At 44.1% G+C, this 127,663-nt stretch overlaps 4 protein-coding genes across 15 annotated transcripts; 1 reads left to right on the top strand and 3 right to left on the bottom strand.

Moving 5' to 3' along the window:
• Positions 1-212: 212 nt before the first annotated feature.
• Positions 213-11,287, bottom strand: TMEM222 (transmembrane protein 222). The gene is made up of 6 exons (XM_083453519.1): positions 10,910-11,287; positions 7,419-7,503; positions 5,985-6,016; positions 5,024-5,120; positions 4,505-4,635; positions 213-3,595 (listed from the first exon to the last, which is right to left on the bottom strand). Exons 1-6 carry the CDS (start codon positions 11,059-11,061, stop codon positions 3,508-3,510), a joined length of 585 nt encoding a protein of 194 aa, XP_083309645.1. The 5' UTR covers positions 11,062-11,287; the 3' UTR covers positions 213-3,507.
• Positions 11,288-13,840: 2,553 nt separating this feature from the next.
• On the top strand, positions 13,841-24,734 carry LOC310684770 (uncharacterized protein). Of its 2 annotated transcripts, XM_083456343.1 has the most exons (5): positions 13,841-14,111; positions 14,281-14,385; positions 15,512-15,615; positions 15,934-15,994; positions 24,583-24,734. In XM_083456343.1, exons 1-5 carry the CDS (start codon positions 13,932-13,934, stop codon positions 24,589-24,591), a joined length of 459 nt encoding a protein of 152 aa, XP_083312469.1. In that variant the 5' UTR covers positions 13,841-13,931; the 3' UTR covers positions 24,592-24,734. The 2 variants fall into 2 exon arrangements, with proteins under 2 accessions (XP_083312469.1, XP_083312468.1); XM_083456342.1 differs by lacking the exon at positions 24,583-24,734 and having other exon boundaries at positions 15,934-16,047.
• Positions 17,636-99,300, bottom strand: PHACTR4 (phosphatase and actin regulator 4). 10 transcript variants are annotated; one of them, XM_083455061.1, is made up of 14 exons: positions 99,198-99,300; positions 77,721-77,767; positions 41,829-42,005; positions 41,039-41,119; positions 35,512-35,676; positions 32,694-33,074; positions 28,230-28,800; positions 26,317-26,534; positions 25,397-25,556; positions 24,743-24,798; positions 23,423-23,484; positions 22,355-22,492; positions 20,535-20,611; positions 17,636-20,050 (listed from the first exon to the last, which is right to left on the bottom strand). In XM_083455061.1, the coding sequence occupies exons 2-14, from the start codon at positions 77,746-77,748 to the stop codon at positions 20,035-20,037; spliced, it is 2,130 nt and encodes a 709-aa protein (XP_083311187.1). In that variant the 5' UTR covers positions 77,749-77,767; positions 99,198-99,300; the 3' UTR covers positions 17,636-20,034. The 10 variants fall into 10 exon arrangements, with proteins under 10 accessions (XP_083311187.1, XP_083311188.1, XP_083311183.1 ...); XM_083455062.1 differs by having other exon boundaries at positions 99,203-99,273; XM_083455057.1 differs by having other exon boundaries at positions 99,097-99,254.
• A 15,584-nt stretch (positions 99,301-114,884) lies between these two features.
• MED18 (mediator complex subunit 18) lies at positions 114,885-118,649 on the bottom strand. 2 transcript variants are annotated; one of them, XM_083456187.1, is made up of 4 exons: positions 118,490-118,649; positions 116,908-117,018; positions 116,606-116,689; positions 114,885-116,126 (listed from the first exon to the last, which is right to left on the bottom strand). In XM_083456187.1, the coding sequence occupies exons 3-4, from the start codon at positions 116,676-116,678 to the stop codon at positions 115,573-115,575; spliced, it is 627 nt and encodes a 208-aa protein (XP_083312313.1). In that variant the 5' UTR covers positions 116,679-116,689; positions 116,908-117,018; positions 118,490-118,649; the 3' UTR covers positions 114,885-115,572. The 2 variants fall into 2 exon arrangements, with proteins under 2 accessions (XP_083312313.1, XP_083312314.1); XM_083456188.1 differs by lacking the exon at positions 118,490-118,649 and adding an exon at positions 118,316-118,469 and having other exon boundaries at positions 116,606-116,691.
• Positions 118,650-127,663: the final 9,014 nt, after the last annotated feature.

A 127,663-nucleotide genomic window follows, 5' to 3' on the forward strand; every position in this document is an offset into this window, starting at 1 on the left:
TTACAGAAATATAGAATTTAAATATGCTCATCATGAGAATCCACCTTATTTGTGGGGGGGGGGGGGGGAGCAAACATTAATTTCTCTACAGTGAGTTTGATCATAGCCATGCAGCCGCTGAGCTCTCATCAATTCTGAACACAAGCCCTTCTCTCCTCCCCGACAGCTGGAGGGAGGGAAAGAGGCAGCCTGAACAATGAAGCCACCACTGCTTGGAGACATACACAGAAATGCATTTATTTTTCACCATCATCGGGATTATGAAATCACAGCAGCAGAGTTCAGTATATACAAAGGAATCCAGCACCCCCTGGAGAAACGACTCACAGGACAGAGGCCCATCTGGCTAATCATCAGCAAAGGAGGGGAAAGGGGGGAGGGGAGAGAGGGGGAACCCCAAGTGGCACATCAATGAAGCTTCCAGAGAAGAAAGGAAAATGAAGAGGCTGGAATGTAACAAAACAAAAAAGCAAGAACCCTAGAAAGCCTCGACGGGGTAGGTACCAAATAAACAATGACACCTTTGAGATGAACCTTGGCACCTAATCAAATCTCTGAAGACATCTAGCCGATGGGAATGCAAAATGCGTGCAGAGACAGTGGCATACAATGACCTCTAAACCACAGGTTTCTCACTGTCCCTACAACCAGCAAATTTCTGGAAAGAAATGGGAGGCAACAGCTGTATGCTAGGGCATACACGCACACCAATAAACCCTCTGTGCTGCACCCTATGAGTGAGTGACACACAGGTGTCAAAAATCCCTGCACAGAAGTGCTTGCCCTTAGAGGAAGGTTGTAACTCACACCCTTGCCCTAAAGAGGCAGCGTTAAGTGGGCAGCACAGCATTCAAAAATGAGTGGCAACTAAACAAGTGCTGAAAAGAGGAGGGCCAATTCATTCTGCGGGGTTGTGGCTTGCGTGATATACGGGCTTGTGAGCATGTCACAAATTTATTTCTTCCACTAAACCCACATTCCCACCCACTGCCATGGCCATGCCAACAGTTTCAGTTTTTTTCAGCAGTATGGTAAACAAAGGCAGGGCTGAAATTCAGGTCCACAGTGGAGTAAAGTGGTGGCTTTGTCATAAGGGGCAGAGTTAGATAATCAGCAACCACTTAAAAACTCACCACAGAAGACCTGCAGGATGGGAGAGGGCAGTTGCTTCCAATCTGTTATTGATGCCCACCATTCCCATCCCTTAGCTGCAACAAGGAAATCCTTTGGAGTGGGATTCAAAACCCAGATTCGTAACTTCTCTGTGCCTTTAGTAGGTTAGCACATTTGACTTCTGGGGTGCGTCGTAGAAATCCCACTGTCTTCTCAATTGGTCACCTCTCTTCACCGCTAAGCAGGCTGTTCAAGAATGTAGAAATATTATGAGAACGCAAGGGGGGGGAGGGAGCGAGAGAGGGGAGGAGGGAGAGGAGTGATGGGAGTTTCTGGCATCTTTGCTGCTCCTGCGTCTATTGCCAACTTTAACATGTGGCAAAGCTTGTATAGTTGCATCATGTCAGCAAAGCACTTTTTAATTGACTCAAAAGACCAGTTGAGGCTACTGCTACTGTAGAAAGGAAGTAGGCTTTGAGCACCAGGTCTGTGAGTTGCTTGGGTTTCCTGGAGCTTTTTTTTTTTTTTTTTTTTGGCAAACTACTGCAAGATTCCCCCCACTCCAACACACACACACACACACACACACACACACACACACGAGAGAGAGCAGGGAGGGAGGTATAGAGTCTCTCTATTCAGTGGATCTGGTCTATTATTTCCCTCAGAACTAGAATCCCCGCTGGGTGTGGGAGTGTAAGCGAAGCGGCAGAGGGGCAGCGGGATGGGCCACCACACGCATTCACTTTGATCTAAGACCTTTGATCTCCAATCAGCCTAGAGCTTATTGATCGGCTTTCTACAGCTGCCGTTATTCATGGTTGAAATGGCAAGAGTCCGACACCCAAGAGGACCTGCTCGGACGCAGGTGTTTTAAGGGGAAGACAATGTGCTGCTCCTTTGCACAGTGCAAAGTACTTGGCACTCTAGGGAGTGTGCAAAAGACGACTGGAAAGGGTGGAGGTTAGCATGGGGAGGGGAGGGTGGGAGGGGGTGGCATGCAGCAGAGAGCGGTGAAGCACTTTCCGTCCCCTTCGGTTAAAAAGAGGAGGAGGAAGACTGCGCTTTTCATTGCTACATGGGCCAAGGCCAAAATTAAGTGGGCGGCACACAATTTTCTAGTGCAGCCTTCGCCAATCTGGTGCCCTCCAGTTATTTTGACTACAACTCCCATCAGCCCCGGGCAGTATGTGCTAGCTGTGACTGATGGGAGCTGCAGTGCAAAACCTAACGTGGTCACCAGCTTGCTGAAGACTGCCCTGTTTTCAGGTTACCTGGAAAGCAGTACGAGAGAACTTGGCTCTTGAATGAATGGTTCTCTTCCCTTCAGAACAGACTTCATACTGGTAGGACTTCCAGCTTCGCTGGGTTAGATCAGGCATCTCCCTGGGGCGAGTTTTGCTTCTAGAGTCTTTCAAGGCACAGTGTTGTGCAGAACTACATTATAAGCCATAGAGTTTAACCATCAGGTGGGTAGAACACTCTGTTTCTCTCTCTCTCTCTCACACACACACACACACGCAGAAAATCTTTGGGAACTGGTTTTATGAAAGGGACCGAGATGTCTTAACTCTCAACAAGAACAGCTCATGGTCACCCTTGGAAACGACTGCACCAAATATCACTTAGGTTGGTGGGACTTGGGGGGGGGGGTGTAGAGAAATCAGCTGCTTTCAGAACAATGGCATTTCCTAGGAGCACCAAATTAAAAGCAAACAAAAAAATGCACTTCTTGTGCAAAGGAGAAGAGGACACAACCTCCACGCTATGGTAAAAAGTCCTAGCTGCAGAAGCAAAGACTGAAGGCAACCCCAGCTCTCCTGAGCAACGAGGCTGTCATTTCAGGCTGCCAATCGCTGTGGTACCCAGTCACAGGAACACTGTTACGACCAAGAATGCCACAAACCCCATTTACCAGCGCAAGCAGAATTAAAAACCAAACCCCTCCAACTCCAACCCACAGCATCCACTGCTATCATTCCTCATAAAGTGCCATTGAGAAGCTTTCTGCGAGAGATTGGGGAAGCTTACAACCAGCCCCGGCGCCTCCTGCGCCGTGCCCAAAGTCCTGGCCACACCACCTACAAATCCACGTCCATGTCGTGCATCCCCACGCAGGAACTTTGAACCAGAAGAGACCTTTGGCGAGAAGCAAGGTGCGGTGGTTCCCCCCTTTCCCTTGATGTTTGAAGGGAAGAATTATGAGGAAGAAAAGGGGGGTGGGGAGGGAAGAAAAGAAAGTCCACCAGGATAAAGGAAGAGTTGTTATTACACAGCACTTCTTTTCTGTGGGTTTCTGGGCCACGCAGCTTACTTCCACAGCCTTCCTGGGCTCGGAGAGCCAGAGTTTTCAAGACTTGACTTCCAAAGAGGGGAGAACGCTGGCGTCGTCCATCATCGCAAGTGAAGAGTCAGGCTGACTATCAGGATAATCCCCAAAAAGAGGATGAAAGGAAGCCAGGTCTTCACAAAGCCCCCTATGCTGCAAGGGAGAGAAAGAGAGATTTAGAGAACAAGAGAAGGAGCAGGGCGAGTAAGAGGCAGGTGGGACCATGGAGATGGGGCAGAAACTGGAGAGGGTTGTTTGGAAACTGGAAGCACAGGAGGGAAAACAAGCTGTGCCAGTCATCTCGGCTTTACTTAAGCCTGTTATGGAAGGTTGTGCCATACGTTCAAAGCACGCAGCTTTCCCCAAAGAATCTTGGGAACCTGCCCAGGGTTTGGCTCTGTGAAAGGTAATCTACAGTTCCCCAGGATTAGTGTGGGAGGGCAGGCTATTTCCAACCTGTGTACAAGGTGGTGAAAGTGTTTGTGTGCAATTTAAGCTCACCCCTACTTAAATCTGCATAAATACCAGGTATCTCAGGGGTTTTTTCCAGCACAGGAAAGCTCAGTTTCCAAGCTGTACTTTAGAAAAGAATAGCTGGAGGAAATACATTAACTGGCTACAGGTAGGTAGCCGTATTGGTCTGCCATAGTCAAAACAAAATAATAATAATAAAATTTCCTTCCAGTAGCACCTGAGAGACCAACTTAGTTTGTTATTGGTGTGAGCTTTTGTGTGTATGCATACTTGGCAGTGCTTTTTCAACTGCGCAAGTGAAGTTCCCAGCAGGTTTTGTCCACAGCCACCAACTTCCAGTCCATAAAGTTGGCCACTCATCACAAGGGCTTGCTGTTGACCCTGGGACCAAACCTGCCATCCAGAAGGGCTTAATGTTGCAAGCACCATCAGATTCTATGAGTCGAATAGTTTTCAAATCCCAATAAGCCTAACCGGTCACCAGACTGCTACATACTGCAGAAGCTTGGTGGAGATCAAGGCCCTTGATCGAAGTCTGCACCTCTGCACGCCACAGTATTCACAGCAACAGTCAAGCTTTCTACTCACCTTACGTACTTTCCGTATAGAAGGGAGAGGAAGCAAAGTTTGACCATATTCCAGGAAGTGCTGTTGTCATATCGCATGAGGTTTAAGGCCAGGGCTACGTGAGAGTGGCAGTTGTCACAGCAGAGGTTGTGCTGAAATGGTAAAAAGCACACTGCTGACGATACTTTTATTATTAAATACATATTCATTACCCACCCTTCAGCCTAAGGTCCCAGGGCAGGCTACAGCATTAAGAACAATATTAGAAACAATCTAAAACAACTAGCTGGGGCTTATGGGAGTTGGAGTGTGACAACATCTGAGAAGACCACAGGTTGCCGGTCTGCGATGCAGGGTTTTCACAGTTAGAAGGGCTCATCTAAAACAACTCCTTGTTTATCTTCAGTAGCTGGCAAGCAAGCTTGTGTTTCCAAAAGGTTTCTTGATCAGCAGCAAGAGCCTTACTACTCTGCCCTCCCAGCCCCGAACCAATTCTGGGTGCATGTGACCCTGCCGATTTGAGTACTGAAGTCACCTCACCATACGGTGCTTGTACTCCTCAGAGGCGTCGTGCACCGCAGTATCCCAAGCATTAGGGCCACAGGAATACACTTTGCTGGGATCCAGCTTCCAGTATCTGGGAAAAGGGGGTGGGGATAGAGAGAGAAGAGAACTAAAGATGCCAGTTCACATGTTCATTTTCAACAACCTGCTTCCTCCCCCCCCCCCCCCAACATTCTCCTTTCTAATAAATTCTGTTGCTAGTAGGATTTTCAAATGACATCTCTGCCAATTTAGATCCAGAAACTCTGAAAGCAAGGCTGTGTGTATGTGTGCTTGTGCTGTGTGTGCATTCATCAGCCATTACTTGTGCTTGGGTAATGGAAGTGCAGAAATTATAACTGGATGCAGCATTTAAAGTCCTGAGAAACCCTTTCCCTACTTAAACTTGTTTCCATCCCTTACTGCTGCACACACAATATAGAAAGTGCATGGGTGGAATTTCAGAAGCCGTAAATAAGATGGTTCCCAAAGAGGATTCCCAATGTATTGGGGATCTGCATCTTCTAGCCCTTCCTGCTCCTTATGCTTAGATCTGGGCAAAAAGGGGGGGGGTGTAGCTTTGAAGAGGTCCAATAGTTGTCTTCCCCATAAGGATTACAGATTTGGAATCTCCCAAAAGGATTCTGTTCATTCAGAAGTTTCAGCATCTTTTTGTCTTAGTCTGTGGGCACCAATAAATTACATTCCGTCCATTCTCAAAGCAGCAGAAATATTATTATTACACTGGAACCTCAGACGGCTGTAGGTTTGCTGCTGAAGGAGAGATTTCATGTTATGCTCCTCCCTGAGAAGCACAGGTCCCAGTTCTCTGCTGCAATCTGAATTTTTAGTCTGCCTTAATAGCTAAAATACAGCATGCATTGCTCAGCTTTTCTGTGGATACAGTTTCTTTGCAAGTAAATGCATCAGGAAAGGGCAGAGAGAAAACAGCACTTACTTTACAGGCCTCCCAAAAGCCATGTTGTCTTCCTAGTAGAGAGAGCAGGGGGGAAAATAATAAGCACACTTCATTTCCTGAATAGCATAGAATAATTCATATCACTAAATACATAATCTTAGGTTCTGAGGAATTACAACAGGGGCTGTTAACGCCCACAGAAACCTTTCCAGTGTGGTGTAGCGGTTAAGAGCAATAGACTCATAATCTGGGGAACCGGGTTCGCGTCTCCGCTCCTCCACATGCAGCTGCTGGGTGACCTTGGGCCAGTCACACTTCTTGAAGTCTCTCAGCCTCACTCACCTCACAGAGTGTTTGTTGTGGGGGAGGAAGGGAAAGGAGAATGTTAGCCACTTTGAGACTCCTTCGGGTAGTGATAAAGCGGGATATCAAATCCAAACTCCTCCTCTTCTTCTTCTTCTTCTTCCCTACAAGGGCTCCTCCCCTTGTTGAAGATTGATAGAATAGATGTTTGGATGTGCTTGGTGCCAAAAGACTTACTCCAGTTTGAAAGATTGCTAACACATAAGTCAGACAAATTAGCTACTGCCACCCCCCCTCCCACCACCAGCCCCCCTTCATGTTTTCTTTTCCTAATTTTGGTGGGACACTTGGAACAGGATTATCTTCTTCAATGCTTATTATCTCTCGAGAGATAGAGAGAGGCCAAGAGGTTTGTGCATCTGTCTGCTTCAGAACATTCTGAAACTAGTAACCAAACATGAATTTTCAGAGCTCTTTGGAGCTAATGGAAGGAAAAGGAAACTAGCCCTGGAAATCTATACACACTTAGCTGAGAATAAGTCCCACTGAACTCAAGAGAACTTGCTTTTGAGTAGAGAAGTATATGATTGCACTGTTATAGCCTCCAGGTTTCGTATACAAGAGGAAGGAGCAACCGGTGGAGGAGGAGTTTGGATTTGATATCCCGCTTTATCACTACCCGAAGGAGTCTCAAAGCGGCTAACATTCTCCTTTCTCTCCCACAACAAACACTCTGTGAGGTGAGTGGGGCTGAGAGACTTCAAAGAAGTGTGACTAGCCCAAGGTCACCCAGCAGCTGCATGTGGAGGAGCAGAGATGCGAACCCGGTTCACCAGATTACGAGTCTACCGCTTTTAACCACTACACCACACGGTGGTGGAGAGCCCAGTCTTGTTCTTTACATGACCATCTGGATGAATCTCAACTCAGTCTTGTTATTTAACCACTTGCCATGTCATCATAGGCAACTAGGAATTCCCCTCCCCATGTGCCCTCAGAATCAGCTCTGGAGGGTCCTCCAACCCCCTGGAGCAGATTTTGGGGGTGCACAGGGGTGCTGCTGCTGAGAAGAGGAGGAGAAAGCAAGAGTACTGCTGCGATAGTGGAACAGCAGCACTGGCCACAACTCAGTGGTTGCCAACAAAGACACAGGAACAAGCTTCTACTTACCGAGACATAGTATGGCCCTGCAAAGTCCCGGATGACTCCAGCTGAGGTACAAATGCCCATGTGACCAATAATGGGGAACAGCCATCTACCAAAAGAAGAAAAGAAAGTATCAGGGGGCCTAGTTTTTTGTCCTTGAAGGTAAGTTGCTAAAAAGATGCTGCAGTGGCTGCCCAAGGTGATGGCCTGACAGGACTGAACAGGGTGAGAGACAGTGACAATTCTGACAGTCCATCAAAGCCAGCAGGACCTAACGTGGGCACAAATCAGATGGGATATTTAGTCTTTTTCCTGTTTCAAGTTCCCTGTGCTCTGAATGGTTGTAGACTATATGTATTCCTCCTGAACAGGCTACACTCATGCTTCTAAACAACTACTTTCCAGGCCACAAGTAGATAAGTAGTAATCATCTCCAGGTGATCTGGTGGAAGAAAGCCTTTGTAACCTAGGGGCAGTTGCAGACAATTCATTTACTGAATATTCATCCTGATTTGTTTTGGGGAGGTTAGACAATGTTGTGCCAAAGCAAGTGTCACCATACACTTTCCAGTGTGTTTCTCCATTAAGTTTGATCCTTTGGGGAGGTGGGATTGTCCTGTAATGCCTCCCAATCAACTGACCTGCCAGTATGAGATTGAATCTCACTTGAAAAATAGCAAGTCTGGAAGCATCCTAGAAGAAAGCTGGAGCTTTATTCCCACCAGTCTTTGGGGAACATGGATTCATTTCACAGGAGCAGCCTAATGGTGTGACCTAATATGGTGGTATGCAATTGAATCCCACCCAAAGTACAGCAACAGTTGGGCAGAGTCCATGGTCTTTAAAGCCATCAAGGATATTTGCCAGAAGATAACTAAGGCTGCAGGGACGCAGATGGTGCTGTGGGTTAAACCACAGAGCCTAGGGTTTGCCAATCAGAAGGTCAGTGGTTCGAATCACCCCACGACGGGGTGAGCTCCCGTTGCTCGGTCCCTGCTCCTGCCAACCTAGCAGTTCGAAAGCATCCCAGTGCAAGTAGATAAATAGGTACTGCTCCGGTGGGAAGGTAAACGGTGTTTCCGTGCGCTGCTCTGCTTCACCAGAAGCGGCTTAGTCATGCTGGCCACATGACCCAGAAGCTGTACACTGGCTCCCTCAGCCAATAAAGCGAGATGAGCGCAGCAACCCCAGAGTCAGTCATGACTGGACCTAATGGTCAGGGGTCCCTTTACCTTTTAACTAAGGCTGCAACTCTAATCCCACTTACTTGGAAGTAAGGCTGGCCCACTGAATTAAATGGGACTTACTTCTGAGTAGATATGGTTAGGACTGCATCATACCCCACATGCCAATCTACAGAACGCTGTCAGTACCAGCTGAAGAAGTTGACACCCTCTGCAGCAGACACACAAGCTTTATGGCCAGGGAGCCCCAGAGGTTTGCCCTAGAAGATTGCATGAAACCAAGGAAGAGGTGCAAGTATCTAGAACAGGAATAGGGAACCTGTGGCTATCCAAATGTTGCTGAACTACAACTCCCATCATCCCTGACCATTGGCCATGTTTGTTGGGAGTTGTAGTTCAGCAGCATCTGGAGGACCATAGGTTCCCACACCTGGTCAGAAAGTTTAGGATTTTTTGTCTGACCTGTAAGAGTCAAGGAACATTTTCTTCTTTTGTCCTTCAGGCTTTCAAAACAATTTCTGAATTATGTAAATACCTGCAATACTGGACAAATAAAATTTCTGTATACCTAAACCATGCTTGTGTTTTTAAACCCCAGGGTGCATTAGGTCTAGGCACCAAAGCCTGCCACATTAAGGCCCAAAGAGACACAACATGGGAGATCATAGAGCTGGGAGAAACCTCAAAGGTTATTGAGACCAGCTTCCATCTTAATGCAATAAATACACTCTTAGTTACCTGTGATAAGATCACAAAGCTTTTCTTTAACTCAAAGCGGCTGTGTGAAGCACTGATTTTAATTAGGGCACTGGCTCCAAGGGCAGGTGTTTAACTCTTTCCCCATAGACACTTTCGCAATCTAAACCGACATCAACACCCTGCTCCTATTTGCTCCACAGAAGGGGGGAAAACAGATAATACTAGATTTCCCCATACAGGAGTAGCAGCAATTTTGTGGGTGGGTGTGAGCATCTGACATTTAGGTCAGGAAAATGAGACCAGCAGGGAGAAAATGTTGAATATCTCTTTCTCCAGCCCTACAATCTGGGGTTCACCATGGCTTCTTTAAAGCCTCCATTCAAAGATCTGACTACAGAACTCCTACATCAGGGGTGGAGAACCTTTCTCAGTCCAAGGTCCATTCTCTCTGGCAGGGAACTTTCTACACACTAGGCGAGGCTGGGGCCAGAGGCAACGAAATGGGTGGAGCAACAAATGTGACTCTTATCTTTCTACATTCAAGCTATGCAAAAGTCAGAGGTGTCTTTGCTGTGATTAACAAGAAGGGTTTTTAAAATTTCTGTTGCAAAATGTTTCAGCTTCATCTGCTATTATGATAAAGATGAAATTATGCTCTTTTTAAGGTGGTAGTTATAGAGCTATGAGGATGGAATACTCAGATGGGCTTTAAGGAATATTCATTATTTTAGTGATTAGCTGAATCCTAAAAATCCAGACCTATCTATCTCTGTACACACATTTATTTTATGTCTTTCTGTTCTGAACCTACTGTTCATCTGAAGTGCACCAAGGTGAACCCCCCATGTACTATTTTTTGTAAGCAGGAAAGGAAAAAAAGATTCTGTCCACAATGGAGAAACAAAATTACTAGAACAAACCCGGGGGTGGGGGTGGGAAACGGACCCTAGCAACAGTACCAGCTGTGTAGACAAAAAAATAAAATAAAAAAATCACACCACGTTCTAAACTTTTTCTTTTGTTTTAAATTACTTCACAAGGGGGAACATTTAAAAATGAACAGATCCCAATGCTCTACTTAACTACTTGATACAGCACAATTTTCTAATAAGCACAGTCTTATATATGACCCAACAACCTGACCTACTTCTGAAGTTTGATTTTGCCCCTGAAGAAAAGTGTTTAGGAAAATGCTGAGAGGGACATCTTTTGTCTCTGCTGCTGCTGTTTCCCCCCTCTTCTCCCCCACTATCTCGTCCTCGTTAAAACTGGAGCTATTGCTTCAATAATTCCTGGTCCTACCTTTGTGTCTTTTACACCTTTAAGCTTAAATCATTATTTCGACCTTCCGTTTTATTTTGTGAGCGGCCCAGAGAACTTTCTTCGTTAATGGGCAATCCGTAAACTACAATACTTCGAGCCCCGCTTCCTTCCAAAAGAACAGCCCGTATCTTACCGGCACAACAGCCCTGTGAGGTAGGCGAGACCCAGAGCAAGTGTTGCAAGACTGCCCGTGTCGTCCCCCCACAAAACCATTTCCCTTTCCTAACAGCCCTGCGGGGTAGGCTAGGCTGAGCGGGGCAGGGAGGGGGGGCTCCGACGCGGCGTCCCGAGAAGGGGGCGGAGACTCACGTGAGCACGGGAATGGGCGTCCACACCACGCAGTAAGGGAAGCGGCAGCGCTCCGGATCCAGCCCTGCTCCCCCGGGGCCGCCGCCGACCCCCACGCTGACGCCGCCGTGGAACTGCTTCATCTTCCCCACCGCAACCTCCTCTTCCTCCATCACCAGGAGGGGGAGGTTCCGGGCCGGGGGCCGGGTGACGTCACTTCCTGGATGCGGGAGCGCCGCTTCCGGGACGGCGAGGGGGCGGGGCGAAGTCCGGCCAGCCTATCGCGTCGCTGCATCGGCGTTGTTCCTGAACCTGCCTTCTATCGAGGGTTCTAATGAGCTCGCCTGGTGACGCCACTGAAGGCAGCCCCGTCACTCAGCCGCACGTTCCCTCCGCCTCGCAGAGGCAGTTATTAAACACTGGTGATTTTACTAAGTTTCAGTTTATCTTGAGCAGTCCGTTCACGGCGTTGCAGCCAGTCAGCCGAGCCGCGACAGTTTTCCGGCGTAGGGGGGAGGTACGTTGCCTGCTCCCCACCCCGCGTCACAACCTGCCCGTCATCTGTGCTGGGGATTGTTGTTTAGTCTTGTCCGACTCTTCGTGACCCCCTGGACCAGAGCACGCCAGGCACTTCCACTGCCTCCCGCAGCTTGGTCAGACTCATGCTGGTAGCTTCGAGAACACTGTCCCACCATCTCGTCCTCTGTCGTCCCCTTCTCCTTCTGCCCTCCATCTTTCCCAACATCAGGGTCTTTTCCAGGGAGTCTTCTCTTCCCGTGAGGTGGCCAAAGTATTGGAGCCTCAGCTTCACGATCTGTCCTTCCAGTGAGCACTCGGGGCTGATTTCCTTAAGAATGGATAGGTTTGATCTTCTTCTAGTCCATGGGACTCTCAAGAGTCTCCTCCAGCACCATAATTCAAAAGCATCAATTCTTCGGAGATCAGCCTTCTTGATGGTCCAGCTCTCACTTCCATACATCACTACTAGGAAAACCATAGCTTTAACTATAGGGACCTTTCTCGGCAAGGTGATGTCTCTGCCTTTTAAGATGCTGTCTAGGTGCTGGGGATCGCCCAGCCAATCTGCGGCCAGGGTGGGTGTGGCCACGGGCCGTTTAATTTTGGCGTGGCGCGCTCACTCTTCCTTGCCTTTTTGGATCAGCACCGAACTTTGCCTGCGGTTTTCTTTCGGTCGTTTTTTTCCTGCTCTAGAAGCCTTTTGTTTTGAACATCGTTGCCTTCCCCTGTAGCAGCCCGGCTTCAGCGACTGCTTCCAGCAGGGCTGGCTGCCTGCAATCAGCTGTGAAGCCGGCGACTTACAGCTGGGGAGGAGCGCGTTTTTCCCTTGGGCTGCTGAAGCAACGTCCACCGCCCTTCTGCTCTGCCTTTGGCTTCCCGCTCGCTAATTGCCAGGAGGCATTGCTTCAGAGGTCTCCCTTCACCACAAGCCTCAGATTGGGTGAGATGGTTTGGATTCCCCCTTCTCCAGTTGCTTCTCCTTACCTCCCCCCCTTCACCCTTTGCTACACACACACACGCATACACACGCACAGCTTGCTTCTCTGTGGATTTTGTGAGAACTTTCCCACCCCCGAGGCTGCGTTCGTGCTTATTTGCATTTACTGCATTTGCTATCAAATGAGGGGTACTTGCTCTGTGAGGCAGTAGAGGTCTAGTGCTCCCAAGTGTATAAACAACTACCTGACTTTTAGAAGACATCTGAAGGCAGCCCTGCTTAGGGAAGCTTTTAATGTTTGATGTTTTATCATGTTTTTTCATATATTCTGTTGGGAGCCACCCAGAGGGGCTGGGGAAACCCAACCAGATGGGCAGGGTATAAATAATAAATTGTTAATACTAATAGTAATAATAATAATAATCTATTTTATTTGCGGGCACAGATACCGGCAGCAGCACCTTCGGCTATGGAATCCTCATCCTCACGAAGTACCCCCAGGTAGCAGGTGAGGTAAATGGTAAAGTCGTTCTGTTGCACACATTTTATTATTTATACATTTACTGCATTTCTAGGCCCACTTTATCTTCCAAGGAGCTCAAGGTTCTGCTCCTCCCCATTTCATCCTCACAACAACCCTGTGAGTCAGGGTTCAGCAATCTTTTTCAGCAGGGGGCCGGTCCACAGTCCCTCAGATCATGTGGTGGGCCAGACTATATTTTGAGGGGGGGGGAATGAACGAATTCCTATGCCCCACAAATAACCCAGAGATGCATTTTAAATAAAAGCACACATTTTACTCATGTAAAAACACCAAGCAGGACCCACAAATAACCCAGAGATGCATTTTAAATAAAAGGACACACTCTACTCATATAAAAACACGCTGATTCCTGGACTGTCTGCAGGCCAGATTGAGAAGGCGATTGCAGCCTAGCTGGCCACGTGAGTACTTTTTCCTGTTCTTTTTCAATGCACGTTATAGGGGGGGGGGTTGTTCTGAATGCAGGCTATTTATTCCACATTTTTCATCCCACTGTTTGGCTCCTAAGAAGTCCTCAAGGCAGCTTGAAGTAAGAAAACACCACCCTAGAATAATGTGGACAATGAGATGGTCCGCAGGGGTTTGCCACGCCATCCACCTCTTTGCCAACCAGATCAGGATGCGGAATGGTCTGGCTGCAACTATCGACACCTGAGAATGTCACCCGCAGATGCCACTCACTTGCTCACAGGACCCACAGCTGCAGCTCATCTGCGAGTGGGAGATACCCAAAGATAATGCCATTCTCCCATGCTAGCATGTGGATTTGGTTCCCTCTGGTGCCCAAAGACAGGAAATGCTGGTCTTTGCCAGCCTGCTCACATTCCCTCCCCTTTTTGATTAGTCCATCTTGTGCTCAGGCTTGTCTCAGTTTCCCTTTGTGGATAGTCTGGACTGAGCCAGCATCTGACTGTGTTATTGTATAAGTTTCTCATTTCGGTTTTTATCCTAGCTTCAGCACGGGGCTCCTCTAGACACAAGTGGAAAGGGGGCATGGATTTAACGTTTTCACCTTTGGAAGTGAGAAGGGACAATTTGTGGTCATGGTTCCTCTTGTTTCCTGCTTTCAGGATGAAGCCCTGGTTCGCGCAGCAGCAGTTAGACACCTGGGGCTGCTGCGGGGCAGGGCTGGGCAGCGGTGGTGTCCCTGCTTGCCGGAGGAAGGCATTGCGGAAGTGGTGAATGTGATCATTCACCTGGAGGACACAGAAGAGGTAGCAGAGGTGAGGGCCTGCATGGATTGTTCTCTGGAACGTCATGGACATGTCCACTTTTGAGGCCACTAACCTCTCCAGCTTCCTCCCCTTCTCCTGACTCCCTCCCTCTCCCTATCTATGACTTGGGGCTTCATTCTTTTGGGATTATCACCCCGCTTCTCTTCTTGCATTGCAGGCAGCAAAGGCTGTTCTGAAGCTGCTGGTCCCCAAAGTCATCTGGTGGGCAGAACCGAATGTGTTCCACCTGCACCATGCGCTGCATAAGGCAGCTAAATATTTGGTAAGGTCACCTTCATTCTTGGGATGCTTCTAACTGCTTTGTGAGCTGGTGTAAAGAGACCAGGGCAGCTTTGTGCCTTTTATCTTTCCAACCACCCAGTCAGGTTGGTAATGGGAGCAGCTGTGCCAGGAGCCTCTGGAGAAGCTCCTAGCCATGTGGCGAATTGGGCCCAAGTCTCCCTCATCCAGCTCCAGTGCTCTTAGTCTGTGCGTTAAATCACATGGGATATCTTTGGCATTTAAGGTGGGTATAGGATATTCCGGAATTAAGATTGCCGGAAGAAATATCAACAACCTCAGATATGTAGATGACACAACCTTGATGGCAGAAAGTGAGGAGGAATTAAAGAACCTTTTAATGAGGGTGAAAAAGGAGAGCACAAAATATGGTCTGAAGCTCAACATCAAAAAAACAAAGATCATGGCAACTGGTCCCATCACCTATTGGCAAATAGAAGGGGGAAAAATGGAGGCAGTGAGAGATTTTACTTTCTTGGGCTCCATGATCACTACAGATGGTGACAGCAGTCACGAAATTAAAAGACGCCTGCTTCTTGAGAGAAAAGCAATGACAAACTTAGACAGCGTCTTAAAAAGCAGAGACATCACCTTGCCAACAAAGGTCCGTATAGTTAAAGCCATGGTTTTCCCAGTAGTGATGTATGGAAATGAGAGCTGGACCGTAAAGAAGGCTGATCGCCGAAGAATTGATGCTTTTGAATTATGGCGTTGGAGGAGACTCTTGAGAGTCCCATGGACTGCAAGAAGATCAAACCTCTCCATTCTTAAGGAAATCAGCCCTGAGTGCTCACTGGAAGGACAGATCGTGAAGCTGAGGCTCCAGTACTTTGGCCACCTCATGAGAAGAGAAGACTCCCTGGAAAAGACCCTGATGTTGGGAAAGATGGAGGGCACAAGAAGGGGACGACAGAGGACGAGATGGTTGGACAGTGTTCTCAAAGCTACCAGCATGAGTTTGACCAAACTGCGGGAGGCAGTGGAAGACAGGAGTGCCTGGCATGCTCTGGTCCATGTGGTCATGAAGAATCGGAAACGACTAAACAACAACAATAGGATATTCTTCTATGTGCACAAACCTGCCATTTCTCCATTTTCTTTTCTGATAGATCAAGACGTACAGCAAGGACGTCGTCCGGGGTGCTGCCATGAGCTTATTGCAGCCTGCTGCCAACAAACAGGTATGTGTCCCGAGTGGCAGCACTGCTTGTTGGTAAGTAAAGCAACATCCCTCCCTGGTAGGGATGGATGGACTCAGCTCTTGAATGATGGAAATTACAAGCCAGGCATGTGACTAGGCAGGGGCCCAGGCACCTCCTGAATCTTTTTTCTGAGTGCCCCATGGAGTGTCTCAGGATGGGTAATGAATTTCAGGAAATTGGATTGGTATGCAGTGCCACTATGAATTCCTGCCCAGCACATCATGGCACTTGTAAGCCACTCCTGAGAGTACCTGTTCTCCTCCCCACCCTCCCTTTGATTCCACTGGCCTCTCAGAGTGTGACCTCGCTTTTCCCCACTGTCCCTCTAGGACACCTGGCTCACAGCACGGCCATGTTCATTATGGAAGAGGATGTCTTCCTACTGTTCCTGTAAGTAGGAGAAAATGCTTCTGCTGAGAAGGGTGTTAAGTGAAGAGAGATTAATAATATTTGAAATGATCTGAAAAGGACTTCACTGCCCTCAAACATCCCCCTATTGAATGGAATGAGTTTGGGGTGGGCTGGGGTGGATTACCAAATGTTGTACAGTTGAAGTGAAAAGGGACAAGAATTGTCCCTTCTCCAAAACGGAAACAACCACTGCTTGTGGACACTTGCGATGGATGAACCTATCCATTTCCATTTCTTGGTTTTGCAATGTTATCTATGATGTAATGCTCTTTGCTTTTAAAACTGAATTGAATTAAAACTCACCCAATGTTTCACTGCAGAAGGAATGGCACACATGGGAAAAAGCAAACCTAGACAACAAATGTCAAATAGTATTTCTGAGACCGGCCAGCTGGCAGGGAAACAGTTCAGGGCTAGGAGGTGCCTGGAGGAGCTGGTTCTGGAGCAGAGCGGATGGAATGAGCCCTGCTTCCTAGCTCTCCCATTCAGGCAGCCTGATGGAATTACCAGGGAATAAGTTCCATTGAACTCAGTGCAATTAATTCTGGGCAGACATGCAGAATACTGCACAGTTAAATAGCTATTCAGTGTTTAAAATGCAGCTTGTGGCCTTCCCTTTGCATACTACCCAGCTCCCCAAACTCAACACTTTGAAAATTTAGCACAATTCCACTTTGTTTGAAGCTCCAGGCACCTTCAGCTGCCCTTTCTAGGGATCCAGGATGCCCTTCAAGAGGAGGCCAAACACTCGGCCATCTTTAGTATTGATCGAATTTCAGAAGATGGAGACCTCCTGTTCCTTTGGACTTACTAAATTATCTAACTTTTTATAGTGACAGTCCTTGCAGAACAGTTCAAGGCTGCCCTCTAGTGGATAGAAAGTTTCTAGAGTGGACATGTTTTGGCCTGATTTTTGAAAGAACCGTGCACACCAGGGATGGGGAACCCTTTTCTGCCCCAGGCTGCCTTCCAGGGGACCATGGCAGGCACAGTGGGCAGGATGCAGTTTTTTTGTATGGCACAGGGGTTTCTGCACATATAAACTCACCTAGTGCTTTTTTTCGGGGGGGGGGGGAGGGACGCAGGCCTCATTGATGGGCAGTATTTCAATTTAAGTAGGAAAATGAGAGTACCCCTAAACATTTTTTTAAGGAAAAAAGCACTGAACTCACCTATATCTCCCTTTAAAAAATAATAATTCTAAGACTGTTCAGGACAAGCAATTGCAGAGGAAATGAATGCATTGCACTGAGTAGATTTGATATAATAATCTCCACATTTCCATCTGTAAGATGGGGGTGGGGGGAGTATGTAGCTGCACTTTTTAGTTGATAGTTTTTTCCTCTACAGGGAGTGTAGAGGTAGCAAACCTCTTCTTCGTTGGAAATTTAAAAACCTCTCCTTCCTTGGAGGTTTTTAAGCAGAGGTTGGATGGTCATCTGTCATGGATGCTTTAGCTGAGATTCCTGCATTGCAGGGGGTTGGACTAGATGACCTTTGGGGCGCCTTCCAACTCTACAATTCTATGATACTATGACACCCCAAATCACTCTCTGTATCTGGGAAGTGACTGCACAAGAGGTCGGCGATGCAACTGAGAGGGAGAAGAGAAGAGAAAGCTTTTTCTTTTCTAAAAAAAATTTATTCCATAAAATCTTATTGAAAGGAAGACAGCTATACAATGCAATGATCTGCTCTACAGAAATATATTTTACACACTTTGAAAAAGCAGTTCTGGCATAGAGCGTCTACAATAGCTTCTCTCCTTGCACTCTTCCTGAAGAAACGCTATTCAAGTAGCAGTAGGAATCCTGTGGGCTCTCCCAGATGCTGGTCTCCAACTCCCATAATCTCCAGCGTTTGGTCATGCTGACTGGGTCCCCTAGGAGTCCAACAAATCTGGAAGACCACAGATTGCCCATCCTCTGCCTTAAAGGCAACAAAGCCAAACTCCACCCCCCTCACCCCATGCAAAATATTCTCACCAAGTCAGTGCTCAAGAAAACAAAAGGATTTGGGGTGTGGTTTGGGGGAGGGGGAGAAAGAGAGAACAAAAAAGGTCAGCTGAGGGGTAGGGGGTTAGGGGTAGAATGAAACCCTTGAGGTACAAAAGCATAGTTTGAGATCTTTGTATCCCTGGTCTGCCCAGAAAGGTGACTAGGACATATTGGAATGGGATTATTGATGCTTCAGCACAGGGCTGGAGAACTCCCACCAGCATGGCCAATGGCCATAGATTATGGCAGTTATAGCCCAAGATTACCTGGAGGCAACCACTTACCTGTCTACTGCTGCCTTTAACAGTTGTATAGCAAAGAGTGTTCCAGGCTTTTGTCCTTTGCTCATGAAAAGGTATTCTGTTGGATTCAGATAAAGTGAGTGGTGCAGTCCCCACTGAAATCAATGGTTTTTTAAGACTTGACAATCTTATTCCTATGGATTTCAGTGGGTTCTAAAGTCATTTAATCTGGATCCAGTGCCTCCTGACACTCCTTATCTTATGTGATTGTTGCAAGATATAGCAGCCCTTCTTCTATTGCATCTTACCCACCAGAAGGTTTGGCAACTGGGTAGACTTCAGCAGTATGTAATGGCCTCTTCTCAAGGCGAGGAAGCATAGAATGGCATGGGATACAGCCTTTAGCCATCTGTGCGCTGCTTTACCCACTGGTATAGCATGTTCTGCAAGGGTAGCTTGTGCAACCAAAGCAGTTGTCAAACAGGAGCCACCTACATCCGTCTTCCCCAAACAGAGGCTTGCCAAGTGATGTTGAACTACAACTCCCAGCAGCCTCAGCTGGTGTGGTCAATGGTTGTGGACCATCAACATCTGGAAGGCCTGAAGCTGGGGGAAGCTGACCTACGTTAACACACATCCAAATCCCTCCCAGCCTCTCACACAAAAGGGTGGCCAAGCCTGCAACCCAGTAGTGGCTTGCAAAATCATCCAGAAACATTCCACGAGAGATCAAGGGATGCCGTATTTGCTAACGTTTATAAATACGAAAAGGTCAATTTCAAGCCCTTCTCAAGCACGGGACATTTGGAACTTCCAATACATTTTGCTACTTGACTAAGAAAAGGCAAGTTCCACTCTAATTTCAGAAAGTTTTTAAAAAGAAAAGGAAGAAGTCATGATTTTTTTAAATATACAATATATTCCATGCCATCTGCTTCCTGAAGGCAACTTGTTTTAGGCTTTGCAGTTCCTGTTATATAGGACTAAATATGCACCAGAAAAAAGAGGTCTCAACGTTACAAGTTTTTTGTTGTTGTCCATCTTAAAAAAATTGTCTAAAAACTGCCCCCCTCTCTCAAAATGCAGCATATGCCATTTAAGAACTATACAATTTTTCTGCAGGATGATTTAAAATTGGTCAGTAGTGATTCTGCATATTAAGTACATCCAAAAGACATAAGCAAAAAAACAAAATCTCCCATAATGTGTCAGTTTCCTGCTAGGACAGTATTTTAAAGTTTCCTTTGTACAGAACACTTGCACGCACAAGCACACACTCTCTCTCCCACATGCACAGGCACACATTCTTGCTTCCTGTTCACTACCTACAAAGGCTGCTCCAATATTATCTCTTCCTTTGAAAAAGCCTATGAAACAGATCAGAACATACTATTTACAGCAGAACAGGAAGTGGGGGGGGGCATTATCCATTCAAACGCTGGAGCTGTCCACGTCTAACGTGAGTCAGGGCACCCAGCTACAAGCAGGGGGTATTGCTGATTCATCTGAGGTATAGTGTTTCTCCCCCCCGCCGTTGTGATTTGATGGCACTTGACAGAAACTCCTTCCAATGAAATGCAACTTTTGGACAAGGCTCTCCCCACCCCTCTTTTGTTTCCCTGAAGAAGGTCATTTCCTGGATACGATCTGAAGGCAAATCTTAGACAAGCCTCAAAGGTTCCTCTTCAGCTCAGGAGAGGGCAACCAGCAAATGCCTCAAGTCATCAGCAACCTTCTCTGGCACATCTATCAGTGTTGGGGAGCGCGTTTTCTAAAAGATTCATGGCCGATGAAACCTGCAAGAGAATCACATTGTGCTTGTGAGAATGGCAATGGGCTTGGACGCCTCCCCTCCCCCCTTTGGGTCTTGCATGCCGCATCCAGGTCATGCCCTCAGCACATGAGAACCACAACTGTCAAGCTCTCACTGCTAGATGGTGCTGGCCAACCATCAAATACTATCAGCAAATGTCTGTCTGTGTTGATGTCTCCACTGCCCCTCACCCAGAGCATACCCACTCCCTTCTTGGCTCCAGCCTGCCGCACAACGTTCACCAAACATGGGTTTAGCAGGGGCATGTCCAAAGCTCACGAAAGATGGGGAATCCATGGGGGCAAGTTTCTGCCCTCTCCCCACCCCAAGATACCACACACTAGAGAGGCGATGAGATGCTGGTTCAAACCTGACCATGGCAAGGAAGGCTAGTGGGAATGCTAGGAGCTACTACAGTCCTACGAAAGAAGCATGGGAAGGAAAGTGGGTGCCTCCCTCTTACACACCGTGTGAACTGCTTGCTCTCTTCGTGGACTTCCATTTCAGAGCTCTTGAACTCGTTCAGCTCCTTCCGGATGGCAGCCTAAATGGGGAGAAGGAGCCCTGTCAGTTCAATCTGAGCACTTCCAGCCCTGACAGGTGCTATCCAATCAGCAGGGTGCCCCAGCTTTGTATGTCTGCCTTATGTCTATTTCATCCTATCAGAAGCAACCCAGCTTAGCCATTCTGCTGCACTTCCTCTTTGGATGTTCTGACCAGTAGCCAGGATCAAAGCACAAAAGGAAAGAATCTGTCAGGAGACCAGAAGGACCCTGGGTGGGGAGGTGGGGAAACAGCTGGCAGGAAACACAGGGTTTCTGGAAGCTTCATTACTTATGGGGGTTTCAGTATGGTTTATTTACTTACTTACTTATTTTGGTTATGTAAGAATGCTTCCCCTGCTTTTCTAATGCATAAGCATCACTTAAAGCGGCTTCCAACAAACAGAACATTTCATATCACATTCCAGTATCAAGACAAAACACCATGTGATATAGTGTATAACACAGAAAAGGAAGTGCAGATAGAATATTTACTTCCAACAGAACATTGTTGCATAGTTTTCATGCAGCCACCGAGAAGGCACAAGCTCTATCAGACTATAATCAGTGCTTTTGTGGTTCCCCCTTTGCAATATAGCACAGGAAACCTCATTATGCAGGGGTGGCTGAATGGATGGTGCTGTAAGAGGCATGAAACACAGCCGAAAATGGAGGCAGCAAGGAGGATGTTCCTCACTGCCCAGAGGATGAGGAACAGAACAAACCCCTTGAAAGTTTGCACAAAGGCAAGGCTCAACTTATAAGATGATGAAGAACATGGTGGTGAAATATAGCACTGTCCCATGTATATGGCACTTTTGCAGAGCACAAGAGAGCAGGAGGTTCCTTGAGAAGTTTAAAATCCAGTATCTTATACAGTGGTACCTCGGGATGCGAATGGGATCCTTTCCGGAGCCCCGTTCGCATCCTGAACATAACGTAAGAAGCGACAGTGCGTCTGCACGTGTTGTGTTTCGCCGCTTCCGTGCATGCGCGTGACGTCATTTTGACCGTTTGCGTATGCGCGAGCAGCGAAACCCAGAAGCAACGCGCTCCGTTACTTCCGCAGAGTGCAACCCGAAAGCGCTCAACCTGAAGCGTATTTATCCTGAGGTATGACTGTATAGGTGAGCAAATAGAGAACTGCAAACAGACTCAGGCAGGGGTGGAACGTGTATTTACTTCAGATGCACATACCTGAACCTAATTCAACATCCTGCTTTCATAGTGGCTGACCAGATGCCTATGGGAAGCCCGTAAACAGGATCTGAACTCAACTGTACTCTCCCCTCTTTCGGTTTTCAGCATCTGGCATTCAGAAGCCTACTGCCTCTTACTGTGGAGCTTTGATGGGAAGTAGGGGTGAGGAACCTGTGTCTCTCCAGATGTTCTTGGACTACAATTCCCATAATCCCTGATCACCAGCCACACTGTCTTGGTCTGATGGGGGCTGGAGTGCGACAACATTTGGAGGTCACCAGAACAGGAAGGCAGAGCAGAAGGCACACAGCCACAAAACACACACTAGGGTTTCATTACTGCCCTGCAGGGATGAAAGACTTTGCAGAAAAGGTGGGTTTTGAAGAAAATGACAGGTAATGTCATACAAGTATTCTGAAAGGCAGCCCCGGTCCATAAGTCGTTTGAGAAGACAGGAGGCCTTGGACATCTGAGGGTGGCAGAGATGCATTGGGACAGGAGTGTGGAGAGACAGGCTGGGCAGAGAGAGCATTTGCCTTTCTCACCTTGTCAGCAGGGGTTAATTTGGTCCATGGCTTGTCTGCTCGCCTGTCATAGTCCTGGGCATCTGTTACCTCCACATATTCATTAAACCTCAGGATCTTCCTTGCCTGCAGTTCAGCCACAGTAGGCCTTTGACTAAGCTAAAAGGCAGAGAGAGAGAGAAAGAAATTGTGATTTGCAAGTGAAATCAAGTGGCCTGCTTCACAAGGCTAAAGTGGATCCTGGCACAAGCGCTGCACCAATCCAGTGTCACAAGTCCTAGCATGGCAGCACTGCATATCCAGGTAGTTGCTCCAGTCCAGTGACTTGGAACAGTGTTGGCTGCCTTGGTGCATCTGTCTGGTGCAAAGCCTCCCAATAATCAGATATGGAAAGAGGGAGTGTGGTGTGTGGACAGGGTGGGTGAGTGGTTTTGTGGAGAGAAAACTCACTTAAGTCAACAAAACCTCTTGCCTTGGTGCAACCTTGCAAAATAAGGATTAACCCAAAACCCATGAGGAGCAAATGTCACCTCCCAGGCATAATCCTGGTGGGCTGACTGGCTTCCACTAGTGCAGCTGGTGCAGAAGGAAATGTGAACAAAGTCATTTGTTGGGGCAACTCAGTATGGTTGGGGGTTTTCCCTATCATTCTCTCATATATATATATATATATATATATATATATATATATATATATATGACCTAGATTAATTACATCTGGGGCAGGGCTCTCTCTGATCACCTTATGCAGAGGAGAGCTATTGCAGAGTCTCAAAAAGGGGTAGGTCTGAGGTGGTCTCCTTTCTGCTCTTCTTCAGAAATATGGGGCAGCCTACTCTGTAGACTCTCAGGCTCCACTGTGCGGAGGCCACGTGGGAGTTCGTGGAAAGTGGGGTAATGCATGAAGAGCAGGATCCTTGCCACAAGATGACTCTTCACATGCAGGAGAGCAGTGTTTACAATATTACATTGGTGGATACTGCGCTGTGCTTTGTATATGTTTGTAAATGAAATAACTTTGTAATGTTTAATGAAACTTTTTTTACTTAAAAAGTACAGAATTCCTAGCAGCCCATGATGCTCCATTACCTTTCTGGTGAGCCTGCGCTTTATTTCCCTTTTTTCAGCTTGCCGGTCAGCCTCATTTTTTTCTGTGAAAGAGAAAAATGATTGACGCTGTCTGAAACTTCTCTTTCCTCCCAACATAGTTTAGCATTAACAAATAAAATGTTGCAATTATTGATCTATGAATGGCACACACCTGTCAGTCAAGTGCTTCTACAGATTTGGTCTCTTGCATGAAGGAGGTATTAGGAACTTGGTGTGTATGTGTGCATTTGATACTATATAAAGGTAATATGGGTGCCCATCCACACCCAGCAAGGTTCCTTATGACCCTCCATGCAAAACACTGTTCCCTTGGAAAGAATTTGATCCACTGATTTTACTTTAGACCACTCATTCCTGGCATGAAACAGTTTATTAAATGACTCTGGATAATCCAAGCAGAGGAAACCAGCTAGATTTATGACCTGACAATCCCTCACTAGAATTGCGGAAGAAGAATAGCATTTATTGCCTTAGTCCACAGAACATAGCAGCATGACATTACTGAAATGCTTCTTCTACACAGGACTGGTCCCTGAAGACAGTTTAGAAACTTTAACTGGTGCAAAACATGGCAGTTTGATTTCCTGCTTGGCTCCACCCCACCCTCCAGGAATCATGTTATTCCCACATCGCTGACAATCTAAATTGGCTGCCAATGTGTTCCTGGATCCAGTTTACGGAGAGTTTGGAGTTTGTTTTACATTTAAAGTCCTATGGCTTGGGCTCCGCCTTCTCCACATGTCCTCCTCCTTAGGTTATCTGGGGAAGACTCCCTCGTGTGCGGCATCCCTATTAGCTCAGGTTGGAAGGCCTTAGCAGGTAGGGCTTTTTCTATGGGGCTAGAGCCATGGCTGTGGAACTCTCAGCTCAGAACATGAATTTAAAAACAAATACAGCTAAAAAAAACCACCCACCCGCTATAAATATTTTTTTTAAAGCAGGCCGCCATATTAAAACAGCATGGCATATTAAAACAGCACTCTTCCTCCTCTTCCTACAACAAAAGGTGGTTCTACCACCTGCAGTTGCCAAGCAGGAAGAGCTTGCCCTGTGCGCTATTCATTAATTGCAATCCAGATCACCTACTGCAGCATATGGTCTGCTGGAAATTCAAATGAAACTTTCCATGCAAATCACAGGCATGGTAGCAAGAATGCTGCACGGCAGGAATAGCAAGCAACACTGCAGCAGCACAGTGTTTGGGACAGCAGCCAAAGGACAATGCCTCGGAGCCAGAGTGCTATAGAAATGATCTGAATACTCCTTAGAAAATAAGCACATGGAGAAGCATCTACTTACGTTGAAGTATATTCCTTTGCTCCAATTCCTCTGGTGTTGGTCTCTGACTTAATCGCCTAATTTAAGAGTAAGCAGGGGCAGAAAGGCAAATTACAAGTGCATCCTTTAAGGACAAAAGCACAAAAGAAGACTCTGACACAGACTACAAGAAAACCTGTGGCTTTCCCCATCTTTCGTTGCACTAAGGTAGTTTGCACATAACCATGGTTTAGCACTAAACCATGGAGCCCCAATGAGCCTGAGTAAAGTGTCAGGCTCACACACATTGCTTTTTTCCTGCACAGCTCTAGAACAGCAAAGAAGGTTATATTTTATTCCTGTTTTATTGTATTTTGTATTTCATTGCCTTGTATTTGCATTACTGCGGTTAGTGACTTTTGAGTACCATTCGGTGGACAAGCAGGATATAAAACGCAAGAAATAAATGCATACTTAAACAGCAGCATGTCTGAATGGCTTTGATTTCAGGAAGCAGAGAAAGTGTCCTCCTGCTTCCAGTGCTGGCAGGCCAGATGTGCAAGATCTGCCTAGGACCGCAGCTGGATGGGTGGCTGTGTTTAGTACAAATTCAGAGAGGAAAACAGCACCTACCTGGGACATTTCCCACGCAATCCCTAACTGGGCCCTATTGCACACTTCCTTCTGCCTTCCTACCTGATCAGCGTCGTCCCAATCTGCTGGCGGATTTCCTGCCACTCTTCCTTGCTCTTCCGAGGAAACGTGGTGTTCTCTTCTGGTAGCTCCTGCCTGGGAGCCATGTTGCCCAGTTTCATGGCTAGGGTATCTTTCCTCTTGACTTTGTTGGCTAGTGCAGCTTTGGAAAGAGAGAAAGAAAAGGAGATCTTGTCACAAAACAAGCACAGTGGCTGACCCCCAGCCAGCCGTACCCTCACTTTCAGATCGCATTACTATTTTGCTGACAGTTGCACAAAGCGGGAGGAATGTGCCACTGAAGCAAAGGAGCACCTGTCTCCTAATGCAAAGCATGTACAGATATAGGCCTTTTTGATCTTGCACCTCAGGGCCGAAGTATATATGACATAACATTTATGTGTGTTGGATAAACACACACATACACACAGCATTAGCTGCAGGGAGGGGCCCTGATCATTAATGGGGTCACAGCAAGTGTGGGGAAGGAGAGGTGCACTGTTTATTCTAGGTCTTGAAGAGGCTTCCAAAGAAATATATACAGGACTTAAAACATGAATTAAACCTCAAAAACACTTAAACCCCCTGGATATTTAATAACACCAGATTTTTTAGCAGAGCAGCATTTGTAGATAGAACAGGTGTCTGAAACTCAGCAAGGGCAGTGGCCTGTCTGACTTCTAGTGGGAGGGAGTTCCACAGAGTTGGGCCCACAGCACCTCTCCTGCTGTGGATGTGAGGTAAACATCCCCCTTGAAGTTAGTGTTGGCACTGAAGAAGAGGAAAAACACACAACATCAAAGGGGGGTTCCCTGCTCCCAAGGCAAACAGCACCTGTCCCAAAGAAGGGAAAGGGTTAAATTCTCCCCTGCATTTTTGTGGCCCTCTCTGGAGTTAGTTCTGTCCAAAAGTGAGCGCCTTACTGTTATGGCTGTCATCTTCTTCATCCTCTTCCTCCTCCTCCTTGTACAGAATAGGTCCCTCGGAGTCGGAGTCGCTTGGACCCTCCTCTTCATCCTGCACTGTCTGGAGGCTGAGCCTGGGAATGACCGTAACAATGGGAGACTCTCCAATGTAAACATGGGAATTGGAATGATGCACATCCTCTTGGACACCTTCCTCCTCTTCATCATCGTCTGGACTAACAGAAAGGCACACAATGGTGATTTTAAAAACAAAACACTCCAGGTCAGCCTTCTATAAGCGTGCAATTGCATGCATTAAGGTTTTATTTCCTTCCCCTGGCCTTGATTCAGTAGAAACTTATGGTTACACTTTGGGACTCCTTTCTGACCTCGATACCTGAAGAGCAATTAAGCGCCAGTGGCTTCTCCCAAGCTGGTGCCCTCCAGATGTTTGGGACTGCAATTGTCATTGGCACCAGCATGACCAAGGGCCAGGGCTGATGGAGGGAGGAGGGACAGCAAGCTGCCCACAACTCTGGCAACCATTTCCCCCTGCAATGACTAGTCAATGTGTATTACACAGAACATGCTTTACAGATTTCATACTGCCTGCCAAGCTCTATTTTCAGGGCTCAGAGTGCTGGATATTAAAATCATGCCCCACTTGTGAACACCTTAACAAGCTGTTATGATTATACAGTGGTACCTCGGGTTACATACGCTTCAGAACCCAGAAATAGTACCTCGGGTTAAGAACTTTGCTTCAGGATGAGAACAGAAATCGCGCGGCGGCGCGGCGGCAGCAGCAGCAGGAGGCCCCATTAGCTAAAGTGGTGCTTCAGGTTAAGAACAGTTTCAGGTTAAGAACGGACCTCCGGAACGAATTAAGTACTTAACCCGAGGTACCACTGTACTTAATTAATTAATTAATTAATTAATTAACTTTGTATAGCGCTCTTCATCCATAGATCCCAGGGCGGTTCACAACATAAAATTATAATATAAAAACCACAAAATGCTTAACAAAAATGAGAACAGCAACCAATAATCCCCCTCCCACAACACTTTTAAAAGGGCATTGGAGGTCAATCAGCCAAAGGCCTGGTTGAAGAGGCAGAAGTTAGCCTTCATGCCATGTAAAACAAACATCCAGAAGCTGCTTAGGACTGAACAGCCCAAGAAAGACTATACCTAGGCAAGTTAATACAATCGTACCTTGGTTTTCAAATGCCTTGGTACTCATACATTTTGGCTCCCGAACGCCGCAAACCTGGAAGCAAGTGTTCTGGTTTGCGAATGCTTTTCGGAAGCCGAACTTCGGACATGGCTTTCGCTTGAGTGCAGGAAGCTCCTGCAGCCAATTGGAAGCTGCGCCTTGGTTTTCAAATGGTTTTGGGAGTCGAAAGGACTCCCAGAACGGATTAAGTTTGAGAACCAAGGTACCACTGTAATAAAATAATAATAATACCACGTTGAGCATTAAGGATTTTGGTGCTCATGCATCACATGGTTCTTTGTGTGACTCCCCATTTGTGGTATGTCCTCCCTATGGAGGTTCTGCTGGCACCTTCATTATACATCTTTTGGCACCAGGCAAAAACCTTCCTTTTCAACCAGGCCTTCAGCGGATTAATATTCTACCGCCTTTTAAACGTGCTTGTGAGAGGGGAGTGGGGTTATTGTTTTATTGTTTCTGTTTTAACTATTTATTTGTGCTTTTAACTTGCATTTCTATTTTGGGAACTGCCCTAAGATTTTTTGATGAAGGGCGGTATATTTATCTAATAAATAAAAATAAGTAAATAAGAGTTCAGAAATAGACTATTTCAATAAAGTGTTGGGCATGCAGCAGCCAAGAGACTTGAAGTAGGAAATAAAAGAACAAACGGACTGCACAGAGCTCCACACCAGCAATTTCAAGTGGGACTCACACTTTCAGCATCTCAATAGTAACCGGCAGTGACTTCGTTCTGCCCAGGGTCCCGTTGTCGTCATAGGAGCCTTCGTTCTCAAACAGGAGCGAGTGTGCCCTGTGTGAGCCTTCTGCTGGCGGCGTTGATGGCAGGGGGCTAGTCAGCGCTTGCTGGATGCGGATGTGGAGCGGGAGCGGGGGCAGCCGTGAAGGCATCCGAGGCTCTCCAAAGCCCTGCTCAGCCATCCTCTTGCCTGCATCTAGCATGGAGAGCCCTTCCTGCGGGGTTTCCGCCCGCAGTTCGGAGGGAAGGGGAGGTTCTGCCCCAGGGGTGGAGGAAGGCGAAGGGACATGGGCGGGTTCTGGAGGAATGTGCGAAGGCAGAGGTGGCGAAGGAGAAGGCGGTGGGTGAGGTGGCAGCATGTGCGCCGGTATCGAGGAAGGGTAGGGCGACCTTTCATTAGGCGACCTGGGAGCAGCAGCCGATTCAAGGGATGAAGGCAAGTTTAATGGGATGCCTCTCTTGGGAGGCAAAGGCGGAGAAGGCTTAGACAAAGCTGTGCCGCTACTGATCGCTTGAGTCAATTCAGCTAGAAGAGAAGAGAGGAACACTTGTTAGGTATGGTTACAGCAAGCACCCCAGATCACACAAAGGGGACCCAGACCAGGCAAATTCCGGAAAGAGGCAGGATCTTTCCATGCCTTCAGTCCTTACCCCAATGGAAAACAATTTGCCAGGTACCTACAGGTCATTGGGTGGCGCTGTGGTCTAAACCACTGAGCCTAGGGCTTGCCAATTGGAAGGTTGGTAACTCCTGTTGTTCGGTCCCTGCTCCTGCCAACCTAGCAGTTTGAAAGCACGTCAAAGTGCAAGTAGATAAATAGGTGCTGCTCTGGCGGGAAGGTAAACGGCATTTCCGTGCGCTGCTCTGGTTCACCAGAAGCGGCTTAGTCATGCTGGTCACATGGCCCGGAAGCTGTACGCCGGCTCCCTCGGCCAATAAAGTGAGATGAGCGCCGCAACCCCAGAGTTGGCCACGACTGGACAGGGGTCCTTTACCTTTTTACAGGTCATTGGCAGACAAATGGGGCAGAGAGCCAGCAAGGTTGAACGGATAATGAAAGGAACTATAAAGTTTTGTTTTTCCTACTCATCCTTTTATTGATGGCTTTTTCCTCTTTTCTTGCCTCATATATTTAGGTGCTGCTGTTTACACACTGTTAATTTACAGGGTTTGGCTGTTAATGTTTCGCTAGCTTAGTTAACCAAGCCATGATTTATTCAATGAGGGTTTCTTAAACTATGGTTTGTTTGATCAACTGAATGCTGCCCGGTGGCTTAATTATGTTTAATGCAAACAAACCACAATCCAAAGTCATGTTTTCATTGTTGACTTGCAAACCTTAAGATGGCTTGGCACTAGATGCAAAACCACCACCCTTCAGTAACCATGGTTTGTTTGGCCGCATGTGGGGTACCTCTGGATGCTGCTGAACTATAACCCCCATCATGCCTAGTCACTGGCCATGCCTGCTAGAGCTGATGGGAGATGTAGTTCAGAAACATCCAGTGGGCCAAAGGTTTCCCACATCTGACCCAGGTGCTCACTCAACTATAAAGCCACAAGGGGCAGGTGAAGCTGGAAAACAAAAGAAACTTTGGAGATACAGGCTATGGTTTCTTTGATCATCTGTGAGGAAGCTCCTGATAAACTTGTGGTTTGTTAAGGAAATCATGGCCTTCCCCAACTTGGTGCTCTCGAGCTGTTTTGGACTACAGCCCCAGCCAAAACAGCTAAGCTGCAATGTGACAGTTTTACTCTTAAAAAGTGGGGTGTAAAAGCATTTACTAAATAATAATAACCATTAGATTTAGATCTGTGATCAAACCCCTGTTATAATTTTGGGATGTCACTCTCTCAGCCTCAGTTCCTCAACTTACCCCCATCTCAAAAAATTAAGAGAAAGCAACAACCTTGTATAGAAAAATGACAGCTTTAGATCACACTCATACACTGAATACTGGATTTTTATCTATTATTCTACAGCAAGGTAATTTCCAGTCCACAGGCCAATTTTGGCCCACCACAGGTCCAATATTGGTCCACAATGCTGTTTGCCCCAAACCACATCCACCCGCCCATCAACTGAAGTGCCTTGTTACATCAGCTGATGGGCAGGATGATGGGATGTAATTCGACACTGGATGTGAGAGCAGGGAACAAGATAATGCAGTCAAGGCTGCAGGATTTAATCCCTGCTCATCACTCATTCATAAATATTATCTTAGCCCTTTGTTTTCTGCCTCTCCTGGGGCTTTCTTGATCACATCAAGCTCTATAGCAAAAGCTCAAATTGGGACATGTTCCTCCCTGTGGCAGCCCAAACAGGTTCTAGGGGAAGGACAGACTACACCCTACTACTCCTTACCCCCCCCCCCCCTTTTTACATATGTATTGACTTAATCAGAAGATTTCATACACACCTGATTCACCACATCAATATTCTAACATGGATGCCTACATACTTCATATTAACATGGGAAGCTGGGTCACCTCCTTGCTTACTGTGTTGTCTGATGGCTCTGGTTTCTGCTTTTAGTAAAGAGTGTTTTCGTTCCCTAGGGTTTCATCCACAAGTGTGCCATGTTTATTTCCATGGGATGAGGCAAGTCCTCTTTGTATTATCTGAGTCAGTCGTCCCAAACTTCCTGCCTTCTAGATGTCGCTAGACTCCCACTCTTTCCGGTCCTGGTCAGCATGACCATTGGGCTGGGGTGTTAGAAGCTGGAGTCTAACAACATCTGGAGAGTCACATGCTTCAGGAAGCCTGATCAAAACTATACCTACAGACCAATCCATTTTTGTCTCTGAAGTTCTATTTCCATGCATCCCCCAGCGTGCGTGCACACACACACACACACACACACACACACACGCACACCAATCCCAGGTGCTATCTTGCCAAGTCCCTTCTCATCGCTTTCTATTTATGCTCTTCCCTTCATATGAGATTGTAAGGTAGGGCTCCGCAAGCGATACAGTATAGAATTTCCTGCTATCATTACCTTGTTTGTCAGAAACAAAAGGCACACTACACCTTACAATATGAGTACATGTGCGTTCAGAGTAGGATTGCGAAATCTACCACACACTCCCACTGCAAATTCTCAGCAGGTGAGCAGGAACAGGTGCAGTCTTGGAAGATCTGTTTATGTTTCACCCCTCCTTCTCCCCACACCCTCAAACCGCAGGTGTTGCATAGCCCTTCCCTATATGCTGCCAGGCTGTGAGCGCTACAGACATTCTTTCCGAAAAGCTTATGGCAACCTGCTCTTGTTGGTTACATTCCCTTGCCTTTCTTCCTTCATGGCATTCCATTTCTAAACAGCTCAGGTGAGTGGCTTTGTTGATATACCTTTGAACTGTGTTAGGAGACACATTGGGAAACACAGCACTGGCTTGGGCCGCATATTCCCCACCTATCCTTTACAATATATGAAGCGAACACAAAAAATGCTTTGCTTCGAGAACTAAGAGTTCTAAAACCTGACCAGCATCTAGAGGGAGGAACAGCTTGAAATCCCGTGAACAGCTGTAGACTTGCAGGATGAACACTACACAAGTACACACACCTACATGCATGCAGTAGTGTCTTACTACATGTTCATGCTTGGCCTGTGATGAGCTGTGCTGTGTACACGGCACACTTCCACAGGCTTATGCAATGGATCCTTGCTGTTTGGAATGGGAATGAGTTACCAGAAAAGGTAGGACAGTTAAGAGTCTAAGTCACAGAACAGTCCTGCTCATGGTGGCCATGCCAAAAGAACAGCAAACTTCACAGCCAATTAAAGATATATCTTATTCCTGATGTTACCCAGGAGGGTAACCTATTAAAGCACAGAGGCTTGAGAGGTTAGGACTGCCTCACTGTCTCTTTCTCTCTTACATGCAAACTTCTTTAAGATGGTCTTATATGCTCCAAGTTCTAGTGCTGCATCTTTGGAAAAGTCTCCTAAGATACTTACAACAGAGGTATAAGAAGAAAGGAAAGTGGCATCAGGAGGCCTAGCAAAGCAAGAGAAAGGAATAAGAGACTGTGTAGAGCGTGAACGCAAACCAGATCCATTCAGAAAAATAAAAGATCGAGCATGTGTGACATGATCCACTCCCAATTGGTAACAAATAAACAAGAGTGAAACAATTATTTCCTGTATCTCAGCATAACACTTCATGCATTTGATGAAGTAGCCCTTGTAGACTTATACCACAATAAATGTGCTAATCTAAGGACAAGTACAGACATTAAAAAGCAAAAGAAAAATGTGAAAAACTGAGTGATTATATATATATTTGGTGCTTTGTCTTCAGACTTTGCCCCATCCACACTGAGCTCGTATCAATTACAACTGCAGTAAGAATCAAGGAAGGGCCTGGAGATGGAACAAGGCACATTGCATACACAAAGAAGAGCCACTTACCTATTAAGGGGTTGCTATTCCTATTCATTGGCTTGGGAGGTGGAACAGGGGGTTGCTTGGCTGGTGCTGCCGTGGTAGCATTCGTAGCAGCAGCAGTAGTGCGAGCATTTGTGAAAGCAGAGGGTACAGTCCTAGGGGCTGGGGAGGGAGCAGTGGAAAAATTGACCCCTTTCGCTGTGCTGGTGGCAGCCGCAACTGTGGAGGAAGGCATAGTCCTTGCGGTGCTGCTGGGAAGACCAAGATCCCTCGCCTGCACGTTGCTTGTTTCCTGAGAGGAGGATGACAAAGGTCGTTTCGGGGGAAGCAGAGGCTGTTTAGGAGCATGAGAATCATGGTGGTGGTGGTGCTCCACTTCTGAATTGGGATGGCCGTCCAAGGTTCCTGCAATGAAACATATTTTGCTTTTGTTTTCAGCGACATTATGAGAATACCTAGGAAAGAACATCTCATCTCAGGGTAGCTCTCTGACCATTATAGGGAACATCATTAAAGGGAGCCAAACCTTTTAAAAGTACTGTTATCTGCCCACTTGACATAAACCCATGAGCTTCCTTACATACATGAAGGAGAGGGTTGTGGCATCTCAGAGACTAATTCATCTTTCTGCTGAGTATGAAGGTTTGGACCACAACTTACTTCCTATATAACATGGACCATCTGCCTCTAATGTAGCTTTCTCGCCTGGTATCCTCCGGATATTTTGGATTCCAACTCTCACCAGCCCCAGCAAGCGCAGCCAAAGCATCTAGCTGCCACCAGGCTGAGGGGAAAGATTAGTGCCCACAAAAGCATTGGCTACTGTAAACCAGCTGGCCTTAAGGTGCCTCACACCACTCTCTTTGGGTGGCTAGAAGCCAAGAGCATATCCAGACAGTATGTTTTGCACCCCTGATTGGACACAGCAGCTGAAGGTTCCTACCCACGACACCTCCAGCACAGGGAGCCTAAAAAACTACCATAGACTGCATAGATACCATAGTCCGTACTGGTTTCTGCCAGCCATGCCAACCAGTAATCGTCAGTACAGTGTTTAAGACCTTGCATGCCTCTGTGTGTGATACAGATCAAAACCAGCAACAGTTTCCCAGTTCCTGTATTTACAGCGAGGAAACTGTGCCTCTCCATACATTGTTGGACTCCATGATCCCTGACCATTGGCTATGTTGCCTGGGGATGATGGGAGAGGGAATCCATCAATTTCTGGAGGGCCTGAAGCGTCTCCATCCCTGACTTAGAACCTTAGCAGGGATATCCTGAAATTTAAGCATTTATGAAAATCAGTGAGTAGTATTATTAATATGCTAACCGTAGCTATGCTTTGCTCTAGTGATAGCATCACCTCATAGCACCCCAGGAGTCTCTTCAGGCACTCCTTACATGCATATATGAACACACACCCTGCCATCACCAACTGTTTTGTGGCATGTTTGTACATGGCACATTTTTTGGAATGTTTTTAGGTTTCGTGTTCAAAATTAAACTTGCTTGTAAGCTGCCATCATAGGAGATGGAAAGGGCTTAAACCAATAAGTGCCTCCACTTATCGGAAAACAGGAAGCAACCTTAAGCTGATTCAGATCTTTGGTTCATCCAGTTCAGTATTGTCTACACTGGCTGGAAGTGGCTCTTCAGGTTTTCAGACAGGGGGTTTCTCCTATTTCTACCTGGAGAGGCCAGGGATTGAACTGGGGATCTTCTGCTTGCAAGGCAGATGTTCCACCACTGACCTGTGACCCTCCCCCAATGAAACAGCAATAGAATTAGGTGATTTTAAACTCTGGATTAGGGATGCAGGTGGCACTGTGGGTTAAACTACAGAGCCTAGGACTTGCTGATCATAAGGTCAGCGGTTCGAATCCCCGCGATGGGGTGAGCTCCCGTTGCTTGGTCCCTGCTCCTGCCCACCTAGCAGTTCAAAAGCATGTCAAAGTGTAAGTAGATAAATAGGTACCACTCTGGTGGGAAGGTAAACGGCGTTTCCGTGCGCTGCTCTTGTTTCACCAGAAGCGGCTTAGTCGTGCTGGCCACATGACCCTGAAGCTGTATGCCGGCTCCCTCGGCCAATAAAGTGAGATGAGCGCCGCAACCCCAGAGTCGGTCACGAATGGACCTAATGGTCAGGGGTCCCTTTACCTAAACTCTGGATTTAGTTGTTTTACTGAGGGAGCCCTCTTTAAATGGCAATGCTCATTTCTTCAAAATCTAGTTAGCCAGAACTGCTGCATTTGGGGACCCTTCCGCTCATTCTGCTAAGTGAAGCACTGAACTTCTACCTCCTGCTCCAGCCCTGCCTTTATGGCACCACAGATTGAAGAGCATTCTAAAAGTGCTGAGTTTTTGCAAAGAGGGCCTCTTCCTAGTAGTCAGGAAAAGGATCCTATGCACTGTTCTCAGTTTCCCCCCCAACAGTTCCAAAGAATTCTGATTAAGCATTAAACAATTGTCCCTGGAAAGGGGTGGGGAAGCTGCACTGGAAAGTCTTTGCAGTTATTTATGTGCTGTTTGCTGGAGGAAACTTAAAAGGTTTCTTCCAATTTCCAAACTAGAGTTCAAGGTGAAGGCTGGCACTCACCAGCAAAGCGTGGGCAGGAGGAGACAGAACCTCTGATAATAAGAGAGATAAATTGGGTGGGGCTAACCCCCTGGAAGTGAAGGTGTGAGTCGCTTGTGTTAGAAACTTGCGTGAGAATGAGGAAATCTTCATGGGTGGGTGTGCTCCACAGGAGAGACCCAAAACTGGTATTTTCACAGTGAAAGCCTGATAGTTAATGAAAAACACTTCTCAGAGAGCCACCACTCCTGCATCCCAGTTTCTCACCTTGTGATTTCTTCTGCTCGTCTAATGGAACAGGCTTCTTAAGGCTTGTTCTTTTTCCAGTCTCTTCCTCTAAGTGTGCAAGGTTGACAATCCCAGAACCATCAATGGGGATAGTGTGTCCATTTTTCAAGGCATCGTGGCTGAGTTTGTCTGGCTCCTCCTCATCTGTTTTGGTTGGGGGGGGGGGGGAGATAGATTAAATAAATAAGAATTAAGGAAAGCACAGGCCTGAAGATCGAGGCAGGAAATTGGCCAGGAAGGAAAAGGTGCACATACCATGTAGCAACAAGCCTGCCAGAAAAACACCTAGTCTGCAGGTGGTGGCTGAGGAATAAATATTGGTGGCTGGGATTTAAAGAAAGAAGGCACCTTTGAATATGCCTTAGCTGAGACTCCTGCATTGCAAGGGGCTGGACTAGATTAGCCTTGAGCTCCCTTCCAACTCTACAATTCTATGATTCTGTGATAATATCTACAAGTGAAAAGGATTGATGAGTGGCGTTGTTAAGGTAAAATAACATCTGGTCCATTTGTCATGACACAGGTGGGGGAATCCCAAGTATAGCAGCTGGGGCAGCCCTTCTCGTTTTCTAGCACATTTTTCTTCAACACAGTCAAAAGGCTGAGGGCCCTATTTATTTAGACCTGACATGGGAAGCTTACAGAGGAATGCAGTCACACTGCAACTGATGGAGCTATAGAGCCTAGGAGCTTTCATCTATTCTAATTAAACACCAGAGAAACTCAGAGACAGCAGCCAGCAACCCCAAAGAATTCATAATGTGCCTCTAGCCTTGACAAAGGTGGGAAGCTTTCCCCCACTGTCTGGGTTCAACAACTGGAGTCCAAATCTTTCCCTGTTAGTGTTATTCTCATTAGAAAAGAGCTAAGAGTCCCCTGGATAACTACAATAAAGATCTATGATTCAAAGAGAATTTAAGACAAAAGGTGGCATCCAATGTTAGCTATACTCAGATTAGACCCATCGAAATTAATGAACATGGCTAACTTGGGTTCATTGATTTAAATAGGCCTACTCCGATTAGAACATAGTTAAATACAAAGCTAGCAGGATGCAGCCTATTGGTTATAATATCAAAGTGGTCCAAGATACAGGCATAAAGCATTATTTATTTTTAATTGACCTATTTGTGTTAAGGTTCAAGCATTTGTGCACAAATCCACAAGAGCCTTGCCAGGTATCTAATCTTTTCATCATTAATGGGGTCTAAACAGCAAGTGGTGGATAGATCAAAAGGCAAGCATCCGCCACCTCTTACTGGTTGGTTTGATAAAACATGGAAACTTTTAAGTTACAGGCAATATTTCAATCCAAATTAAAGGGATGTGTAACCTGCTCTGTTTCTAGAAAAATGTTTTCTATTTATTACGTACGTAGACTTGGCAAAAATATATATGCATAGAAGACCTTTGCATCCAAGTTCAATATTTATTTTGCACTGTGAAAGGAAATGGGGGAGCAAAGGGAAATGCTAAAAGAAACTGCTCAAGAAATGTAAACTTTGCAGCTCTTGAACTTCAAATGTACAGGCAACAATGCTTCTCTATTTTGTAGCCACTCTTAAAAAAAACCCTCTTAAAAATAAGTCAAACCAGGGAGGGGGGGCAGCGAAAGAAGTGCAAGATCTTGAATGAACAGTCACATAACACTGACTAGAAAAATACTTAATCTTATTCTGGTTTGGAGGGAACAAGTTTCCTCAATTGCTTTGCCAACTCATAAATTCACATTTTTTTACATCCAATGACACAGAATTACACCCCAAGAGCACCTGCATACACATCTGCCAGGGCCCTGTGTTGCAGGTCCTTTTAACACGGTGTTCTTAATGAAAGCACCCTGAGGGTTGTGCTAGGAAGTGATATAGAGAGAGACTTGAATAAATAACGTTCCACATCTTCTCATGTATTGTGCTTAATTCTTCTTGCACCGTCAGCATTTGGTGTAGCAGCCCAGGGCAAGGCCAGATCCAGAGGGTGGCAACATCGGGCCTTTGCTAGAGCAGCAGAAGGTCTGCCACTCGTATCAGTGCTACCTTTTCCGAGAAAATCACATGCAGCCTAACTACACGTTGACATTAACACTGTGTGTTTTTAGAAAGGAGCCCAATTGTCATCAAGATTGCATCGCATGGGGAAGGGAGGTTTAAGCCTTCCCTCCTTGGCTATAATATATGTGAAAGTCACCACATTCATTCTCTGCCAATATGAGGGGTTGTTGTGTTTTCCCTAGCAGCAACTTTTGCACCCGGTAAGATCTCCTTCCTGCACTTAAAAAATAATAATAGCCGAAACTCACGCAGGAATTTTGCACATACCCCAAGCCAGAAAAATACATTTAAAAGAAGCAGTAAAGAGGAAGGGGAATAAGAAAGTGTCAGTCATTCCCTCTAATGACAAGCGATCTATTACTTTTTGAAGCACTGTTCTATTCGCCTCTCTTCCTTGGGTCTACTACTGTCTAATTATGTCAGCGACCGAGCAACGGCAGAAACAAGCCCCCAGTTCTCAAGGGGCTCCTCTTCTTACTCTACCTCCGATTTACCTCTTGACTCAATTTGTTCCAAGTTTGGTTTACTTTGGGCAACTGAGAGTGAGTTGTTGTGGTTTGCTTAAAAAAAAAAATCTACGATAAATTCAAGAAAGAAACCCCCATTTAACATCGCTTGTGCCTGGAAGATTTTAAATGTTTTAAAATTGCCTGCCGGAGTTCAGCTTTATCTCTCAATGTACTTATCATATTACACCAATGTACCCTTGAACCTCACAAACATCAGTTGCTCAATCAACAGGTATACGTACCATTAATTAGCAACAATTTTTGTCATATACTGTTCCGAGTTTTTGGCTTTCTGTGGGGGTTGATTTGGGCTTTTCCGCCACGCTACCCACCACCCCGGTACTTTTTTCTGCTTCCAATTTCTCAGCATGCTTCAGTTTAAGGAGGAAATTAAGGCAGAAGTTCAGACAATTATCCTGGCAACATATAAAGGCAATGGCTTTTGATGCAATGCCCTACAAAGGCAAAGCAAAAAGCCTCTGACATATGATGGCTTCTAAAACTGAAAGCTGATAAGAGAGAGTGAAGAAACGAGTCGTTTTTGTGAGGGATGGTAGATGCAATGAAATATGTTCTTTGAAGACTAAAACCTATATGAATGGGATAAAGGAGCGTAGCAGTAACTAGGAAAAGGATCTGGAAGATAAGCTCAAGGTAGGAAGGAGCACAAACACCCTCCCACCTCTGAATTTGTGTGAATGTCCACAGAACCCACATCTGGAATTAAAGTTCTCCAAAGAACAGACAGGAAGCACAAGCTCCTTCCAGCTCACTCATTACAGTCCAGCCTTCTGCAACCTGGTGCCCTCTAGTTGTTGGCAGACTCTGACTTGCATTAGCCCCAATCAGGATGCCCACTGGTTAGGGACGTGTAATGAGTCGTTTAAAAAACTGTTCTGCATTGCTTTTTAAACTTTTTAAATGTTACTGTATGCCACCCTGATGTTTTGTGAGAGGGCTATATATAAAGGTGATGGACTCTCCTTCTTTGCTGGTTTTTAAGCAGAGGTTGGATGGCCATCTGTCATGGATGCTTTAGCTGAGATTCCTGCATTGCAGGGATTGGACTAGATGACCCTCAGAGTCCCCTCCAACAATACAATTCTATGATTCTAAATACTTAAATAACTAAATGGAAGTTGTAAGCCAACAACATCTGGAGGACACCAAGTTGGAGAAAGCTGCCTAGGTTTTATTTTTGCCAGCTGGGAGGGCTTCAAAAGCATGTTGCTGTCTCTCTTTCTTTCTAAAAAATACACAGAGAGAGAGTTTATTCCTTCAGCAGAAAAATTAGTCCCTAAAACAAAGAGATTGAAACAAATCTGTGAAGCAGCTATACTGTTCTTAACTCTAAATTGTAGAGGTTCAAAGTTATTTTCAACCACCCATCAAGATATAAGAAGACTCATTCTAAAAATTTAGAAATTCCACTAAAATGGTTGTTCCCCTTCTACAGCTATCATCCTCCTCAAACTGGATTACCAGAGGACACTCTGTGGTGCAGGAGGATAAGAGATTATGTGAATATGAAGTATAAAGGAAACTGGTCTTCTGTGGCTCCCACTTACAATTAGCCAGCTGTTGCCCAGGCACTCAAGTGTCTCTACGGCAGGGCTGAGAGCAAAACAACCAGAATCAGCAGGCTCTGTTCCAACAGCAAGGCTGATGTTATCTTTCTTCCCCTCCACCCATCTCTTTTAGAGTCAGAGGGGAGGGCTAGGAAGGGAAGGGGGACTAAGCTCTCATTCTATTGAGAACCTAAGAGGAAAGGGTATTTCCTTTGCTATCTTTTCCTGTGGGCAGGGCTGGATTAACTATTATGCTAAGGCCTCTACAGAGTACGGTTCAGTTTAATGGTTTGACTGCATGCAAAAAATGTGTCCAGCTTGCTCCTTGCAAAATTCCCCATAGCTCAGAACAGGGTGTCTTTCCCCATTAGCAGAATGCAGAGGAGTACACTTCCTAGCTGGAAGAAAACAACACACTGAGCTTAGCCAGCCTGAACTTTTTCCTGCAGAAGACTGCAAGGGCGAGGTGCAGTGGCGTTAGGGAAGCTGTGTTCATGGTGATGTATTGGTCTGCACAAGTTTTTTTTAGTGTAAAAATCATGGCAGATGAGAGACAAAGATCTGCAAGCGTGAGAAAAAGACTCCGAGAACACGACTTTGCTTAGCCCCCCTCCTGGGACTGTCCTTCAGCCTAGCCTAGAGGGAAGGAAGTCCAAGTTATTTGTACTCCAATTTGCTTCAGACCTTCCTGCCTCTAGTAAAACGACAACCAATTATTGTCATGCCGTAGCCAAGCAGCCACACTTAAGCAGGGACTTGTCTGAGCATCTGCTTTAGAATATAAGAAGCTGCCTGATATTCCTGCTTGGTGAGCCATCTAGCTTAGTATGTCCTACACTGACTGGCAGGAGCTATTCCAGAGTTTCAAACTCCCCACCCCACCCACACTTCTGTTGAGCATTGATAAGCAATACATGCTCCTTTTGCCCAGACTTACCTGCAGATTTTCGGCACTGAACCTGCAACCTTCTTTATGCAAAGCCACTAGGCTATGCTTCTTTCTCTTTACCATATGCACATGAAATCCAAGAGAAAACCTTTACTACAGAGCTCACTACGTGAACTTTGGCAAGACACAGCCTCCCAAGCTAAATTACCCCATAGGAATGTGGTTGGGGCTAAAATGTCACATGGGGTCCCTTTGGGGAAGGGAACAAAATAAAACAGCTGTTCACCTCCAAAAATGAGCAATGTCTATAGTGGGGAAAGTTTAAAAGGCAGAACAAGGAGAAAGAATCACATGTAACTGATGGGGGTGGGGTGGGGGCGGAAATGGCAGGGTGGGGGCTGCACACAGGCATGGAATCCCAGAGGTGAGGTTTACTGGAGAGTCAGAATGGGCAGTGTAGGGTGGACAAAGGAAGACGGGTAAACTCACCCTGTTCAAGGTCTTCCAACAGAACCCCTCTTTTAATGAGCTCCTCTCTTGGCTTTCGCATTGAAATCTTTCGTTCTAAAACTGACATTACATTGGAGAAAAAAACCAGCACTCAGAATACAGGGCAAGTCGGAGATTTTGAAGAAAAAAAATCCTTTAAGACACCATATGTGGCCTAAGTGACTGTTTTTTTAGGGCTGAATGTTAAACTACTAGAGAATCCAGACTGTTTGTGCTTATCTAAAACACTAGGAGGGACACAAACTATTTCCCCCAAACCATATCTCTGCAGGAAAAGGGGCTAGCAGCATCTTATTGCTAAAAGCACATAGCCTTTACTTTTAAGAAAAGTAGTTCCCAAACATCTTTTCAAGAGAACCTCTGTCTGTGATTGTGCCTTGTTCAAGTCTTCAGTCCCTAATGTTTGACCAGTTTTGAGGGTTTTCCTAAATTTGTGAAAAGGAACATTTTCTGTCCCACATCACTGTGTATGACATCTTTTACAGCTCCATTCCACCACCATCACCACCAGCCTTCTCCAAACACTTAGGGGCCTCCATGACCATTATGTGATGAAGTACAACTTGAGAGAGACAGTTGCAAAAACAGCTGTTCCCTTGCATGAGTGTAGATTACTTCTCAAATTTAAGTTTAAGATTTGATACGGGCCAATTCTGGAATTTTGCGAAAGCAGCTGAGAAAGGTGGGACCCAAGAAGGACAAATCCATTCCATTGCAAAGAACCCTCAAAGGCTTGGTAAGAAGGGGATACAAACGTTTAGTGTATTACCTTCCGAAGTCTCCTTAAACTTGCCACTGCTTTTCTTTTTTCTCCACTTCCAAGGTTTAAAGATCTTGCCAAAACCTGAAAACTTGCTTTTTCTCTTGGAAGGAGGTGTCGTGTCACCAGATTCCAGAACGTCAGCTCCCATTCCAGCATCTTGTGATGGCTGATCCACTTCCTCAGCTACACAGAAAGGAAATACAGAAATATTTAATTACCTGTACAGTGGAGATAGAAATAAAGAAAAACTGTCTCTCTTGTTCTGTGTTCGGAAGATGCCTTATACCAGGTCAGACTATTTGTCCATCCAGACCACTATGATCTGGCAGCAGCTCTCTAGGAGCTGAGACAGAAAGAGGTGTTTTGCATCACTGGCTACTTGAGCTTTTTAAGTAGAGATGTCAGAGACCTACTGCATACAAAGAATGACTTGCATATGAACCCATCGTTGTAGGCAAATCCACTTAGCTCAGCTGCTTTCTCTTAAAGGTTTTCTAGTGCTGCAGATCTAAAACTATTTTGCATTGGTTAATTCATAATGGTCAGCTCTTGTCTTCAAACGTCTTTTAAAACAAAATATTTATTTTATTGCATTTATTTATTTTATAAGGACATTTATAAACTGCCAAGGAAAGGAAAGAATCATGGCGATGTACTGTAAAATCATAAAAACATAATGGTGTAAAATCATTACATACAGAACAAAACGAGCAACGCTTGGGGAAAAGCAAAAACTTTTTCAGCAGGTAAGGAAACATTATAATTGTAGGTGCCTATTTGATTTCACTAGGAAGTGTTCCCAGTTATGGCACTGTATTTTACGTAAGCTGCCTTGCCTTAAAAGAAATGTTCTAAATAAATAAAACATTTGCAGATTCCATCTTTCCATCCTCAAAATCAATCCTCCAACTGACTGACTAGCAGAAATACAGGCTACATAGATGCCATACATTTCAAATCACATTTAAAGCCCACATTTAAAGAACCCTGGGAACTGTAGTTTGTTAAGGGTACTGGGAACTATAGTTCTGTGAGGGGCAAGCTACAGTCTCCAAGATTCTTCTGGTGAGGATGTACTTTGAACATGCTTCAAATGTATGGTGTGTTCACAGCCATAATGTAAGTGGAAGGGAGAAACAGAGATACAAAGCCAGACAAGATGACTCTGAAACCTTCACATAGCCAGGCATTGTCAAACAAGAGCAGCAAGGAAAACCGTAGATATGCAAAGTCCAATATGTGTGTGCAAGAGAAGGTAGAAATGTGTTCAGAAATCCATTATGTGACCTATGATTCACAAACAAAAATACTTTCCGTTGTACTGCTTTGCAGGACGATCTTTGCATCAAACCAGCCAAAATTATCTACTTTATCAGTAAAGTTACACTATTTGGTTTTTTCCTTCCTATTAAAAAAAGAAAGAAGGTGCTGATATCCTGGGCCAAGAGTAACAATCTCAGGAAAGCAACACAATAATCGCCTCCTACTCCACCTACCGTTCTGGCATTTTCCAAACATTTTCAAAAAGGAAAAGAGCTCAGGAGGGGAGAGTTGACTTGTGGGGAAAGAGTTCTGCAATTTGAAGCACCCAAATGAGTACAGCAATACAAACAGGACTTGGATATGAATCCTGAGCCCAGATAGATTAGCCACTCATGCAGAATATTTATGTTTTCTGCAACCTTGGATTGATTGCCCAACTGTAGAATGAGGCGGATGGATGGGAAGGGGGAAGCTCCTGAAAAAACGGATCAACTGATGGTAAGGCTAGCTGCATAAATGCCTCCACTGGCAAGCAGGTGCCCGTTTCATAGACCTCAGGTTCACCAATAGCTGCTCCTGCCTCTGTGTCCCTTTTGTTTTTTTTATTACATTTCAAGCACACTTTGATCCTACTTTTTTCCAGTTGGAAAAACTTCCAAAACAGCTTTGTTGTTGTTGTTTAGTCGTGTCCGGCTCTTTGTGACCCCATGGACCAGAGCATGCCAGGCACTCCTGTCTTCGACTGCCTCCCACACCCAAAACAGCTACCAATGGTTAAAATATAATCAGTTAAAAGGTTAACAGAGGCAGCTAACCTTTTGTGGCCATAAGGGCCAAACCTGTAGGGGGCTTCTTGCCAGTGGTGGGTGTGTTTACCCCACACTCTTGATCTCTCACACACAGGTATACAGCCCTACCCATGCAAACCAGCTGAGGTGGGGGTTGTTCTCGCCTCTTCTCCACTCATCAGATGATCAATCAATTGAATGAAGAGGGGCACTTTACATACCCATCAAGACACTGGGCTGGCTAACTGGTTTAAACCTCTCCACCCACCCGAGCATCATGTATACTCTATAGCAGGGGTAGTCAACCTTTTTATACCTACCGCCCACTAATGCATCTTTCTTGGTGGTAAAATTTCCTTACGGCTCACCAGTGCTCGATGGAAGGATGCCTTAGAACCCCCCTACCACCCACCTAGAATCCTGAAACGCCCACTAGTGGGTGGTAGGGACCAGGTTCAAAATCCCTGCTCTATATTGTATGTTATTTTTGCAGCCACAAATTTTGGTGAGGTCTTTGGTGTGGGGTATAAATACTGGCTTCTTGTCCAGATGAGTCCCCCACCCCAAGAACGCGTTTGCCACTCCTAACACAGAATGAAAACCAAAAAAGAAACAATTAAAGGGGGGGGGGAGAGGAAGGGGCCAACCAAACAATAATCAGCAGACATAATCAAAGAGCAAGTCTAGCCTTTGAAATATTATCCACCGAAAACAGGAGGAGGGGCACTCTTTCCTATTGTACTATTTCAGCCACTACATTTTTTGGGTGATTTAGCTTTAATGTTGTGAAGTTTCATTTTACTTAAAAGTGAAAAAGGTATCCATTCCCAATAAATAAATCAGGATACTACAGAGTCCAAATGTCACGAGTCCCCTAGTTTAGGAGCTCAGAGCAATCATTATACCCTATGGGTGCAAAACCCTAGAAAGATAATAGCAGCACTATTTCATCATATTGTCACACTTTGCATACTATAAAATATTCAGACAATCAACAGGTGTTGGACACCATAAAGTGCTGTTACACAAATCCTTCCAGCTTGTCCAAGTGACTATACAGTGGTTTGTGATGCAGTGAATGTAGACTGCAGTGTATAGGGTTTGAACATTATAAAATCAAGCTTCCAATCCCCATTTAAACCTCACTTAATTTCCTTGACTAAATCCTCCTCTCTCAGTGTTACTCACAAAGCATTTTTACAAGAACAGAAGCATGGCAAGGCACTCCGAACACTGAAAACCATAAAAACCATACGAAAAACCACTTTAGAAATAAATACATTTGCTCCTCCCTCTCTCTCTCTCTCTCTCTCTCTCTCTCTCTCTCTCACACACACACACACACACACACACACTGTATAGGATGTCTATCATCTTTGTGGCAAATACAGTACTAGGGAAGTTCAAACCAACAGGATACTAGATAAAGGACATTAAGACATTCCAGAAAAAGAAGACTGAGCAAGGAAAGCATGATTTCCACATCACATTTTACTCAGAGAACAACAATTCATCACATTCCTTTGTCTAACTAAATGAATGCCATTAACTTCATTAAAATGTGCAGGAATAGCAAGGAGGTGATCAGGGAAACAGAAGCACTTCCAAGATGCACTGTCTCCCCTCCTTCTGCTATGACCTATAACATTCATCTGTAACGCAGATGCTGACAACCTGGATCCAAACATGGATCAACTAAGTCCTCTGTGCAAAGCCTGCTTCTTTCCACACACAAGGGAAGAAGGAAGGGTACTACCAGAAGAAAGGAAGGAAAGAAAAAATCATTCTGAATCAGGGAGATGCCTGCCAGCAGTCAGAAACATTCAATTGCCAAGAAGTGTATTCACAATGCTCATTGGAGCATTCTGAACTTTTGTCTGGCAAGAAATGGTGAGCAAACATTTCCAAGCCTATTCATGGCCAGTAATGGTGCCATGCAAAACAGCAAACACCTATGTTGTGACAGAAGACCAGCTAAGTTGACCTCAAAATATATTTGGGGTGCACTTCAAGTACTTTTTGAAACCCAGGATTTGATAGGACATTCTGCAGCAAAACTAGCTATGTTCCCTCCTTAAAATAAGTTTTCTGATCCTCTAATTAATGGGTGGCATGCAAAGTTGACCCGCCTGTCACTTTTTCACTTTCATATAAAAAGTTAGGAGTGTTTCTTTTTTCCCCTTCTGCAAAACCCTCTGGATGTCAAGATAGAGCACTAAACAAAATGATCAATTAGGCAGTTTACGTGTCACAATTAAGCCTGCTCTTGTGTTTATCACAGCTGAAATTCAACACAATGCCTGCATTGCCTAGGATGCACAATCAGTTTAACAATTCTGCTTTTTACTCTTGGGCTTGTAACATTCAGAGACATTGACAAATAACATGTAAGAAGCGAAAAACAACAACAGCATGGATACAATTTAAAATAAAAAGATAAATGCATGGCCAAACCACCACTTAACCTAAGGCATACAATAGTTTGCCCTTTATTCTGGCTAGTTTATAATTAAGAACAGTTTTTCATCATCCTAAACAAGACTGACACAGAATTATGCTAAAATGCCCAATGAAGTCTAATAAAAACTTCTAGATGCTATTCTTATAGCTCAGAGTGAAAACAGATGTGACTTGGGAGATCTGGGGTTTTGATTTCCCACCCCCTCCAAGTTATTCCCCAGCTGGAGAAAAATAACACAGATATGATACAGGTAACTGTCTTTTCCATCAGTAGGATTAATAACAGCAGGATTGGGGGAGGGGGAGAATGTAGGTAAAAGATTACTGCCTGTTCTAATCCATCACCACCATTGCAGCACACAGCTGCTTAAGTGAAAAAGAAGAAGTCAAAACAGTTAATGGACCTCCCACCCACACCACGTCTCTTTTGGCCTTTAAGAGTTTATTAACATTCACTTCCACTTATTCATTTATTTAGAGCATGTCTACAGTCACAAATGCTCCCAGAGTGGTTTACGTACAACCATTCGTAGCAAGACAGTCCCTGCCCACAGGCATATAATCTAAAAGCATGGCACAAGAGGAAAGGGGGACAAGGAGGGAAGAGGAAGAAAAGGAAACAGTTCAGGGGCATGAGGTGCTTTCAGAAGAGCTGATGGGATGAGTGGGATACCACTGACACAAACAGAAGAGCCACTAAAAGATCCACCTTATGAAGCAACAGTGTCTTCTGTTTGTTCTGTATGATTAATTTGTGGGTGAATCAGCTGCTCCCAGTATGCTTTAGGACTGAGGCATTTCAGGTAACTGCATTACTCAGAGATGGCTTATGCACTGAGGTGATGAGGCGTGTGTTCCCTTGGATCCCCCCTGGAACAAATCTGGATCTCGGCAAAAGCAGAGATGGGGCACGTGGCAACCCAAGGAAACAACTGCACACTGGCATTTCATGTCCAGATTTGTTCTTAAAAAAATGAAATAAAAAATAGAAGGGCTTGCAGAAAAGCCCCTCTCGGTGCCGATCAATCTTTGTTGCGTAAGAAAGAGCTTCAGAGAGCACACACCAACTTCACGTCTGAGTCATGAAGTTGGGAAAATAGACACGTCAGTGCCTTCCAGAAGACACAACAGGTGGAACTGAGAAATGGGAAGGGCTGCAGCTCAGCTTTCCCTGCAGATGGGCCCAGATTCAGCTCTTTGCACTTCCATCTCTAAAGGATCTCAGGTAGCAAGTGGTGGGAAAGTCCTTTGTCTGAGATTCAAGAGAGTTGCTGTGTAGACATCACCAAACTAGGTAGGCCAGCTGCCTCACTCAGTAGAAGGCAGCCTCTCAATGTATGAATTTATTCTCGTGTTGAGTAAAATAAAAACCACAAATGCAAACACTAATCAAAGTGGTTCACAAATCAAAACATATTCCAGGAAAACAGTATAAAACATTTAAAACTCTTGGAATACACATATCCACAACATTACAAGTATAACACATGTACTACAACAGATGAGAACTACAATACCAGATCAATCACCTGAGGGAAATTTCCACCTTTTAAGAAATTCTTATATTTATATAATGCCTTTCCTTCAAGGAGCTCAAGTACATTGCTCTCCTCCATTTGATCTTCACAACCGCACCTTGTGAGGTAGGTCAGGCTAAGAGGATGTGACTAGCCCAAGATACAGTGAGATTCAATGTTGGATGGGGATTTATACCTTTAGAGTTATAAGTATATAGAGTCCAAAGTATATTAGAGTCCAAAGTATATGAAAATATCCAGTTCAATTGCCCTAGCAATTATGGTAATTCTGATGCCAATTCAGCTATTTGACTTTTTTGCCACAAAAATTCTTTGTGCAAGGGAAACCCAAATAAAACAGATGTTTAAAAGTCAAGCAGAATAAATAACTGCGACCTAGGACCCACTTACCTACGGGACTGCCTCTCCTGGTATGCCCCACGGAGGACCTTAAGGTCCACAAATGACAACATTTTGGAGGTCCCAGGTTGCAAGGTGGTTAGATTCATCTAAACTAGGGCCAGGGCCTTTTCAGTACTGGCCCCAACTTGGTGGAATGCTCTGTCACAAGAGACTAGGGCCCTGCGAGACTTGACATCTTTCCGCAGGGCCTGCAAGACAGAGCTGTTCCGTCTGGCCTTTGGTTTGGACTCAGTCTGACCCTTTTGTTTCCTTCCACTTATGCATTTTAACCTGTATTTTAAATTGTTTTTTTCTTTTACTATTATGTTTTTATTGTAATTTTACTGGTGTTAGCCGCCCTGAGCCCGGCTCTGGCCGGGGAGGGCGGGGTTTAAATAAAATTTATTATTATTATTATTATTATTATTATTCATAATCTTGCTATAAATTTGGTCCCAAGGAATAAAGATACAGAGCAAGTAAGATCAGTTCTTATATCAGACCAATGTCTCCTTCCATTGGAATATTCAAGCTTTTGCACTGCACAGATTCTGAGAAAGGTGAGTAGAATATCACAATCTGCATCATATCATACTTTTTTTTTTTAACAGTTCTACTGTGCCTGTGATTCCCAGTAGGTGTGAACTTTTAAGTACATTTGGCAACAAGGTTACCAGAGCAGACAAACTAAGTAAGTGTACGTTTATAAATTCATGACCATCTTTTAATCCCAAACTATTTCATACAGCAAATCAAACATTTTACTATGTTGGTACATATTCTGAACACAGATTTGTTTATTTGTTGTATTTATAATCCACTTTCATAAAAGTATAACATGGTGGTATACAACATTCAAGATTATAATCAAACAAATAAAAGAACCAGTAAAAACATCAGTAAAAACACCAATAAAACATCAGTAAGTATTGGTTGGTTTAAAGAAAGGAGGAAGCATATTGCAACGACCTGCCTAAATAAAACAGTTTTCAGGAGATGTGTAAAAGAAGGTAGGAACGATTCCTGCCAAACCTCCACTGGCAAGGAGTTCCACAGGGCCGAGACTGCCATACTAAAGGCCCTAGTAAAGGCGAAACAAATCTCAGGACAATGGGGAACCACTGGGGAAGTGCCCCATCAGAAGATCTGTGACTGAGAGTGGAGCACTTCAGCAGAGGTACAATGAAGCATCATAATTCTATAAGGATTTATTCACGTATGTCATCAGTGAGAGACACACAAGACAAATGCGCCAACAATCACAATTACTGAGAGGCTGACACTTGGGTGACATGGCATTTCTGTTGAAGATTAATGCTCTTGCATATACCAATAAATATGAATTATGAACACTGTGAAGAGGGTCACTGGGACCTCGGCCTCAGACCCGAAGGCAATCTAAACCAAGGAGTGATTTTCGTAAGCATGGCTCACTGGATAGCAATTGCTGGATTTGGGAGACGAAGTTTTACCTACAGCGAAAGACATTTGACACAACACTGTTTCAGCATTATATGTGTAAAGAAGAACCTAGCAGGACCTGCAACAAAATGTTGCAGTACAGTGGTGCCCCGCAAGACGGAAAACCCGCTAGACGAAAGGGTTTTCCGTTTTGGAGGTGCTTCGCAGGACAAATTTCTCTATGGGCTTGCTTCGCAAGACGAAAATGTCTTGCGATTCTTGCGATTTTTTTTCACTCCCCACCCCCTTTTTCTAAGGCACTAAACTGCTAATAGCCTTTTAGCAGCTAATCCGCTAATCCCTTAAGCCTTTAATAGCCGCTAATAGCCGCTAAACCGCTAATAGCGCTAATCCACTAATAGGGTTGCTTGCTTCGCAAGACGAAAAAACCGCTAGACGAAGAGACTCGCGGAACGGATTCTTTTCGTCTTGCGAGGCACCACTGTCATGTTCCACATAGGTGTACTCCAGTGCAAGGTGCCAAGTAGCCTTAGTGTCACCCAGACAGCACCATAAGCATAGTTTCCTGCTCTCTTTTCCAACTGACCCTTAGCATTCCATGGCTGCTGAGTATGCTTGGTGCCCAAGAAGATGTTTTGGTGGAAGGGTTGCCCACTTGGCTTTGATTTTTAAAAGAAGTTGTGGGGTTTTTTGGGTACTTCCACAGACCTCACTTAATGTTCCCTCAGTGGTCTTGTTTTTGGCTCCACTCCTGACACCACCCACTACCTGAACTTGCTATTAAAGGGAGCAGCAGCAACACGTTTGATAGCTGACAGGAAGATAAATTTAGAGTACTGCAAATACCCACACACCAAAATATTTTTTATCGAAGGACGGTGTATCACCATTTGTAGAAGCCATATCAGTTGATCAAGATGAATTATTTTTAGAGTTCTATATAATATAAGGCACTACCATGGTATATTCGGTCTTAATACGAGAGAGAGATTTATTTTAATTGTTTCTAAGCTGCACAGTCAGATAACACATGGTACACCCATCTTGCTGAATCGAAACAAGTCTGAGTCTGATCAGTGCTCAGATGGCAAGCTGCCTGAGAACTCCTTGACCTCAGTGATGGAAGATATAATAAACATAATAAAATAATGTGTCTTAAAGACCTTCATATATCTTATTAAACAAGAAGCTGAAACTTATGTGAACACCGACGGCTTTCACACAACTATAGTACTAGGCAAAAAGGCAATGGGAACATTGATATTCCACTGAATAGTGGTTCTAAAGGGGCAATTCAATGGAAACACACAATGGGTTGGCACAGGTGTGTAGCGATAGCATTCAACCGCAAGTAGAGGGGAATGGAACAACAACAGTTAAATGCAGTAACCCTAATGAATCAAAGCACCACATGTGGTCAAAGAAACTGGCTCACTCTTATTTTTAAGGATGTTATGAATGGCTGGATGACAGGGACTGATGCAGTTGAGATGCTCGTATCCCTTCACCATTCAAAGACTTTGTGAGCATGGGCTGTCTGGTTCTATCACTATTTTACCTCTTCTTCTTTTTAAGCTTTCTTGTGTTATACATTCCAGAAGGGTAGCAAGGTTAGTTACAACAAACACAGGAAGGAGTCCCATGCCACCTTAGAAACTACCAGTTTTTATGAGGCACAAGCTTTTGTGGCTACGTGTTCACTTCATCCAATACATTAACATCAGCAAATAAATTAAACATACAAATATAGATATGCAAACAGATGTGTGTATGCACTCATAATTCAGGTGAAGGTAGCACTTCTTGCATCTGATGAAATAAGCTCTAGCCCTTGTAAACGTATGCCACAATAATTCATATAGTATTTATTAAGCCACAGGGCTCTACTTTATATGACAAGTCGTATGTCCCCAAGTGATGAAAAAAGAAAAAGATTACAAGCGCAGAGCTATATACTTTGGTAAAAATATGAAGCACACTTGCTCCATAGCAAGTGTATTTCTTTCAGGCCCAATACCAAGACCACAAAATTAGGTGTAAAATTAGCATATTGCATTGCACCAGCAGCAGGTGCCAGCTTTGGACATAACACCAACACAGTCATCATGCGGCTAATGTCACCAAGCCAAGAAAACCCCATGATGACAGACACATCAGTGAAAACCTGTTATGCAGCACAGTAAGCCAGTAGGCCTTGGAATAGGAACAAATACAACTCAACGACACTTCACCTTTGTATTTGCTCTCACCTGAAGCCAGCAACAATTCTTCTGAGGTCAGTACAAAATAGCACACACTTTGCACCCTAAAATGCAGCAAAAGAGGTCTTACTCATACCAACCAACAGTGCAATAAAATCTAGGAACATTGGAAGCTGCCTTATACTGAGTCAGAACACTGGTCCATCTAAAAAAAAAAAAGGGGGGGGGGAGAACACTGGTCCATCTAGGTCAGCATTCTCCGCACTGACAGGCAGTAGCTCTCCAGAGTTTCAGGCAGGGGGTATTCCCAGCCCTACCTAGAGATGCTAGGGACTGAATTTGGGACCTTCTGCATGCAAAGCAGATGCTCCACCACTGAGCTATGGCCTTCCCCATGCAAGCCTTTTGTACTGTACTGATGTAGTAATATAAAGGCAGTGGTATTTTTCCATTTTTGCTCTTTCATTAAGGAAGCCTTTTCACATGCCCTCGACATACCTTCTTGCCAAAAGTCATATTTCTCATTCAGAAACTGCAACTCCCATATGATTAAGAGTAGCAGTCAGTTTTGAGACACCTACTTCATTCAGGCATCTGAATGATTCACAGGGAACACTGCTCCCATTTTAGACATGTCTTGCCATCTACATGTACCATCTGAATACTTCCTTGTTTCTTGACAGCAAAATAATATTTTAAAGAATTTGTCATAATTATTTGCCTATACCAGAGGTTGGGAACCTGCGGACATTGTTGGGCTATGGTTTCTGTCATCCCTGACTAGTGAGGTGGGTCTTCTGGAAAAATTCGAATTGGAAACCTATGCAAATTACTGGATAATTTCCATAGGTTTGAGAATATGTCTAATGCCCTAAAGAGTGGTCTAATTTAGCATGTTTATTTTACTTGTACTTAGCAAACAAGTTAAAACAGTTTGAAACTGCCAAGATTGCCTAATAATGAATTTGCAATTGGCATTCATTCATTGTTACTAAAGAACTTATGAAAGAAAAAAATCCCCACGGAAAAACAAAGCAGTGGAAAAATTTCCACCGCCCATTACTGTCCCTGACAGTTGCCATCCCAGATGGAGTTGGAAGTCCAGCAACTTCTGCAGGGCAACAGCTTCTCCACCCCTGGGCAATACCCAACTTTTCCAACACTGCTCACACCATTTCACAAACGATCAACTTTAAGTCAGATAAGATGTAATTATATGTCCTTTAAATGGCTATACAGAAGTTATACCAAAATTCTGGCAGACAAATACATCACAGGCAGTTAACATTCTTATTTCATAATGCTTTGTGAGCGTTGCGGCCTAGTAGGAAAAGGAAATCACTTGTTTCCACAGCTGCTTAATCATACTCTGAAGTTCAAGCTCAAACATGAGAATCAGTTTGGGTGGCACTTCTTTTCACGGGGAACCTAAGAACAAGTCAAGGATGAATCTCTTACCTGAAAACTGGACTGCCTCACATTATGTTTGCTCAAATGTTTATACAACTATCATGATCTGAGGGTGGGGAAGTTCATCCCCCCTCCCATCAAAGGGAAAGGGCCTATTATGTTGCTTCCATGGCTAAAAATGAAAATAATAAAAGTGTATGTATCTGGCAGATCTTTGCAAATTAAATAGCACTTTTCCAAGGTATTACTGATTTTCCAAGGTATTACTGATTTAAAAATGGTTGTTTCCATCATTATAGAGTCAGTCAATACTATCCACAAAGGCCACATACACAGGCTGCATTAGGAACAAAAATGTTTTCTAATTACTTGTGAAAGCACAAGCAGATATAACTATTTGTGTGCCACAGTAGACATGTTAGAATTCCTCCAGGTGACATATTTATCAAGCATTTGTTCTGATTTATTTTTATTTACAAACATTATGTGGGGGGTTAGATTACATTTGGCCTTTACGGAGTATTCATTCTGATTTGTTTGTGGGGTGGTTATATGACAATGAATATTCATCCCAATTTGCCTGCAGGGGTGTTTTCCCATTATTTGTTTACCAAACACATTTCCCTGCCACCTTCTACATTGCTAAAAGCCCAATTCTTTTTTTAAAGTGGTGTGCTGGAGCAAAGCAGTCATAGAATGGTAGAGCTGGAAGGGGACCCTGAGGATCAGCTAGTCCAACCCCCTGCAATGCAGGAATATGCAGCTATCCCATATGAGAATCAAACCTGAAAGCTTGGCATTATCAGCACCACACTCTAACCAATGGAGCTAGCCACACAGTTAAGTCCTTTAATCCACTAACTATGCAAACCTAAAGTTCTGGTATATGCTTGAATACCTCCCACAATACATTGGTAGCAGTCTGGAGGTACCCTTAGCTATAGCAAAAGCATGGCACACACACAAATATTGTGGCACTAACAGTTTTATTGCACCTTAAGCTTTCAGGAACTAGAGTCCACTTTATCAGCTGCCTCTGAGGAAGTGGGTTTCAGTCCACAAAAGGCAAAATACACCTACTAGCCTTTTAAAAGCCAAAATACTCCTCTTTAACTACCAATGTACCCCCCCAAACAGGCAATGAAAATACAAATAAGGTGCTTACAAATAAATAGGTTAATGCTAAATATAGCATGCTAGGGGCTATGGCACAGATAGCCAATATGGTACTTCCCAGATGTTGCTATAACTCTCATCACCCCTAACAACTGGCCGGAGTCTAATAACATCAGGAACACCCCCCCCCCATGGTGGCTCCTCCTGATGCAGTACGTCCTTCCGCCTGCCCCCACAAAAAAGCGTCTTAAAAATCAGATGAATCACACAGCAAGCTAGCCTACAACAGAAGCCATGTAACTCATACAAGTCAATCTAGAAAATATATTTAAAGTCCACAAACCATCTGAATCAGTCGTCACCTCAACTAAAACCATCTGTAAAATATTTGCAGGGTCAGTTTAAGGAAAAACTAGTAATTTGGCTTGGGTTACTATGTAAATGTTTGTGGTAGATATACAGAAAGCCTCAACTGCCAAGCTCCCTTATCCAGCCCTTATAGCAGGGAATGCCAGGCAACAGGGTGAGGCCCACCACGCCATCTGGGGAGCGTTACAAATGGGATCTGAAGTTGCCAGCTCTAAGTAGGAGTGGGAAAAGACGACAACTGATGCCACCCCACTGGAAGAATAGTGATAAGCCACATGGGAGATCTTGAAACAAAAAAAATCCCCAAATCAAAAACTCACTCTGCTTCCACTGGACATTACTGGCTGGAAGTTTTTCATTCAAATGCATTCTCCTCCTCAGCCTCTTAGGTAATCTTAGACTCTGGACTTTAAATGGTCTTACCAGCAGGGGGAGGGGGGCTTCTCTTAATGGTAATGTGTTTTACTTCACCGCAGCCCTCCCCCAAATAAACTCTTGTACTTCCAGAATATCAGATCACAGATGCAATTTAGAGCCAACACAGATTAAAATATCCAACTAAAGATCAGTCATATCAGAGAGGTAAAAAGATAACTCAACACCTGAACCTTAGTATGAAACGCTTAATTCCAGCCCAACGCACAACATGTTGCTATGCTTGCTGCTGAACTCTTTAAAGCCAGCTTTTCCCATCATCTGACCATTTTGGCAGGAAAAAGCGAGATCAAAAGGACTGGTTCTTAACAATGTGGCACAGAAACTACAACCCCCCCGCCGCCGCCCACAGAGCAGCAAGTTAAACAGCAAAGTGTATTCCAACCCAAAGGCCTTTAATAAATAATATTATTTTTCTGCATTAAGAAAACAATCCCTTTTTGTCACTTGTTGAGAACTGGAAGCCCCTCTGAGCTGAGTGCAGGTTACACAATCCTCACATTCTTTTTTGAACATGCTTCACCTGCAACTCTCGCCCTGCCTACAGCCGCAGCTAGACCCTCCATTACTCACCTGAGGGAGCTGGATTTACCGGTCTTGAGTAGCGTGTCTGCCCCATTATGAGAGTCTTTGAGGTAGCTCAGGGAAGGAAGAGAAAGAAAAGAGAGTCTATTCTGGAAGCAGACATTAGCCTTCGGAAGATGACAAGCCAACTCCACAGGGTGAGAGCGACGGAATTGTCTGGAGTCCGGGGAGCAGAACAACAACAGCCAGAACTCAGGAAACGGCCGGGGTGTAGGTCGAAGCACAAACCCCTCCTGTATTTCCTGTACCCCTGGGCCGGACACTTCACGATTCTCATAAATAAGCTCCCATGCCAGCTCCTTTCAAGGAGGAATGCCTGTCATTCCACAGTGCGAACTCTGTTTAGGGCTGGATCTCAGGAAGGGGGGCGGAGTCTTCCAACCCCAGAAGCCAAATAAATCAACACCCCTTGCTCTTTAAAAAGCAGGAGTTTAAATGCTGTAAGGGAGTGGAGGAAGGATCAAGAGAGCTCGAAAGAGACTTCAAAGGCAGAACAGCTTTTACAAAAACAGCCCCACTACCTAATTGCCACTGTTTTGCTATTCGGAGAAGAAACCTGAGCTTCCCCAGCCCCGTTGAGGGCAGATTAGAAGACACAGGTCCAAAATAAGGCTCTTATAAGGTGCCCTGTGTTGGTTTGACTCTGCAGAACAATAAATAAAGGCTTAATTAAACAAGAAAGCTGGGGTTTTATTGGGTGTAGGTGTGCTTAATTTCTTCTGTACCAGCATGGACGTGGGCACTGTGCTCCGCATGAAAAGGAAATGTGAGCTGAGGGTGACAGTGACTTTGCTAATACAGTATATCAATTGTGTGTGCCTCCTATGGGACTCATAAAGCTTGCAAAATGCGCAAACAATTAATTGGGCTAACCAAAGGGATAGTTTCGTTCTTATTCAGTATGTGTTGTCTTATTTAACATAACACATGTCTTGTGTAAGACACGTAGTATGTGAGAAACAGAATTCCCTCTAGTATCTGACTTAAAGCACTGTATGTGTCCATGATCTGCCACTAATTTAATTCCCACCATTATGAAACACTGATATAAGCCCTGTGCATGCATCTGCCAGTGTACAAACTTTCAATTAAAGTGGTCCTTCCTAAGGAGATGGCATTTGTTTTCATGGATTGTGGCAAGTTAGGAATAAGAAAGAAAGTTAGTGTGGGGAAAAAATATTGGGGTGGGGGAGCAGGGGGAATCCCACTCTTCTGGCTTCAACGCTTACTGCAGTTGTTGAGCTTGCTTTTCCTTCCAGTTGAGATTTCCAACCTGACAGATGGATAAAACCCCAACTATTCCAGATTCCAAGACAGATTCAGCTGCATTGCACTTCACAAGACTTGGAATCTGTATTATGGTCAATTAAAAAACTCAGCTTCATCAAGACACTTAATTTAAAGCTCAAGTTGTTTGTTTTGAAACATACAGTGGTACCTCGGGTTAAGTACTTAATTCATTCTGGAGGTCTGTTCTTAACCTGAAACTGTTCTTAACCTGAAGCACCACTTTAGCTAATGGGGCCTCCCGCTGCTGCCGTGCCGCCGGAGCACGATTTCTGCTCTCATCCTGAAGCAAAGTTCTTAACCCGAGGTACTATTTCTGGGTTAGCGGAGTCTGCAACCTGAAGCGTATGTAACCCGAGGTACCACTGTACAAGAAATCACCCAGACACTAAGTGCAAAGGTGAGGTGGCAATGTTGAGTCTTCAAAGAAAGAAGAGTTTGGGAGAATGGATTTCCTCAGCCAAAAGGGATGATAGATGAAATAGATTGATGATAGATCAGTGGACAGTTGTCTGGTGGCCCATTCTCAGAGAACACTGAGGTCTATTTAAAGCACTAGGTGTTCACTGTTAAGATACAGGTTAAATCCAAGAGATGAATTCCAAAATGACCAATTCCATTAGTCATTTAATTTTTTTAAGGGGAAAAATATTTGTTTTCAGTTTTTGTGATAGTGAGCTTCTTCTATACGCAACGTTTAATACTGAATCATCCTAGACTCAGTTGAAAGTATACTGCACCAAAAAAGTGGGATGAACTTCCAAGTGAATGTGCCTAGGATCGGGGGTGAGACAATTTGTATCTAGAAATATTTGGCTTGCCATAGGTCCTGTAAAATGGTTCACAATTTCCTGTGTTGCCCTGGCAAAAGGCTGGTTTGCACACAAAAGCAATGATGAACCCCCCATTTCTACAGTAGCTAACTTGACTATATTTTGGTTAATGTCTGAAGGGCATTCATGTGTCTCAAAACACTTAGTAAACATGCCCTAGGAGCCTGTGCTAATTGCTGCTCTTTGGGACACATTTACCACACCTTTTCAGTCATGTTAATGCCTTTTGAGCATTCACAATGGAAATGAAGACTCTGCATTTTGCTGATATCTGAAGCAACCTTGATTGAAGTCAGATATTACACTTCTCCTGGCCCAGTGTTTCAATAGGCCAAAGAGAAGCTGACCCTGTCATATGTCAAAGCCTCATTAGGGAATGTATGGGGTGTTAGGGGAGGGATAGTACCTCTATAGTGGGGGACACACCATGCTCCTTCTGGGGTAGTTTGCCCACCTTTGGTCCCCACCCTGCAGTTAGCTCTCACCTGTGGCTCCTATCAGCATGTGACAGCGGCCACACCTCGGAAACAGCTTCGACTAGCAGGCTAAACCAGGTGAAGGTAGCCAATGGGTCTCAAACCCTCAGTGAGTTAGTATGTGAAATTAGCATGAGAAAACATGCTCTGGCAGATTGCTCAAGATCAATAGTGGGTCCAACAGTCAACAAGGCAGCTTCTGCATGTGTTGTAGAGGGAAGAGAGGCAGCTGGTGCTTGTCAACCTGGGAAAGTAGCCCATCTAGGAGAAAGAAAACTCTGATCCTAAACCTCCACTACCTTGCAGGGTTATCTATGGAGGAAGAAAGGGCTAAGAAGTAAACCCTACACAAATCTGGAGTGGAGTCCCTAAGATGGTTGGATGGCAGCTTGTATGCCTCCTTCCAGCAACTCCTGCAGCCAAATTGGTGGCAAACATATTGCTCTGCTTTCCTTTGAACCACATCAGCATGGCTGAGATGAGGGACTTGTTGTCTGTACAGCCCAGGACCTCCATATACACTGCCTGGGCTTGCACCTTGGGGAGGTCACTTTGGTGCTGCTAACGCAGCGGTTTGATTTCACCCCCAGAGTCGCATTCCATTGTCTCTTGAGACAGACAGGGGCCAACAATTAGAAAAGACAGTCTCATACATTAGGAATCACTGAAATATTGAGTGGTCTCCCACAACTGCAGAACTGAAGGATAGAATTTCCATTACCACTTCAAAAATTGTATCTTAAAATAATGAGGCTGAACTTCAGACTTCAAAGATAAGCAAATTTATTTCAATAAGAGCAGCAAGGTTAAATGTGGTCAATACAAGTAAATAGAGCAACAGCAGCTTTCTCTGCAGCGATAGTCAATCTTCAAAGCCCTTCAGCAAATTTTATTAAAACCAGTTTCAGCGGGAAGACCTGCGTTAAAATCCGTACTGTGGCATAGATTTACTGAGGGGCTTTCCATGATCTCTGCATGGTTTTCTAATAAATGAGGAACTAAGATCTCCCTTTTAAAAAAGGTGTTATGAGGTTAAGAAAAATGTTGCTACTTGTCAAAAGCTGGAGGGAAAGGATGGGTTTCACCTTTAAGTCATCATCAAGATAAATTACTTCATTTAAAAAAAAGAACCTTCTTTTCTTGAGCATATTGGGAATACTTCATTATTGTGTCACTGGGCTGCCCTTGAACACTATCCAGAGGCTATATTGAACACAGTTGTGCTTCCATCTCTTAGGAGACAAACTCCTTCCCTATATGTGATTAATACACTTAATCTATATTTCTGCCCAATAGCATAGTTCTCTAGAAGGCTCACAAAGATATAAAAATATAAGAAACAATATTAAAAATAATTGCTGCAGAAACATTTGCAGCACAGGGACATCTAAATCCAAATTGAAAATCAGTGGGATAGCAATCAGATTTTTTAAATAAGCCTTGTGGGGTGGGGGAGTCTTCATCTGACACTGAAATTACCTCAAAAAAGTTGTCAGGGGAGTCTCTCTTGAGGCTGGTGCGCGCTCTCTCTCTCTCACCCACACACACCCATGGTGTAGGGCAGGGGTAGGCAACCTAAGGCCCGGGGGCCAAATGTGGCCCAATCGCCTTCTCAATCTGGACCGCGGACGGTCTGGGAATCAGCATGTTTTTACATGAGTAGAATGTGTCCTTTTACCATATTTTTTGCTCCATAAGATGCACCTGATCATAAGACGAACCTAGTTTTTGGAGGAGCCAAACACGAAAAAAAATATTCTGAATCAAATGTTGTACTAAACTATTTAAAGCAGCAAAGCGGGCAGCTCCTGTCTGCTTTGCTGCTTTAAAGCGAGCCTCAGAGGAGGTAAGGAAGGAAAAAAGTGTGTCTTATGAAGCGAAAAATACGGTATTTAAAATGCATCTCTGGGTTATTTGTGAGACCTGCCTGGTGTTTTTACATGAAGAGAATGTGTGCTTTTATTTAAAATGCATCTCTGGGTTATTTGTGGGGCATAGGAATTCGTTCTTTTTTTCCCCTTTCAAAATATAGTCCAGCCCACTACATGGTCTGAGGGACGGTAGACCAACCACAGCTGTCATGTGTCCCTTATTTGAAGGGACAGTACCTTATTCCAGTGCCATGTCCCGCTGCTGTCCCTTATTGATGGATGTCCCTTAAATGATGTCCCTTAAATTTCAAAGGAAGCAGCTCCTCTCCCTCCCTCCCTGCCGGCCAGGGAGGAGGGAGGCTCCAAACTGTGTTGCTTGGCTGTGTTGCTCACCCAATAAGAAGTCTAAGAATGACTGGGAGGTGGAGCTTGCATGCCTTGTGTGTGGCTAGTTAATGCAAGCTGAGGAGGTTTTTGAATGCTGGATGCCAATTTGTTGCACATGCTGCTGCAAACTTTGCAGTGCAAAGCCAGGCCGGGGAGCCATCTTAAGTTGAGGCTGCATAGGCTTTGTGGTGCATGTGATTCAGATTCTATTCAGTTGAACCTCTGGTTACAAAGTTGGTTGGACAGTGTTCTCAAAGCTACCAGCATGAGTTTGACCAGACTGCAGGAGGACAGGAAGACTGGAGTGCCTGCAACAGGTGAGGCTGCTGGTCCCTTATTTTGGCTGCTGGTCCCTTATTTTCAAGGCTGCCGGCCCCTTATTTTCAAATCTGTAAGTTGACAGCTATGAGACCGACCCATGGCTGAAAAAGGTTGCTGACCCCTGGTATAGGGGCAGTTTACAGATCCAAACTCCAGCAGCCCTTTGTGGATCCTCACCTCTGCCTCTAGGCCTGAAATCCCACTTGGAAGTGGGTTAAAAATACCTCCTTTACTCAGTAACAGTGTTCTTGATCATTGCCTTCAGCAGAGGTATACATATTTCAGGAAATGTTAAGTCATTCATACAGTCAGTACCAAAGAAATGCCACAATAGCTGATCTGCAACTATTCTGAACCACCCGTCAATAAGACAAGCTATTTATAGTCATTGGTCTCACTAGGCGGGAATCTGTATACAAAGCAACTTTCCTAGAAGCAAGCATCTTAAGGTTTAAGGAAGTTTGTATTAAGCATTAATTACTTCTAAGGGTCTCCGGGTCTAACTGAGATATCCATCTTTACAGCACACATTCAATGGCCAAAGTCCAGTGGCAGCACTAACTCAGGGACCTCCATATATCAAGGTGACTAGCTCTCATAGCCCAGTTCACAATGTGCATATCAAGATATACCTATAGAATAAACAAGACCACATTACTCACACATACCAAGCCATGCACGATAAGCGAAGGCAAACACCACCAAGCTGCCACCACTTATGGAAATTAGAGCCTTGAAAAACACAAAAAACATATGCCTTCCAACATTTCACAGGAAAAACAGGGAGACTTTAAAAAACAGTTTTTACTGTCTGAACCCACCATTGCTGAAGGCTCTTATTTCCCTGTTGTATCTCAAAACTCTTATGTGACTAGCCAGTGTTAGAAACTCAAGATATATAAGCTAGGCTCCAAATGGCTCCTTAAGCCAAGGTTGCATTTGCCACAACGGAATGTATAGTTGCCATTTTGGGGCAAGATGGCTCTAAATCTTATTTTTCAAATGATGGACTGACTGTGATTGATTTCCAGTTAAACATCTGGCTAGTTCGAGATGACAACCTTGGGCTAGGTTAAGGACTTTGAGAACTGAAGAAGGAAAGTCACTTGATTCAGAGATAGTCCACATATATATATTGGCCTATTTTGACTTCTTTTTCTTAATGGTGACTGCTCTTGCTCAGGCTGCACAGAAAAAGTGATTTAGTTCCAGAAATTCATTCTGATTGTACAGATATTATATAACTGATAGATATACCCTACAGATGGGGTATTAGTTTACGAAAGCAGTCCAGATCCAATGATCCCGAGGTGGTGATGTCAGGTGCCATCCTGGTGCCCAGGCATCTTCACTTCTTGTTGATGTTGTTGTTGTTGCTATATCCCAGCTTTTCCCCTGACAGGGACCTCAAGGCAGCTTAGAGCTACAATTCCATTTACAGTCGTACCTCGGGTTCAGTACTTAATTCGTTCCGGAGGTCTGTTCTTAACCTGAAACTGTTCTTAACCTAAAGCACCACTTTAGCTAATGGGGCCTCCTGCTACTGCCGCGCCGCTGGAACATAATTTCTGTTCTCATCCTGAAGCAAAGTTCTTAACCCGAGGTAATATTTCTGGGTTAGCGGAGTCTGTAACCTGAAGCGTATGTAACCCGAGGTACCACTGTATCTGTTGAAGATGCTATACACAATCCCTTCCCTCACACTCTTTTTCTTTACAACAACACTGCAATATAGTAAGGCTGAGAGGTTGGAACTGGCTCAAGGTGACCGATGTTGATGTGTATATGACATCTATGTGTGCAGGAGATCAAACATGGGAAAAGCTTCCTGATGTAGAATATGTTGTCCCTATTTTCAACTGAGAAATGTAGAGGGGTATGCGCTCATATTTAACATGAGACCTTGGAGAAAGCTAAATACTGAAGAACTCAAGTGGACAGATATCAACTCTGGCAATATTTTTAAAGGGCATCTTCAAATTCTTTCCAAAAAGAAAAAATGGTGCTATAAAATAAAAGAGAGAGAGATACTAGAAAAATTGGGGCTGTCCCTATAAATAGGAAAAGTTATAACATTTACATATTGAAGAAAAAATAATGTTAGTACCTCATACCTTCTAAGAAAAAGAAACTGCAACCAACCCTTTCAACAGAGTTCAATAAAAATTAGAGAGCCTTAATTGCAAAAGTAGTACCTACAGAAAGCTGCAAAAAGTTCTCTGATTTGTAATTTTGTAAATTAAAAAATAGCTTTTTATTGGTTCTGGAGGGGGGAGGGCGTCTTCTGGGTTGTTTTGTGGCAGGCTTGCTTGGATGTTTTATTTCAAAAAAGCACAAGGAAGGAAGTTCTGCTATTCCACCCACCACAACTGAATAATCTGAATAATAGACATCTGAATAATCTAGATAATCTTAGACCTACAGATTGACAGGGATGAGCAAAGCATGATTATTTCCCATTTTAAATTCATCCATCCCCAAGGATGGCTGGAAAGACCCTGCCTAAAGTATCCCTGATGTGGGATTTTGGAAAGTCTTTCCAGCAGCCTTTAGAGAAGGATACTTGTATGGAACATTTGTGCTTTGCCCTACACCCCCCCCCCCCGTGTGTTCAGGAATGCAGTACTGGGGTTCTAAGTACTTTTGGCTAATACCTGGGACCCACAGGATCAAACTGCTACACATATCCATAGCCTGCTGAGGTTGTACATGTTCCCCTCACATCCTCAGTGAGCCCTTGGTCATGGCCCCAAGTGGTTGCTCACACTTGGCACCCAACACTAGCAAGCTACCTAGTTGTGCTTAAAGACAGGATCCGTCGGCCCTGACTGGCAAAGTTTAACCCGCATTTGAAAAAAGAGAAAATGTGAACCAGTACCAATCCCTCCATTCTCTTCAAAATCCTCCCATTAATGTCACAAAAAGGAATTCAACACTTGAAGTTTAGAAGTTGCTTTGAGGCCCCCTGGAGCCATCTGGAGGCCCACAGGATACTACAATAAGGAATGACAAACATTCTTTGCCTTCACTATTGCAACACAAACATTTTCAGTGACTCAAACAATCAAATACATCAGATGTTGACATGGGAGGATCCTTTTTGCCAGTCCTGAACTGTCAGTTCAGGATCAACAACGATGGAGCACTTGCTTTACAACTATCTCGGCAACAGGGACCCCACAGATTAGATAGAAGATCCAAATTGAGGAAAGATTTTTTAAGAAGATTTTTATTGTCCGATGAATGCATCACTACTGGGTTGATAAACATTCCTGGAGGGAGCTCAAGGCGGGGAGAGGTGGAAACAAATAGCATTCTGAACATTCTTAAATAGTTTTGCTCTGTTTCATCAGGTTCTCTCCTCCCACCCTCCCCCTTTCCAAGTGCCCACTTTGAAGGGCTTTTAACCTGCTTGTTGGATTTTCCTCTTGGCTTTCATATTTTGCTAGACCAAGCATGTGACACCTGTGGACCTTCGGATGTTGCAGAACTACAGCTTCTATTATCCCTGACCATTGGTCATGCTGGTTGGAGTAGATGACAGTTGGAGTCCAAGAACTTCTGGATGACCACAGGTTCTCCATCCCTGACAACTGAAGGCCTGCTTTCTCATGTTCAAGATTTGGGTGCCCACACCTTAAATCTCAAAAGAAGGGCCAGCCAATGTGGCATCTCCAAATACTGTTGGGCTCCAACTCCCATCAGCCCCTGCCTACAGCATGGCCAACAGGTGAGGGATGATGGACGCTGTAGTCCAACAGCATTTGGCCACCTCAACTTCTTAAATAGTATGTGAAATGGAAAATGAGAATATAGCACTTGCACTCATTTTCCCACATAACATGCTAAATCTGAACAAATTTCCACTTAACGGTATTTGCATTCCCCATATATACCGTATTTTTCGCTCTATAAGACGCACCAGACCATGAGACGCACCTAGTTTTTGGAGGAGGAAAACAAGAAAAAAAATATTCTGAATCTCAGAAGCCAGAACAGCAAGAGGGATCGCTGTGCAGTGAAATCAGCAATCCCTCTTGCTGTTCTGGCTTCTGGGATAGCTGCGCAGCCTGCATTCGCTCCATAAGACGCACACACATTTCCCCTTACTTTTTAGGAGGGAAAAAGTGAGTCTTATAGAGCAAAAAATATGGTATGTGTGTTTGTATGTGTGCGCGCACACTTTTTATGCAATTGGTAACAATTAATACAACTATTAATTGAGCAAAAGCTCAAGAAGAACATTTTTCATTTTGTTTTTTGACAAATCCCAAAGGAAAAGAAAATGACAACTTATTAATTTAGCAAAAGGGAGCCTTTATGTACCCCCCCCAAAAGGCAGTATTTAATATTTCCCCATCAAACTTGGAAAAGAAAACATTCCAAATTACAGTAATGCAATAAAGAAAAAATGACTTCTAAAAAACAAACAAGCTCAAGACCCATTTGCATTATGAAAGAAGATGCTGATTTGGAGACACTGACTTCATTGGTATCACACCCCTTAAAATATTAAAGACTGCAATGTTAGAACCATGACCACTAACTACCACAAGATTACTGAACAAATTCAAAACTCCAATCTCTTCCAACAGCTTCCATAGTCCAATAAATCCAAAATTCCATCAGAATGGCTCAACTGCAACCAGAAATTCAGCATGAAAGGGAGCCAAATTCACTTTGGGTTCACTCAGACACACTGTTCATATTATTCTAATTACTAGAGAGCTCTGAAGGACACACAGGTGTCTAAATTTCACAGTCCTTAAACAAGCTTGACAGCTTTCATCTTTCAATGCCAGGAAGTGACAGTCAAACACAGATAGAATAAGGTTGTGCCAATAAGTATTCAGATTGGTTGGCTGAATTCATGCACTCTGCTTCGTTAAGAAAAAAATAGAATAAACCCAACAGAACTGCTAGGTCTGAACATGAACTATGGTCAGTCACAGTTTGCAAGATACACTAATGATTAAAATCAAATCAGTCAATTTTAATGTCCCAACTATTTCAACTTGATTTGCAATCTGATTTGACAATTTCACGGCTGGCTTTTAAATCCAACTCTGTTTATTATTTTCTTCCCCTCCCCCTGCCACCCCCAAATCATGGGTGTTACTTCTCCCTGCCCCAGCTTCTTATTTCACTTTTAGGCACTTTTTCAACAGTACCTTCCTCCAGATACCTGGTTTTTAAAAGAATAATATCCCTCAAAACCAAGTATCTGGAGGAAGGTACTGATGAAAAAGTGCCAAAATTCGTTTGGCAGCTGTGAGCCCATAACTAAACAGGAAATAGAAAGACTTTCCCAAATCTGCTGGAGGGGTAATACATGCCAAACAAAATCATACCCAAAAGACTTTAATGAAAGTAGAGAATACAAAGTTTTCGTTTTAGTTTCTGGAAGCACATCTGGGAGGCAGAATGCACAGGTCAGACCAACTTTCCCTAACTTGGTTTGCTCCAGATGTTTTGCACTACAACTCCCATCAGCCCAAGATGGGAGTCATAGATCAACGTCAGAGGGTGGGCATCAAGTTGGGGAAAGGCTGGTATAGGCAGATGTAGCTAACTTCACTAGGCCAAGAAATAAAATGGTGGGTGGCAAGCAATGTGCAAAAAATAATAATAATTAAATAAACAAAAGTCTTCAAAACAGGGAACTAATCCAACCTCAAACAAGTAAGTTCAGGCATATGTGGAACTTTCTGAAGATCTGAAAATTGAGCCAAAAACCACAGAAACATAGTAGACGGAAAAGGGTAGTGATGCAGAAACCAGGTGACAGAGCTATCTAGGAGCATCAAAAGGCAAAAGGCAACCAGACAAAACAGCATGTTTTTGGAGGGAAGCATATTAACCATAGTTTGCATCAGTCTGCACACAATGGAAAGAATTCCTAACGTAAGGAATGCAATGAAAACATTCCTCGGACTGTCCCTCTTTGCAAACCATAGTTTCCTAGGAGTCTCCAATATACCCGGCACCAGGTTTTTCCTCTATTACTTATGCAGGCAGTGACCATTTTGCACACGTCCGATTTACGTACCAACACCAACAGGGGACGGGCAGGCTGACGCATGACCACTGACGTGCGAATGACCCAGAAGACAACCCCCACGCAAATGGGGAGCTTCCTGTACCAATATGACTCCAATTCAATGTTTTCACAATTGGGTCCAAGAAGCTTTCGAATATGAGAATAATAAAGAAAGAGCATAGCTTAGAGGAAGGGCATCTGCTGTGCATGCAGAAGGTCCCAGTTTCAATCCCCAGCTAGAGCTGGGAATGTCCTCTGTAGGAAACCCTGGAGAGCTGCTGCCAGTCACTTTAGACAACACTGAGCTGAGATGGACCAAGGGCCTGACTCAGTCTGAGGCAGCTTTCCATATTCCTACTACTAGCAGTGTTTGCTCTTTTGGCTTAGCTATATAACGCCAAATAAAAGCTCTTTGGTTTAGCTTTTGGGAAGCAACCAATATTTACAGGCACCTGCCCTATTTTACTTTCTAACTGGACTAGAAGCTTATTAAAATGCGAAGCAAGTTCAGCATATGCAAGCTCAGCAGCTGATCCCTTCGGGAAGACTTTGGCCACCACTGGTAAGTAATTGAAAGGAACTTTCAAACAAGAAACTGGTTAAACTCTTTCATTTTGAAGAGATAAATTCAGGAGCAAAAATGCTCTTCACATTTCGTTCTGTAATCACTAAAACTTTCTCGACTTCCACAGTAGTTCACTTATTTGTCACAGATACACACAAGCTGCTTTTTGCTAGGCTTTCCTAATTGCATGAATCTAACCATAATTACAGGTTTGGCCTCCTTGTACATTGCACCAATATACCTTTTGAAATGATTTATGAATAAATAGTTCCCCAAAGACAGGATCAGCGCAGAAGAAACCCTTCCAGTTTAACAGCCTTGTGATTCAGGTTACTACAAGCCCAACAACACATCTGCCCAAGAAATATGAACATCACTAAGTTGTGCCATCTCAGAGATGATCTGGTTGCTTGCTTAGCATCCCAAGCTACTTCCCCATGCCAATTGCCAAGCTCCACTAGAACCTTATTCTCCATGAATTCGTCTAATCCCCTTTTAAAGCACTCCAAGGCGGCCATATCTACATCTTGTGGTAGTAAATTCCAGTTTAACTACACACTGTGTGAAGCACATAGTTCTGTTTGTTTTGAATTTTTCTACTATTCTGCTTCAATGGATGTCTGAAAGAGAGAAACATTTCCCTTTCCACTTTCTCCAGACCATGCATAATTTTATCCACCTGTATCATGTGTCTTCCCCCCGCCACACCCCTGACTTGATTTTTCCCTAAGCTAAAAAGACCTGAACTTTGTAGCTGCTTTTCATAAGACAGAATGAAAATAAACAGGGCAGCAAAACTACTCCACCAGAGAGAGAGAGAGAGCGTACCAAGTGACAAAGCAGTCCAATCCAAAGGCCAGATGAAATAAGATAGCCTCAGTGGTCCAGTCACAGGCAAACAGCATAGGGGCCACACAAACATTCATTGGGACAGGGGCCCAATCTCAGCCCCAATGTCAAAGTGGTTGTGTCCTGTGCAGTCACATTTCCAAATTCTTTCTCTGTACTTTAAAAACAAAACAAAAAAATCTATGCAACTTGAAAGAGATCTCCTGGTCATCCCGGTAAAACAAGACAAAAGTGTTTTGCTTACTTAAATTAACCCCAGAGCCAAATGCAGAAATCTGATGCCTAACCCAATTTAATGAGGATCAGTCAAGCATGCTGGCAATGTGGGGGAGGACAACAAAGATCCTGCATAATGCGGGTCCAGCCCTACTGACACAATGAAATAACAGCTGCTTACAATGGAAAGGCCATTCTGCAGGGCGGGATTGGGGGGGAGGGTGGAAACTGGCAAGTGGTGATAACAGGGACTGAAAAACAGGTAGGTGCAGCACTCCAGCATTATGAAAGAAACAGCTGCAAAAACGTTATCCTTCTCCAGATATGATCTTTTACACTTCCTGAGATACTTGGCTTTTCTCTAGACACAATCCCCCCCCCCCCCACCTTCCATCTCACACTTTCAGTTCTACAAGAACAAGATGCACACATTTGGTTTCAAGAGGTTAGCAACCCCTCTTTGTGTGGGCTTTCTAGACTTTGCTCTAGCTTGCAGGTATAGGCAGCCTGTGGTTGAAGTGAATAAGCAATTAACTTTTGAATCCTGTAGTGATCAGACTATTATTTACACACACAAACACACATTGAATGTATGAAGCTGGTATTTGGGAAGGGTTTTCATTTTATCTTCACAAGCTCTCCTACCAAAATCTTAAATGTAAGAACTAGAAATCATAGGCAAACACATAGCAGGTATGGAGTCCCACAAAAAGTTGCTAGAATGAGAGACCCAATTGAGTTTGGAAGCAAGAGCAATTGGGGGCATTTCAAGCTGTCAGGCATCAGTATGGACTGGCAGCCCAGAGTGCCTGGCTGAGTAGACAAGCAAGTTGCGCAGAAGGCTAAAAATTGAAGCTTGATCTCACCTCCTCAGTCATGAACTCCCAAGGCAGTCTTGTGCAAGCTACTATCTTTCAGCACCCTAGTTCACCCCCATCTGTGGCACGGCACAAAGAACACAGGAAGTTGCCTTATACTGTGGCTTACATACAATGGATGGATTTACTAACACCCAGGTTTTGGAATGCTTTGTCCCAGGAGATTCTGTTAGCATTCTCTTTGACAAATTCCTGGCATTTAAAAAAGTCATATTTGTTGCAGGAAGCATTTTAAAGATCTATGTGGCTGATTTGTCATATCTGTCATTGTTCTTACCTATACCTATTTCCAGCACAGACTTTGGAAATTGTCACACTTGGATCAACCGAGATATGCCTGGTGGGTGTCAAACCTACTGGGCAGCACTGCAAAGAGCAGCAAGAATTATTTGCTTCTCACCTTTTCCTTAATAAGGAACTGTAACATTGGAAAGCCAAAGGAAACAAAAGGAAAGTTTGATTTCATGACAGGCACAATAGAAGACATGTCGATTTTTCCATGGTAATATTTTTCGAGTCAGAATTGCACCCTGTGCGTGCAAAGCAGCAGAAAACAGGCATGGCTGCAATTTCCGGAATCTGCGCAAACACGATTTCCGGCGTTGGCATCAGAGCATGCACAGATGTGATTTCCGGCACCGCAGAAGCGAGCCCCTGTGCCGCGCCGCACTGGTTTAGCACAGCACGTGGGGACTTGCCGCACAGGCAGCTCAGTTCGGGGGTGGCTCGTGGGCTGGTTAAACGACCCCCGTGGGCCACTTGTGGCCCATGGGCCTTAGGTTGCCTACCCCTGAGTCAGGCTAACATGGGACTGATATGCCTTAAGGCTCCTAAAAGAAGAGCCCCGGGAAGTCAAAAGACTGTGGGTTTCAAAACAAGCCAGGATGAGTATGCAAACCTCATAAGAGCAGCAATAATGAATCAGGCAAAATGCCCCTTTAGTCCAGCATTCTGTGGCCACCAGAAAGTAACGAGGCGCCCAACAGCCCATCATGAAGGCAACAACAATCCTCTCTCAGCAACTAGTATTCAGGTAGCCTTTGAAGGTAGAAAAAAACCAGGGCTGCAGCAACCCAGAGAAATGCTCACCTCACCCAGCTGTTGCCTGCATCTCCTCAAAAGGCCAGTCTTGGGCTCGATTCACACATGAAATCAGCAGCATGGGAGTCAGGGTGCATGGATACAGGTGTGTTTGCAGAGCACAGGGACTCCGCACCATGGAGAAAGGCTGCCTGCAACTTTGGAGGCCCAAAGCCCAAAACTCAATCAAGAATCTGCAGATAACATTGAGCACCAAATGTCATGTATCTGTAGAACTGAAAGAGACAGTCGAAGTATGATCATCCTTATTTTTATTTTTTTTAATGTAGATGTTCTGATGTAGCATCCGATAGCATTGGAGCAAATTCCTAGGCTTCAAACAGTAAATGGGGCATCAAGTGTCAGAGGGGAAGGCTTCATTTACATCAAAGGTGCAGGCCATTTTAAAGGTTTGTTTAAGACTTTCAGCAGATGTATTTAAAAGGGGGGGGGGGAAACCTCCCAAAAATTACTCTCCGAAGATAGAGGTGAACACTCTATTCCAAGATTCACAGAATTGTAGAGTTGGGACACCCTGACGATCATCTATCCCAACTCCCTTGCAATGCAGGAATATGCAGTTGTCCAATACAGGGATTAAACCTGCATGGCAAAAAGAGTAGGAAGGAGAGAGCGAATGGCGGCCTCCGTTGCCACCTCCACTGGAGCCATATAGCCAGGGGCCGAGGAAGCCTCTCTGGCACCCACTGGCGGAGGAAGAGGAGTGTGTGGGGAGCGCACCGCACCCAGCAGCGTGATCCTGGTGGGGTGCCATCGAGGCTGCCCCCCCCCGCCCGCGCTGGGTGCCACGCCCCCAAGATGCATGTCACGCCCCTGTGGTCGGTGTGCCACACCCCGGGATACTCCACCACTGTCAGCACCCGGGGCGGGGCACGTATGAACACCACAGGGAGGCAACGGGCCATCTTATCACACACACACACACACCCCAGGGTGGCAGCTGGGGTGAGCCGCCCTCTCATCCCCTCTTCATACGCCCCTGCATACAGCACCCATTGCAAACAGCAGAAGGAGAGATCTGATCATCTCAGATTTATAACTTAGAGGATTCTTCTATGTACAGTGGTACCTCGGGTTAAGAACTTAATTCATTCTGGAGGTCCGTTCTTAACCTGAAGTACCACTTTACCTAATGGGGCCTCCCGCTGCCACCGCTGTGCAATTTCTGTTCTCATTCTGAAGCAAAGTTCTTAACCCGAGGTACTGTTTCTGAGTTAGCGGAGTCTGTAACCTGAAGCGTCTGTAACCCGAGGTACCACTGTATTCTTATTTTGAACTGCTTTGTTAAATTGTTTTATACAAGTTTAAGTTTTGCTTGTCACCTAGAACATATAAATTTAAAATAAATGAATAATGCCAGGTTACCAAGGTGCAGACATGTGCTCAGCCCACTAGAAGCGCCTTTCTGTAAGCCCCTTACTGTGCCTCTGCTGCAACAACAGTCCCAGAAGACAAATAACTGAAGAATGAGACCAAAGGAAGGGCCACTGTGAGTTTAGTCCTTATATGAGAACCACCACCACCCACATAAAATAGGGTGTTGATATTGCTACACACACAAGAACAGTAAACGAACATGAAATAAATTTGGAGCTAACGGAAATAGCTTCCCACACAGCACCATTCGAAACTGCTGAAATGCACAGTTGACTCCCACTGGCCTGATGCCCTTTTGAGAGAGATGTTGCACCCCACTGACAGTGTTTCAGCAATTTGCTAAGAGTCAGTGTTTTTTATGCCAATTACAAGGATAGATTTTGCATTAAGGAAGAAAAATTACTTAGGTCCCCCCACCCAGCTCACTAAAACATTAAATTTGAAGCTCCATCCCTGCAACACGCAGAGAGAAACTTAAGTTTAAGACAACACCAAACCACCTCGTCAAGTGTCAAATTTCTATTGTTTCATAAAGAATGGAACACGGAGCAATTTCACATGTAATTTCAGTAAAAAGCCCATGGAAGCCCTTTACAGCAGGGATAGGGAACCAGTGGCCTTTCAGGTGTTGTTAAGACTACAGTTCCCATCATCCTGGACCCCTGGCTATGCTGGCTGGGGCTCATGAGAGTTTGGGGTCCAGCAACACTGGAAGGGCCATATAGGTTCCTCAGCCCTGCTTTGCCTCATGGGTAGAGAAGCTGCAGCCCTTTAGATGTTGTTGGGCTATGACTCCTATAATGTATTTATTATTTTACTCACTAAATTTATATTCCACCCATCAACCCAACTTTTATAACAAGATTTATCCCGTATCAGCTTGTCCATACACTGAAGAGCCTTCTGAGAGGCCCTGCACTTTGTGACCCCACGTCCACCCATATCCTAGATTATCATGCTGGTCAGAGTCTTTTCAACACTGGCATGAAAACTGGAGCTTCCTTCCAAAGGAGGTCCATCTCATTCCATCTTCATTAGTCTACAGCTATTACATGGAGGGGTTTCCCTGCCTTTTGGAGTTAATTGCTGAATGACTGACGTTGCTATAATTCTATTGTCTATTTTGTTGTTTCTGTTGCTGAGATGTGCCTTGTATTTTAGCCATGATGCTTTAAAACAATGTACTAAAACAATCAGTATTTTCATAGTTGCTTCATGGAACCACAAATTGAAAGGATGTGGAAAAAATATTTTAACAAACAACTGTAAACAAAAAAGTTCTCATGAATGAATGCTGACGTTATACCTTTGCACTGAGATAGCCGATATAGTGCCTTCTAGATGATGTCTGACTCCCATTTCCATCAACCCCTGTCAGCATGGAAAAAAATGAAGGGAATTGGAATCCAACAACACTAGGAAGGCACTACAATGACTATTCCTAGCTTAACACTTGGAAGCTGCACATAAGGTAAAATCTTCCATTAGAATTCTAAAAACAACTCATTACAAACAAGAAGCAGGAATTTTTTTGCCACACAGGTAGAAAGCTCAAAGTGAAGCCTGCCATCTAGTGTCTCGAGAGCAGAAGAGCCTGACTACACAACACATAACATGAGGCACTTATATAATTGGAGCAACCAGAAAAATTGGGCATGAATGCCAAGTTGAGGCTTGTCAGACAGGCAAGTGCAACAGGAACAACAACATTCTGACCAACATGCCTGCAAATCTTGAACTGAAATAATAAGGGTGAATTATAGTCAGCAGTAAATTTTGTTTACAACTGCCACAGATAAGGCCTTTGCCAAATATGAAGACTATGTGCAAAAGGCAGCAAATCTATTTTATTCCATTTTTAAAATGTGTATGCCATATCCTTGCCATCATCATTACTATTCAGAGGCTTAACGAGATCTCATTAAACTCTGCCCTGCCTTTTATATGGGACCGGTCTTAAGAATAAGACGTGAATATTGGGAGACATTCCTTTCACTTTCACCTCACCTCCCTATTGACCTCCCCACTCCCACCACCCCAATGTTATTCTTCTCACAGGTGAGCTTGCTTCTAGGATCAGAGCTCAGTTGGGAGGAATAGTGAGGCTGGTGCTGCACAGAAACAGACAAGCTGGGCTCAACCCACCTTGAGGATGTGTTTAAGGAAGAGGAGAGAAGCAGGGCAAACACTGAAACAAACACTGACACAAGCATAGTCCATGTCCCCAAGAAGCCTGCCATCTAAAATCCTGGAGGCTTTATCAACAAAATAGAAATTAGTGTTGCCAGCACATCAGTGCAATACCATTACAATGCTGCATAGTAACATTAAATGCATTTCAAAGGCCTGGTTCACATGTAACGTGAAGTCAAAGTGTGGCTTAGCAAGCCTGTAATATCCATGGGGGAAATTGCAGTCTCTTCACCTCTTCCCTGGTCCTGCTCCTGCTGCTGCACCACCACCCAGAGGTAAGCAATGGTTAGGTTTAGAATTACATGTGAAACCAGGTCCATGGTCGCTTAAAGAGAACCAAATCATGAGCCTGACTTTGGACAACACAAGTCAAGGCTTGCTGCTCCTGGCACAACTAAAAGTAGAGGAGGGATGAAGCAGGGATTGTTGTGCATCAAAACTCTGCTCATTTGCATTAAGTCATAGCTAACCATTAACTAAGCCTTAATGTGACATTTGAACACAGCGGCAAAAGATTTACAAATATACCATTTCCTCTAGTGCTGTGTCCTCCAAATCAAATCCATTCTGTAAAATTTGCCCCATTTTCAGTTATGCAAGGAAGGGAAAATAAAAGCATACGACTTCAGAATGCTGCTGTAAGAGTAAAAAGTTTTCTAGGAAAGAAAGAATCACACAGCAAGCTTTTAATAGAGACCTGCACCAAAAAGGCATTGCTATGCTGATTCACATTAATCCCCACTGCATCATAAAACCCAGACAACTGTTATGTATTCTCCTCTGGAGGGTTTAATATCCACAAGCTTAAAAAAAATTAATTAATCTTTTCATGAGAACACAAGGCAAAACAAAAGCTCAATCTAATAGATTTTATCTTATTATCAGCCATATTACTCCATAAGGCAGCAGATTAGCTGCAGCAACCAAGCAGAAACTGCTTCTTCCTCACAGTTTCTTCAAAAAGCAGCTGGGGAAAAACTTTCCTTGGGATCCCCTCGTGGCCAACAAGGTGCACAACAATGCTATTCAGAAGACTCACAAGGTCTTCTAATCTAAATAGCTACGCACCTATTGTGCAAGCGGTAAACAAACAAATGGCAAAGGACAGAAATCAGTCCAGCCACCTGGTTGGGAAATACATGTAAGTAAATAAAAGATGGGGGAGAAAGTGCTGAAGTCAACAGAGCTGGTCTCAAAAGACCTGGACTGCAAAGCTCTGCTTCATGGCCACTCTGGCCTCTGCCTAGAGCCCTATTTGCAGTAGGTAACTGATACTTGGTGGGAGGGAAGTAGCCCCATCGTCCCCCAAGCTACATGCATTCAATTTAATGTACACATAGAGTCCACAAAGATGCAACTATCTGCATGCAAGATTCTCTTCCGGGATTCCTAATTACACAGGGAGAACCCTAGGCTGGAACAGCTGCAAGTACACAGACTCCATGCAGGCACACAAGACTCCCCATGTTCACTCTATGTTGTGAGTACAAGGCTATAGACATCTTAAATAGTTACTTGGGAAGATAAAACAGCGACATGCTGCATCAATTGCTCCTAGCAACTGAAATCTAGCATTGCCAAGCTGGGCTGTTTGTGGGGAGGGGGGCAGTGTTAAACCCTCTGATTCAAAAGTCGCAGGAATTTTGGCTTTAGCTGCATTAACTCAGCCATGAAAAGTTTGCAGAGTTGATCACTGTACCATGAAGGCATACATTACTATGGGGGGAATATTAAATACATCTGAGCAGTGCCTTTTTTCTCAAAAAATGTTTAGGGGTTCTCTCATTTTCCTACTCATCTTGAAATACTGCCCCTCAATGAGGCCAAACTTAGATTCACAAAATGTTTAGGGGTATGCGTAACCCTGCGTCTGCCCTCCCAGAAAAAAGCACTGCATCTAAGAATAGAACCCTTACAACAATTATCACTTAGATTATCCAAAGAGCATTCTGCAGTACAGCATAGCTTGCATCAAATCTCAAGGGAAAAGAAATGGGGCAGTAACACTAGCGAAACATCCAATTAAAGGAACAATTACAGCACATAATAGTAGCTCTGCTGTCATCAGGAGCACCAACACGAAGACATTTCAGTCACGGACTCCAGCATACACAGGAAACTGCAGTTATGCCAACCAAGTCATTAGGGCCTTGGAGACCGATTTCTGCTGTGTCCCAAGCTGGCCTTTCCATAACTAATCCCTGTCATTACGGGCACTGGGACAATGCATGACAGAACAGTGCCTCCTGGTTCCCAAGTCTTGGACTACAAAAAATAAAAATAAAAATCAATGGCCACTGTGCAGATTTGGGGTCACAAACTTTTTAAAAGGCTGCAACAATAAAACTAAGTCAGAAAATCTCTTTGCCATATCATTTGGGGGGAGTCTTTTTAAAAGGACAGAATGTATAGTCTATATCATCCACAAAGCAAATAGTTTCTTACAATTATCTCTAATAGATCAGGCAACACCAGAAATGTCAAAAGGCAGGTGGCTCACTTGCAAAAGTAATTGCCTTTGCTGCACATTATGTATTGTTAAGAATTTTGGCCAAAAAAAAAAAAAAAATCAGATGGAAAAGAGTTTACAGCATCTTACTGCCAGCTTTGCACAAATTTTGAAACATGCCAAATCCTTTTTATGCCATCAATTAAAGTCACCTACATAGGTTAATTTGACCTGGGAAAGTCATATAGCACAGACAACTGTTTTTAATTCCGTGTTTAATCCTTTCCTTCACACACAACACATGGCATAATGCCATGCACAAATAAATTAGAGAAGTGCTTCTGAACCCAAATAAATCATTTTCCTTCTCCATTGGTACACCACAACCATTGGTCCATTTAGCTCAGTACTATCTACTCAGAATGAAAGTAGCTCCCCAGGTTTTCAAACAGCAGCTTTTCCTAGCCTTACATGGAGATGTTGGGGATGCAACTTGGGACCTTCTGCCTGGAAAGCATTTTTGAATTCTACCACTGACCTATAACCTCTCAACCGCAGAATTGTCATTGTGACCCAGAAGCTGTTTTGAGAAAAGCTTCTGGCATCATAACTGCTTTTCACAGAAATTTTTGAAAAAGCTGAGTGTACATAAGATCACATACTTGCAAATTTTTCAAACCAAGGGAGAAAATGTCTTCCAGGTCTAAAACTCATTCAGGTCAAAATCTTAAACTAACAGCAAACTCAGAGCTCTTTATGTACTTGTTTGTAGGGTCAGGCATTTGCCTGGTGAAGGACTGATCAATTTCTGTCAAATAATCAGATATACTTCAGGAATTAACTTTATAAATTTAACTTTAGAATTCTAAGCACAGTGACTGCAATCAATATTTGACTGTGGTCAAATAATATACAATCAATGCATAATATCTGACTATTCAATTGACCACTGTGCCAATGCCATTTGTGCCAGTGTGCCAATGCCACAATTAAGACTAAAAGTGAACTTTAAAAAATGAAAATTTAGAACGATTGGGGACAGAAGGGATTGCAAACACTGATTTTGGATAATCAGAAGAACACTTACCAATGCTGTCTTCCGTTTCCTGTGACATGCTTGGTTTTTGAGCAAATCTTGCAAAAGAAAAGAGAAATTAGAAATTTTATTAAATCATGGATCTGTTGAACACCAGAAGATTTGACATCCAAGCAAAACAAAAACATCTCCAGTCAAAAACACAAACTCATATACAATATGGTCAAAGAGTGTTCCTAGGAACTTTAGGATTTCCTTCTTACATGCAAAGTTCCAACTTAACGAGAAGGTTGGTGGTTCAAGCATACCCAGGAACAGCTGTGGGAAGGATTCCTACATTGCAGAGGGTTGGACTACATGACCAACCCACTACAAAACTCCATTGAATATAATGGAACTTACTTCCAAGTAAAAATTATGTTGAAGGACAAGATCAGGGTTCTGGTGACAACACATTATGTCGCTACCAATGCCAGACAAAATGTGTGGACCCCAAATTACATTTAAACTTTAAAATCATATTATTTTCACTCTGTAGGACAAATCTTTAACCCAGATCAGAACAGAACTTCTGCACATCAGTAATAACCCTAAAAACACATCAGTCCATTTCTCTCTAGGGTCATTCCATGTCAGTTCAACGCGGTCATGCCACCCACTGTCTTGAATTTTGATGAAACTTGGTGTACACCCTTCCTTTATGGTTGAAAGAAACCCCCTTTCTTGGAGGAAATAAAATAAAATGTACACAAGGCCGAGGATCTCAAGAGGGACAGAAATGCAGATTTCATGAAACTTTGGAGTGCTATAAAATCAAAACCGTTTGTGATAGAGGGGAAAAAAATGTAAGGGGGTTTCTTTCAACCAAGGGCAATTCAGTCACATGAGCACCAACCTGCAGTCTGAAGTGGTACTTCCTAAAAGACAGGTTAACATTTAATTACCCAGATTTTTAAAGTCCCAAGTTTGGGAAACCCTGTCTTACTGCAACATTTGATTTTCTAGATCAAATGTTCTATTTTCTAGATAGGTTATGATTTCATTTGTACCCTTAAGAACAGGGGTCGGCAACCTATGGTCCATGGGCCACAAGGGGCCCATAGGGGTCATTTAACTGGCCCATGGACCCCTGCCGTCCACTCAGGGACCCCCGCCGCCCACTTGGTCAGCTTCTGTGCACTGCGCTAAACCAGTGTGGAGCAGACAGGGGACCACCTTCTGCGACGCTGGCCAGCTTCCCATTGGTTGCAGGAAGCTCCTGCAGCCAATGGGAAGATGTGCACGCCTCCTCCGTGTCGGAAGGAGTATCGAAAATAGCATTTGCGCATGCGTGTGTCCGCCCACTCCGGTGTCTGTGGGACCGTGAACCGGCCCAAGCCACAAAAACCTTGCCGACCCCTGCTTAAGAAGCATTCACAAATGAAGTTGCATATTAAGCTATTTTTAAGCTGGTCTTGTCTGCAGCATCATTTTCTATGCTTCCAGTTTAGCTCTACTGACAAACCAAGTGGGCGGAAATTTTAAGTAGAAATGTATCCTTTGGGCAAAACAAGAGAGGCTACCCATCTAGCTCTTCCTTGACCTGAAGGAAAGGCAGAACAAAGGAAAGGAGGCTTGCAGAAAGCACACTGAGCTATAGGTTTATTGCTAGTCTCAAGGTGTGCGGGTGAGATGACAAAGGAGTAGCAATCCTCTGAAAACCAAAGGTTTGGTCTCCAGCAGCATTAACACACAAACTGTAATGCAACTAGACAGTGAAAAGTTTTCATCTCCTAAGAAATAGCTCTCATGTTGGGAAGTGACACTAGTTAGGGGATTCTCTCTTATTTATATCCAGTCCTTCCACAAAGGAGTTCGAGAAAGCATGCCTAGTTTGTTTCCCACATTTAATCCTCACAACAACCTTGTGGGGTAGATTAGCCAGAGAGTGACTGGCTTCACAGATGAGAAGGAATTTGGCATGCACACATAAATTTGCACATATGGGGGGGGGAGCTCTTCCAGTCTATTCAGGATTGAGGACTACCCAATTTTAAGAAATTAAGAGGCTCTGGAAGTGACCTTCTGTAGAAAACTACTGCCAAATCCCCTACAGGTTGCCACTTGTTCAGAATAAATGTGCCATGAATCAGCCACATTCTTTCAAGTTTATGCTTCAAAAAATTGATAGATAGTAGACCTAATTTATATGGACACCACGTTGGATTTTAGTTTCTTTCACAATAAGCTTCACCAGAAAGGTCAATTTGCACACAAACAAGCGGTTACCAACTCCCCTAACACAGTCACAAGACAGGCTGATACGCATGCTTCTAAATTAAACAAGGAAAAACCACCAACTCCATGAAAGAAAATACTGTAGTATGAAAGCTTGCAAGTTCCAAAAGGGAGGCTTTCCTCACAATAGGGAACATCTGAGCCGCTACTAGTGCTAAATTTCAAAGGTAGTCAGAGTTACAGCTAAAGTAACAAAGTATTTGCAACATCATCAAAACCAAACAAATGTACCACAACGTTCTCATGGCACTTTTTCTCTAGGCTGTGCACACCTGTGTATACCACAGGAAAGCAGCATGTAAGCAACAGTTTATCAGCTATTAGACAACTCAAGAAAGCATGAATCCTCTGGACAATATGCATATTACTATTACATTAGCCATATTACTATTACATAGTTTTAACACACTCATGTGTTTAAGCAGTATGGTTGGAATCAGGTCTTATTTGAGAAGGCCCCCAGATTTTCATGGATATGCCAGTCAACTCCCAAATGTAGGTCATGTCACAGCTACTCCCTAAAGACGTTCCCCCTGCATTCCCTGATAACTATGATTGTGAAGGCTATGACTACCCATAGTCAGCTCCATCTATTCATGTTAACTCTTAAACAAGATGAAGCCATTTGTTCTTGAACAGTTGAGCCAGCTAGGTAGCATCAAAAGTTAAGCATTCACACCAAATATCTTTGTTTTGTAATGTAAATTAGCAGGGATGGAGACCCATCACTGGGGGCCAAATACAGCCCTCCAAGTCTCACCATCCAGCCCATAGGAATGTTCTCAAGCCACACTTGCTCTCCCTATGTCACAACCCCCACTGCCCCTCCTTAAATATTTTTGACTGGCTGGAATGTGTCCTCTTGGTTGCCTAGATGGCAACATGGATGTATTCATCAATCCGGGATTCCCAGGAACTCTTCAATGAACTCAGTGAAGTGACTGTATAACAAGGAACCAAGCTGGCCAACAGCTTATTGTTCACCAAGAACAGTAAGCAGCTTCCTAGCAAGTGGGACTCAACATGTCTTGTAAAATGGGTCATTTGCACAATTTGCTAGGCCTTTTGAGCTAGTCAACTAGTTAATGCCGCTGCCTAAATGAAGAAACTGTACCCTAGAATCCCAGATTCCCCATTTTTCAAAACAAGAAATGATGTGAATATGCACACAACTGACTGCAATTCTACCTAACAGTGTGATTCTACACTCATGATTTCAGGTCCTGATTTATAAGTGCCAGTATCTAATGATCACAACAAAGAAGCTCGGTACTTGGAACTCTGCCAGTTTTATTTAGTGATACCTCCATAAAGCTAAAGCCACAAGACATGCAATAGCCATTTCAGAAGACCAGCCCTCAGGGTTTGGTGAAAGACATCAATGCTTTGCAGATTCACCTGAGCCCAAAAGATTGTGGAGCTCAGAAACCAAAAGGCAAAGGTTTAAAAATCCCAACAAGCTACCTAGCAGTGGCAGAGAACAAATAGCTAAAATAAATAAGTACATGTTGTAATAAATTAAAAAATTAAAAAAAATGTCCAGTAGCACCTTAGAGACCAACTAAGTTTGTTCTGGGTATAAGCTTCAGTGTGTATCATGCAAAGCTTATAACCAGAACAAACTTAGTTGGTCTATAAGGTACTACCTGAAGGAATTTTTATTATTATTTTGTTTCGACTACAGCAGACCAACACGGCCACCTACCTGTAACTAGAACTACCTGACGCCAAGTACATGTTGTGTTACTCACATATACAGTTTTATATGCAAAGTGTCAGGAGTAATAATTTCTTGAGAAAGTTTCCATTTCTGATTTCCATACATGGAAACTGCTTTTGTGAGATAATGCTTAACACTCTCTCCACAGGACACTGCACGTAAGTGACTACAATAGTTACCAATATACCCAAAGAATGCCAACAAACCTCTTGATACAAAATGGGATCAAATTTATCAAACAAGAAATGCTTCAATTTGTTGCTGGCTAGTTCTTAAACCAACATGACTTAAAAAGGAATGATGCTTGTGCATCTGGAATAATTTACTTGGGTGTACACTCACCTGTGAGCCAATTCAGAAGAGTCATCAAGCTGGAGGGAATAAAAGAATCATAAACATGTAGAGTTGGAAGGGGCCCCAAGGGTCATCTAGCCCAAACCCCTTGCAATGCAGGAATCTCAGCTAAAGCATCCATGAGAGATGGTCATCCAACCTCTGCTTAAAAACCTTCATGGAAGGAGAGTCCACAACCTCCCAAGGGAGACTATTCCGCTGTCAAACAGCTCTTACTGTCAGATACGGTAGTTTTTCCAAACCTCAATATCCAAAAAGGCCAACTCTGAGAAACGGGTCAAGATCCCAATAGAAAAACTTAAGATTCAGAATTTATTCCAGTCATAGACTGGGAGGAGTGTTTAATGCACGTATGTATGTACGTACACTTCTGCATATTAGGAAAGAGAGATCATTCAGTTTCAAGCATAAATGTTTCAGATTAACATTTTAGCTTTATTGGTGCTATAGCTTAGCAGGGCAACAATATATTTCATTTTAATGGAATAAAAAGAACCAAGCTTAAAAAAGAACCCCCTCGACTCCTAGCATTTTGCAACCTGCTCTACCTTGCACTTGTCTGATCCACAGCAGGACCCACTGCAGTGAATGCACTGCCTCCTCTGTCCTTTCTCCTGCCTTTGCAGCTGGGCACCTGTATGCCTCAACACACTCAATCATTTTGTAAAGAACAAACAAAGGCAAAGAAGCCGTTGAATCTGGCTAGGTCACCCTCCCCAAACACATTGGGTTAATTCAGAGTAGCAGCTGTGGCAGAAGCACTCTACTTGTAGCTGCCTGATAATCCCTTCAGTTCTGCTCTCAATTCCACTCCCCCCTCCATCCATCCAAATGAGGTCAGGTCAGAATCACTGTAAACAGCAAAATTAGGCAACCACCCCAAACTCCAGCTAAGAACAGGAGCTGGAGAAGTACAGGTAAGACACCAGATGATTCTGTTCTAAATAGCCACTTACAGTGATCAAAATCAGAGCTTCTGAACATCCTACACATTTCAAAGGAATCTCCATTTTTTCCAGGACATTCAGCATGAATGTATGTAGGTGGAAGGAAGCCCAGAGCATCTTTGGCATGGAAAAGGCAACAGATTCCCTTTATTCTATAACACCACAACACAGCTCTTTAATAGATGCTTTAGAGAAGGAATGGGCAAACTCAGCCCTCCAGATGTTTTGGGACTACAACTCCCATAATCCCTAGCTAACAGGACCAGTGGTCAGGGATGATGGGAGTTGTGGTCCCAAAACATCTGGAGGGCCAAGTTTGCCTATGCCTACTTTAGAGTGTTGTGTCCCTTGGCTTATGACATTTTCAACCCATAACATCACTACTGGTGGCTGCAACCACACTCAAATTTCACAGCTATAACATCCAAGCACAACCAAGCAATAGCACTTCGCTACACAGTTTGTTGAGCATGCAGCATCAATAGTTACTTCCTATTTCCCTTTAAACACTGCACACAACTTCTCTCAAGTTGTCTTCTGGCCTAGTATTTGATGCATTAGCAAAACAGACAAGAACATTGGGATATAACATCAGGGTATTAACAAGACTGGGGATGCAATAGTGAGACCCATGAGAAATGAATGTTCAAAGTCTAACCAACTGGGCAAGCAGTTTTTGTTTTGGCTTTTTTGCAAAGGTGCAGTATTTTCATTTACATTGTCAAGTCATAATGCACAGCACTGCCAAGGAGCTGCCTGCACTGCAGTCAAACCCTTTCTGAAGAAGTAAACCAAAGAAGCAAGCTACCAGTGTGAATGAGCCATGATGGTAATTAGCAATGGCTGAATTCAGCTCTTTAAACAATAGACTTTTGGACAGCATGTTAATTATTTTAGCATTATTCTACCATGCAACCATCCCTCCAATAATTCCCACCCAAACATTGACCAATCACAACAGGCATACTTTGAACTAAGCACAGAGTAGTCCTCCCAAAAACACACCATCTAATAAATGATCCTGAACACATGAACACACACATTTAAAAGGTGTGGTCTATGAACAACTGTTAAAGGTAAAGGTAAAGGTACCCCTGCCCGTACGGGCCAGTCTTGACAGACTCTAGGGTTGTGCGCCCATCTCACTTAAGAGGCCGAGGGCCAGCGCTGTCCGCAGACACTTCCGGGTCACGTGGCCAGCGTGACAAAGCTGCATCTGGCGAGCCAGCGCAGCACACGGAAACGCCGTTTATACCTTCCCGCCAGTAAGCGGTCCCTATTTATCTACTTGCACCCGGGGGTGCTTTCAAACTGCTAGGTTGGCAGGCGCTGGGACCGAGCAACGGGAGCGCACCCCGCCACGGGGATTCGAACCGCCGATCTTTCGATCGGCAAGCCCTAGGCGCTGAGGCTTTTACCCACAGCGCCACCCGCGTCCCTGAACAACTGTTACAGAAATTTAAAGCAAAAGTTGTCAAAGTTTAGCCCAGTTAGTTTTCCTAGTTCCAAATAAATAAAATAACAGGTAACTAGATCCAGGGACACGGGTAACTAGATTAGGGACGCGAGTGGCGCTGTGGGCAAAACCTCAGTGCCTAGGACTTGCCGATCGCATAGTCGGCAGTTCAAATCCCCGCGGCGGGGTGCGCTCCCGTCGTTCAGTCCCAGCGCCTGCCAACCCAGCAGTTTTACATACCTGGACCTTAAATTTTTCTTCTGTGGCTCTTCTTTGGATGTTTCCACTGGGCAAGGTGCAGTGAGTGGCTATTAGGTAAAGGAAATTATGAGAGGTGGTACCTCTACTACAGAATGTCCTCCCCAAGAAAAACACGTCTGTTGTCTACCTTTGACAGCATATCAGCACCAGGCAAAGGCCTTTTTACTTTCCCAGGCTTTTTAATCTGTTCCAGGTCTTACGTCAGTTAGTTTTGTCTTTGCCATTTTTTATGTAGCTTTCATATGCTTTATTGTTGACCTCTTTTACAGTATGCATTTTAACTTCCTTTTATTCTTCTTGTAAGCCTCCCTGAGGACATTTATAATGTTTAAAATTAAGAAAGAAAAAAGGTTGCGCATGTTTACACCAGTTCTGCAGATCCTACTGGTAGCAAATTTGCTGTGCAAGCAAACTAAAATGGTATTTACTTCCCCTTTCTGCACATAAGAATGCAATTCATACCCTGTGTCCCTAGCAGTTGTGCCAGTGCAAGTTTGATTCCCAGCACTGCCACAAAGGCACTAGTTGTGCTTTCAAGCTGGCCTTCTAATTATTGATGTACTTGAAGTACTTCAGGAAATAATAAGATACTCAGCAAGAAATTAGTTATTGACTATGCAGTCTGGAAAGGCAGAACATGGTCCAGAAAACAACTTCCTGTCCGCAGCCCAGGTTCATTGTGTGAAATCTATTAGAACCGTTACATTTTATGACGAGGGAGGGAAAAGCTGATCACTGACCTCCAAGGCCAGCAATACTAATAGTGATCATTTTTTTTAATCCCACTGATTTTTAAACAGGCTACAAAAGTCCCCCAAAAATGTGCACACCCAAATTCTGCATGCAGAGCTATGACAAAATAAAATGGTGTGGGTGGATTCAACAGGAGCGCAGCTTAGTAGACGTCACCTTTCCTGTACTTCCTGCAGCTTTCTAAGAAAGGTTCTACAGTGGGCTGATAAAGTCCATATTAGAACATCTGTCAACAGTTTTAGCTGCATTAGTTCGTGGTCCATTTCTGGCCCAATTCAAGGTGCTGGTCATGACCTTAAATGGCTCTGAACCATATACCTCAAGGGCAAACCACATTACACAAACATTGGCCCAGGTGTTAACCTCCTTTTGCTTTTAGAAGATGCTGGGATCGGTGGGCAGCTGCTCCATGTCATGAGCCACTGAATTGCAGGAAGCAATTTTTGGGTGAAGTGCCCTCAGGCTCTGGACTTACTCTGCCCACCCAAGTTGGCCAATGGCTCCTTTGGGACAGGAAAGAGTTTAAGAGGGCTTTCTGTTGCAGTTGCTTAAGCAACAAAGTGCTCTGAGCTCTGGTGCGTTCCTGTATGCTTTGGCAGTTCTTCAGTTGGCATGCTGCTGAATCCTGCCTCATTTCATAGAAGTGTAGAGGGGGAAGGGTCCCCAAGGGTTATCTAGTCCAACTTCCTGCAATACAGCAATCACAGCTAAGAGGCCCTGGAAGATGGCCATCTAACATGATTAAAAACCTCAAATGAAAGAGAGTCCAGCACCTCTTGAGGTAGTCCGTTCCACTGTCGAATAGCTATTACCATCAGAAAATTCTCCATAATACAGTGGTACCTCAGATTACATACGCTTCAGGTTACAGACTCCGCTAACCCAGAAATAGTGCTTCAGGTTAAGAACTTTGCTTCAGGATGAGAACAGAAATTGTGCTCTGGCGGCGCGGCAGTAGCAGGAGGCCCCATTAGCTAAAGTGGTGCTTCAGGTTAAGAACAGTTTCAGGTTAAGAACGGACCTCCGGAACGAATTAAGTACTTAACCCAAGATACCACTGTATTTAGTCATAAGCTCTTTTTTTGTTACTTGAATCTATTTGGTCAGGTCCTATGCTGTGGAGCAGCAGAAAACAACCTTGCTCCATCATCCATGTGACACCTCTTCAGATATCTGAAGATGGCTATCCTATCACCTCTCAGTCTTCTCTACTCCCAATTCCCTCATAAGGCTAACTTTCCAGGCCCTTTATCATCTTGGGCATCCTCCCCTGCACGCATTCCATCTTGTTGATATCCTGCTTAAGCTGTGGTACTCAGAATTAGACAGAGTATTCCAGGTGGGGTCTAGCCAAGGCAGAAAAGAGTGGTACTATTACTTCCCTTGATCTGGACACTATGCATGATGTTGATGCTGTCTAGAATTGAATTAGGTTTGTATGCTGCTGAATCACACTGCTTACCTGTTGGTTCCAACTACTGACTTTATCTCATACCTCCTCCTCCAGGAACCAGCCCCAAAACTCATCATCTAAGGTGCGGTAGGGTCGTCTCATTTATAACACCCTATCCTTGGAATACATTCCCCAGGGAGGCTGACCAGATGCAGACTATCTTTTTGGCACTGTCCAGGTTTTAACACATTTTAGTGAGAAGAATGGCTTTATTCAGCCGTTTTTAGGTGTACAGCTTTGTAAAGTTTTTCTTAACCTAAAAGGCAATGTATACCAACCTCAAAATAGCTGTTTGAATCCAGGTGCCTCTAATAAAAAATTACATCCTGTGCCCTCTCACACAAGTGAAATGGACCAAAAAAATTTGAGCAAGTTGATACTTCCTTGGCAAAGTTCTTTGAGAACAAATGAAAGTGTTTCATCATTCTACTGACTTTTACTGATTATTCGTACTATAAAAGCAGAGCTTGCTTTGCTATGAAACATTATACACACCTGCACTTCCTAGGGAAACTCCCAGAGCCATTAGCTTGAAAGAATTGCTAGCAGTCAGGAAAAAGGAAACGAAAACATCTGAAAGTCACCAATATGGTTAAAATATCCACATCGTGTTGCAGTAGTGATGGTGAGTTCAAGTATGTCTTTAGCAGAAAATTCCTTACCAGAATTAAGTATAAAACCATATGTACACTCTTTGAACCAGGTTGCAGTGAACTATGGACCCCACCCTCTTGGTAAATTTTCAGCTGCTACGGAAACAACAGGCGGTTGTGTAGCACCATGAAATGAGTCAGCTACCTGGAACTGAGGTGCACCTGATTGGGCAGCAGCTAAAGAGCAGCCAGTGCCAAGGAAACTCCCCTCACCGTTGGCACCAATGCTGTGCCATGAAAAAGCAGTAACTTCAATATTGCTCAAACAGTTTCTTCCCGCCTTCCCTATTAAATAAACAAATGCATCTGATACTCAGAGGCAACATCATTCCCCTCTATTTCCAGTGTCTAGGTTAGGTGTGCCATTGCTTATATTTAGCCAAAATAGTACAAGTCAGTTACCATCATAAAACCTGGAGGTGCCCCAATGTTTTAAGAAGTGTTTAAACAATATTTAGAAAAACTGCTAAGGGGTGAGAGGATGGAGCATGATCAGTGGCCAGACAGTGCTGATTGACTGTTTGGAGGGCAGATAAAACAGTTTCTGAAAATTTGGACAGGAAAACTTCACATTTTGTTGCAGGTCCAAATTGTGCCACTAAATATCAGCCCCTGAAGAGCAAGATTGAGGGATAAGCTCCTGCCTTCATACCCTATTGATGGGTTTCCTATCTCGAGTGTAGGGCATAAGATGCTAGATTAGATGAACATTTACACTCTGAACATTTACACACCTAAATTAAGCAAACACCCTCAAATAGTATTATAATCCCCTTGAAACGGGTTGGCTGATGCCATGTGCACAATTACAGGAGAATGATTCGGAGCCAAAGCATTTTTCAAAGGCATATGATGCAACAACCTTGTTGAAGCTTAGGGGGTTGATGACTAGATGGAAGAATGTTTGGGGACCCTATGTATGGTGCTGAGTTCCATGTAGGAAGGAAGGATTATAATATGTAACATATCAAGGACTAGAAATTCATTTTATCACATTACCAGAGTTCTTTCTATAGTACAATATGGTCCTGAAAAAAAATAAGGTGATGATCAGATTTCTCATAGGAAACATATCCTGAGCTTATCAGCTACTTTGCATATATTCAATTAAGATAAATTAGTTTTGAATATACATGTAGTTCTGCACCTGCAATCAACTGGCACATGTCAACTACTGTTGGTTGTTATCTTACATTGAAGTAATCCTGAAAGGTATAGTGCTTTACGTTCAACCTTAAAGAGGGAGGGAGGGATATACTGATACTACAGACATAGCATGGAAGTTGAAAACCAGGAGTTTCCTTTTGTCTTCCTCATTTCTGTTCCTCTGGTGTTACTGCTGTCATATTTTCAATGCACACACTGCATTTAAAGGAATAGAATTGTTTTTAGGTTTTGTTAAGGCTCCAATAAATGGTTATAGACCACCCTTGAAAGCTTCTTTCCCACATAATGCTTCTGTGTATTCAACATGCATTGTCTGTCCAATTGTCACCTCCCTCCTCCAAACAACCAGTTTGCGCCTAAGAGTGAAACCACCTTTAGAACAACCATCACACAAAATGCTTCCAGTCAGGCAGACAGGGAAATATCACCACAGGTTTGCAGCCTGGAGGCTCAAATGCAGCAAAGTGGATTTCAAAAATGGTTTTTATTTCTCCATCACTAATGCTGCCAAATCAGAATAAATCCTTCACAGAGAGGAGATAATCTAACTTATGTGCTAACTGGAAATGTAAGCATCTCCAAAGCTTTCAAGCCATCCTACCTGCCTACTTAAGGGAATTAGTATTATTAGTTTATTTATTTTAACAAAGAAAGGGTGAAAATGTTTTTTTTTAAAGACAAATTAAGTTTTATTTTTCAAAGCACGATGCTAAAACATAAAGGGCAAATCCTAGCCCTTCTGCATCCTAATTGAACCACATTTATCAAAAAAGGCTTTGTGGTATTTATATCATTCAGATCAAGGTAGGGGAACCTGTGTCCCTTTCAGATGTTGCTGGACTGCAACATGCAACATCCTGAGGCAGCATGGCCAATGGTCAGGGAGGCTTAGCTGCAGCCTGTTTCCATGACAAATTTCCAATGCGGACTAAGGCAAGCATTAGATATACTGGGCACTAGTTATTCCCCACAGGAAACTTAATGTGATTTATCCAATGCTCTGCTGATCTCACAAGGCATCAGCTTCATTTGGCATTTATTTAAAATGCACTTCTACAATTAATTGGCCTCAGGCACAATAGCCAGCTCATAATAGATGAGAGCAGGATGGGGCAGAGAGGAAATTGCATCTAAACACTATAATTTGGTCTACATCTCAATAAAAATGAGATGCAAGGAACTCAAAAGGCACACAGTATTTCACACACACTGGAATTTTTATTGTATTAAGTAGTCAATACGGCCGCAGCAGATGCTTCTCCATGCTTTGTTTCCATTTTTATATCTCCAACCACCACAATGAACAGCTGCCTCCCTCCACTTAAAAAGAACATAAATGCACAGGCAGGTACAAGTTGCTCAGCTAAAGCCAGCTGATTAACTTAAAGCCATCATCATCCGGTTAAGAAGACCCACAAACATACAGACATCACATCTAAAATGCAAAGCAGGTCACACATTGACACTCCTACGCTTGAGCAGTAGATGCTTTCTGACTTCCTCCTGGCTCTGATTACAATTTTAGTCAGCTAGGGGATTTCAGCACACAACTAAAGCAAAAGGGAATGCATCCATCTTAAGGGTCACATTGTGGGTTAATTTTCCTGACATCTGGAATATCCTGTTTTACACGGCAGGTATATGGATCAGGAGCCGCAGCATGGACCCACAGCATAATGCATTTGTTATAAAATACACACGGGTGGCGCTGTGGTCTAAACCACAGAGCCTAGGGCTTACCGATCAGAAGATTGGCAGTTCAAATCCCCGTGACGGGGTGAGCTCCTGTTGTTCGGTCCGAGCTTCTGCGCACCTAGCAGTTCGAAAGCATGACAAAGTGCAAGTAGATAAATAGGTACTGCTTTGGAGGGAAAGAAAATGGTGTTTCTGTGCACTGCTCTGGTTCGCCAGAAGCGGCTTAGTCATGCTGGCCACATGACCCAGAAAAACTGTCTGTGGACAAACCCCGGCTCCCTCAGCCAGGAAAGCGAGATGAGTGCGCAACCCCAGAGTCGTCCATGACTGGACCTAACAGTCAGGGGTACCTTTACCTTTTACACTCTGTCCCTACTAGTTGCAGGTGTTAATTTCCAAGCCAGAGAGGAAAAAAGGAAAAGAACAGTTCACTCTTTGAATGTATTTTCATTCCTGAAGAAAGACACTCTCTGTTGTTACTGATTTCAAATATTTATGCAAGCTACTACTGCATGAATTTTATTGTTGTAAGAAGCTTTGAGATATCTTGGTAGAAAACAACAAATAAACTCAAATAATTTATAAAATCAGCTGGAATGGTACCTAAAGCAAGTGCCAGGCTCATCCTCTGAATGTGTTTTCTTTCCTGGGTCCAAATGTACCCTATTTATGATGGGAACTGCCTTTCATAAACACATATGGCTTCATCTAATAAGATTCACATGTGGCAGAACTTGTTGCTGCTTCCCTTGAATCACATGTAGTCTCAAGGCCCTGCAGTCTGCAGCTATGCCGTACCTGTATGAGCCTCACCCAGGATGTGATTAAGGTTGAAAGCTAGCACAAGGACTGACATAGTCCAGAATGGGCTGAGTTTAGCAAAAAGAAAGGGGGGGGGGCTGCAGCCAGTTCAGTGGATTCTTTCCACTGACTAGTGAATGCCATGGTTATCCTTCTCTCCACAGCTTTCTTTCAGTTTTGCTGGTAAAACTCCAAATAGGCCCTGCTCTACTACGAGACAGACACTATTCCAGTTTTTTCGCATATAGCTTTGTAATTTGATTTGATCTTGCCTACACAAACCCCTCTGCCTATAATGGTTTATGGTTGGAAACTAATCACCCAGAGTACTAGGCTCTCCATAGCTGACCTCCATCACTGGATACCCTGCATTGCTTCCTGACTTTCAGGAAGACATGCTCAATTAACTAATAATGGCTGGGGAAACCCAGCCAGATGGGCAGGGTAGAAATAACATCATATTATTATTATTATTATTGTGCTAGACAGCATGTTGTTGTTGTTGTTTAGTCGTTTAATCGTGTCCAACTCTTCGTGACCCATGGACCAGAGCACGCCAGGCACTCCTGTCTTCCACTGCCTCCCAAAGTTTGGTCAAAGCCATGCCGGTAGCTTCGAGAACACTTTCCAACCATCCTCTGCCGTCCCCTTCACCTTTTGCCCTCAATCTTTCCCAACATCAGGGTCTTTTCCAGGGAGGCTTCTCTTCTCATGAGGTGGCCAAAGTATTGGAGCCTCAGCTTCAGGATCTGTCCTTCCAGTGAGCACTCAGGGCTGATTTCCTTCAGAATTGATAGGTTTGATCTTCTTGCAGTCCATGGGACTCTCAAGAGTCTCCTCCAGCACCATAATTCAAAAGCATCAATTCTTTGGCGGCTAGACAGCATGCCCAGTCTTAATTAAGCAATTGCAAATTGCATTTCTTAATCCACATACCACTGGCACAAAAACAACAGCATAACATCATTTGTAAACGTGCTTTTTCAGATCTTTCCTGCCTTCCCCACATTAAATATCAGAAGCAGCGCAACAGCCTCCCATCTGCCTAAAACCAATGGGAGTCTGTAAAGGCCTGTTACTTTACCAAGTACTGCACTAGTGCAAGCTAGGAACAACTGTACTGTGCCAAGGATCCATTGGCACGGTACAGCCATGAGAATCAGGCAACTTTGAGCCACTATTTTAATTGACCACAGTGACCCAAAGTGATATGTCAGAGGCAGTACTGGAAATTATAATGCTGCTCCTAGCCACCAAATGTAGGAGTTTAAGGCAGGTTTTGGCACTGTAGCTCCAGGAACTACCCAAGGATGCATCACGCCAACACTAAGCCTGGTGAAAGCTACTCTGCATTCACTTTTCTTTTTGAAGTATCAGATGTTTACAAGTGAGGGTAAGGGTTGTGGATTGAGTAAAAGTGTCTCCTCTAAGAGTTTTCTGGGGAAAGAAGAGAAGGGAGAGAGGTGCAACATGATACGGACATCATAAGAGGGAATTAAAAGATATAAAGGGCATCACTGAAAATGAGCAGAGTCAATGAAGTTACTATAGTGTCCTGTGCATTCGGCGAGAACTGATATTAAAACCGTACCCTCAAGAAAAGAGTCATCCCTGGAATAAATTTCATTTCTAGCACATGACTTTTCTCCCCTTCTGACCCCTCTTTTTTCTTTGCCTTTGAGATCAGGAGATAGCCACACTTTTAGAGAAGTGAAAGTCACAGACAGGGATAATAAGGGCCAGAAATGGGCTGAGTGTTATTGCTCTGGTGGACAGGGTTGCAACTAATAGTACCCTCTCCTCCATTGTGTCCCATTCTGCCTTGCTAGACAACTGGTATCATACAATGCCTCCTATACAAGGCTCCTTCATATGTTCACAGATGCAGTCTGGCTCACGCCACCAGGAGAATATTTTGGGAGAGCATGGTTTCCTCCCGCCCACTCCCCAAAGCATTGTATGAAAGAGTTTTGGTGACAGTTATTAGGAAATGAAGACAATTCAAACAAAGATTAGTATGTCAATAAGGATTTAGCAAGGTCTCTGGGCAGAGATCAGTTACCGTAGATAGGCATGCCAGGCTAAAGTAAAGTCCATAGCCACGAGTTTTCTTTCATTTTTGAATCTGTGATAGGATAAGGGGGAAAGCGCAGATTTTTGTTTACAACAAAGCACAACACTTGATTTCAAGTCAGACATTTCTAAAATATGGGAGGGGGGTGTTCTTTATGACCTTGAGAGGGGCAGGGGGAGTTGTTTTCTCTTTAACAGCTCTAATCTACATTTAATGGAGGGAAACTATTAATCAGCTGATCAACATACATACACACACTTGAGATCAGAGTATTTTTTTACAATAATCACTTTGATTAAACATTGTGACCCTCAGCTATTTACCCTATGGTAACAAATCTCAAGGGTGTATAAATGCTCTACAGTTACTACAGGAAACAACCTAAACTGTGAAACATTGTTTTACTAGGGCAAGGCTAGTTACCAAGCAGTAAGCAAATGAGATATGATCCAGAGACGGAATTTATAGGTTCTCTGCTGGAAGCATACACAAGGTTTATAGCATCAAAAGCTGTTATTCAGAAAGAAACTTTTAATGGAATTTAACTGTCAGAGCTTCCTCATTAAATTAGAGCGCTGGACCACTTTTCATTAAAAAATAACAACCCCAGAACCTGCATCAGAAACAAGCAGTTAACTACCCAGTTAACTACTCAGTGACTACCCCACCCACCACACTTATTTAAAAGATGGATTTAAAAGATGGATTTTGCATCACTATTCCTAATGCTTGGAAGAAACTGATTACATAGATCCATTCCAGTCTGGCTTCAGGCCCAGCATAGCACTGAAACCATCTTGGTTGCCTGTTGGGCGACATTTGTTAAGAGCGAAATAAGAGGAAGTGCAGCTCTGCTTTTTCTCCATTTCTTGGTGGCTTCTGATATCGCCGACCACAGTATCCTTCTTGGGGGAAGTGCGGATTGGGGGGGCTGTACTTCAGTGGTCCCACTCCTACCTCTAGCGTTGTTTCCAGAAAGTAGTTATGGAAGGATACTGCTCAGCATCATGGAAGTTCTCCTGTGATATCCTGTGGGGGTCCCCCGTGCTATTTAATATCCATAGGAAACTGCTGGGGATCGGTCATTAGGAGATTTGAAGTGAGGCAACACCCATATGCAGATGATGCCCATTGATATCTCTCTGTTCATTCTGAATCAGAAAAAGCAATTCAGGTGCTAGACCAGTGCCTGGAGATGTTGAAGGACTGAGATGGGGCAATAAATTGAAGCTGAGCCCTGAAAAGAAAGAGGTGTTAAGTGCCCTAAATTCTTAAGTCCAAGAGGTGAGGAAGTGGCCTGTCCTGGATTGGGTTGCAGACCCCTGAAAGGGACAGGTCCATAGTTTGTGGGTGCTCTTGGATTCAACACTGTCACTGAAGTTCTCAGGTAGCATTGGTTACTAATAGAAACTTAACTGGCCTGATCCACACCTTCTGGACAAACGTGTGGATCAGATCATAGTAAACATTCTAACTGCAATCGTTATCATATATGATCGGATCAACACATGTGTCCAGGAGGTGTGGATCAGGCCAGTTAAGTTTCTGTTAGAATTCACAGAAACTGAATTCCACAAGCATCCCTACTGACTGTACCAAAGCCTTTAGCAACCTTGTAAATATGCCCACAAAAGTCGCTAGCCTCCAAAACTTTTTACTAGCCTGCTGTGTGTTAGCAGAGGAGTAATGTGCAGCTCTTGTCCCTCTTGTAGAAACCTGCTGCATCTCTGTACTGGAAACCAAAGCAGGGGCTTTCTTCCTCTGGCAGCTTGATTAGTTTCTATGCTGAACACAGAGGAGGGACAAAGTTTTCAGTCCCTCATATGCCTACACATAGCTCACTTACCTGCACCCAAGTCCATTTTCAATTATGGCTCCCAGGCTACTGCTCAAATGCAAGGCTGTCAGTGCCTACAGACACCCTTCTAGAGAGAAAAAAATACTAAAAGGTTTTGAAAGCACTTTACAGGGTAGGGTGGTGAGCAATGATCTTGATACCGAGAACTGGAAAACAGAGAAAAGGTTGAAGGAAGCAAAACACAATTATTACTGGTAAGTTGCTTCCCTGCATCCCATAATGATTGCTACCAGTAGCCAAGGGTGGCTTCCTAGCAATTCCTTCCACATGCCATTGCCTGCCATTTTGCAAGCTGCTCTCTGGCTTTTGGCCCACCCCACTTTTCTCCAGACACTTTATAAAAGTTAAAGCCTTTGGCTTTCCAAATGCAGTGTTCAGAGTTATTATCTAAGCAAACATCTGCTCAAGAATGAAGGGAAGTTCTTTCAGTGGCTTTTTTTTAAATACCGCAATAAGTCTTTGGGAATAGAGGAAGCCAAACACTTGAAATTAAATAAATAAATGAGGCTCACCACTTAAGTCATTCATAACAGCAGCGCCGCTACTGTCATACAGCAACACCCAAAAACAACCCTTATCTCAAAGGACTCAGTGAGCACTGCTAATTAACAGCTAAAAATAAACGTTAGGAAAAGCAAGTTCTTTACTCAAAGGCAAGCTCTGATAGTCTCAGAACATTCTACCTCTCATGTGCTTTAAAATAAATGCAACCAAAGAGTGATATACATTTAACAAAGGGGGCATTGATCTAAGAGACATATTCAATAATGGAGCTATAAAACTTTGATGACACAACCCAGTCACAGTTGAACACTTTGAAGTCCAAAGGTACCAGGAGTGCCTCTTCCCCTGAAAATAAAGCATGTGCTGAGATATCTCCCCCTGAAGTTAAAAGGATTTCAAACTTTAGTTGGGACATCTCTTTTGCATGTATATATCTCTATCTCACCTTTCTTTCATGGAGCTCAGGGTGACACATATTCGCTTTTCCTTCCTCCATCCCAATTTCATTCTCACAACCACCCTATGAGGTAAGTTAGGCTGAAAGAGTGTGACTAGCCTAAGGTCTTATGATTGAGATGCACAGCTGGGATAGGGGGAATTGAACCCATGCTACCCAGCCTAGCCCAATGCTCTAACCATGACATTAACTTATTTTCTAAGCATTCATTACTTCCTGCAGACTTAAAAGGGAAACTCTGTGACTTACTGATTAAAGCCCTTACTTTTGCACTTCCTAGTTCATAAATTTTGAGCTCCTTGCAAAGCATATCCCTTCTGTTTGGCATGCATTTCACTGTCAATAACAAACTAGCTTTAGTTAACTCCTCATGTTTCCTTTATTAAGGTTGGATTTTCTCAAGTTTATGCCACAATAAATCTCTTTTTAAAAACATATTGCTTTTGAGGCTACAGACATAACACATATCCCTCTAGAATTTATATATCAAGTTAACAGCAATTGTCACCTAATTTTATTAATACCTCAACATCACCAATCTCAGTGACTACCATCAAGAACAGCCGCACATGACCAATATACAGACCTATTTTGCTCGGTAGAAGTGATTTGCTTCCCAAGATTATCAAATTAAACTAGAGATTAATTTAACTGGTGGTTGAATGAAGTAGAAAGTCTGCATAATCACATACTTCTAATCCGAAAGCACAGAAACAAAGATGCAATCACAGTCTAGATCAGCTCCTCAGCAGCAATTTATATTCCCACTCAGATCTTCTAATGGAAGCTCTCTCTTCTTACTATCTATGACTAGCTAAAACTAAATAATCTCAATTTACAACTGAAGAACCACAACCATTATTTTCCAGTCTTCATTTTCAGAAAACAGTAGCTGGCTGTGTGTTGATTTGACCTATTTAACATGCATTCCCTCCATTTTGTGGAAAAGCATTACTTCCTGCTCCATAAGACTGTAAGAGTTAACACATTAAGCATTTGCACACCTCTGTCTTACTTCCCATATTTGGGGTTAGGCAAGAACATTCTTGAACGTGATAACTGAGATACAGAAAAAGGGACCTGAAACAATTATTTCATTCTTACCGACAACCCAAACTTTTGCACACTGCACAAGTATGACATACCCCAGTCAAGCCCAACCTGAGGTTGGCGCAACACAATCCAAGGTACTCAAAGGGGTTTAATAATCCCATTGGAAGAAAACAGTAAAAAGATAGCATGTTTAGTCCACAGCAACAATATGTTTACATGAGTCATGTGAATAAAAAGACTTGATTAAAGACACACCACATGAAAAAGACAAAAGATACCCCAGGAAACCAACATTGAAGTGCCTAACTAAGTGACCCCCTTTTTGAAAAATGTAGAATAGTCATCTCCCAATTCAGTATTCTGAGAACAAGGACACTTCCCTAAGTAGGTAAAAATATGTTAAGAATCTAATCTTAGATACAGATGCCTAGAAGCACAGATCCTCCACTGCAACATAAAGGATAGCAATTTCCGTATCATGGGCCAACATCCATTTAATTAGGTCCAAATGGGATGGTGGGCAGCACAGTACATCTAAAGGTTGGGAAACTCTGGATGAGGGAAGAATTGACTAAAACATTCACTTTTTATGGGGGGGGGGCAGATTAAGACATAGTTTGAATACTCCCACTTTTGCAAATGTAAGTATTTAATTTTTAAAAATAAATACTGCCTCTCCTGAGGCTTAATGCAGCTAGAAACATTAAACAATTAGGGTTGCTTCCTTTTCTTAGTGTAAAACAGAGGAAGATACCAGCATCCCAAAAGTTTACTGTCTGTCTCACACAGATTCCTCTGCTGAAGTTCAAGCAAGCCACATCTATTCTTCCCAATAAATTTCATAATTTGTTTACAAGTTAACAAACATGCTCAGATCAGTTCATTAGGGTAAAAAGAGAATACAAAGACAAATCTCACTTTCTGAGCTACAAAACAACCACAAATCAACCAGCTACCCTTCAAATTGGTCTTTTGAGGCATTCAAGTCAGTCTTTTGAGGCATTCAACATATACAGTAACATATTTTCATCTTGTACTGGCAGATACATACTGAGACAGACACACACACACACACACACACACACTTCCAAAAGTAAATACAGGACATCACTCTTGATTTAGTTTTTTGTAACATACTGAAAACTCAAGAGGAGAGTTCCCTTTTGGCATGAGTGGGGAGAAAGAGCCAATATACTTGATAAAACACAACAGTCAAAGTCAGGGAGGGGGCAGGGAAGACGAGCGATGAGTGAGGGGTCATGCAAGTCACTCAGAATGCATTTGGGGGGCAGGGGGCACAAAAGGAAGGTCACCTAGTGACAGGAAGGCACTGACAGATCAACTACCACCTAATATTAGAAAAGGTGGGTTAATACCAGAGGCAGAGAGTGAGAGAGAGAGAAATAATGAGAAACTCCCCATTTTTTTTAATGATGGGTGCAAGATACTATAAGGGCTGAGGGAGCTGAGAGAATTCAGGAAAAAGACAGTGAATTTGGACGGGCAGATGTATTCGTTTGTTTAAAAGAGTTACAGCCCGCCTTTCAGAAGCCTCTTTACAAAACCAGCCACAACACAGATCATGTCAACCGATTGAAAATGGGCGGTTAACAACACGGGGAAAGCAGATCTGTTGATGCGAATGCATTAAAAAAAAAAAAGCAGCAGCAGCTCGGAAGGATTAAGAAGGAGCAGGAAGCAAAGACCCTTGCAGCGTCTGAAAGGGAGGTTGGCCAATTAGAAAAGCGGGATGTGGTGGGGAGTTGGCTGTAGGGATAAAAGAAAGCAAATGCCCCACCCACCCCTCACAGAAAACTAAAGTAGCGAAAACAAAACAAAAGAGTATTAGGGGGGGCTGCGAGAGAGACCCCCCTCGCTTCTCACTGAGAGCGGGGGTGAGAATTAACTGTCGGCTAAACTTGTTCACTTTCCTCACTCACTCACCTGGAGTCAGATGAGGGGAACCAGCAGCACCTCCTCACCTGGCGAATTCCTGCCTGGACGGCCGGGCGGCCGGCCCCTACCCTCACTTCACTCCAACTCACCTCACCTCGCGCCACCACCAACGCCGCCGCCGCCGCCTCTTTCTGAGAGTCCCTCAGGGGCTGAAGGTCCCCGTCGCCACCGCCGGAAGCCCCGCTCCTGGGAAGGGGGGGTGAGGCGCGCGGCATGACGGGACTTGTAGTTTACGGCGAGGCCCCGCCCCCGCCCGCGGGGGATCAAGGACGCCGGACAGGTGAGGTCAGGAAGGAGGACGGGCCAGGAAGCCGGGTGCTTCGTCGTCTGGTTTCGTGCGGAAAGGAGGCTTAGTGGGGGGCGGGGGATGCTGCCTTGTCACTAGACGGACGGGCTTCTCCGGAGGGAAATAAGTTCAACTTATATATATAGTTCAATAAGTTCAATCTACATATATATAGCGCAGAATACATTTTGCAGTTGGGATGATGATGATGATGATGAGTTATAACAGCCGAGGGCTTTGTGGCGCCTTAAAAACTTGGCAAGGGTATGAGATTTCGTGGGGTAAACTAGTAAACTAGTTCACGAAAGTTTATGCCACTGTATGCCAATGCGGCACAGACTCCTTGCAGTTTTTGCTGCAGATGCCCGATATGATTCCTAATAATAACAGCAGTAGTATTGCAGTTGGGCTAGTATTGCAGTTTTCAGTGCGATCCTGTACATGCCTGCTCAGAAAGATGCTCCATTCATTCAGGGAGCTTACTCCCAAGTAGATAGGATTTGCAGCTTTAGTTGATTAACAAAATAAAGTTAAGCTGGTATCCTAAGGGTTCTGTTTGTTTTTCATGGGAAAATGTTAATAGAGGTGAAATACTGACACAATTGCCTTCCCATTTATCTTTAAAATACCTCCCACAATATCATTATCTGACTAACCACAAAGGATAACTTAGCTTGTGCTGCTAATAACCGGAACTTAGTTATTAAAAACATTTGCATACTTATAAATGAAAACATACAAATGGCACCTCCCTGACTTTGAAGCTACTGCAGACAGAGTTTATAACTCAGGTTTCAGTCCAGCCTTAAGTATATACACTCCAAGAACTACCATAGCTGCAGGTCATCCAAGTTCCACCCACAGTTGCCTCACCTTACAGAGGGAGTGGGTGGAAATCTGCAGATGAACTTTCTCCTTCAAATGCTTAGGCATCCCTTCCGGCAAAAGTATGACTCAGGTACCAGGAATGCCCACAGGATTCCCTTTCTTTCTTTCTTTCTTTCTTTCTTTCTTTCTTTCTTTCTTTCTTAAATTGAGGCCTCTTTTTTAAGGAAGAGCATGTGATGATTTCTTTTTCTCTATAAAAAAAAAGAAGTTAGCTAGGATAGCTAAGCAGTACTTATGACTAGTGCCTTAACGATACTTGACTCATTGAGCTTGTGCATCAAAGTGGCTAATACCAGAAGCCCAGTGCTTTTTTTTCTAGAAAAATAGGTGCCGGTACTCACCATGAAGTTGTTACAGTCACTGCCACACTTTTATCCAAAAGGGGGGTGCTGGTACTGCGTACCCTTGAGTACCCTCTGAAAAAAAGAGAGGATTGCATAAACCTATGAATGTTTGCTCAAAAGCAAGCTCCATGGAGCTTAATCTGAGGAAAGTATGCATAAGATTTTGGGCTTATGGGCCCTTCCAACCTGTTGGGGTGGAGGGTATATTTTGCAATAATGGTGTCTTAGTAGTGGATTTGTGCTGGACTGTCCACACATTGTTTTGCTTTACAGTGGTACCTCGGGTTACATACGCTTCAGGTTACATACACTTTCAGGTTACAGACTCCGCTAACCCAGAAATAGTGCTTCAGGTTAAGAACTTTGCTTCAGGATGAGAACAGAAATTGTGCTCCGGCGGCGCAGCAGCAGCAGCAGGAGGCCCCATTAGCTAAAGTGGTGCTTCAGGTTAAGAACAGTTTCAGGTTAAGTACGGACCTCCGGAATGAATTAAGTACTTAACCTGAGGTACCACTGTACTTGTAGTTCTGTGATGCTTCTGCAATGTCGCTTCATTATTGCTGTCTGGAGGGGCACTCTTGTACCACAGTGCTACAAAAGCAGGACAACACCACCACCTTGGAATGGTCAAAAACTTACAGAATGCCAGCAGGAATTTTTCAGGACACTCACCATTTGGAAATGAAATTGAATGAATGGGTTAACTCCAGTGTAGGGCTAAGTTAAAGTCACTTAGCAGTATATTTGTTCCACAGGCAAAATGTCTTCTACAAAAAAACTGTGCAAGAGACTGCAGAAGCAAGTTGCTGGCAACTTCATCGTACCATAGAGTGAGGCAGTCTATTGCACAACACATTTCCACTAGTGCAACGGTTGCCTTAGATTCCTCTGTTGTGCAAGATTAAAACTTGCCCATCTGCTACCACAAGAGCCCTTGAGCTAGAAAACAGAGAAAGTACAGCCCTATGTCCACTCCAACGCTTTTGCAAGTAGGCACAAACAGTATTAAAAGCGGAATCACATATAACCACCCAGATACCATCATATGCACAGATAACCAATGTATAATAAAATAACTTTTGGAGGGACTCAAATAAACTCAACGATCTGGAAGTTCCCTTTTGCAATTCTACTTCTGCCATGAACCCACTAGGGACAGTAAAACTTACAAGGGAGTAAGTCCCATTGAACACTTACTTCTGAATAAACATGCATAAATGTAGGCTGCAAGCCCTAAGAGCATTAGAAGAATGCTGATGGGTTATTTATTCAAGTTGGCACCCCTGCACTTACTCACCATAAGGGAACTGGTCCAGCTCCATTATCAATCACCTGACTGGAAAGACAGATAGAGCTGGATTAATGACACCCAGCTCCATACAGCTTTATATTAATGTTGAACAAAATGGAGGACAAAATGGATCTTTGAGGGACCCCATAATGAAAATGTCATGATGCAGAAGGAAGGTCTTTATGGAATCCACCCTCCAGGTAGGAGCAGAGCCACTTAGAAGGAGGTGCCTTCATTCCCCAACCTCAGTGATATAAAATGCTACCAAATGATCCAGTAGAACCAGCAGAGTTGAATTTCCCCCTTTTATCTCCTGGTGTATGGCTCCCATCATGGTGGTCAAGCCAGTTTCAGTTACAAATCTGGGCCAGAATCTAGATTAAAAAATGGATCCATCTAATCAGTTTGTGAGCATGATCAATCCATCAGTCAAATAAGACTTCTTAAAACTGGGTGACAGAAGTAAATACAGTGGTATAAAATGGAGGTCCGTTCTTAACCTGAAACTGTTCTTAACCTGAAGCACCACTTTAGCTAATGGAGCCTCCTGCTGCCACCGTGCCGCCGGAGCACAATTTCTGTTCTTATCCTGAAGCAAAGTTCTCAACCCAAGGTACTATTTCTGGGTTAGCGGAGTCTGTAACCTGAAGTGTCTGTAACCTGAAGCGTATGTAACCCGAGGTACCACTGTACTAGCAACCAACAATATCTTCTCTCATGTCGTAAATATCCTGTCATCTTTCCTATACATAAACGTGAGACCGAGCCACTGGGATATCAAAGGTGAACTACATGAGCAGAGAAGATTCAGGAACTTTCGCTTCAGGACAAAGTCAATCAGTAACTTGCTGCCATTAGCAAAATTAGGAGTCGGGCAAACCATTTGACCTTGATCATGCGGAAGAGAATTCTGTTTACGCGGACAAGAGCAGGCTGTGCAGAGAGACATACAAAACCACACAATTACTTTTGCCAACAATGCCTGTGCAGAAAATTATTATTATTAGTTACATTTATATACCGCCCTTTGTCAAATGAACACAAATGTCAATACATAACATAATATGTATACAATATGAAAATCAAGACTGTTATATAAATACAATTACAAAAAGATGTAATGCATAATTGGATACAGATTATCATAAAATGCAAATTATTGTAGCAGCAACAGTATAAAAAACAGAGAGGAGAAAACCAGCAGGAGAGTATCTAAAATATAAAAACAGTGAACCTTCTTTCTGTCCAAAGGCAACTCTTAATTCTGGCTCCCACAGAAAATGACAGACCCTCTCAGCTCTCATCAGAGTCATTTCCATTCCTTTCCCAATCTCTTACCCTGAGAGATCTTCAGCCTCCCAACTCTCACTCAAAGTCCTTCTACCATCTAGCTGCCACTTTTATGTGGCTGCAGTACTTAGCCCCCAGTGGTACCTCAGAAGGGGACAAACCAGAAGGATAATTCCCTGTGGTGTCTTCCCTTCGAGGTGACTTCCACTGGCATTGGCCCACCACTGGACTTATGCCTCTGAATGCCAACAACAGAAAAAAAGCAAAGCATGCTACAATGCCTTAGAGTATCAGATGTCCCTGGTTCCCGGGGACAGTCCCCGGATTTGCAAATCTGTCCCCGGGAAATGTGGCAGCAGCAGTCGGCTCTGGCTGGCTTCAGGAGCTGCTCGCTGCCATGGCGCCCACCATTTTTCCTCTCTGGAAGTCCCCATATGATGTGTCTTGTGTGCAACACATCATTTGGGGACTTCCGGAGAGGAAAAATGGTGGGCGCCATGGCAGCGAGCAGCTCCTGAAGCCAGCCAGAGCCAACTGCGCTACCAGGCTGGCTCCGGGCTGCTGACTGCCGCTGCTGCCACCACTGCCAAAGGGGAACCGGAGGCGACTTGCAGTACAGATCTCCTGCCCCCTTCCCCCTTTGTTTTGACTGATCGGGGGAGGCTCGAGAGTCACGGGTGGGCGGCCATTGCCCAGTTTTTAAAAAACTGCGCATTTATGTTTCACAGGGTGCAATAGAAGAGCTTTGCATCTTGCCTGGCAGAGAAACCGCGCGCCTTGCCCCCCTCGTGGGCAACGGCCACCCGCCCACGACTCCCGAGCCTCCCCTGATCTGTCAAAACAAAGGGGGAAGGGGGCAGGAGATCGTGGAAGGCTCAGGAGTCACAGGCGCGCTCTTGCCCAGTTTTTAAAAAATTCTGTGCATTTATGTTTCAAAGGGTGCGAAAGAAGGGCTTTGCACCTTTATACAATATGCATGTGTGCTTGGGCCCAGGGTCTTTTGCCTCACCATCCCCACTACTGACTCCCTGTTGCTACTCAGCTTTTTTTTTAAAAAAAAAAAAAAAGTGTCACCGGATTCACTGAAAAAAATCTGGTAACCATACCTTAGAGGTCATGGATTTTTTTGTGGGCTGACTTGAATTTTCTCAGGCCACAGATAAATGAAGCACATGGAGGAAATGGGTGGTGCACAGGGTACATAAGTGAAAGAACAAGGAAACTAAATGAGACAAGTAAGACCAGCAACAATGCAACAAAAGGTTGGTTGTGTGGAGTGCTCCTGTTCAAGGTTCCAGCCATGAAAAAGGCTAACCATTCCCTTTCCCAGGATATACCATTCCACCCCACCCCCCACGTCAGTGGTTTAGCATCCCACTCCCCTCATCAGGTCCTAGGGCTGGGAGAGAGATCCTGCCTGGAACCCTGGAAAGCTGCTGCCCATCAGTGTAGACAACACTAGCTGCTCTCATGGTCTGACTTTACATTGTTTTCCTACCTGCCAATGCCTTCTTCAGAGTCCATGTGACATGGAAGCCTCTTTGGCTGTGGTACCCAGGTGTAGAACACAATCCCCAAATAGCCTGGTACAAAACTAAAACCTTTTGCTTCATTACTCTATTCTGATGAAGGGTGGTATATGAACAAGTCAGGCCATTGGTCCATCTAGCTCAGTATTGTGTATGGCCAGTGTGGTGTAGTGGTTAAGAGCGGTAGACTCGTAATCTGGTGAACCAGGTTCGCTTCCCCGCTCCTCCACATGCAGCTGCTGGGTGACCTTCAGCTAGTCACACTTCTCTGAAGTCTCTCAGCCCCACTCACCTCACAGAGTGTTTGTTGTGGGGGAGGAAGGGAAAGGAGAATGTTAGCCGCTTTGAGACTCCTTCGGGTAGTGATAAAGCGGGATATTAAATCCAAACTCCTGTACTGACTGGCAGCAGCTCTCCAGGGTTTCAGGTGAGGGTCTCTCCCACCTCTACCTGGAGAGGCCAGGAATTGGACCTGGGACCTTCTGCATGCAAGGTTGATTCCCTAGCACTGAGCTACGGCCTTTCCCCAATAAAATAATGAATAGCTAGGTTCCACTCACCCATTAAACTCACTTGTCTCTCAGTCTGTCCTCCCTCACAGGGTTGTGTGAATAAAATGAGGCGGAGTGGGGGAAACCATCTATGCCTCGCTAAGCTTGTAGGAAAGGCAAGATAAAAATGTTAAGTTTTTCGGCTCACAAAACTGAGTGTGGAACAAGAAATAAGGAGAAACAAATTTCTGGAAACGGAATTCCTTCCCTTTGTCAATCCAGCAGAAGATCCAGAGTGGAATGAGAGGTGCATTTTTGCTGTGTGCTCCTTCCCCTGAAGCTTCTGATGCCTCCCCACCACAGTGATCTGCAGGGTGCCTCAATCCTCTGGAGAATTTTGGGGTCAGGGTGCAGGGGGGGGGGGGATTGACAAAATTTGCCTTCCTTTCTCTCTGCCCCCACCCTTCTCCGGCATGAGAGCTTTATGTTTATGGGATTTCTGGATCCAATACCATAATTATAGTGAGAGAACCACCCCGAAATCCTTAAAATGCACTATGAATTGCAGTTTTGCTCCTGCTGTTGTGACTGGCACCCAAAGGTGGGAAGCCCACAAATTCCTCCTTTGGCACATTGACTTCCTCCAGGTTCCAGAGCTTCTGCAAAATGCAAGTAAAAATAAATGCAACTGGGAAAAGAGGAACAAAGGAAATTCTGGCAGATCAGCAAATCTTTCAGTAGTAGAGAACTGCTATATATTTATATCCCTAATGACCTTTTAATAAAGTGTAACAAACACAGAGGCATTATTCTGAATCGAGTTGGCAGTGAGACTGGCTGACTCTGGAATATAGATGACAAATACTCTTTCAGTTTATTATCTGTCTGTTCTAGCAATTTTGAGCTACCATGATAAAAACTGTAACAATGCAAAGCCCTCTATTTTGAAATAGATATAATCAGAATTGCATTTGAGAGGAGCAGCCTCTTAATCTCTGACCAGCTGAGGCTCCATCTATTTTTTAATGCAGTTTGGGAGGGAGGGATATGTTGCCATTTTCTTCTACTTGTGAAAAGGTTACTGTGCCTGTAAGAGCTGTGTCACAAGCAGATATTCAACAGACATTGTTCTCTACATTTCCACAGTGTGAAATCATTATCTGTTGAATATTTGCCTGTCCTGTAAGATGTTAAGTGGGAAGGAGTCGGGCAGGAAGACTGACAGCCCTGTTAGGAAGTGATGAGGCCATCACTTTTTAAAGATTCCAAAACCTATCGTAGAACTAAACTGTCACAAAATAGGGAGCAAACCTCAGAGTACACCAGAAGTCTTCATCAGCTTGGATGTGGAGCAAAGGAGTGGAGGTAGAGAAGAAAAAAGATCTAAGGGCTCCAAAGATTGCCTGTTTACTCAGCATAATCCGGATTTGCTTGCACAAATCTTACACGGCGGTTAGACTGTGTCTAGTCTTTATTGAGCATTTGTTCTGAATTGCTTATAGAGTAATTATATAACCTGATTTGCTTGTGGAGAGTGCATACATCTTCCCATTCACCATTCATTCTTCCCACACTTCATTCGGTACAGTTCCCTGCTACTTTCCAAACCATAAAAAAAGTCTATTGTTGTCCTTTTAAAGTGGATTTGTGGTGACAGAGCACATTAATCCACTTTAATTGCACAAACCTAAAGTTCCTATAATATACTTGAACACACACCCTAAAAATTATTGAAAGGCACCCTAACTTGATGAGAACTAACCTTGTAATCTAAAGCTTGGTAGGAGTTCACCTTAATCTGTATTGGTCTCAGCCTTAGTGTAGGAAGAGGTACTACTATGCAGTTTCAGGAGACAAATAGAGAGTCTGGGAAAAAGAAACACACTGTTTCCCCCCATTTTTAAAATAATGAAATCCTGTCATTTTCTGCCCCTGTCTATAGCCTTAATCAAATGCAAGAGGTTATCGTAGATAGCAGAAGTAGGAGAAACGTGGCGATTTTTACATTAGCAATACGGGAGTTTCATTTTAAGTAGTGTACTAGGTAAACAAAATCAATAGAAACGAAGCAGATCCCACCCTCTCCCTCGTGGGTCAACTTTGACAGGTGGGCAGGATTGATAGGTAGGTGACCTGCTTTGCTTGCAGGGTGGTGGTGGTGAGATAAAGTTCTAATCAGCAGTGCCAAAAAGCTTCCCCACTCCTGACCTAGTGGCTGTGGAGAATGTAATTTCAAAGAAAAAAGTCCATGGGATTCAAAACAACGACTTTGGAAAACCAGGGATGAAAATAATAAAGAGAGTCTCCTTTTCTAATCATACTGAAGCGGTTAAGCACAGTGGTTTAATCACGAGGTCGGGAAATGTGCAGCAATAAAGTACCAGCAATGTCCAGAAGGTGGCTCTGTTGAATAAAAAAAGCCTTAGTTTTTTTGGTACAGGATTGGATCACCGTACTCGATGTTCCCCACAGAGAAAACACAATTTTATTCAAGGTACTTTACCAGCAGGACGTTACAAATGGTGACAAGGGCAAGGTGTCAAGGAATGCAGTAGATTAGATTTACACAGGGGGTACGAGCTGCAGATTGGACTAGTCAGATGAAGACAGCATGTTTGGGTCAATATTCCTCCACTGGTAATCCTTCACCCATCCAATCTTTATCCACTCGGTATAAATGCAGGAGTTTCGTCCTGTGCCCTCTCTAGCAACCAAACACAGCTTCTCGTGCTTTTAAAGAAAGAAAAAGTGGGCAACTTATGAAAGGACTCTTCTCGTATTTCATAAGTACTACTATATGGGCCCAACGCTGAACACTAAATGACATATTTTGCATGCAAACAGTCACAGGGAACAGGAAACTGCTTTTTATTGAATCAGGAGACTGGTCCATCTTCTTCAGTCCTGTCTGTGTGCATGAGCAGCAGTGTAGTGGCAGGCATCTCATCCATCCCAGCTTGGGGAAGCTTATAGATGAGGACGGAATCCAGGACTTTCTGCATGTAAAGCAGGGGTGGGGAACCTCCATCCTGTGGGCCAAATTTAGCTCACCAGGCCTCCCCAAGTGGCCCACTTGCCCATTTCAGGCAAGCCATGCCCACCAGCCTGATGTCATATATGATGTCAGGAGTGGGGCAGGTAAGGACAGGGTTTGGCCAAAAGGGGCTCTGTACAGAGGTTCCTAAATGCCTGACAGCCATATACTGGGTACTGGGGAAGCACTGGGTAAAAAAGGTAAAGGTAAAGGGACCCCTGACCATTAGGTCCAGTCATGACCAACTGGGGTGGCGGCGCTCATCTCGCTTTATTGGCCGAGGGAGCCGGTGTACAGCTTCCGGGTCATGTGGCCCGCATGACTAAGCCGCTTCTGGCAAACCAGAGTAGCGCACAGAAATGCCGTTTACCTTCCCGCCAGAGCGGTACCTATTTATCTACTTGCACTTTGACGTGCTTTTGAACTGCTAGGTCGGCAGGAGCTGAGACTGAGCAACAGGAGCGCGCGGGGATTCGAACTGCCAACCTTCTGATCAGCAAGCCCTAGGCTCTGTAGTTTAGCCCACAGCGCCACCCACGTCCCAGCACTGGGTAAAGTGCTTTGCAAATTAGCACTCTGCACTTCCCAAGCGCCAAGCATGGGGGTTGGAAAGCTTGCTCAGCTTGCTATGCAGTGCTTCCCAAATGCATGACAATGAAGCCGGCTGAGCAAACTCTATCTTCCCACCCCCACCAACCAACCATGACAAGTGTCGATTGCCTGGCATCATTATAAAACTGTATGATTCACAGGTAGGTAGTCCGATTCAAGCTGGTCTGGAGATAATGCTCCAGCCCATTGGGTGGAAAAGGTTCTCCACCTCTAATGTATGCTGTGCATATCTATAACTCAGGTATAACTAAGATTTTGTGGGGAAGGGGAGACCTGGTCTGTTGAGGGACAATCCAGGCTCCTTCCATTAAGACCGAGATTTCATTTAAAACAACAAAACACACATCTAAAGCACATTAAACTCACATTTAAAGCATATGGCTTCCCCCTACAAATACTGATAGATGTAGTTTGTTCAGTGTCCTGGAAATTGTAGCTCTGTGAGGTGGAAACTACAGTTCCTCTGATTCTTTGGGGGAAGTCATGTGTGTTAAATGTGCTTCAGACTATGTAATAAACCATATAATAAAAAATTATTGTATTGCATTGTGGCTATTAGCTTGCTCCTAAATTCGTCCCCAGACATCTTTAACTTAAAAGGATCTCAGCCAGTGGGATTCAGAAAGACCCCCACCCAAGGCTAGTTGGGCCAGTGGCATAACTCATAATGATTATAATAAGGCACACAGAGAGAGGGGGGACTGGTTACAATAGTGTTGACCAGCACCCAGTACCCTCCTGCCTAGATATACCGTATTTTTTTCTCTATAAGACTCACTTTTTCCCTCCTAAAAAGTAAGGGGAAATGTGTGTGCGCCTTATGGAGCGAATGCAGGCTGCGCACCTATCACAGAAACCAGAACAGCAAGAGGAGTTGCTGCTTTCACTGTGCAGTGATCTCTCTTGCTGTTCTGGCTTCTGAGATTCAGAATCCCCCCCCCCCTTGTTTTCCTCCTCCAAAAACTAGGTGCGTCTTATAAAGCGAAAAATACAGTATATTGTGTGGGCAGTCTTACCAGCTTCCCCTGTTTCTGGCTCCAGTGTGGAACAACAACAGCCAGTGTCAGTAGATTTGGCAAGAGTCTATTCTAATTTTGGCAAATGAATATAGGCAACTCATCCTATTAAATATCAGCTTAACCAGATTCCGAGGAAGCAGCCAAGCCATTTAAAGAGCAACAAGGTAGATTTTGTGCCAGACTATTTACTGAGACAGTGGGAACGAGACACGGGAAGTGCCAGGTACAAGGACTGTTTCACCTCAAGGCACTTTGATGGAGGAATGTACTACAAAAGAGCAACGTCTGTTGACCTGAGTTTCATCAAGTTACTTTAAGAGAGGATTGGACATGTTCATGAAGGGAGGTAACAGCTCTGGAGCAATGATGCCTATGATCCGCCTCCATGTTTGAAGGCAGCAATGCTTCTGATGACCAGTTGCTGGAAATCCCAGGATGGGCGAGTGCTCTTGCACTTTGGTCCTGTGTCCAGGCTTTCCATAGGCACTTGGGTGGCCCATGAGGACAAAATGGCCAGAGTGCTGATCTAGCAGGCTTTTCTTGTGTTCTTACCCTCAACCAAGTATACAAGGCAATGGGGAGGGGGGTTCAAGATACAACAGACCAATACATCTACTGTTCTGTAACACAATTCCTTCCCAACTTTAGGGTGTTATATATAACCATACACATACACACAGTTAACCTCCGCTGCCTTGCAGCTATAGTCATTCCTGAGAAAGGCTTTGGGAGTAAACACCTGAGGAAAAATTTGTACCCACTGCCTTGTGGGATATCTTCAGGAGAAGAAAATGCTAAGGCAGGCTTCCTCAACCTCAGCCCTCCAGATATTTTGAGACTACAATTCCCGCCATCCCTGACCACTGGTCCTGCTAGCTAGGGATCATGGGAGTTGTAGGCCAAAAACCTCTGGAGGGCCGAGGTTGAGGAAGCCTGTGCTAAGGAGTAAACCCTACACATATCCAGAATGGAGTCCCTAAAACAGTTGGATGGCACCTTGTACGCCACCTTCCAGCAACTCCTGCAGCCGAGCTTGTGCCAAACATATTGCTGTTTTCCTTGGGACCACAGCAGTGAGGCTGAGAGGGGGGGGTCTTGTCGTCTGGGCAGCCCAAGATATCAAGCCCCATACACACTGCCCACCTTGCATTCTGGGAAGGTCACTTTGGGGCTGCTAATGCATCAGTTTGACTTCATCCCTGGAGGCACACTGCGTTGTCTGTCAAGACAGACAGATGCCAACAACAACATAGACAGTAAGAAGCTTACCAATTCATTCTCAGGAAGCTGGAGCAGGAACACATTTTTCCTCAAACCGTACAACATGGAAAGAGAGTTTGTTTTTGGTTTAATAAAAGACAAACAGAAGTATCAATTTTTTTAAAAATAAATAAAAATAAAAGCTTCTTCCAATTGTTCCGAAACTTCAGAGAGAGAGGGGGAACACATTCTGTTAAGCCATGAAAAATAAGAAGGAAACGCAACAGGAAGGAAGAAACTTTGATGGAAAGTGCATGTGTGTGTTTGATTGACTGGTGTGTGTTGATCACGTATGGGTGTGCTTGAAATGAATGGAACGCTTTTTAAACTGAAGTCAGATTAAGTTGTGTTTCTTGGGCAGAATCCAATGTCCTCATTCTGTTAGCACAAGGATTTGCACTTGCACAAGGAAATTCCTCCCCCCTCCCCCCCAAATCTGCTCCAGAGGATTGGGGTATGCCCTAGGATAGATTTAAGAGGGTGCACAGTGGTAGAAGAGGACAAAGTTCTGTTGCAAAAGCAGAAATCTTTGGGCTGACCAACAAGTCAGTTTGTGCTAATTCAGATATAACTCTTAGTTGCTAGGAATTCAATGGGATTGCCGTAGTTTAACGGGGACACGGGTGGCGCTGTGGATTAAACCAGAGCCTAGGACTTGCCAATCAGGTCGGCAGTTTGAATCCCCGTGACGGGGTGAGCTCCCGTTGCTCGGACCCTGCCCCTGCCAACCTAGCAGTTCGAAAGCACATCAAAGTGCAAGTAGATAAATAGGTACCGCTCTGGTGGGAAGGTAAACGGCGTTTCCGTGTGCTGCTCTGGTTCGCCAGAAGCGGCTTAGTCATGCGGGCCACAGACCTGGAAGCTGAACGCCGGCTCCCTCGGCCAATAAAGCGAGTTGAGTGCCGCAACCCCAGAGTTGTTCACGACTGGACCTAATGGTTGGGGGTCCCTTTACCTTTTACCGTAGTTTTAAGTGTATGATTGATTGGGCATACAATGGTTGGGAAGAGCAAGCTGATCTCTCTTTTGCATAGCTGTCAGTCGTGCTATTTATAGATGCGAAATGCATGGTTTGAATTTGTAGTCTTTTATTTCCTGGTGTTTAGAATATGCTTTGTTTGGTTGTTTATGTTTTGTAATGTGGAACTGCCCTTGTATTTTGTATGCCATTTATATTTTGATGCTAAACAGGATGCTCTTAGCAGCTAATCATGTTTTATAGACTGTGGAGCTTCCCCCATCTTTTACTTATATCCTTTAACTTGCGCTGTAAACTGCTTAAACTGCTTTGTTTAAATGTTAGCATATAAGTTGTCAAAAGAAGAATGGGGCAACTTCAGGAGGCTGCTGGAGGTGCATAAAAGCAGTTTGAAGGCACAGGTTGGTCACCTGTGCTCTCAGTTGCCTGATGTATTGGTTTATCCACCTGCAATGTCATCAGGATTTATTAAGCTGCTCTTAACTTGTGAGGTGCCAGCTGTGAGTCTGTTTTGACGCTGGACTGACTTGTGACAATGGTTACTAATTATGAAGGTAGCAGAAAGGCATGTATGACACACCAGCAATGTGTAACTTATCTATCACAAGAATGAAGAAATGGTGGACAGAAAATGCACACAACTGACACATTCACAACACATTATGGAGGACCCCCAATATATACTTTTCTGTTTATGCAGCATTTTTGGTGTAGATTAAGAAATCTATCCCCTCCTCCCACAAAAAAAAACACCTGACTGGCTCTTGAGAATCATAATAACTCTTTTGTAACCCATCTCCACACATGCCTACCTATACTGTGAGAACTTCATTAGAGACCCTCTTCTAGGCTCCCTGCCATCTAGTATGGCAAATGGTTTCATCAAGGAAAGGGTCTTTTCAGTGGTGATACCTTGCTTTTGTAACACTCTCCCCAAAGAGGACTGCCTGCTGCTCACTTTAATAATTTTCTTCACTAGGTACAATTTTAAAAAGTATTTCCTGACTTTTAAACTTTTGATGATTTTGTGCGTGCATGCACAGATCTTACATATTTTACCGGTTTTCCTTAATTGCTGTTTTTTTGCTTTCTAAGTTTTGATTATCGGTTGGAGGGGAAGGTGACTCTATCATGCACATTTTACTGCTGCTTTTATAAATTTGGTATTTTAAGAGTATTTCTATAGATGTTATATTTTACTGTAAGCCACTCTAATTGTTTAATTGAAGGGCGGAGTGTAAATCATGAATATAATAGACCCTCAAGAACATGTCTTTGCAAGACAATGCCATACAGCTTTACTGGGAAGCAATTCCCATTAAGCTCCAGTTTGAAGTATCTGGAAACAGTTAGGAGGATTTTATTTTATTTGGACATGACAAGTGCATTAAACATTTACTATTCACTTAGCTATAATAATACCAATTATGATTAGTGTTAGCATAATGGAAGCTCTTTAGTGGAGTAATTATGGTCGGTTCTGAAACGATCCAGCTCAGAGAGGATGAGTCTTATGCCAATTACATAACAAAAGAGCAGCGTAATTATTCTGTAAGGGACAAAGGATTCTGTAGGCATATTTTAGGTCCTGAGGCAAAGTTACATTCTGTTCCTATGAAATAATTAAGTGCACCAAGCCAAGCTGCAGTGCGGGTCTCACCTTGGATAAGCACAGCTGGTGTCATTGGTCATTAAAGTGCCTCTGTGCAACACTTGTGTCTCAATGGCAGCAGCACCTTAGATGTGACATTCTGCTCACTCTTTAACAATGTACAAGGAGAAAGTGAGAGAAATTCCTGGGGAGAGAAGTCACTCCATTCCTCTCCTGAATTCCTGTGCCTTTGCTGGCCAGGTGGCATGATAATCCAGTCTCTCCAAAGTTAATGCAACAGGGGTAACTCATTCTATTATTATCACCATAAAAGCATCAATGTGCAATGGCAATGAGACAAGGATACATCCTGTCCCCTCTACTCCAATTAGTCTACTAAATTCTTATTGTAATATTCATTGTACAACAGCCAGCAGCTCAACCCAATATGTTTATACTAAGAGGATGTCCATTCTTCCAAGCTTACCTACCCATATCTTATTCTATGCTCTTAGTTTCAAGCGGCAGGGAGAGAAGAGGAGAAAAACATGTTAGAACTGAATAAAATAAAATCCAAAGGACATTGGTCCAAAAGGAATATCCAGGTCTAAAATTTCCCTTTCCCCAGTACTCTAAAAACAAGAAATACTTGAATGAGTTTCTCATTCCCAGTCCTACTTCTAACATTTCCCCCTTACCCCAAATCCATATGTGACAAAAAACAAAAAAAACCATGCCTATATAGTACTAAGCAGTACAGTAAGCCCAAAATTTATCCACATTTAACTTGTGTGCATTCAGCTTTACATGCAAAAAAAATTGTAAGATTTTTCAAAAGGGGGTGAAAAGGAGGTGGGCATCTGCGAAAAAAGATTTTGGCAATCCCACCCACATTGAATCCAATGTGTTTTGACTACACACAATTATGGCTTTAGGCATTACTCCTGGAATGTAATCCCTGAGTAACTTGCAAGCTTCCTATACTAAGATTCTGGGAGACCTAGTGTGATGTAGCACATAAGGACAAACCTAGGACGTGGGAAACTTGGGTTCAAATACCTGCTGAGAGATACTTGGGATCATTCCCTCCCAGTCCAACTTATCTCACAGGGCTGTTGTGGGGATAAAATGCTGGTAGCAGGAAATCCATATGCATTCTGACTTAACTGAAACATGGCCAGGGCAACATTTTATTCATGAATGATGAAGAAAAATCACTTGGCAAAGTGGGATGGCGCCAGATAAGTAACACTAGGTACATCATTTGTCTTATGATGTGGGGTGTGAACTGAAGAAAGGGAACAGTACGTGTAGGAAGTTGCCCATTCTTTTGTATAAACCAGGCTGAACCCTCCATTTGTTGCTGGACTACAACTCCCATCAGTTCTAGCAAGATATAGTAGCTGGCTCTGCCCCCAACCTGCCAGAGGAAGATTTGATTTTAAATTACAAAAACTAGATGTCCCAACTCCAAAATGCAGTAAGAGAAAGCCAGTTGCAATACTAATTTTATTTGGAATCACCAAGTAATAATAATAATAAAATCCATTATTACTTAGTAAGAGACCAATCCAACCTTCTGAATTTTGTTTTGCTTTCAAAGGTCTGAGCAAGATAACTCTTATCAGTATTGGTTAAAGCAAGAGTGGGGGACCTGTAGCCCTCCTGATGTGGCTGAACAAAAACTTGCATCACCCCCAGCAAGTATGGTCAATGGCCAGGGATGATGGGAATCATAGTTCAGCAACACCTGAAGAGCCAAAGGCTCTCCACACCTGCGTTAAAGCTTTCTGCAATTCCTCAGTCTCTGTAACAGGAAAGAGTCAAGCTTTAGCTGCTGGCCATCTTGCTCACATCAGTCTTTTGGGATCAATTTTCTCTAGGTGAACTAAAGGCTTTAGCTGCTCAGCAAAACTCCTCATGTCATCAGAAACCACGTCTTGTCCTGCTGGTGCTACAATGCTGAGCTCCACAAGATAAGAGAGGGACAAGGGCTCAATGTTATCAGTGTTTCCTGGAATCAGGATGCGGAAGATCTTGTACACCACAATCTTCATAATGCCCTTGCGGAACACGTGCCCCTTGGCAACAAACTCGTGGTCCATGCGGAAGCCCATCTCCACCAGGAACTCCGTCAAGTTCTCAGATGTGGCAATATCAACACAGTTGCGTACCAAGGCATGGCGGTTTTTGTCGCCCATTTCTGGCTGCCCAAGGTACCGCAAGTGCCAGGGAGTGCCTGCTTTGTCCATGGAGCGCCGAGTGCGGAGAACAAATGGGCTGGCCTGCTGCCCCTTGAGCAGGAACACCATCTCATGATCCAGAAAGGTCTCAGGTTCCATGTTATCACATAGGCCCCGGAGTCGATGAAGGAGGCTCTCCAGGCTTTGATCCAAAACACTCCCTAGAGGGAGAAAGGAGGGATTAAGACAGCATCACTGAACAGGTAACCATCCCCATTAACAAATGGAAAGCATCCTACTGCCCTGACAGTCCAGTAGCATCATGCCAACATTAAAAAAAAAAACCTATGGCAAGCTGCAAATAGTACAACAGCCTTGCTGAACGGAACATGGATCAGAGAACCATGTGAATTGGCCAAGTGAAACAAGTGTTTGCTAATACAGCTATCATGCAGGTACACTCAAGGTCAGCTCATTATCGAGTATATACTCTGTGCCCAACTTAGGTTTGTGGTTTTATTTGTGGAAAGACCCTAGAGTTGTCCACTCACAATCTCAACAGTTGTTCTGTTTCTTTAACTGTCCTGCAGCTATAAAAGGAAAACACCTACATTGCTAAAGAAACATATATTCTTCTAGTAGAATGTCATATGGAATGAATCAGATATTACAGTTAAGCCAAGTCTTGCCTGTGACTTACCTTGAAGTAAATATTCCATCATGTTAATAGTGCCTCCAGTGACAGGCATCATGGTAACGGGAGGGGCCTCCATGGTATTTTCTTCTCTACAAGCAGCAGGATCAATAAAAAAAACAAGCTGGTCATTCAGGCTGAACTATGAGATAAATGTAAAAACATAAGAAAAGCCTAGCAGGATCAGGCTAAAGGCCCATGTATTGCAACATCCTGTTCTCACAGTGGCCAACCACAGCATGGTTATTTCAGCAAAGCAGAACCATACCGTATCCCCAGTTCAAACACCACAGGTGCCCCTTCTTTACCTTTATTACTGTGTGTGTATATAATACGGTCCAAATATCAATTGGGAGACAATGAATCCAGAGCAGGGTTTCTCAGATTCATGAGCTTCATTCAGGGGGTCCACGGAGTGCCTGTAAAAATACAATTAAAAACCATACAGCATCAAAGACAGTGCATTATAGCTGTTACAGAAGGCAGAAAAATCATTACGTGGTCTGTCAAGAGAACTTCAGCAGAGAAGGGGGGGGGAATTAGGCTCAGAAGAAGCACTCCCTCGGGGTCATGTTCTCACCTCCCCTGTGTGGAAGATGCATGAATCAAGACCTAATTCCTCCTGCTCACCCCTGCACCAGCTTTTCCCCCTAGCAGCAGGACAGGGAAGCAACCAACCTTTTCCCAGCTCAAGGATAAAAACACATGGCCTTGCAGATGTTGCTAGATTTCCATCTCCCATTAGCCCCAACCAACATGGCCAATGGGAGCTGTCAACAACATCTGGCGAGCCAACAGCTTCCCCATCCCACTCCTAAAATAAGGCAACTTGGTGACAGACAATCTCCAGTGTAAAATCCCATAAGCTTAGACAATTCAGAGGCTCTCCTGGGGTTACTGACATGTATGACCATGCATCTGAAATGAACTTTCCACAAGTTACTCATTGGCCTGACCAAGAACAATCATAAGTCATACAGCTCCATTAGGGTCTACAATATACTAACGGCCCACTCCTAATCAGGCATACTTGGTGGTAGCTGTCTTTGATCCAGCGGAATTCCCTTTCATTAAGTAAGCATGCTTAGAATTGCAGCCAGCTTCTCCCACCCCCACAAGAAAGTGCATATGTAAATATGTAAATATTTAATATTAACAGTTTTATCTTACATACACATAGTAGTAAGCCCTGTGGATTTTTGTAGAATACTGTATATTGACAAGTAAGCATCCATAAGGATTTTAAATACACTCAGCAAGGTAGCCAGTGTAAACAGACTTTTCAGCTTTATGTTTTTAAGTCACTCTCTTAACTGACTGGTTTATTTTGTTGTTGTTGTTTATACCCCGCCCATCTGGTTGGGCTTCCCTAGCCACTCTGGGCAGAATTTGGCGTATCTAAAAACATAATAAAAATATCATGCATTAAAAACCTCCTGATACGAGACTGCCTTCTAAAAGTTACGTAATTCTTTATCTCCTTGACACCTGAAGGAGCGCCACAACCGAGAAGGCCCTCTGCCTGGAATGTGGAATACGACAAAAAGAAGGCTGTAAACGCTCCTTATTTCACACCGGTTTCCCGTAAAAGGATTCCCTTTGTTCCAGAGTTACGATCTTCATTGGGATATTGGGGGGGGGGGGGTGAGAGAGGAGACACCTCCAGTATCTCCTGAGAAGTCCTACTTATCCCAGCTAAATGCTGTCCGAACTAACCCTCCGTCTGTAGGCCTCAAAGCCCCGGTCTCAATTAGTGTCAGCGGCGCAAAAACCTTATCTCCGGCTCGGCTGAACTAGTAACTTCAGGCGGGGGCTGTGCGCACGGCCTAGGAATAAAACTTCAGGTGTTGTACAGGGGGAAGTCTCCAGCAAGGCGGAGAGGCCTATTACCTGCAACACTCTTCGCCTCACCGTTTGGAAGCACTCTTCCTTCACTATATAGCCAGTCAAGCAGCGCATGCGCGTTCTCCTCCCCCTCCCGCGCCGTTCATGGGCATCGCCATCTTTTTCCTGACGTCACCGTACGGCACGTTCTCATTCATTCTGTGTTCGCTGAAAGAAAACAACAACATCGCGGTTTGCGGTAAGAAAACTCCGCCGCAGGCGGAGTGACGTTGCCGCATTACGTTATATATCTGCGCCGCCGAAAAGCAAAATACAAACCACGCCGGATCCCTGTTGAACTGTAGCTATGCGGTTCCCCTCCCGGGGTTAGGGTGCGTCTCGGGCTATGAACGATCTAGGACCAGTCTTTGGAAATCCTTCAGGCAACCCAGTTGGGGGGGGGCTTACTTTTGAGTAGACCTGTATAGATTTGGGCCTCTCCTCCTCCTAAAATAATAAGTAGTAGCCCCAATCGAGAACTGTGGTTCAGCATCCGGATGATTTGTCGACATGTTTTGTTCCCCACCACCACGAAATTTTATTTTACTTCGAAACAAAGTTAATAAATTAAAAGCAAAAAGTTACCCCGAGGCTGCAATCCTGTCTTATGCTCTTACCCGGGAGTAAGGCCCGTTAAACTCAGTGGTTTTTCCTTCTGAGTAGTCTTGCATAGATAGGATTGTGCTGCAAATGAACGAATAAAATCCCTGATTAGACTTCTTCGCTTCATCGTATGGAGTTACTGTTGAAACAGCCTAAGGAGAAGTTCAGTTTTGGTTTTTAAAGACCGCAGGTGAAAGGCTGAGTTTGGGTGTTGAGAAAGACACAGCTTGCAGTGAACTTAAAAACAGGAATATGGGGGACGAAGATTGGTGAGGTGCAGAGCAGTACTGGGAAGGCAATGGACTCGGGCCAAACCCACAAAAATCTACTCTGCGTCATGACATCCTCTCCAGGCTTGTAAGGCAACTGTATCTATTGCTTAGTTTCTGTCACTGTGCTGATCAAAAACAATTACTATGCCCTGACTATAGTGAATCACCATATTTTCAGAAGATTGCAAAGCATTTTTTTTTACAAATAGCAGTGACTCAGAACAGGTGTTTATTTTCTTATTACATAATTTGCACCTTTCTCAGAAGTGTCCAGACTGGTTTGCATATAGCTTCCATTTAGGCTCTTTAAAAGACTCGTCCAGTTCAGCACCAGCCATACAGGAACATTGTATATCTCTAAGCAAGTGGCAAAATTCTGTATTTCTGCATTCAGAGGAAGGACTGCAACTCTGGCAGAGCGCATGCTTTGAAAGCAGAAGGCTCTAGGTTCAGTCCCCAGCATCTCCACGTAGGACTAGGAACATCTCCTGTCTGAATACCCAGAGAGACCTGCCAGTTGTAGAATACTGAGCTCGATGGACGAATGGTCTGTCTGATTCAGTATAAGCAGTGCTGTTTTTCTAGAAAAAGAGGTGCTGGAACTCACTATGAATGTCTCCCGTGTTCTCTTAAAATGGCAATAGCGCCCACCTGAGGGGTGCCAAAACTGAGTTTTGGTGAGTTCCGGCTGAAAAAAAAAAGCCCTGATTATAAGGCAGCTTCCCACACTCTCATGGTATGAAAGTACCAAACTGCAGTAAACTGCAATTTACAGTTGTTTACTTGCCTCTCTGTTGGGTAGCTTGTACTTCAGGTTTTGCTTAAGTAATCCACTGAGTAGCAACTTCTCCCATCCCTTTGTGATCTTTGGTTTTTACAAAGCAAAAGCATGGAGCAACTGATGAGTGAATCACAACCTTTCCTATCTCCAGATTTACCTAACCCTCCCCTCCCCAATAGTGTTAAGACACTTCTAAACATATTTTGGAAATTCTCTTATTTCCTTCGGATTTCTCAACACCCACCTTCGTTTGGCACAATATTTTAGTCCACATACCCTGCTGTGGCAAAGCCTAAGTATGGTACATTGTTTTGGATGGATGACATCTGTATGTCTCAGGAGACAATGGAAGATTGATTGACTGATTGATTCATCGATGGATTGATTTTCTATACCACCCTGTAGCTGAAGGTCTCAGGGCAGTTCACATAAATACCATTTCTCTTCTCCTTCTTGCTGTCTCTTGTGATAAAGATGTAGATTGTGAGTTCCTCAGGGCAGGGACCTTTTATACTTGGCAAAAGCACCATGCACATTGCTGATGTATTTTCATTATTAATGGTGTTGCTATTATTTATGCTCCAATTTCTAATAAAAGCTATAGACAAGTATCCCAGGAGATTACATTCCTTAATGCTGGTATCAAGCTTCTGTCCTGAATCTCCAAGTAATGGTTTCATTCACAGTTTCACAGTAAATCATGGTTCAGTGGTGGTAAACATCCTTCTCCTGTCGTTGTTGTTGTCGTTTGTTTATTTAATTACCCACCCTTACCCCAAGGTCACAGGATGAGTTACAGCCATCTAAAATAAAACAAACCAGAAAACCAGACTCGGAGCAAACTATAGTATGCCCTGACATGTGAACTGGGCCTCTATGTCCTTACTAATGGAGTCCTGGATTTCATTCTGCATAAAAGGCCAAATAGCTGTTACCATTGCATTGTATCTATTAGGAACATAGGAAGCTGCCTTATTTGAAGTCAGACCATTGGTCCCTCTAGCTCGGTACTGTGTACACTGACTGGCAGTAGCTGTCCAGGATTTCAGTCATTAGATTCCCAGCCCTTCCTGGAGATGCTAGGGATCGAACCTTGGACCTTTAGCATGTGAAGTGGGTGCTGTACCACTGAGCCCTTCTGCATGGACTCCATGGACTTCCACTTTACAGCCCAGCATGTTAAATTTCTGAACACCTTAAATCACCTGCCTTTTTGCCTCCCTTTTATTACTCTAAAGAGCAGGTGTCTGTAGAGCAACCATCTGAGTATATCTGTTGTTATCACCCCCATGTCTGTCTCCTACTGAGTGCAGTTGCAAGAACAAAGTGATTTATAGCTACCTTCGAGGGCACAGAAAGGGCAGCTTGCTGCCACACAAGCTGCAATCAACTCTGTTACGTTCAGTTGGAAAAACCTAGTTGGAAGAAGATGCTTCTGAGAGTTGTAGGACTGAGTCATATAACACAAGTCTACCTTCCTCCCTGCCAAGGCCTGGCCTGCTGTGCCTGTCACCGTTTTGCCATTTGCTGATGAGATCCTAAATGCACGTGCAAGTCAGAATTCATCTCCCTTTGCTTTCATAGGCAATTGCATAACAGTGATACAAATACCACCATTGCATAGCCGTGGCAAAAGGTACACTGTGGTTTGCAGTGCAGAGATGTGAAAGAGAAGGGCTGTAAGCTCAATGGGAGAGCACAGGCTTGTCAGGTTTAATCCCTGGCATCCTGGTCAGGATGAAAGCTCAGACTAGGGGTAGCCGAAGTGCTGTCCTCCTGATGTTGCTGGACTACAATACCCATCATCCCTGATCATTGGCCATGCTGGAGTGGATAATGGGAGCTGTAGTCCAACAGCATCTGGAGGGCACCACAGGGCTTCTGCTGGTCTACATCGCCATAAGTGTTGATAAGACTGAGCTAGGAGAGCCAGTGGTTTCACTCGGTATAAGGCAGTTTCTTATGTAAAGGCAGGTGACGAATGGAGATGTGTTGTTATAGGTACTAGCATGTACTCAGGGCATCATGAGAGCATGTGGCATACTTTATTGAAGGGACAAATTGGTAAGGAAGGCTTCCTCAGCTCATCCTACATACTAGCAATAAATTGAGCTCATTTTCTGAGGCTCCACCACCTGCAATACCCATTCAAAGCAGTATCATATCACTGTTTAAACTGTTGCTATTGTTGCAATTTATTACCTGCCCTTCACCTAAGGTCCCAGGGTGGGTTAAAAGAATTAAAACACAATATTGTGCAATATTAAAAGCAGAAATATAAAATTGCAGAAATAAGGTGGGTCCTAAAAACATACCTCTCAAGTGTCATCTCAAGGGAGTTTTTGAGGGTGGTGGAACCACCAAGTGGGCTCCCCCCACCGATCTTAGCACCTGAGAGGGTCTGTAGGGAAGGAAGTGGTCTTTCCTGTATTTGGGGCCTGAGTTGTTTAAGGCTTTAAACACTGTACTAACATGAGCACCTTGAATTGAGCCTGGAAACAAACTGGAAATTATGGCTCCCCCCCCCCAAAGAAACCTGGGAACTGTAGTTTATTAACAGTGCAGAGAGTTGTTAGAAGACCTTTGTCCCCCTTACAGATGACAGCGTGTTCATTTGATGTATGCTACTGCAAAATCAATAAAAATATTTGAGGAGAAAAGTATATCTGGTACTATCTGACAAAGAAAGCAAGCTTGAGAAACGGTATATAGTCTCACATGCTGTTTCTTTCTCTGACAGCATCTGTTTCAAAATCATTTTCAAATGTTTTTCAAACTGTCTCTTCTGCTTGGTGACCTCAGTATAAGACATATGTCACCCACAAGCCATCTGTCACCGGCTTGTGCTCTGTGGTTAAGATAGAAACTGGCTGTTTTGTTTTACAGCTGGCGATCTTTGCCCGTCTAGGAAGAAAACGCACGCTGTAACTTATGGACGGGACCTAGTTGCAGGTGGACTTAGAACAGCTCACCTCATATATTTGCATGGCCCTAAAAGGAAATACTTTTTTGATGACTGTCAAGAAAAGACTGCAAGTTTCCTTGGGTGGCAGGGAAGGTGTCCATGATTTCCACCCCTCACTATCTATCAAAGAAGATTGTCAGCCTAGTGAAGCTGCAAAATAAATCAACCAAAACGATCGAGGGGCTGGAGCCAGTCCCACACAAGGAAAAGTTACACATATTGGAAGTTCTTTTGGTAACTAAGCAGGGTAGGGGAAACACAGTAAAGGTAAAGGTACCCCTGCCCGTACGGCCAGTCTTGCCAGACTCTAGGGTTGTGCGCTCATCTCACTCTATAGGCCAGGAGCCAGCGCTGTCCGCAGACACTTCCGGGTCACGTGGCCAGCGTGACAAGCTGCATCTAGCGAGCCAGCACAGCACACGGAACGCTGTTTACCTTCCCACTGGTAAGCGGTCCCTATTTATCTACTTGCACCCGGAGGTGCTTTCGAACTGCTAGGTTGGCAGGTGCTGGGACCGAACGATGGGAGCGCACCCCGCCGCGGGGATTCGAACCGCCGACCATGCAATCGGCAAGTCCTAGGCGCTGAGGCTTTAACCCACAGCGCCACCAACAAAAGAGGCCTTGGAATGAAGGTCAATGGAGCCTGTGGGATCTTTAGGATATGTGGTTTTATTTACATACATGCAACCTGAGCACAGGGTGGGAGGACTCACAAGCCAATAGAGTTTGCCACCCCATTCAGTTTCCAGGGAAGCCCTGACCCATAGCTTTGGTTCCAGCTCAGAGCAGTACCAGCTGCTGTGTCTCCAGGCTCCAGGATCAGCCAAAACTCGCACACCACAAATAATGATGAATGGCCAACTGTTCAGAGACGCAGGAGGCAAGTCGATAGAGCTGGCCTTTTAAGCATGGCTGATGGAATGAGCTCTTTTCCCCACCTCTGCAGGCCCATACACTGTTTATTTATCTATCTCACACTTTTGTTATTATTTTCTGTGAATACTGAGACCCCAAGCTACGATTATCTTGTAAGATGTTTCAAACTGTTCTGAATACAGTCATACCTCGGGTTACAGATGCTTCAGGTTGTGTTTTTTCAGGTTACGGACCCGCTGAAACCCGGAAGTACCAGAACGGGTTAATTCCGGGTTCTGGGGCTCGCACATGCGCAGAAGCGTTAAATCACGCTTTGCGTATTCGCCCAATCGCAACCCGCGCGTCCATAGACACGCTGCTGCAGGTTGCAAACATGCATCCCGCATCGATCACATTTGCAACCTGAGCGTCCACTGTGTAGTGTTTACCTTTAAAGGGTGGGGATAAGATAAGAAGGTAAGATAAAAAATGTAGGTGTAGCCCTCTCTGCCCTGAATGCCATCAGCTGTAGCTATTGTAGGACTGATTCCCGCCTCCAGTTAACACAAGGAACCTACTTAAGCCATTGGAATGGCCTTTGTCAGGCAAATGATGGAATCACCATGCTCCAGACTTTGTCCTTGGTGAGAGCTGTCTGCCTGTCTCTGACCCAGATGGGACATAATCTCCATCTGCACCTTGGAGCCTGCAATCAGGAGTGCACATTATTATTGGCGTTTCAGAGTCCAGAATGCCACACTGTCTGCAGAAACATTCCTGAGGCCGAGAAATTGGTGAATGATGGGACTTTGGCTGGGCCTACCCAACAGAATGCCTGTGTTCATTGCACTTTTTTAATGGATTTATTCAAATATCCCTTCCTACTCCTTTTACCTTTTTGTTTTCCTTTTTGTATCCTGTTTGTGGCTCATACAGACTATGGGATTTGCATTGGCTTTTTAAAAAACTATGTACTGCATTTAGTGGTACATTCAGCATAACAACCAAACACAGGCTAGTGGGCATAATAATATTTATATTTCAGTTACAGCAGTTCTTTTTGAATGCATATGCTTATAAATTAGCATGCACCCATTTTATGCAAACCTTGGTTGTTTTGGGAGCAGAGTAGCATTGCAAAATTCAGAGAAGTGCACATTTTGAAGAACATCTTTGTTTTGGTTTGCATTTCTGAAATGTGGTTCACCTTTAAATGTGATCTGAATCAAATATCTCCCCCATTCTTACCTTGGACTAGTCAACTATAAGTTCTTATTGTGAAATCAGTACTGCCCATGCAGGCAAGATTCTGTTTTCCACCCCCTCCAGCATCTACATAATATTACCAGCATCAAAATGCCTGCCTGTGTTTCTCCCCATCCATTCAGGCAGGATTTACCCTTGGTGCAGAAAATCCAATAAGTTACTTTACAGAAATACAAAACTGGAATACCGTAATTTGCAGTGTGAAATCCCCATCTGGAAGCCCCTGATCTCTCACCACCATCTATTTCACAGGGTTGTTGTGAGATTAAACTTGGCAAAAGGAGAAGTGGCATGTGACATCACCCTGCACTCCTTGCAAGAAGAATAAAAATGTTAAACATACAAAAAATAAAGCATTGGGGTGTTTATCTGATATGCCAGGCTGTTATCCTTGCCTACTCATTCCCCTTCTGTTTATGGAGAGATATAAGCCTTATGCAGTAATCGCAACCCAAGGTCCCCAACGTATTAAGTGGGGGAAATCCACAGATGCAAACGGCAATCCGCACACAACTTGATTGTTGAAATCCTGCTTTGCAAAGAGGCCTGATTGCTCAATGTGTGATCAAGCCATCAACTAAGCCCGCTTGTCTCGTGCTCTTGGAGACTAATGATGATGGGTGTCACGTGCTGCTCAGAGCGATCATGTGGTCCCCCGGCCATTGGAGACATCCCGCACGTATTGGCTCTGTCAGCAGGAACCGTTTTAAGACGTGCAAACAGTAGCTGTCAACAAGAGGCAAGGCTGCCCTTGTTTAACTAATCACCGGAAGCGGAGGAGATTTGCAACTCTTGCGTTCATGACAGCAGAGAGGAGAAGCCGCCATTTGGCCAAGACCACCCAAAGAAGCCTAAGAGCCAAGCCTCCATCCCAGCTGCCACAAACTCTCTCCTCACCCATGGCTGGCATCAGAGGTTGGCACCATCAAGATATTATTGGAACCCTGACCCATTAAGACCAGGAGGGGGAACTTTTTTCAACTGCCCTGGAAAAACTGGGACGTCTTTTCCCCCACAAGAGCACGGTGGCCATTTGGGGCACCTTGCCCTTGCATGATTTCAGGCCAAGATCTCTCCCTGGGAAAAGCGTTTTTTGGGTCCACAGTCTTACACATTTCACATGACTCACACAGGATTTCGGGGTGAAACAACAAATGTTGATTTTACCTTCAAGCTATAGGCTAGTTTCTATACATGCTCACACACCACTATTATTTATTTATTTACAATATCTCTATACATCCAATAGAAAACGTTGTCTGAGGAGGTTGCAGTGAATAATAATAGTAAAATAATAACAACCATAAAGTGGGATCCTGCAACCTGGGGCTCTCCAGATGTTGTTGGACTACAACTCCCGTCAACCTTAGTCAGCATGGCTAACAGTCAAGGATGATGGGAGTTGTAGTCCAACAACATCCAGAGAATGCCAGGTTGGGGACGGCTGCCTTAAAGTACGGAAATAAAACATATAAACAGGAAAAAGCAGCAGCAGAATAATACCAACGTAAAATAAAACCAGCAACTGGTGATAACAATAGTGAAAAGGATTTGAAAATCCCTAAATGCTTTTTAAGACTGACAGGCCTGGCATAGGACAGTGGTCTTCACTTAGTGGGCCTCTCAAAAAGGCTTTGAAAATCTCAATAGGATAGCTGTGTTGATTGCATAGGGACTATCCAGGTTTAGGGAGGAGGAAGTGTGGGACAGCAGTAGGTGGAGAATGAAAATCAAACTCTTCTATGAGCAAATTAATCTGGCCCTTTGGCCTAGTATCTACTAGTGCACTTAATAACACAAAGCACTGCTAACATAGTGTAGAATCAATAATCAGGCCAGAGAAGAGCCCTCCCCCCTCACCCCAGCATTTAAGGTGATATATTAATGCTCTGTCTGCAGTATTTTATCAGTGCTGATTGACACAAAAGTCACTGCTTGATACTACCATCAGGAACATTCATGTGTGAGCCCTCAGGCTATCTGCACCATACCTTTTAGCTCTTATCACCTTGGAAACTTGCTTTTTTGTGTGTGTACTGGTTGATTACATCTTAAAAGCATTCAAGGGTTTGTTCATGGAAATTAGGAAAAGCAAAAGATAAGCTTTGGAAGAGTTGATCTTTTTACTTTAAAGCAATCATTTGCAAGATTTCAGCTCGTGCCATACAATTGTCAAAATGTGTTGTACTTGCAAGCACACAACTGCAAGATATGTAGAATCAGAAACATGTATGACTACCTTTCATCTAGCTCAGTAGTTTTCTATGCTGCTGGTAGTGTTGAGACTTCAGGCTTTTTTTTAGAAGCCAGAGATCCACTGACCAGAGCCCAATGCAAAGTAGTGGCTTAGCTGGCTGGACATATGCTAAGAATAAATGAACAGGGTGCCTCTGAGCATGCACACCCCAGGAATATTCTATCCATGCCAGAAACAA

This window comes from Podarcis tiliguerta, assembly GCF_965153285.1.
Source record: "Podarcis tiliguerta genome assembly, chromosome: 8".
NCBI classification, from domain to species: Eukaryota; Metazoa; Chordata; class Lepidosauria; order Squamata; family Lacertidae; genus Podarcis; species Podarcis tiliguerta.

What these genes read in the sequence shown, in the direction of transcription:
- TMEM222 (XM_083453519.1), bottom strand. Translation starts at nt 11,061, where the DNA reads ATGGAGGAAGAGGAGGTTGCGGTGGGGAAGATGAAGCAGTTCCACGGC. An exon ending in GCTTTTGGGAGGCCTGTAAA is followed by an intron (nt 5,121 to 5,984) that starts GTAAGTGCTGTT and finishes CCCTTTTCCCAG; the next exon opens with ATACTGGAAGCTGGATCCCA. An exon ending in CTATACGGAAAGTACGTAAG is followed by an intron (nt 3,596 to 4,504) that starts GTGAGTAGAAAG and finishes TCTCCCTTGCAG; the next exon opens with CATAGGGGGCTTTGTGAAGA.
- LOC310684770 (XM_083456342.1), top strand. Translation starts at nt 13,932, where the DNA reads ATGGTTCCTCTTGTTTCCTGCTTTCAGGATGAAGCCCTGGTTCGCGCA. An exon ending in ACACAGAAGAGGTAGCAGAG is followed by an intron (nt 14,112 to 14,280) that starts GTGAGGGCCTGC and finishes CTTGCATTGCAG; the next exon opens with GCAGCAAAGGCTGTTCTGAA. An exon ending in AGTGGCAGCACTGCTTGTTG is followed by an intron (nt 15,616 to 15,933) that starts GTAAGTAAAGCA and finishes CTGTCCCTCTAG; the next exon opens with GACACCTGGCTCACAGCACG.
- PHACTR4 (XM_083455060.1), bottom strand. Translation starts at nt 55,824, where the DNA reads ATGGGGCAGACACGCTACTCAAGACCGGTAAATCCAGCTCCCTCAG. An exon ending in GGTAAATCCAGCTCCCTCAG is followed by an intron (nt 42,006 to 55,778) that starts GTGAGTAATGGA and finishes CTTTCTGTGTAG; the next exon opens with CTGAGGAAGTGGATCAGCCA. An exon ending in GCAAAGGAATATACTTCAAC is followed by an intron (nt 23,485 to 24,742) that starts GTAAGTAGATGC and finishes TCTCTTTCACAG; the next exon opens with AAAAAAATGAGGCTGACCGG.
- MED18 (XM_083456187.1), bottom strand. Translation starts at nt 116,678, where the DNA reads ATGGAGGCCCCTCCCGTTACCATGATGCCTGTCACTGGAGGCACTATT. An exon ending in GATGGAATATTTACTTCAAG is followed by an intron (nt 116,127 to 116,605) that starts GTAAGTCACAGG and finishes TTCTCCCTCTAG; the next exon opens with GGAGTGTTTTGGATCAAAGC.